Source organism: Acomys russatus, chromosome 9 (assembly GCF_903995435.1).
Source record: "Acomys russatus chromosome 9, mAcoRus1.1, whole genome shotgun sequence".
NCBI lineage: Eukaryota > Metazoa > Chordata > Mammalia > Rodentia > Muridae > Acomys > Acomys russatus.
Genome location: NC_067145.1, coordinates 5234686 through 5376290, shown reverse-complemented (window position 1 = coordinate 5376290; position 141605 = coordinate 5234686). Strand labels below are relative to the sequence as shown.

General features: G+C 40.3%; 3 protein-coding genes across 5 annotated transcripts; 1 reads left to right on the top strand and 2 right to left on the bottom strand.

Moving 5' to 3' along the window:
- Positions 1-28590: 28590 nt before the first annotated feature.
- Capsl (calcyphosine like) lies at positions 28591-42262 on the bottom strand. The gene is made up of 5 exons (XM_051150951.1): positions 42177-42262; positions 36028-36164; positions 32769-32946; positions 31949-32158; positions 28591-28894 (listed from the first exon to the last, which is right to left on the bottom strand). The coding sequence occupies exons 2-5, from the start codon at positions 36162-36164 to the stop codon at positions 28793-28795; spliced, it is 627 nt and encodes a 208-aa protein (XP_051006908.1). The 5' UTR covers positions 42177-42262; the 3' UTR covers positions 28591-28792.
- Positions 42263-67334: 25072 nt separating this feature from the next.
- Positions 67335-114787, bottom strand: Lmbrd2 (LMBR1 domain containing 2). Its single transcript, XM_051150950.1, has 18 exons — positions 114593-114787; positions 108981-109217; positions 108650-108747; positions 106708-106803; positions 102122-102289; positions 100684-100894; positions 91859-91933; positions 90640-90753; positions 89806-89989; positions 87012-87193; positions 86344-86477; positions 84274-84379; positions 83693-83790; positions 80603-80706; positions 79198-79244; positions 75060-75165; positions 71227-71353; positions 67335-69132 (listed from the first exon to the last, which is right to left on the bottom strand). Exons 2-18 carry the CDS (start codon positions 109152-109154, stop codon positions 69072-69074), a joined length of 2085 nt encoding a protein of 694 aa, XP_051006907.1. The 5' UTR covers positions 109155-109217; positions 114593-114787; the 3' UTR covers positions 67335-69071.
- A 104-nt stretch (positions 114788-114891) lies between these two features.
- Skp2 (S-phase kinase associated protein 2) lies at positions 114892-140836 on the top strand. Of its 3 annotated transcripts, none has more exons than XM_051150947.1 (10): positions 114893-115143; positions 115736-115912; positions 126508-126619; positions 129020-129163; positions 130451-130585; positions 131891-131989; positions 132702-132832; positions 136725-136776; positions 136911-137018; positions 140623-140836. In XM_051150947.1, the coding sequence occupies exons 2-10, from the start codon at positions 115738-115740 to the stop codon at positions 140834-140836; spliced, it is 1170 nt and encodes a 389-aa protein (XP_051006904.1). In that variant the 5' UTR covers positions 114893-115143; positions 115736-115737. The 3 variants fall into 3 exon arrangements, with proteins under 3 accessions (XP_051006905.1, XP_051006904.1, XP_051006903.1); XM_051150946.1 differs by having other exon boundaries at positions 114894-115143; positions 115641-115912; XM_051150948.1 differs by lacking the exon at positions 129020-129163 and having other exon boundaries at positions 114892-115143; positions 115641-115912.
- The last annotated feature ends 769 nt before the right edge of the window (positions 140837-141605 follow it).

Sequence of the window (141605 nt, the reverse complement as noted above, 5' to 3'; positions counted from 1 at the left end):
AAGGGTCTTAAAAATTACTAGTCATTAATACCTCTCAACATCAATGGACTAAATTCTCCAATAAAAAGACGCAGACTAACTGAATGGATGCATAAACAAGACCCAACATTCTTCTGCATTCAAGAAACACATCTCAGCCACAAGAATAGACATAACCTTAGGATAGAAGGCTGGAAAAAATATTCCAAGCAAATGGTCACAAGAAGCAAGCTGGTGTAGCCATTCTAATATCCAAAAAAAATAGACTTTCAACCAAAATTAATCAAAAGGGACGAGGAAGGACACTACATACTCATCAAAGGTAAAGTCAACCACGATGACATCACAATTCTGAACATCTATGCTCCCAATACAAGCACGTCCACATTTGTAAAAGAAGTATTAACAAAGAATAAACCACACATCAATCCCCACACATTAATAGTGGGAGACTTCAACGTCCCACTTGCACTGAAGGATAGGTCATTGAAAACAGAAATTAAGTGGAAAAATAATGACATTAACCAATGTCACGAATCGAATAGGTCAAACAGATATCTAAGGAACTCTTCACCCAAACACAAAGGATTATACCTTCTTCTTAGCACCCCATGGAACCTTCTCCAAAATTGATCATATATTAGGTCACAAAGCAAGCCTCAACAGATACAAGAAGATTGAAATAATACCTTGTATCCTATTGGATCACCATGGCCTAAGGCTGGACTTCAACAACAACAACAACAAAAAACAAAAAACAAAAAAAACAAGAAGCCTACACACACGGAAACTAAAAAACTCTGTACTTATTAACATATGGGTCAGGGAAGAGATAAAGAAAGAAATTAAGGACTTCCTGAAATTCAATGAAAATGAAAAAACAACATACTCAAATTTGTGGGACACATTGAAAGCAGTGCTAAGAGGAAAATTCATAGCACTAAGTGCTTTTATAAAGAAAATGGAAACATCCCACATAAGCAACTAAACAACACATCTGGAAACCCTGGGGAAAAAAAGAAGCAGAAAGACTCAAGAGGACTAGACATCTGGAAATAATCAAACTCAGAGCTGAAATCTATAAATTAGAAACAAAAAGAACAATTCAAAGAATCAACAAAACCGGGAGCTGGTTCTTTGAGAAAATCAACAAGATCGATAAACCATTACCCACACTAACTAAAAGGCAGAGAGACACTATCCAAAGCAACAAAATCAGAAATAAAAAGAGAGACATAACAACAGACATGGAAGAAATACAAAGAATCATAAGATCCAACTTTAAAGGTATATATGCCACAAAATTTGAAAATATAAGGGAAATGGACAATTTTCTTTATCGATTTCACTTGCCAAAGTTGAATCAAGATCAGATAAACAAATTAAATAGCCTTATTTCTCCTATAGAAATAAAAGAAATACCAACCAAAAAAAGCCCAGGGCCAGATGGTTTCAGTGCAGAATTCTACCAGACCTTCAAAGAAGAACTAATACTGATATTCTTCAAGCTACTCCAAAAGATAGAAATGGATAGAACATTACCAAATTCTTTCTATGAGACCACAGTCACATTGATACCTAAACCCCACAAAGACCCAACCAAAAAAAAAAGAGAATTTCAGATGAATTTCTCTTATGAACATAGACGCAAAAGTACTCAATAAAATACTCACAAAATGAATACAAGAGCATATCAAAGATATCATTCACCATGACCAGGTAGGTTTCATTCCAGGTATGCAGGGATGGTTTAATATACAGAAATCCATCAATGTAATCCACCATATAAACAAACTGAAAGAAAAAAAACACATGATAATTTCCTTAGATGCAGAAAAAGCACTTGACAAAATCCAACACCCATTCATGTTTAAACTGTTGGAGAGATCAGGGACACAAGGCGCATACCTAAACATAAAACAGGCTATATACAGCAAACCAATAGCCAACATCAAATTAAATGGAGAGATACTCTAAAATCGGGGACTAGACAAGGCTGCCCACTTTCTCCATATCTCTTCAATATAGTTCTAGAAGTTCTAGGCAGAGCAATAAGACAACACAAGGAAGAAAAAAAAAAAAGACAGCACAAGGAGATCCAAATGGGAAAGGAGGAAGTCAAATGATTCCTATTTGCAGATGATATGATTGTGTACATAAGTGACCCCCCCAAATTCCACCAAAGAACTCCTACAGCTGATAAATATCTTCAGCAAATTGGCTGGATACAAAATTAACTCAAAAAAGTCAGTTGCCTTCCTATATACAAATGAAAATCATGCGGAGGAAGAAATTAGGAAAACTACACCCTTCAAGATAGCCACAAGCAATATAAAATATTTAGGACTTCCTCTAACCAAGCAAGTGAAGGACTCTTGTTTGAAAAAAACTTCACATCTCTGAAGAAAGAGATTGCAGATGACATCAGAAGATGGAAGGATCTCCCTTGTTCGTGGATTGGAAGAATTAACATAGTAAAAATGGCCATCTTACCAAAAGCAATCTACAGATTCAATGCAATCCCTATCAAAATACCTATAAATTTTTTAAGACATTGAAAGGTCTATTCTCAACTTCATATGAAAAAACAAAAACCCCACAATAGCTAAAACAATCCTATACAATAAAAGATCCTCAGGAGGAATCTCCATTCCTGATCTCAAGCTGTACTATAGAGCAACAGTAATTAAAACAGCATGGTACTGGCACAGCAACAGGCTGGTTGATCAGTGGGATGGAATTGAAGACCCAGCTATGAATCCACACACATATGGTCACCTGATTTTTGAGAAAGAAGCCAAATCTATTCAAGGGAAAAAGGATAGCATCTCAACAAATGATGCTGGTCTAACTGGATGTCTACATGTAGAAAAATGCAATTATACCCATATTTGTCACCATGCACAAAACTCAAATCCAAGTGGATCAAAGACCTCAACGTAAAACCAGAGATGCTAAATTAGTGAGAAGAAAACAAGGGAAGGGCCTCCATCATATTGGCACAGGAGACAACTTCCGGAACAGAACACCAACAGCCTAGGCCTTAAGGTCAACAATTAACAAATGGGACCTCATGAGGCTGAGAAGCTTCTGTAAGGCAGGAGGTACTGTCAACAGAGGAAAGTGACAGCCTACAGACTGGGAAAAGATCTTCACCAACCCTACATCTGACAAAGGTCTAATATCCAAAATACATAAAGAACTCAAGAAATTAAACACCACCAAACCCCAATTGAGAAATGGGGCTCAGAACTAAACAGAATTCTCAACAAAGGAATATTGAATGGCTAAGAATCACTTAAAGAAATGCTTAACCTCCTTAGTCATCAGGGAAATGCAAATCAAAACAACTCTGAGATTCCATCTTACACCCATTAGAATAGCTAAGATCAAAAATTCAAGTGACACCACATGCTGGCAAGGATGTGGAGAAAGAGGAACACTCCTTCATTTCTGGTGGGAATACAAACTTGTACAACCACTTTGAAAATCTATCTGGTGCTATCTCAGAAAACTGGGAATAGGGCTTCCTCAAGACCCAGCTATTCTACTCCTTGGAATATACCCAAAAATGCTCCACCATATAACAAGGACATATGCTCAACCATGTTCATAGCAGCCTTATTCATAATAGCCAGAACCTGGAAACAGCCTAAGTGTCCCTCAGTTGAAGAATGGCTAAAGAAACTGTGGTACATTTACACTATAGAATACTTCTCAGCTATTAAAAACAAGGAACTTCAAAAATTTGTGGACAAACGGATAGAACTAGAAATGCTCATACTGAGTGAGTTAACCCAGAAGCAGAAAGACTCACATGGTATATATTCACTTATAATTGGACACTAGCCCAAAAGGCACGGTCCACAAAAGTCTTCACCTACCAGAAGATTGGGATAGATGTGAGGACATCCTACTGAGACTCTAGGTAAGAGAAATATAGGAGATGGGGAAATAGAAGGATCCAGAGGGTCCTAGAAACCTACAAGAAGAACATCTTGACAGGTGGATTGGGGTCCAGGGGGCTCTGCTCAAACTATTGCACTAACCAAGGACAAGTAGTAAACATCGAACCCCTACTCTGATCTAGCCAATGGATAGGACATCCTCCACAGTTGAGGGGAGAGGAGGGACAAATTCTGACATGGACTCTGGTGTCCCGTATTTGATGACCTCCTTTTGGTGGGGAGCCCTGATGGCACTCAAAGAAAAATAAGCAGGCTACCAAGATGAGACTTGATAGCATATGACCACAAAGTGGGGGAGGAGATCCTCCTTGGTCATAGACCTAGGGGAGGGGAATGGGGTGAAAATGGGAGGGAGGGAGGAATGGGAGGATACAAATGATGGGGTAACAATTGAGTTGTTATCTGAATAAATTAATTTAAAAAACAAATAAGGCTGCTGTGAAAATAGATGAGCAAATACTGATGCTACACCCATAATTATAGTTATAATAAGTTCTACTGCCTTAAATAAGTGCGAACACCTATAACTGTCTTTTGTAGGCATACAAGTAATTTAGTAGAAGCAATTGTATAGTCTTAATTGAGACTTAATGGAGATGCCAATGTAAATAAAACAAGATGGATAGTAACGGTGCACTCTGTAGGTGGTGGAGTAAATTGTGTCTATGAGCAGCTACCTACCTAAGCACCGGTATTTCAGAGGATCTAAAGAGTTGTGATAAAAGATGAGATGACAGAGTTGATGAACATCAACAGTTAATTATGCAATTCACATGTAGTTATTTGCCCAGTATGGGTTGGGTATGCTTGTAAAGATGTGTGGCCTTAGACATTCATGTGGGAGCTGAAGAGATGGCTCAGCATTTAAGAGTGTTTAGTGTTCTTGCAGAAGATCTCAGTTCAGTTCTCTGTATCCACATGACAACTCAAGACTGCCCATAACTCTAGTTCCAGGTCATTTGCTGATCTCTTTTGGTGTCCTGTAGTTCCTGCATGTACACAGTGCACAGTCTCTCCTCTTCTCTCTCTCTCTCTCTCTCTCTCTCTCTCTCTCTCTCTCTCTCTCTCTCTCTCTCTCTCTCTGTCTGTCTCAAACACACACAAGCGTGCACACATACACACACACAAATATTTTAAAACCTTCATGTGCAAGTCTGTACTGCATTTCAGGGATTTTCACATGAGACACCTTTGACATTTCCCTGTAATTTTTCTCAGAGGTATTCTACTGAGTTCTATTTGATTGTGATTGAATCAGCCCTTTCAGATCAGATTACAGACTCTCGTGTTTTGGCCTACATAAAATCATCTCCGATTCTTAGTAATACCAGGGTTACAAAGTATGAGAAACTTTTTCTTTGTCCCCAACAATTCTTCAGATCTTCATGTGACTACTTCCTTATTATTCTCTAAGTCTTAGCCTATATGTCATTTTCTTACATATGATGTCACCATGTCAAAAACAAAATGATTTTCCATTTCTCTTTGTCATGTCTCTATTATGTCTCCTTTAATAGCACTAATTACCTCATTTCTTTAATTGATTATTGCTGATTCTCTTCAATTCTAAAATTCAACTCCTAGGCAACATCTGCTGTCCAGTTAATTCTTAGGTGTTCAACAAATACTATTTCATGGAAGTGAGAAAAAAAATCTGTCTGACAAGGAGAGAACGTCACGGAGGCCTATTTGATGTCTTGGTCTTAGGTTCATTTTAGATGTCGCGATAGTTCTGCCTAAGAAGGGCAGAGGGATTCTCCCTGCCCTGCCCTGCTTCTGATATGACTTACCCAACACAGTCACCAGAGAAATAGTGCTACAGGGGAAATCTGGTCAAGTCACTCCCCAGGGAAAACCTTTGAAGGCTTCCATGGATGGAATAGAAGACTCTTGGTAATCTAGTATATTCATTTCTTATGGCTCTTATTGTAAATTATCACATACTTAGGAATTTAAAATAAAACAAATGTATTCCCCTATGTATCAAGGGGTATACAAAACAAATTATATATGGCTAAAGATCCAGGTGTCCATTGAACTCCATTGTTCTACAGTCTAGAGAACCCATTTCTTGCTTTTCTTTTTACTCATGCAAACTGTAGTCTCTAGAATCTGGAGTCCAGATCATCCCTCTGTCATGGAAGTGGGTCACTGCAGCCTCTGTTCCCCTTATATCATAATGTCGTTTTTGGCTGTTGCCTTCTTCGCTTACCCTTATGAGAACTGGTGTGATTATACTAAATGTACTCAGATAAAAGTAATCTCTTCGTTTCAATATTTTTACTGTAATCACATTGGCTGTGCAAAGCTCTTGAAATCAAGAGATGTTCATCTTCTGAAGTCGATTGTGCAATGGATCTTGCACAATCTTCTGTCTTCATTTCCCCTGATATCTATAAATTACATCTCAGATATCATCTTTTCTGGGAAGGCATGTTCTTGTAGTTCAGGACTTAGTTGATCTGTATATCTCTATAACACTTTATGATTATTAATGTCAGTACCACACTGATTTATGATTATTTTGTCCTGTTATTCCACTATGAACTTTATTAGGACATAGAGGACCACGATTATGGACTTTATTAGGGCATAGAGGACCATGATTACTGGACATTGTATCTCTTGCTAAACACAATGCCAAAGGAAAGAGTGACTAAACATATTAGCGAGTGATGCTGCATTCATCAACTTGTTTCTTCATCATGTTCTAAATAAAAAAGTAAGCTAAGTTGTTCAGAAAGAGCTGGCCCCACATCCCTCAGAAGTATTACATCTGGGTAGCCATGTGCAAGAAGTCAGTTGCCTTCCCCATGCACATTTCCCTCCTCAGCTGTGCTCTTAACCACCGTGACCACAAAAATGGGGAAATTATACAGTGAGAGGGGGTGTTTTCCTAGCTTCACTTCTGTGATATTGCCTACATTTTATCTTGTTTATTGATAAATTTGGTTCATTTAAGATCTATATTAAAGTCAACCTTAGCTTCTGAATTATGGCACTGTGTGTATTTCTGTGGACATTTGTATGTAGCTTGAAATAACACCTATAAACACAAAGAGCATGTTATGCATATTACTTGGTGAGTCCAGGGAACATACTAACGGTCCTCAAGACATAGACAAAAAGAAATTTGTGAAGCAAACAACAGACAAATCCCTTGAGGTTTGGAAAATAACCTGAAGGCTCATTTCTGCTGAAACACTTGAATTACTCTTCTCAACTGTACATTATCCTGCCAATCTCTCTCTACTCAAGATAAATATTTATCAACCAGAAGGACAGCACATTGCATAGTGTGGAAAAAGACTTCTGTTGAGGTCAAATTTGTTCCTACAACATGTTAGCTGTTTTAGACCTTGGATCAAAAATCTTAGAATACTCCTAAGTACTTTGATCTTATTTGCTGGTGAAGTGAATTGTTACTTTTAGAGACTGGGGAATCAATAATTTAATTACATAAAAGTTCAGCAAATGCTATAACATGCCATTGACAAATACACTGTAAAACTTACATCTGCCTAGTAATACATTTTCTTAATCTTAAGTTGCCATTAATCCATTAATGATTAGAATTTTGTTTTTAGATACTTAGTAAAATTCTAATAGAACATAAGCCAATGTCATTCTCAGTTACGAGCTATGAAAATACACTAATAGATTTAAGATATCAAATTATATCATCATTTGAAACTGAAGATGCTGCCTGCTTATGAAACAGCAAAGAATGGAATAAATGAAGAATTGTGGCATTTCACTTGCAATAATTCCATACGTTCATTACTCCTTTAAATCCTTATTGGGTTTTGCTATTATGGCAGCATAATATTTGATTCTGCATCATATTCAATGAACATCAACTTTTGTAATTTAACAGAAGACCTCTAACCTCCCTCTTCACAGGCCATCGTGTTTAATAACTGATGAGCATCTTCTTTATGTTTCATGTATCCATACTATGCTTACACCATTCCCCATCTCCCCTCTACAGTCCTTCCAGTGCTCCTCCGCCCATGATCCTCTGCCAAATACACGGTCCCTTTTTCTTCAATTATTTTTGTTACATAGAGACATATGCACAAGCAAACACGCAACTACAACCCTCTGAGTCCTACTAGTGTCACTCATATGTGTAAGGTTTCATAGCTCACCACTTGAAATTGAATGACCAATTAAGGGTCTCATTTTAAACATACCCTGTTATTCTAAGTATGACATGAAAAAATAAATGTTCAGTAGCCTGTACAAGTCCACAGAAGAAAGTATTTTTAAATTTTATTTTATTAATTTATTCTTATTACATCTCAATGGTTATCCCATCCCTTGTATCCTCCCATTTCTCCCTACCTCCCTTTTTCCCCTTACTCCCCTCCCCTATGACTGTGACTGAGCGGGACCTCCTGTCTTCTTAGTAGCCTGCTATCCTTCCTCTGAGTGCCACCAGGTCTCCCCATGCTTTTTAAATACTAATGGTAGGAGCTAGAGAGATGGCTCGCGGATTAAGAGCAATGGCTGCTCTTCCAGATGGCTGCACCAACATGGTGGCACACAAGCATGTGCAACTAAAATTCCAGGTGATCCAACACCTTCTTCTGGCCTCTATGGGCACCAGGCAGGCATGCAAATGGTGCATAGATATGCATGCAGGCAAAGTATACACACTTTCAAAACGAATTAAAATACTTTTAAAGCACTAAAAGTGCTAAGTGTATAAGTGGTCTTACAATTCAATTCAGTAGAAATGGACAGTCATTGATAGAGAATGCATAGTCTTTGAGTTACCATTTAATTATGAAATTTTATTTGCCAAAATTCTGAACTGTATTTATTTTTATTTTATCTGTATAGATCTTTTTACCTGATATATATGCACCAGATGTGTGCAGAGTCTCTATGGAAACCACAGGTGGTCATTGGACCCCCTGGACCTGGAGTTAACACGTGATTGTGAACCACCATGGGGGTACTGGAAATCAAACCTTTGTCCTCCAGAAAAGCAGCCATTGCTCTTAACTGCTGAGTCATCTCTCCAACACCATTTTCAAATTTTAAAGAAAAATAATTTAATAAATGGATTTGGGAAAACACACCAAACATCTGTGGGTAAAGAAGAAAGGTATCTAGCCTTTTATTCCAAATTGAAGGTCAGATCATTTAAAGGAATGTTTTAAAGATGAAAACAAAAGTTGTATGATGTGACTGGATGATCTCATACTTTCTGGATGTGGAAACATTTCTAAATAAGGCATAAAATACAGAAGCAAGAGAAGTAAAAGCTAAAATACAATCACATAAAATTTAGAATGTTGATAATTTTACTACGAAGTTTTAAAATATCTTCAACAAAAGACAAATTTAAGCTCAAAAACTATAGTAACACTATGACAGTAAAAAGGGTGGAATGTCCTTAACATCCGAAGGCTTTTAGAAGATTTAGTGACCAAAGAGGAAGTGAGTAGAGCCTATTAATGGTAGGCTAACAGAAGAAATAAAGCTGATTAAAACATTAAAACGTGCTCCACAACACTAGCAATAAAACCCAGCAGTGAAATGAAGGTGTCTTTTAAAACTGTATGAGAAAGGAGGAAGCCAGCTGGTTCCAGGGTTCCTGTGGGAAGGCGTCCAGTCTGTGCGCTTCCTTTCTCTTGAAGCCTGCTCATTAGGTTAGCTGAGCTTTACAGGGCGGAGCCTGAAGAGGGGCACTGCAAAGACACACTAGTCATCATTTACACTCAAATTCATCCTCCAAACCTACCATGTGACCAAACCTGAACTCAAAGAGTTAAAGAAATGCACTCCCCATGCACAGAAATCACAGGACAAGAGTGGGGAACAGGAAAACAGCCAAAGAGTTAAGACATTCACACAACCTACTTGGTCACACATGAGAACAACTTGGGTCACATTTATCCCATGGCAATTGTTTCTGAAGAAGCTGGTCCTGGCTCAGGAATACAGCTGTAGCCATGATGCCACCTTTCTACCACTTAGAAAATAGTGTTTATCTGTTTTACATACATTCTCTCTCTCTCTTTCTCTCTCTCTCTCTCTCTCTCTCTCTCTTTCTCTCTCTCTCCTTCTCTCTCTCTCTCTCTCTCTCTCTCTCTCTCTCTCTCTCTCTCCCATTATAGCAATCATACTAAAGTAAAAAAACCTTCTCCAATATAATTCTCAGTTGGTGTTAGAATTCCCATTTCCATTCTACTCTGTAAACTTGGGAGTAAAATGTTCTTTTTTAATATATTTTTTAATTTATTCATATTACATCTCAATTGTTATCCCATCCCTTGTATCCTCCCATTTTCCCCCTACTCCCCTCCCCTATGACTGTGACTGAGGGGGACCTCCTCCCCCTGTATATGCTCATAGGGTATCAAGTCTCTTCTTGGTAGTCTGCTATCCTTCCTCTGAGTGCCACCAGGCCTCCCCATCCAGGGGACATTTTCAAATATGGGATACCAGTTATATCTGGACACTAGCCCAAGGGGCATGTCCCATGAAAGTCTTCACTTACCAGGAAAGTGGAACAGAAAGGAGGACATCCTATTGGGACTCTAGGTGAAAGAAGCGTGGGAGAATGGGGAAATAGAAGGATCCAGATGGTCCTAGAAACCTACAAAAAGAACATTATGACGGGCAGATCTGGGCCCAGGGGGTCTTGCTCAAACTATGGCACCAGCCAAGGACATACGTGCAGTAAACTTGGAACCCCTACCCAGATCTAGCCAATGGAAAGGACATTCTTCACAGTTGAGTGGAAGAGTGGGGTCTGACTTTCACATGAACTCTGGTGCCCCATATTTGAGTAAAACATTCTTAATACTTATATATATTAAATTAAATAATAAATGACAAAAAGGAAACGAGTTTGTCTATACCTGTATTAAGAAATTCTGAGGAAGAAAAATGTGGTCAGAATACAAAAAAAAAAGTGTTGAACTTAAAAAAAAAAAAAATAACCCTTTGGTACAATTGGGCTAAGTGCACATTCTTGGATAAGTAATTCTCATAAGAAGTACATCATGCTCTGGTTGGCCTGGAAACAGTGATATCCCTGGAATTGAGGACCAGATGTAGAACTTGATCGAATCAGGAGTGATGAGGCAGGAAGAAAAAAGAGGAATTATAAACAAAAGCATACATTAGAATAAACATTAGAATAAGAATGTGTTATTTTTAAAGTTTGAAAGATAAATGTTTTGAGATGTTTTCCGGGACTATTGCTGGGAAAATAATAAAATATAAGAACCCAAGAAGATTCTATTATCTCCTTTAAAGTAGTAAAAGTGCAGGCCATAAAGATGCCTCAATGAGTAAAAGTGCTTACCACTCAACTCTAACAATCTGAGTCAGATTTCTGGCCCCCATGTGAAAATGCGAGATAAGGCAGGGCACAACTGTAATAGTACCATTCTTGCAGCAGCCTAGGAGATGAAGAGATGAGGCTCAGCAGGATGCTGGTGGGCTAGTTAGCAGAGACCACACTGCATTACAAAAAAAGAGAGAGACTTTGCCTCAACAACAAGGTAGAAGGAAAAAACTGGGCCCTGAAAGTTGTCCTCTGACCTCCAAACTCATGATGTGGCACATCTGCCCGCCTCTCCCTGCCCCGCCCCCACTAATAGTAGCAACAATAAAATAATAAAACATTTTAAATTTAATTCTTAGCTGCAATTAGAATTCTCATTCCCATTTTTCTCTGTAAAGTTGGGAATAAAATATTCTTAATCTTGATATATTGAATGCAAAGGAAATTGGTATTATAATGAAGACCTGAAATCCCAGCACTCAGGTATGAGAATTCAGGGCAGCCTGATCTGAATATAGACTCCCCTGTCATAAAATAAATAGAAGATATTTTGCTGTTTGAGTCATAATCTGATTCCCTTGTGATATGGCAGGTTCAGCAATATATTTCAAGATTGTGTGTCCTTTATCTTTTTAAATACCTCTTAAATCACATCGCAATTTATGCAATATCTCTATGCAAGCTACAGAGGCAGACCCAGTGGAAATAGCTTATCTCCAATATCTCCATGCGTACATCTTGCTTCTGCACCCTATCTGCAGAATTTCTAGTGAAGCATCACATGATGCTGCCAAGGGACATCTAAAGAACCCTGGGCTTTCCTCACCCGTGCTGCGTAGCTCTGGATGGTTATCACCAGACTGCTATCTTCCGAATCAAGTCCTTTCTTGAACCTGTCCCTTTTCACCCCCACAAAAATACTTCAGGGAAAAAGTGAGGGAGGGGAAAAATTGAGTAAGAGAGAAGGAGGGAGGAGGCAGGAGGAGAAAGAGAGAGAGAGAGAGAGAGAGAGACAGACAGACAGACAGAAAGACAGACAGAGACAGAGACAGAGACCGACAGAGAGAGACAGAGAGACAGAAACAGAGACAGAGACAGAAACAGAGACAGAGACAGACAGACAGACATTGGTTCCCATGATTTTTAAGTGCTAGAAAGTATAAAATCTGCCCAACGCTGCCGGACTCAGGGCAGAAGAGCCAACAGTCAGTAGAGCCAGCCAGGCAAGGCTGATGCTGGGGGCCAGGGGTGATATTTGTGATAATGTTACCACCGAGGGCCATGAAGAAATTTACGATCTGTGCTGCAGCCTGAAGCCATGTCAATGTCTATGGGCCTTGCTGACACCACCAGGGGCCATATTGATGAGTGTCCTGACCTCATGCTGATGTCTTTGCTTGCTGCCACTGAGGGCCACATCTGGCTCAGAGTCCTTACTGCAACCACAGTCTGTGTCAGTGTCCGTGGCCCCTGTTACTACCAAAGGCCATGCATACGTCCATGTTCTGTGCTGTAAGCCACACCAGCGTCTGTAGTATTGCCTTCAAGGTAGCTGTATCAATGTGGGTGGATTGCACTGCCACCTGAGGCCATGTTGATGTTGGTGGTCTAGGCAGCCTCTGAGGAACTTGCGTGAGTCCGTGGTCCAACTGCAGCAGAGGGCAGTGCTCGTGGTCTGTGTTGTCGCCAGAAACCATGTGGAGGCCCATGGTCTGTGCTCGCACTGATTGTAGATAGCAAGTGTGATGAAGATGCCAAGCAGTAGCTCTCTATAATTGGTGGCTTCTGGCAGAGGCGCCGAGGGGGAGGGACTCAGTTTTGCGTAAGGGTCAGCCACTGAGAGTTTGAGCATGCTCCACTGAGTATATAGACAACACAACACGAACTTTTTCCCTTATTTTTTGTTTTACTTCTTTTATGAGGAGGAGAGGTCACAAGGGGGGTGGTGGCAGACATGGAAGGACCAGGAAGGGATTATGATGGGGTGCATAGTGTGAAACTCCCGGAGAATCAATAAAAATGTTATGTGGGGGAAAAAATCTGTCAAGTAAGCCAGAAAGCTAGAAAATCACATAAGCATTAATGTTGCAACCCTACCAAATTTTGACCATCAGGCCAGGCAAATCAAATATTCAGACTGGGTTTCTGCCTTGCAGTCCTAAATGTATAAGTCGGTTAGTTAGAAGTGCAGGTCCCTACGCATTCCTTAGAATCAACAAATTGTCAACACACTTCACTCACAGATTTCAGAAAATTGCTCTGTCTAAATTCAGTTTCACGATAATGGATATGAATTAGGGCAGTCAACCAAATAGCAGAAGCAATGCAGTGTCCTCTGAAATGAAACCATAGCACGACATACTCATGTCCACACGTCAGTGTGCTCATCAACCAGGAAGAGACACACTGCCTCCACGTGCAGGTGTTGTTGTAGTTGACGGGGCAGGCGTCACTGGAGTACACAGAGTCCCTTCTGTTATTAATGTTTAAGAGCTGAGCCAGGTGTTTCCACAATCTTGGCCTCATACTTAAACAGCTGAAACATAGGTTCACATAGTTTATAAAAGTATAGGGAAAATGTATTTGAACACGGCAATGGACACTGTAAGAGAACAGCTGCCCACAGACAGAAAAATAGTCACAGGTCATGATTATTATTTGAGGATTTCTTTTATCAGATTCAAGAGAATGAAGGTTTGATTGCAACAGTATGTACTGGGTGTGGTCCCATTCTGACTGACGGATTAGGTCATATAATCATTTTTAGACTGTCCATGCTGTATACCCTAATGTACCCTGTCTGACCTTAATCATAAGAACTCTCAATTATGCATTTGCATAAGATAATAAATAGGGGGTCCTCTTTAACAACGTCTTAAGGATGCAGTCTGTCTTTTTGTTTACATATGCAGAACCTGTTCAGACCAGATGAGACTGTCTTCTGTCCAGCCAATAGGAGTGTGCGATACTACTTGCTGTTAGGGGAGGAGACATTTATTCCATTGCTTAGAGAAAAATGTAATGTATATGTAACCTAATGTATTTAGAGAGTGGGGTTACTAGGTGCCTATCATTCACAGCATGTGTGTGTGTGTGTGTTGTGTTGTGCAAAGTATGTGTAGGTGACAGTTATCTGGTTGCCTTGTGCATTGTAACTAGAAGGATTTGAATATGGCCAAAAACAAATGGAGTCCTAGGTTACTAAGCAATTGTCTACTTTGGCTGCCTTACACTTTCAGCTTCTTTGACATACAGATTTTTGAAAATTAAAAAAATAATAATAATAAATGAACTCAGGTGAAATCTCAAGAATGGCTTCATTAGAGTTTGAGAGGACAAAAACAAAATAGATAAAGATCTTGGAAGTTGCCAAGATGAGATTGAAGAGGGAAGAAGATGAAGTTTTGTTTTCTTAGCCAAGGGTGAAAACTGCACACAAGATCAGCGGTGGAACTCTGTGAGCAACAACATGACAATAGAGATAGTCTCCATAAAGTCTGAGGTGCTGAGAATGTCAAGGAAAACAAAAGTAGGGTTTTAGTCTGTGTCCAAAAATGAGAAATAGGAAAAAAGGAAAGAAAGAAATTATACTCTCACTCAGAAAGTGCACAGACCTAGCAGTTAGTGACAAACTTTTCCTGGGGAGACACAACCCACACTTATACTCATCTCAGATAGAGAACCCACAACATGCCGAAGTACACCATTCCAGTACACTACAAATGACCACCACACTGACCACTGTGGATAACCACTGCAGTGGAAATTACAACTAACTACATTAATGACTACCAGAGTGACTACAAAAAACTGACCATCACAATGAATGCTGCAACTGACCACATCAATGACCACCACACTGGCCACAATGACTATTTCAGTGAACACTGTCACTGGACACCTCAGTGACCACCACAGTGCTACTATGGCTGATTTCACAGTGCACACTACAACGGACCACTTCAACAAGAACTATGGCTGACCACATCTGTGACCAGCACAGTGACCAATATTTCTCCCATCTTAAGTGTCTTCAGATGTCCCATGGTGTTCTTTCAATCATCAGATTTCAGGCTCTCTGTTGAAGGTTCTAAAATAGAATTCCATCGTGTCCTTGCCTGAGTGAGGGCAGATGCTCCTGTCTCTTTAAAAAATACTGTCAAACACCTACCAAGCTATTTGTAAAGGTTAACACTAGCCAGATTGTCACCATGTCTGCATTCATACAGTTCAAAGAGGTCCCTAGACAGGAAGACACACCAAGTATCTCATTGGCCATGAATGCTTTAGTTCTGAAAGCTGACATAGATGGGTTTTGTTGCAAAGAGTGCCTGGAAAGCAGCTCGCTTCAAGTTGCCTTTTGTAGCGTTTCCTCCTGCTCACTGCACCCTACTACAGGGATGTCTAGACAAATGGCTTTTCATGTAACTAAAATTCAGCTCTAATACCCCTCATCTCCTCAGAGGTTGGGATGGTGAAAGTCTAGAATTTCTACAGATGATTGAGACTCTGTGAAGGTGCTCAGCCTGACCTACGCGATGGTCATTTAATAGATACCTGTCATTTAGTAACTGCAAGGAATTTAGAAGCTCTTCTTCGTGTGCCCAGGGCAAACGTGAAAACACTAAGCAGGTTCTCCATCCACACACACACAGCTGGAGCATGGGAAGTGACAGTATGCGGTAGATGATACCTCTGAAAAACCAAGTGGATAGCTTTCCTACCAGCTGAGATGACTGAACTTATGAGTGAGGGTGAGACAACTGTCAACGATGTGAATGAGCTTCAGGCTTGAGAACTGATGAGGGGGATGGTGGGAAGGTGTGAGAGTGTAGGCAGGGCAACTCTTTAATATCTGTTACAATAATTAAGTAAACTGAAAATGTAAAGTGAGAAGAGTCACAAAGCTATAAACAGTTGACTCTAAGAAGTGACTTCAAATATAGGCAGCACTTGTGCAGAGCTTGCACAGTTCTTAGACACAGCTATAAGAGAATAGATTCAAGTGTGATAACTGTTTAACTTCCATTTTATAGTGTAATCATTATTATCATCTCTGCTTGTATGAGGAAAGTAGGTTTTATTTATATCAAAACAATCCTACTAATAGCATATATTATTTCTACAATCCAATGTGCTTTATTGTGACATTTTCATAATATATGAAAGTATTTTGAGTTCCTGGAAAAGACTTCTTCCTTTCTGAGATGTCATTAATAGCCTGGAACACTTTATCTAGGGGTAGGCCTTATGATATTTGTCCCGTCGATACTAGCATATGAACTCATGTTATCACTGTCTCGGTCTTATTTAGATAACTACATCGCTGATATTTCATGACCGCTGCTTCCCTGTTATATAGAAGACCCTCTCACAGCAGATATCGATCATCTGGCTCTTGCAGTTTTTCCGGCCCCTGTACTCTGGTGTTCTCTCGGCCTTGGACGAAGGAGTCTTGTTGTATAATTATCAGTTGGGCTTCCCTGCTTTTTGACTACTTGTGTGTTTCTGTTGTCATCCATCTGCTGTGAAAAGAAGCTTCTTTTATAAGGGATATGAGCCATATTTTCCCATGGTTATAAAGATAAGTGGTTACATTGCAGTTAGAAATTATACTGATTTAGGAAAGTGGCAACTATCTTTCTTTTTTAACTATAGATTGGACTATTAGAGAAAAGATGGCCTTTATCTTTCTGAGTCTGATTTGCTTTGCTTAATATGGTGTTTTCAGTTCCAACTAGTTATCTACAATTGATATAACATCACATTTTTTATGTTTGAATAATACTTTACCCTGTAGGTATGTGTATATGTACGTGTGTATGTATTACACATAATGTGAGACACATATATCGCATTTTCTATATCTACTCATCTATTGGGGAGTAGTTAGGGTGGTTCCTTACTCTTTGTTGTGAATAGTGCTAAAGTAATCAGAGATGTATAGCTATATCTCTACTCTGCTCTGGGTGTGAGTCCTTTACATAAATACCAAAAAGTGGTATAGCAGAATCATGCAGTAGTTTTGTTTTTTCATCTTTTGAGGATTATTCATACTGATTCCCATACTGATGGAAATTTGAGTCCCTATCACCACATCCTTGTGTTACCTACTTTTTAGATCATGATTTGTGTATTTATGTGTACTCATCTGCATGCGCATGTGTGCACTGTGTGCATGCCTGGGGCCAGAAGATGGTGCTCAATACCCTAGACATAGAGTTACAGACAACTGTGACTGCTCCATGGATTTCGGGAATCAATCGGAAGTCCTCTGCAGGAGCAGCAAGTGCTTCTTAGTGCTGAGTCGTCTCTCCAGGCCCTATTTTATCTTTTTGATGATAATCATTTTCACTAGAGTGAGATAGAATTTCAATACTGTTTAATAAGCATTTCCTTTCTTGCTAAGGGTTTTGAGTATTTTTCATGTATTCACTGACAATTTTGCTTCACTTGAGGACTTCCTGGGCAATTAATTCGCCCATTTATAGTGGATTATTTATTCTTTTATTATATTTTTATGTGCGTTGTTAATATCAATCACTTTTCACGTTCAAATTCATCAAAAGTTTTCTCCCATTTTCGGGTGAGACTAATTATACTAAGAAGAGTTCTGCCTCCATAACTTAAAAATGCCTCACAAATATTCCCATCTGCCAACTCCCATGATAGGTGGCTAAAGCATTCAGCATATGAAAGCAATAGTGTCACAAGATGTATGTCATGTAAAATACCCTAAAGAAATGGAGGCCACTGTGAGGACGAGGTTGGCTCCATCCTGAGCAATTTTATCACCATTTATAATAATGAAAATAAAGTGAGGTATCCCTTCTACAGCTACAGAGCCAAAAAGAAGGGCCAGTAGCCTTCACCTTATTCAGAGATTCGTGGTGTGAGTATTTTGGCTCTCGTTAGCAAGATGTGTGCAGAAAATAGCTGACTGCACTCATGCCTTAATATCCAACCCTCTCACTCTGACTCAAATGACTAAAAATCACTCATGACTATAATTAGTATTCCAATGATGGATTTGCCTCTAGAGCACAATTTTTTTCATTTACCAACATTAATAAATAACCAGTTTACAGTATTATGATAGGGCATAGTTCCAATTCCCTTCAGAAAGCCCCTAATTTGGATGAATGAGAAATGTCTCCCTGCCTTCCTCAGAGACAGATGAATGAAGAGTCACTACTGAGTTGTAGCACAAATTTAAGAACTAGGATGATGCCAGTAGGCCCAGGTGATGGTACTTGCCCATGGACAACAGTTACCTTGCATGGTTATCTAGGTTGGTTTTATATTTGCTACAATGGCTAAGGACAGGAAAACCCCAGTTCTGTACGTCTTCATCCTGAGATCCACCTGACTCATGTTTCCATGGCAAAGGTGACGAGGACCATGGTGCTTAGAGACAGAGACAGCATCTTGTCCAGAAAACCATTTCCACTCTGCTTTCTATAAGTCAAGCTCAAAGGAAAGAAGATTTACTATTAGAAATGCATTTCTCTGTATTCCTTAGACCTGCTGTTTCTCACATCGTTGTTATTGGATTCACCAGATTCACTCTTCCATTGTCTTGATTTGGTCTTCCAGCTTCTAAACTGTGAGAAACAAATTTATTTTGTTTATGAGACATACAATACAACTAAGTCCACTGTATGTTGCTACAGCAGGCTCAACAGAATAAGGCATCTGAGTTCTCGTTCATATTTAAAATATCATATTGATTGATGGACCAGCTTGACTCCATCTTAAGACAAATGCCATCTCTTTCTAAGGTCAAAATAAGTTAATTCCTTTTTTAGGGGAAAAAAGATTTGACCATGTCTTGACTCATTTTCAAGAAGTTGATATGTTCTACTCTCTGTGCTCTGACCACATCCTGACCTCCACCGTGAGAAGATGTTATGCCTAATAGTGTGGAAATGTCCAATGAAACCCTTTTGACCAAAAACCAAAACCCAAAAAGACCCCAACCCTTGGAGCCCCCTATTCTTGTAGATTTTTAAGCTATATAAATCCCATTGTCTCCTGTGTTCACTGTTATTGTCACAAACCTCACTTTAGGGAGACAGCCTGTGACACAACCTCAATGTTTCTTTGTCATTATTTTGATCCAATAACTAAACATGAGGGTTGTACTTGCCAGATTGGTCAATGGCCCGACTCTAGTTTTAGGACCCACTGGTATGAGCAAGGAGTTTGCATTATCGAGCACTAAATTTCACAACTTCTCCAGTTCTCCTTTTGTTTATCTCCTCCCGATGCCTGCATGCCATTGTCTTCATAGACTCATGATTTTAAAGACTAGGAAAAGATAGGTGATCCAGCAGTCACAACTGACAAATCACAATGAACAAGCAAAGGTGGGAAAATAGTCTGCTAATCACCAAGAAACGAACAAACAAACGAACAAAACCCACCAGTTGGTATCTTTTTGCCCTTCTCTACCCAAAGTCTTCCCTGAAGACCAGAGACATCAGCACCACAGTGAAATTTGTTAAATGGCCAAAGCTTGGTAGCTATCCTAACCTTTTAAATCTGAAATAGCACACTGACAAAATTCCCACGTGACCATGTGTTCAGTGAAGCATGAGAATCACAGCTCCCACGTCTTCTCCCATTCATTTCTTCCAGTTCTCTGCATAAAGGACTTACAGACAGGAGCAATCAACTTGCAGCTGGTTCTGTTAGTCAAGAAACACTGAAAGAGAATTCAACCTCACATCTGTAGTACATTTTTTGTGGTGTACCTGGAAGACATTTAGATACACTATGCAATCTCAACAGTATGTTTGTATAAACAAAATCTGGGCTATGACCACACCAGTCAATATGCCACTGTGGATGAGAGAAATTTAACAAAACCCCACAACTAAATTGAGAACTACAGTAAAGCAATAGCTGCTGAGAGACAGGGAATCATTTCCTTCAGGGACAAGCCCCCCCAATAAATTAGCCAATCCCAGTGCCCATCCCTAAACACATGTACATATGAGCAACACTAAATGAAATGGACTCAGTGGCTATGTGTGTCTCTCACAGCGTGTGTAAGTGTGCACATGCATCAGTGTGTGTGTGTGTGTGTGTGTGTGTGTGTGTGTGTGTGTGTGTAAAACACTCATAGTTAAAGAAGAGGTCGTGGATTTGATAGAGAACGGAGGACATACGGGAGAACTTAGAGAGGTGAAGAAATATGCAAATCAGCAAGTATTCGTACACAAAACTCTAAAAGAAAAAATTTTTTCAAGTTGAAAAAAATCTCTAGGTGGTATGAAACCCATGTCTGTTGTTTAACATGAAGTTCCAGAATGCATCGTCCAGTTTGTAGCCACCATTGCATTACTGCTTTGCTGAGCTGATAGCTGATCTCCTTCTGTGAAAGTCCAATATCCAACCTGGTAGATTACCCCAACACATTTGCCTTTTCTCGCATATTTATGCCTCTTGTACTTGACAGCATGGGAGTTTGCTCAGTTTAAAACCTGGCATTAAAATTTGGAACCAAATTAATAATAAAAAAAAAAAAACTTAAAAAAAATAAAAATAAAAATAAATAAATAAATAAATAAATAAAATTTGGAACCAAAGAAAATCATACTTTTAAGAATAAAATGTGATTTATTTCAGTAAAATAAGTAAATTCATGAGATTTTACAGTCAGATGTTACGCCAGTCAAGACAAGAAACAACACAACACTGTGGAGGAACGCCTACATTTCTATCTACAACAGAAATATACAAGTGACTTGTTTTCACACAGAAACCAGTTCCCAATCTCAGTTCATAATTTCCTCAGCTTGTTGGTTCCCTTCATACTGATGTAAAAGCAGATTCTTGAGCATTTGTGGAAATGAATGCATTCCACTACTTTATAAAATTACTGAAGATCTATTGTAATTAAAATTCTGGATTCTTCAAACATTTTACTTTGTATCCTTTAAAATGTATTTTAATTAAAATATAATTGTATCACTTCTCCCGTTCCCTTTTCTCCCTCCAAGATCTTCCATAGCACTTCCCTCTAACCCCTCTCACATCCTCCTTCTAAAACTGATGAACTATTTTTCTTTTATTATTGTAACAGTAGATAGACAGACAGACAGACAGACAGACAGATAGATAGATTTTTTTTGTTGTCTAAGAGTATATGATTTCAAGGTTGACCACTTTGTATTGACCAATCAGAGGCCTCATCACTGGAAGGGCTGGTTCTTCTCTTAGCAGTCATTAGATGCCTGTAGTTCTTTGTCTAGGGCTAGTTTTTGTCTTATTAAATCCATAGTATTACACTCCTGACATACTCCTGCTCTCTGAGGGTCCTCAATTCCCTCTTAAGGATTGTTAAACAAAATTCATAATTCCCATGATTTTCTCATCATCAAAACGAAGTAAGCATCTGTGTCGATGGATGCGCTGACACCTGCGTAATAGTTCAGAAAGTCTTCCTTTGAAACCTGAAGGAGAGAGGTTGGGGTGGAAGTAGCAATGTCAAGATGTGGGAGCCACAAAACACTTCATTCCTCCTGACATGCTAACTGTGTGTGATTTGCCATGTAACCAAGCAGGACTTCCTAAATCCGCTTTCTACTTCCCCTCTGAAACAGGTTTCTGAGTTGGGATATTAACCGTGGGCAGCCAAAGAGTCCTCTGCATCTCAGTCATCTAAACTCTCCCAAGCCATCATTATTGGGAGTAACATGAGATCTCCAGAGAGCTACTATGCCACCCAATAATGGCTGCTTAGGTTTCCACTAATTACAATGAAACCTAGTGAAAAATCCCATTTCTTGGGGGGCACTCACCATACACCTCTCCTCCAGGTCACCAACTACATGTGACCGCAATGGCACACTGGACCAGAGATGGACAACAGTTCTGTCACTACAGCAAATCCTATGAGGCAGTCCTGCTTTAGCCACGGGATCATGACTAATACAGTCAGACCTCTGCGTTCACAGGGAATTTAAAGTAAATAAAATTGTGCCTATACTGTACATGTGCAAGAAGCATGTGGCTTATGAGCAAAAAATTATGGCATTTTCATATAAAGGACTTGAGCATTTAAGAATTTTGTTATTGGGCTGGAGAGATGACTACCCCAGAGGTCCTGAGTTCAATTCCCAGCAACAACGTGGTGGCTCACAACCATCTATAATGTGATCTGAAGCCCTCTTCTGGCTTGCAGGTGTACTGCCTACAGGCAGAGCACTGTATACATAATAATAAACAAGTAAATCTTTTTTTAAAAAAAAGAATTTTGTTATCTGTGGTTAGTCCTGAAATAAAGTCTATGGATTAAAAAAAAAAAAAAAAGAATAGGATTGTGCCTGAGGGTAAATATTTTTATAGCATAAATGAGTAAATAATAAAAGTTTGCAGAAGGAGAGTCTAGGCCAAACACGTGTAGAGACAGAACTAGAGGAAGGGACACCTTACAGGATCCTTAAAGGGGCACTCTAGAAAACAGAGTGCATACTGCTCAATGGGAGATGACTGCCATATGGTCGGTACTGGGACCAGCTTAACAGAATGGCCAAGAAGAGTGTTTTTTTGATTAGATCAACCTGGGCTTTCAATGCTGGGTGACTATACTGAGAAGCAATAGGAATCAGCTCCTTCCCTCCCTCCCTCCCTCCCTCCCTCCCTCCCTCTCTCCCTCCCTCTTTCCCTCCCTCCCTCCATCCCTCCCTCCCTCCATCTCTCCATCTTGGATCCTCTTGGCCCCTCATTCTTTGCATTAGAGTTATTCTATCCCTGTTGGTCCTAGAAGGCTCAAGGCTGAGAACGCTGAGAAGTTGGTTAGCCTGCTAGGTGGGCATCATCTGACCCTGTGGAAAGAATGGGAAGGAATAGTAACAGTAAATAGTAAACTGCATCTTATTATCTTGTCCCGTCAAAATAGTAAGTTTATGAGTAATTACATCACACATCTTTAAAAGACTCATCACTTTCTAAATAAAATGTTATCACCTGTAACAGAAACATGAAACAAATAGTATTTATAAATGACCCAAAGCACAATCACTTTACTGTAGTGAAGTCATCAATAAAAACATCACACATCTAGATTAAAGTAGCCACAAAAAAGGACACTTGCCCAGTTCCAAACTCTGTACATTTCAGTTAACTTTTATACAGTTCAATACAATGAAGTGTTATATTTTTATCAAAAATCAAAAGAACAGCCAGAGAGCCTAAGTAAGTAAGACACATGTTAGCTGACAAGGAAAACATAGTTTTAAACCTTACTGGAACAGTTAGATGCTCTCTTTTATTGAAACAGTTGATGTTTCCAAACTTTAATTTAAAAAAAACTATTAAGTCAGAACTCATTAAGGACAAATCACTTGAGAATGTGCCCAAATGATAAATCTTGCTTTTTATCAATTAAGTCATGTCTAAACTGGCTGCTCCCAGAAATCTCAATTTCTGGTACTAGAGATAACACCCCAGTTGTTTCCATTATGACCAGTTGATACCTTCACATGTGTGGGGCTTATCATTAGAAACACACGTTGTTTTAAGTAAAATACTTAGCATTTATAGTATAAACATAATCAATATTCTTATTTACAAAGCAGAATGCTGTTTTGAAACCAATGTCTATTTCATTTCTACTTAAATGCTGTCAAGAAAAGATTTACATATAGGAGCCACTGTATAGAAAATAGCTTGAGCTACAATTTTATGATAAAATAACAACTCATTATTGGCCGGGAACTGTTTTAAGAACTATGTGGGAGACTTTCACCACTAGTATACAGATTATATTTACATGCAAATAGATAGATTCCCATAAACATATAGATATAGGCAGACACAGCCCTAGTAAGTATTGTTACACTGCTGATTCACCTAACCTTTGTTTTTTTATTTTTAGTTTAGAGGAGATAAAAGCGAATTTCTACTCAAACATTTTCCAAACAACTTCAATTAGTGGATCTCAGATTCTCGGTGACTTGCTGCATACAGTTTGTAGCTTCAGCAATGATCTTGAGTAAATCCATTCTGAATCACATTGCTAAATGACATGTGAGGCATGAGTAAGCATGAAACTTGTGGAAGGGTACTTTATCTCTCTGTTCCCTTGGAAACCAAGGAGTTGTCCTGGGCTTGGTAGGACAGCGCCTGCCATTAGCTAATGCCCCGCATTTGTGATATACTTTATCCCATCAATGTAGAAGCACCAAGGCCCAAGAGAGATCTGAAAGGAGAGGCGACTCTGCCATCCATCATTTTCTCTCAATTTTAGTTTCCCGTTCTGAGTCTCTCGCCCTGAGACTGCTGGTTGTCATGCGTTCTGCACACATCCTGAGCACTTCTAAGACAGCAGCCCCTGAAACCTCCCAAGCACTAGAGAAAGATGCTACCAGATCAATAGCAGTGTCTGAATGCCAATTGATAAGGTGAGTAAATTCTGCTATGAAGAATCAGGGGAAGAATCCAATATATGTGATAAAAAAAATTTGTGACATTTTGAGGGTTTTTTTTTCCCTGTGGTGCACTTTACCTTACTGCTAGATGTGAGATCCGTATCAGCAACTCAACTGCTGGTGGGCGGCTTGTGTTCTCAGTGACTTTTACTTCCAGTACATTTTTTATGAGGGGAAGAAAAAACTGGCTTTGGCAAAGCAGGTGTGAGAATTAAACATGAAGGCTGCACTTTTCTCAGAGAGGAAGGGTTGTCTCACCACAGCCTTCACCGCACCCACCCAGATGCCAGACAGAATTCTTCTCATAATGTTCCCAGAAGCCCCGTCAATCATTTGCTCACATATCTTTCAACAGATTCCACCCGTCATCTTTTTTAGAAGAAACAATTGAGACATTAGTGTGGTGAGGCTTTTTTTTTTTTTTTAACAACAAAAGAACTTGGCTAGCACTAACTTGAGAGTGCGTACTTTTCATATAAGCAACTTGAAGGAGACAAGCTGTGCTGAGAAAATTGTCTGTCAAACTGATCTATTACACCTCACACCCTTGGAGCTTTTGCTTTTACTATGAGCCTCCCTCAGCATTTCTAAGATTTAAAACCTTGTACTGCATTTGGGAAGCTCTTCCTTTAGAAGCCCCTTTAAACTTTGCTCTCCCACTGAGCCAAGTGCATCTCTATGACTAAACCTTTCTGCTTCATCTAATAGATTTTTTTCTTAATTAAAATAACAATAATTTCCAAGAAAGTAAGCTTGTTGGCCAATTTGGAAAGTTGAAGGTTACATATTTTGTATTCTGTACTCAAAATAGATTTGCATAAATCTAGAAGATATGTGAGTCACAGAGGGCTAATACAGTTTTATCAAACAAGAGTAAAAGAGTACCCACACACCAGCTAACAATAGTTTTGGTCAGTTTAACCTCTTTCCTTGATTAAATATCAGCCTAACAGAATAACCATGGGTAGATTCATGAAGGTGGGGCCACTACCTGCTTGTACTCTCATGGGCCAATGAGGCAATCTACATTGGCCAAGTCAACTGAGCCAAGTCAACCTGAAGAATACAGCCATCATCTGCCTCCAAGAATAGAGGGAATATGTTTGCATTGTCATGACAGGCTTTCAAGATTTATAATTCCCTTACATAGGGAATTGTAATTCCCATATGATGGGCTCCAACTGTCTAGCTTGAAAGACTGGATGAAGGTTGGAAAGGAGAATTTCAGTGCTAATGTAGTACGCTTTTTCCACCCTCTCTGGTCTATTAACCGTTGGATGTTAGTTTGGTTTAAAAGCCATTGGTAGCATCAGATTCACAGCTCCATCCCTACTCCATAGAAGAGCATGAAGCTCAGTAAATAACTACTATCAAGATATTTTTGCCCGCACGCCATGTTACACACTGAGTCAGTTGGCAGGCTCTATATGGAGGCCTACCATGCCTGCCTTCAATGCTGATGTTAGAGTCTGAATGTAACTGTGTTCACGCATATAAACCACACAAGGCAAGTGATGTGCTGCACTGGGGTAGAAAGAGCCTGCCAAGAATAAGACAGTGGTGAAAAACTAGCCCTTCAGACTGCCAGGAGGAATTCTACTCCAGGCTACACATAATTCACGACATCTTATTTCTCATTTGCACTGAAAATGGATTCCAGTTGCTGACAGTAGCTGAGTCTCTCTCCCTGTTCCTACGTAAGGTTACGTTCTAAAAAACACAGTCCAGAATCAGTATTAGTAGCGATGGCTTGATCTGAAGATTCTAATTTGGAAATGTTTATAGAATGCTGCTAGTTCTGCCCTCTCCTCTTTCCTGTATGGGGTCCACGTCCAGTAGGAAAGTGCCCCCCTACAAATGCTTTCAGGCATTTTCATTGTGTTTCATCTTCTGACCCGAGTGGTTGCTTTTCATTTTACAGATGGACTGTGTTTAAATTCTAGAAGTTAAATAAATTGGAGATGTGTTCATTAAGTTATTAGAAAATGTTTTTAAATGGCTCTTCTCTCTTCCTTCCATAGCTACTAGAAGGAGTCAATTAATGTGTCACCCGTGACGGTGTGTGTAAGAAATCCCAGATGAGCTCCGAAGAAAGAGTACGGTGTTGCTTGGGCAGTAGGACCTTGGATCTTAAGAGGCCTGCTTCTCTAAGATGAGCGCACCTTGTTGGAACCTAAGCCTCTGAAATGGAGGTAACTGAGTGTGCACTGTGAGACAAGGGTTATCTAAAATTAGATCACTGTGCCCTGTACCCCCATCAGGCAGGAAGCAAAATATCACTGGAAGAGACAGAGCTGATAGCCACAGCCCAGGCTCTACTCAGAATCACATGCTCCCTCACTAGCCCCTATTAAGCAAGACATGAGTCATAGCCAGAATCAAAGACACAAATCTATCTAGAGCAGTAGGTTTGATAGCTACCATGCCTAGGAAACAGAAGACGTCTCCTTAGCTACAGTTTGCAGGGTGTGTGCTTTAAAATGATACGTCCCTGCACATTTGTGCTTCCTATACAATTTCTAAATATTTCCTTGTTACATTTGCTATTGGTTTCACTTCCATTCTCCAAGAAGACTACTTAGTAAATGCAATGGAAAACACGGGGGTGGGGTGGGGGCTTGCTTCCTATGACGTGAAGGCATGCCCAGCCTCAAGTTAAAGGCCTCTTCTCCAACCAGATAAATAAGTTGATCTTCCCTAACAAGAAACAAAGCAAGATACACTAATAAGGAACTGATATAATTCTCAACTTGAAACACTTGTTTTCACAGGTTTTTAAATCAATATCTATCTTAATCTCAACTTAGGGAAACATGTAAGATAAAAAAATAAATAATTGGGGGGTGTAAAAGTTAAAACTACAAAGTGTCTTCAGACCCACTTTATCAAGCCACTTAAATACATAAGACCTTGAAGATACCATAAACCAAATCTATATCCCTAAACCAATGCATAGTGGCAGCCAAATATAGGGTCTGTAGAAACGACTTCCGATCAGTGAAAGCTGCTAGAATCCCTCCCAGCATCACAACTACAGGCTGCTCACTGTGCTGTCTGTAACTCCAAGCACAGATCATGCAGAGTGTGAGCTGCAGCCTGAGGCTCTGTTTCTCTCATCTTGGAGGCTTCCTGTATATATTTATTAGCCCCCCCCCCATGGGTTGATTTTTCTCATGTCAATAGCATATGAGCAGAACTGAGTGCTAGGAGGAGGATTGGGGTCATGAAGTATCAAGACAGAAACTCTGCTTTGGAATGTTCTTCGATTTTAGTCTTGCCATGTCCATCCTCTGTGTCATACCCATCCTCTTTGGGTGGACAGAACTGTCAACATGGTTGGCTGACAACAGGGAAGAGTTAGACAAACCCTGCACCAAAGGGGCAACTTGCTAGTTACCACAGTAACGCTGTACCACATAAAATAGTAGGTCCAGCCCAGCCTCACAACTCCAACCCCAGGCAGGTATGGAGGAGCCATGAGTCTACCATTCAAAGAAATTGCCTCCATGCTCACATCAGCATTTTAAACAAAAGATAGAAACAAATAAATCAATAGTTAGGTTCAATATATTTGTCAAAGCAAGGCTTCCATAGACTCCTGAGAGTGAAACCCCAGATTCACTTATAGAAATTATGAATCTAGTAGATCATCCCTTTCTAGTCCCCAAATTGAGAGTAAAACTTTTAAGAGTTTCCAACTATACACATAGCAGTAGCCTCACACCTAGCTTAAAGGTGAAAATACACTGGTTATCTGGGCAAATATTAGTTCATAATTAAAATGTTCAAAATTCCATTGATGACCAAGAGAGACATGCCAAATTGATTAAACACCTGCATGAATCAGCCATAGTGTTAGGAGATTTAGAGATGTTAATTTAATAATTTCAAACATTTTCAAAGGAGGCAAGCCCATAGTTAATTACTTAGTGACTTTATTTCTACCCTTTTGCCAGCCCTGGAAAATACAGTGTCTTGGCAAAGAAGAAGCTGTGCAATAAATGGTAAATAAAATATCATCCTGAGTTTTGGGGTGGAGGCTCAGTCGTCTGAGGTCACGGGACTGTCTCCGTGGCCTGGATCCCAGGGACAGGCATTTACAGCTTCCAGGCAGTCGTCATCATAATGACGAAGTACACATCGGTATCAATGGACGCACTCACGCCTGCGTAGTAGTTCATGAACTCCTCTGGGGTCACCTGGAGTGGAAAAGTTAGAAAGAGAAAGGACACTTTGCTTCTCCTTTTAGTGGAGGCCTTCCTTCCATCCCTGTAAAGAGAAGGGGCCTCACCACTGAAGATTTATGTGTGTATGATTACAGCTGAGGAGCAGACCTAAAAGAAAAGTGAAGGTGAAGGGAAGTTAAGTATGCTAAGTATGGTGGTGCGAGTGACTCAGGGAAAACATGAGCCCTGAAAATATTTAGGCCATCCTAAGTGGAGAGTGAGACATGGGTTGTCCATCTTGTCTTTAAGAACTTGGGCCTGTTAGTTCAGAAACAAGAGACTAAACTCAGAATAGGAAATATGTCTTCTTCAGCTGCAGTTAATACTGTCTTTCTGGCACATGTCAGAAGCAGGTCCTGCCCAAGGTCGGGGTCTAATGTCACAATGCCACAAATGGTCTGTCCTACAAGTAAAGAAAGCTATTTCTAGTAAGAACGTGTGTGGTTTGCGTGCATGCATTTCTCAGATATGCATTACTCATTCAAGGCTGAGAGAAAAGCACTGGCTTCTCTTGCCCTCCTCCCTCCCCTCCCCAGGCTCTGCACTGTGCACATAGGACTGACTGTCTTCGGAATATTGGCAGATGTGTTTATCCATATCAGGATTCATAGGGCTTTCTTTTGGGGGAAAATCTCGAGTTAATAGGAGTTGGCCAACCTGTAAGCCAAAAGACACAAACATCACAAGAAAAGAAATTCATAAATAACTGAAGAATCGTTTCTAGTCCATCACAGCCTAATCTGTCCCACTAACCTTTGGCACCATTACTATCTTTCAGGTACTACAGGGGCTCACAGACCAACATGAAAATGAAGTAACAAAGAAAATCTGTAAGTTAACCAAAAAATTCATGTGACACACAAATGTCTCCCTATACTGTTCCCCAAACTTCTTCATTCAAAACCAGTGAAAGACTTTAAGAAAAATGACCCCGAACTCAGTGAATAGTGACTTTGTGATCATCTGTCTGTAAACACAAATAAGTAACATACACATGGGAATTATTCTTTATATGAAAGAGTTTGCTATAGGGTTGAGTTGTTTTGTTTTGTTTTGTTTGTATCTACAATTCCTTATGTTTTAAGATATTATTAAAACTATGAAAGTTTGAGGACTGGAGAGATGACTCAGTATTGAGACCACTGGCTGTCCTCTTAGCACCTAGGTTCAGCCCAGAACCCACAAAAGTTTGAATCATTTTTATAAACATATTTATTACGACTATTAAATAAGATATCTGTAAAGCCCTTAGCCCAGTAGCCAGTTGACTTAGTGTTCAGTAAATATTGTTCAGACTCTTTGTTATACTAAATAAGGCTGTAAAAAATAAGTAATAAAAATAGACTTTTAAAAATAATTTGGTCCTAAGGATCTCAAATATGGATGTGTGTAAGCACCAATGGGGCATAAAGTAAATATGCAAAAAGTTTGGGGGTACATCTCCCAAATGTCGGGTTCTGTGGTTTCTCAGTATAGCCAGTGATATTAATTTTCAACACACACACACACACACATACACACACACATACATATACACACACACATACATATACACACACACATACACACACACACAGTGATAATGAACGGCTAATATTCAACATTATTACAAGGTTTATAATATTCAAGCAATGTCAAATACTGTGACTACAAAAAAAAACTCAATAACCTTTTGAGAATGTGAGAGATCACCATGGCTGATTAAGATAAATGTCAGAAGGAGATGAAATGGGGACGTTAAATCAGTTGAATCACATATGACTACTTGGACTTGTTAGGGTCGACGGCAGCTGGCATTTCCCCTGGTGACAAGGAGGAACCACCTGCAGAAAGAATCAGAGAGCAACAGGGACCCATGTCGAGTCAAGCTATTAGGGGAAACGGCAGTTGACTATTTTTCTCTGACCCCTTGGAGATCAAAGGCAGCAGGGCTAGAGGAAACAGGCAGCTCTGTTATTTTCGTCCTAGACCTTTGGCGGTCCGAGGGCATCTGCGGCCCCTGTATCTGCTGTCACAATTCCTCAACCTACACGACGCCACTTCGGCTACTTCTCCATCCCTGACTGCAAAATGTCACCGGGCAGGAAACTTCCCCTTCCTACCTCCTACCCCTTGAAAATAAGGCAAGTCATCAGGTTTTATGGGAAAGGGAGGGGGATTCCCTGCAGAGGGAGGAGGCTTGCTTCTTACCAGAAACAGTACTCCTTCCTGGTCGCTGCCCCACTTACCTTTGCTGGTATGGCCTAAAAGTTGAGAGGTGCTGCAGCTGCAGAGGCTGAGTAACTCCCCTCCCCCATCGCCATAACTCCCAGGTCATCTAAGACAAAAACTGCCCCCAAGTGCTTAAACAGATAGCTTGTGTGTCTTATCCCATCTCTTCCAGCATACAATACTCCGCATACTTGACAGCGATGATTAATGAAGATGGAGTAGTTGCTGTTGCCTTGGAGTTCACTAGAACTTAGATGTGCAAGCTAACCTCAAAACCGACTGAAGAGTGAGTCAGGGTAAATTCTGCTCTCTGGGATTCCGCTTACCAACAGCTACCTTCTCACACAGCAAAGTGTGATAGCAAATGAGGCTGATGCCCCTAAGGGCAAGAGTAAACAGAACCAAATGTCCTGAAAAGCCTTGTGAGTCTGTTCCAGAGCATCTTGGTCCCATTTAAAATTAAGCATGCTTTTATTGTAATCTATTTCATGAAACTATAGCTAGCTGTATATGGGGAATACCATAAAGATGAGATGGGCTGGTGTTCAAAACAACACATTTTCTATGATGAGCAATTAGCAGTTCGTGAATCCCCTACCAAGAAAAATATGCCTGTCTCATTCATTATATGTTTGAAATGAATATTTTATCACTTTAGCTCTCAACCACTCAGATGGCCCCCAAAGAAATGTTTCCTTCTATTTCTAACAGTAATAGTACCAACAAGTTGATGTTTTTAAGGCTTTGAACCTATGCCTCATTTACAATTTCAATTCAGGTAGATAAATTCCATTTGGGTTAACCTTTTTCACTTACCAATCCATCTTTGTCATAGGGTGAGTCAAAGTTATCCAGAAATTTCCTGAAGACTTGCTCCTCCGTCCATTCCCCATTTTGGTACTTTGGATGGTGTTTAGCATTATAAACTTCACGAAGGTCTTCAATGGTTATAATCCCATCTCCAGTTTTGTCTAATTTCCTAAAAGCTTGCATAATGACCTCTTTTCTGGCTCTGGACATTGGGGGCTAGATTAAAGAAAAACACGGAAAAATGGACATGCAAATGAGCCCCCTCTGTAAGGGATGTGATTAAATATTCCCTCAGTGGTGTGAAATTGCTCACATACTACTAGGTATGATGTTTAGGAAGATCCATCTGCCACTTCACAGTCTTCTGCCCACACCAGCTGAAATGTACTATCAAGTTCTGAAAACAAAGCCTTGAAATAGCCAACCCAAGTCCCAGGAAAGCCAAACTCCTCAGCAAAAGTACTGACCCATAGGGGTAGAGTTGGGGACCACACTTAGTTTTTTCTTTTTAACTTTTGATTGATTCTTTGTGAGTTTCCCATCATGCACCCCAATCCCACTCATCTCCCTGTCCCTTCGTATCCACCCTCTGCCCTCGCAACCTCGTCCTGACAAAAGAAAACAAAAAATAAAAATAAAGCAAAATAGATAAATAAATAAATAAAACAAAATCTTGCTGTGGAAGCTGCCGTGTGTCACGGTGTACCCTTTTGCCTAAACATCTTTTACTTGCAAGTGTTCATTGTAAGGAGCCACTGATGCAGTTGGAGGTCTTTGGCTTCTGCTACACTATCAATAGTGGGTCCTCACTGAGACTCACACTTACTCTTAACGTGAGAAGAAATTCATTGAAGTCTATTGTTCCGTTCCCGTCTCTGTCAAATCTCCGGAAAAGTTCTTCTGCCTCCTCTTTTTCCATGACCACAGCATAATCATTTAACCCTTTCAAAAATTCTTTGAAATCAAGGGTTCGGTTGTTATTGTCATCCATAATCCGAAACACTCTGAAGACAATAGCATAAATTAATTAATTAAACAAAGAAACAAACAAGCAAATAAACAAATAATAAATACAAACAACGTGTAAGTGGGAAGATCCCAAAGGTGAGCCACCTCTGTTGGCTTTTAAAGTATAACACAGAAGTTTTGGGTGTTCTCCACAGCCTTACTACGAAGTGCAGAGGCTCTCCTCAGCATTTCATATAGGAAAACAAACCTTCAAGCACACATGTGCAGGGGCACACATAGACACACACAGAAGGCGACAATAGTTTGCACAACAGTTTGGATCTTTTCTATCTCCTAAAGATCTAGGTGTGAAGGCTTGACTGTCAGGTGTCAAGGTGCAGCTGGAGGCCGGAAGTGCCTGCAGAGGCTGGGGCGGAGTGGGAGGAAATCAGATAATGTGAGTCACGGCCCTGCAAAAGATATTGCTACCCTGGACCCTGCCTGATTTCTTGTGCTCTGCCTCCTTTGCCACCAAAAAGAGGCAGCTTTACACCCACTATGTGCTCCCTGGGGCCGAGGCCCTGCCCTGTCCCAGGCCCAAAGCAATGAAGTTAAGTGATCCTAGACTGAAGCCTCTAAAACTGTGAGCCAATATGAACTTATCCTCACAGGATGACCGTCCCAATGATCATGCTACTAATCTAGGTAACCCTTTCAGGAATCCATGTCTGCTAATAAACCCATAGCTCCCTCATTTTCCACGTAAAGAAATGACAAAAAAAAATGTAGATAAGCAAATGAATCATAGTTTACCACATTAATCATCTAAAAATCTCCAGAAATTAGTATCAAGCATAAATAAAGCTTCAAATTTCTCCAGTGTATGTGCACTGGCCACATAAACTGTACAGATGCTGTTTTGTCTGCAGGAAGCCTCTGCTTAGAAACACATCTCTTTATAGCCAAGGAGCCTGACATGGTACCTACAACTTTTATGAAAGAGATCTTCTATCTTCTCGTTGGTCTTGTGCTATTTAAGGTCTTTCTATAAATGCCATAGCACACTGTTACAATCTTACTGTTTTCTACCTTTTCCCTTCTCTTCTACTGTACACCACCCACCACAGAGGAAAAAATCATAAGAGAAAGAATTACCATTTAGGATTTCAAAAAGATGTTCTAGCTCTGAGTAGCAGCAGCTATGTAAACTTGAGTATAAACTAGAGCTGCTCTGCATCTCACTTTTCTATAGAAGTCTACGCTGTTGGTCCCCTGTTTCTAATCAATGCTAAACTAATGAGCAGTTTCTAAGTTACAACTCACAATTTTCTCTTTGCTAGTTCTGTGATGACAGATTCAGATGCAAATGACATAAAAGCAGATGCCTGGCTCTAGGGAGAAAGTGGACCATCAAGAAGGAGTAGATAATAAAAAAGGACAATGGGGAAGGGGCGAACAAGAATGAAGTATGACACGTATATGTAAAATGCCATCGTGAGATCATTTTTTGCAATAAAAAATTAAAAATAAATAAAATGTCAGATTCCTTTCCTTTGCTTTCCATACTTTATTTTTAAATGTAGAAAGAACACTTTGAATGTTGAATTCAATATTGAATATTGAATAAACACATTACATAGACTTGAGCATGGGCTGTATGGCAGCAAAGCCCATGTCTCTGTTTTACACGGTTACAAGTTTACTATGTAACAATCACTCTATTTATGTTCATTGTCTAGATGAGCTAAGGAATAAACTTTCTTGCTATAAGAAGTGGGCTTAAAAGTCTTTTTCTTAAAGAGATAAATTTTAAATAAATAATGCATTGCTAACATGTCTTGCATTGTTTAATAAGCTTCAACATCAGTTAGGCACCTATAAGCTGCCAAATATTGGATTAAACCCTGTAATGTAAAATACACAGGTGAGTGATTCACACACTCTACCCTTAAGGAATTTAGTCAGAGAAATAAAGGCGATATAGACAGAGGGGAAGAGAGAGGAGAGAGAGAAAGAGAAAGACAGAGAAGTGTTCAGCTATTCTGAGTTTATGAATGCCCCTTCTTCTTTTACCCCAGCTTTAAGGATGGTCTCTCTGTATCCTTCTAAACATCCTTTACCTCAATTGTCCCAGGAGCTGCCCTTCCTTGAAAAAGACGCATGCTTTGCTGAATTTGGGATTAAAAACCAAACATGTTCGTGAGGACTCAGATACCAGCCCTCTCCCAAACAATGAACCCCATAAATGAGAAGCTGGGGCCTTAAGAGGAAGTGATTTGTCCAATAACACAGCACCAGTGTAAGGCTCTCCTAGCCATTTCTGATCTTTCTTCCTCCTTTCCTTGGGTCCCCAACTGTTGGGGTTTGAAGGACAATGGCCACCATGGGCTCATATGTTTGAACTTTTGGTTCCCAGTTAGTGGAACTATTTGGGAATGAACAAGAAGCATGGCCTTGTGAGAATGGGCTTGAGGGTGGGAAGAAATATCTAGGAGTAGAAGCGACGAAAAAAAAGAAAAGCAAGAAAGAACGAAAAGGGACTCCCGTGAGAGAGAGAGAGCGTAGACGAGATAGTAGAAGCCGAAGAGAGAGAGACAATGAGACAAAAATAGAGAGAGAGGCGAGAGATAAGAGAGAGAGAGAGAGAAGAAGATTAGAGGCCGCGTATATAGTGGATAGCGAGAGATTGAGGAGAGAACGAGCGATACTAGGATGCTAGCGATATCTATAGATCTCGCGAACGAGATACGAGAAAAAAAAAAGCTCTCTATACTCTGAGAGCATAGCACTATGCGAAAAATATTATCTAAAATAACTCTACTGATATACTCTCTCTCCTCTCTCTCTCTCTCTCTCTCTATCTCTCTCTCTCTCTCTCTCTCTTCTCTCTCTCTCTCTCTCTCCTCTCTCCTTTTCTCTCTTTTTCCTGCTTCTTTTTTTTTCTTGTACATTGAATCTGGATGGACAATTGCCCTTTCTCAAGGTACTTTTCTCTGCCATGCTCCCTGCCATGAAGGTCACGGACTGTAACCCTCTAGAACCATGAGCCCAAACTAAATGTTTTCTTTTATAAGTTGCGTCTGCCATAGTATTTTGTCACTGCAATAGAAAAAAAAGTAACTAAGACACCATCCTACCTGCCCAGTCCTTTGATGCCTGCAGAGCCCCTGGCCAGGCATTGCAGTCGCAGTCTTTCAATGGGATCAGTAGCTGTGGAGAGCTTTTTCTTGGATTGGATTGCCATCTCGCGGTCGTGGCGTGCTGTCCCTGCCATCTGAGAAAAGAATCCACAGCATGCTCATGGTCACACCTTATTGCCCACTTCTGGCGTGGCAGTTGACAGAAGGAGAGTTACAGCTCTCTGTCATCTTGCCTCCAGGGAATAGTCTCAAACTCCCTAGAATTTGCAATTTTTAACTGTGCCAAGTGTATGTCTGGGATATGTACAACTTATATATCTAGTCTCTAGGGCACCTGCTCCCTTCACTCTGGACAACAACTAAGTACACAGCCATTTCCCATGATGCTTTGACCTTTCTGGAGCCTTCCTCCCACTATACAAAAAAGTCTTTAATAGTGAGAAAGGAGCCAGGTAAAAGGACACAAAAAAGAGTTCAAAAGCTGATAAGGATACCAAATTTGAACAAACATATCTGCGGAATAATAAGTATATGTATACATGGAACTGACAGAAGCCATTCATTTTGGACCATTAGTAGTTAGTTCATAGTGAATTTCGCAGCACTACTGTTTGAACTAATTGTGATACACACACACACACACACACACACACACACACACACACACACACACACACACATATATATATATATAATCATTCCCCCATATGTCTTTGACCCTACATTCAATGTTCCTTTTGGATTAAATGCTCACATCTGTTGCTTCTGTCTTCAATGAGATTCTCAATATGAGTGTCAGTGATGCTTAACAGTAACTCATAAACCTTCCTTTAGTAGGTTAATAGCCCTCAATAACTAACAAGGTTTATAGGGGAAATTGATAAACCAATTCTCTCTCTCTCTCTCTCTCTCTCTCTCTCTCTCTCTCTCTCTCTCTCTCTCTCTCTCTCTCTCTCTCCCTCTCTCTCTCTCTCTCTCTCTCTCCCTATGTCTCTCTGTGCCTGCCTCTCTCTCTCCCTATGTCTCTCTGTGCCTGCCTCTCTCTCTCTGTGTGTGTCTCTCTCTCTGTCTCTCTGTGCCTGTCTGTCTGTCTGCCTCTCTCTCTCTCTCTCTCTCTCTCTCTCTCTCTCTCTCTCTCTCTCTCTCTCTCTTTCCCCATCTCTCTCTGTGCCTGCCTCTCTCTCTCTCTCTCTCTCTCTCTCTCTCTCTCTCTCTCTCTCTCTCTCTCTCTCTGTCTGTCTCTCTGTGTCTGTCTGTCTGTCTGTCTCTCTCTCTCTCTCAGAGAGAGTCCAGAATTGAATTCTCAGAGCTCTTACTTCAGTGGAAACAGTCCAAGAGAGACCTGGGCTCTGGTCTTGCCTCTTTAATCCCATCCCCAGTGAATATGAGTTTGCCCCCAAAGCCTCTATTACCTACTGTTTATGACAGTAGACACTAGGGAAAACACAGCACCAGGATCTGCTCACCATCTGATCAGGGACTTCTTAGTGCACCACGACACAGAAGGCATCACATGCCATAGAAGAAGATGTGAGCCTCATGGCCCCTTTCTCTTTTGTAAAGCCATACTGTAGCTATCTTGGAGACCTCACCTGTGGACTTCCTTTAACTTTAATTACATCTCAGAGGTCTCAGTCAAAGGTGCCATTAACATATAAACTTTGGGATTAAGTTTCCAGCACATGAGCCAGGGCAGGGTGCACATTAAAACCACATCAGAAACCAAAGTACGGATTGGTAAAATGACTTTCCTGAAGTCCTGTCAACAGCAGACATGGGGTGCTTGAGTCCAGTATCAGGGTTCTTTCTCCTCCACCATATGTAACAAGATGTAAGACATTTGGAGTGCAGTTTGCTAACACGTTCTTATGCAAAATCAAAATAGAGTTTGGGAAGACCAGATACTGGGAATTGAGACTCCACTCACATCTGCCTTCTGAGGCCAGTTCAACCAGGGATAATGTAGGTGGATATTTCTGAATATGACTTGATACATTCAAGGGGAAATCACAGCCAAGAATGGTACCTGAAATGCCCACATTCACCATCCTTTTTCATCATTTCATCACTTAATTCATTAACAAACATCCAATATTAACTATGTCCTCTTTTCAATGTACCACACTAGGAAGGAAGGTAAGAGGGGGTAACTCAGAGTCTCAAGCTCTTGAATAGCATAGACTCTTAACTTGAATTCTGAAGTCTCATAATAAAGCAGAACAGGAAAAGTACGTTTGTAATGTCTGGGGTTTGAGAGGAAGGCAGGAAAGGGTAGTTTTTCTGATAAAGAAGGGCAACACATACTCAGAGCTCTGAGGTTTCTGTAACACATCTGCCTGCAGTCCTCTGCATGTGATGTCATGATGTCACTGACATCACAGCCCCAATTAAAGTGTTCTGACTCCAAAAGACCCCTTCTGATTCTTTGGGCAGAACAGTGTAATTTGTCAGGCTTAGAAGGCAGTCCTTCCCAATGCATGTGACCACAGCACCACCAAGTGTCAGCTCATCACAGGTACAGTTCAGTCAGTCCTTCACCAAATGTCTAAGAGATCTCTTAGCTGTTCCCAGTTTGCTAGATTTGGGGCAACAGAGGACACTAGTTCCACTCTTGAGCTACAGTTCATCTCAACAAGAAGGACAGCATGTATCACAGCTTGGCATGGGGACTTTCTGAGACATCAGAGAGGAAATGATGCCTACATTTTATTCATAATAAAAGGTAAAAAAAATTATCAAGGCTAGGGCTGCAAGTGTACAACAAGGAAGAGCATTATATATTTTAGATGACTGCTGTACCACATGCATTGGCCAAAGCGAAAGAGTACATGATCTAAGTATAGAAATGCACCGTGTGTGTGTGTGTGTGTGTGTGTGTGTGTGTGTGTGTGTGTGTGTGTGCATACTGCAAGCATCAGGAAATATAAAGAGACATTGCCCATCTAAGACAGGCCCTTGTATGTCCCTCCCAGAAAGTCCATTTATCTTCAACTATAGAAATCTTATGAATCACTCCTGGAAAGAAAACTCGATATCCTAATTTTTGGTTAAGTACTTGGCTCCAATGCCCATCCCTAAACAGGAGCCTAGGCACTGAACTAGCAGCCAACTATTTATGCTACTGCTGACAGAAACACTGGGCACTTCAGACACAGGGCCCAGTAGCCCCTGAGCTGCAACTAACCTGAGAGTCTCCTCCCCAAGGACCAGTTTTCATGTTACCAGAAGGTGCCATGCAAGCTTTCAAAGAAGGTAAGCAAGCAATAGCACTATGTGGCTATAAAGCTTATGAAATGCATAGACGAGCATGATTGGTGCAATTAGCCTGTCGGGGAAGGGGGCGGTGGTAGTGGTAGTGGCATGCACAATTTGGCAGTGACCAATCACTCTCTAATTGGATCTAAGATTTGCCTGTTCAACAAGAGGAAAATAATGCCTGGTACTCTAAACCTAGCTAACCACCCAGGGACAGTAAAGTCATGGATCTTGGAGGAGAACCTACAACCACCACCGTAATAAACCAGCATTGTTCCTATTACACTCTAAATATCTGTTCTTATACCCACAGGTAAGTGTAGTCCTCACCAGTCACGAAGGGAATTCCTCTTTGCATCAGACAGAAAAAACAACCAATCAAATGCAGTGTTATGGAACCCAATCCCAGGAAATACATCAACAGCACAATTCCTGCACCTAGGGCTCAGGGGTCCTTGTAGAAGAGAAGGGCAGAAAGATTGTCGAGGCAAAGGAACAGAGATGTATGGAACAACAAATAATGGAAAATAAAGCCCATAGAGAGCAAGATGGTTAAGTGGAAGGCTTTAGAGGAGGGAAGAATGGGGTGAGGGATATGTTTATAATCCCCATAAACGAAATAAATTTTAAAAAGAAAAATCTATACTTATTCTGTTTCTGCAATTGCACACAAAAATTATGAGATCCTAGTCTTTTTGTCTTTATATGTACACTCACACTTTCAGGAACATCTTGCATTGGGATGGAAAAATACTACCTCTTCTTGGTCATATTGGTGAAGCCTCAGAAATCCCTCCCACTGGAGTGAAGTATTTTGTGATGTCCTATGAATATCTTTATTCAAAACTGAAATGGCATCCATATTACTTAAGAGTGTAACTCTTTATTTTCAGAATTGCAAGTCCTTTTAGGTTGTAAAGGGCTGTATCCTGCTTTTTTCCCCTTATCTTCACATCCCAGTACTTAATATGATGTAATACTATTCCGTTGGATTAGATTTTTTTGGTGGTTTGACTGAAAATGGTCCCCAAAGGCTCATAGAGAATGGCACTACCTGGAGGTGTGGCCTTAGGAGAGGAAGTGCTTCACTGCGACGGGTTTTGAGGTTTCAGATGCTCACCTCAGGCCGTGTCTTTCTCTTCCTGCTGCCTGCAGATCTTTATATAGAACTGTCCAGCACTGTGTCTGCCCATGCTTGGCCATACTTCCCACCATGATGATAATGGACTAAATCTCTAACCTGTAAGCCAGCCTCAATTAAATGTTTTCCTTTGTAAGAGTTGTCGTGGCCATGGTGTTCCTTCACAGCAATAGAACACTAAGACAGATTTGATCATAACTATCAGCTGTTAACATATGATAAAAACAAATAAACTGAAATTTACTTCTTAATATGTGAAGCTATTGACAAACTAAGGAGATTTTGGTGGCAATATATTTTGAAGGGGAGGGCGAAGGTAAGAGCTCTAAAAAGAGCAATTTCCTACCAAGAATAGTTAAACTGCATTCCACACTGGTAGAAGGAGTTTACATTCCTTAAGGTCCTTCGCAACTTATTATTAATCAAATCAACTCTCTGTGTCAATTGTTTCATCCCCATGGAGACCACACCTACACTCTTCTTCCTGTTGAAGGTAAGCACCTACGTCTTCCTGCCACAAATGTGCCCACTGCCTTGTCCACCGACAACAGAGAAACCAGTGCTAAGATGACACTGCCTTAGTGGAACTTAGTAGAACGATATCCCAGTTTCAGGTCTGTGTCAGAGCCATACAGTGTGCTTCTATTCTTAATCTCTCCAAAGGTCACTAGATGCTTAAAATTGTGTACAGTACTGTGTACTGTACTGTGGTTCTGTAGTCTCTTCTGAATAAATTGCACAAGGATTGCACACTCAGAGGTGCCAAAATAATCTTAGAGTTCATATACAAAATCAAATCAACCTATGTTATCACATTAGAAACACCACCAATTTTAAAAGGAGCAACCTGGGAAGGATTATAAAGGGGGAAAGGAAAAGGAAATGATACAATTGTTATCTCCAGGAAGTATTTACAAAAAAAAAAAAATAGGAAAAAGAGCTAGAGACAATCAATGGCTGACGTGAGAGAGGAATATCTGCTCTACAGGGAGAAGTTCTAGGATATCCAATATGACGTGGTCAGCCAGAAACGTGTGCGTGTGTGTGCGTGTGTGTGCGTGCGTGTGCGTGCGTGTGTGTGCGTGTGCGTGCGTGTGTGTGCGTGTGTGTGCGTGTGTGTGTGGAGGGGAGAATTAAAAAAGAAGAGGTCATCGACTTGAGGAGAGAGGGGAGTAAATGAGAAAGCAGGAGGGAGGAGGGATGGATAACAAATAAATATAGTACTCATGTAAACAACTCTCAAACAACAACAAAAACTAAATTAAAACCTCTAATTTTTATTCCAAATCTGTCATCAATTCACAGGGCATGGCATAATCTGTACAAACTCAGCTCACTGAGTAAATAGGAATAAAGCTGAATCTGTTGATTGCTTTCTGAGTTGGGGACAGAATTCTAAGTTCTGTTTCATCGGTGGCTGTCAGGATAGTTACAGCAAATCATAAAAAACAAAAACAAAACAAAACAAAACAAAAAAACGCTTCTCTTCCAAGAACCCAGCACATAAACACCGCTTGGAAAATGTTCTCTCCTTCGCCGTTGCTAAATGAAGTTGGTTTTTGTCTAAGTATCTATTCAAACAGACTACACCTGGGACCAAGCTATTTCCTCTGTTCACTGACAGCCTAGGGATGGATCCCTTAGGACATGAATTCTCACAACTTTCAACTTTTCTTTTTAGATAATAGAGCCTCATCATTAAAAATGAAACAAAAATGACAAAGTAGAATAAATAAGAACATTTAATTACCTGAAATGCTAATTTGTAGTCACAGGCTGCTTCAAGCTGAAACTATGGACACAGACTTCTCCACCTGGGGACTCTGGTCTCCTCCCATGGCCCTGTGTCTCCTCCCTCTTGCCTGTCTTCCTTTGCTGCCTTTACCCTTCAAAGTTCTCCGTTTTAATTGGATAGTCTGGTAATGCTGCAGCAAATTCGTGATCTGATTGGCTCAGCTCACTGTCATTCGTACGCTGATCCTGCCTTTTCTCAAGTTTACACTCCTGTTACCTAGGAAATCCCAGTGACTGTGAAGCCAGAGATGTTTGTTCTGGAAGAAATGACAGGCGGAAGTTCTACTGGCAATTGTTTGGTTTCTAAAACACCATCAAAACTGGTACACCACAATTTAAAAGAAAATGTTCAATAAAGCGTCTTACGCGGCTCCCTCCAGACTTTGCAAGGCTGAGTCCCTGATGGCTTATTGCCAGGTGAGACACAAAACCCTTAGGAACAAGCAGCGTCAATTATAGGCAATGCCCTCTTAATTTTTCTGCATTCACACACTAGAAGATATGGTTTGCACGGTGTTTTGGCTTCTGTATTCTTACCTTTTAGTCTCCATTCACTTCACACGTGTTCTTAGCAAATTGTTCGCCAGAGCAAGCTAGGTGTTTGCTGGGGAGCAAGGTGGGTATCCAAGCCACATTTCCTGAATTGCATATCTATGACATCTACATTCCCCCTACACTCCCACCCTCAGGCTACCTCTATCGCAGAATCATACAGAGTTAGGACCAGAACTTTCTAGAAAGGCCTCCTTTCCACTTTCTGTTATGTATTTTACTCAGACAAGTGTGGTAGTTGATTTTTCAATCATTAAAATAAACAGTATAATTCCTCAGTTTTGACATAGACATCAAATAAGATTTATTTTTTTTAAACTAACATTAGTTGACATGATTTGTGACAATGATGAGAGGAGCAAGAAAATAACCACCTTCTCAAAAACTATCTTTCTTTGTCTCTTTCTGGGTCAAATGCTATTTCAGGGGGTCCCTTCCAGCAGAACATGGTACTTAATGTAAGAAAAAGTACAGACACAGGCAGGGACTCAGGGTGTTTCCCACCTCCATGCACAGTAGTCTAAGTGTCTTCACACCACAAGACATCTCACTCAAAGTACCTCAGTGCAGCGACGCTGATTTGTGTCATTTTACTTTCCCCGAGTGAAATTATGAGGCTAGCAAAGTGAATTTGTAAGCACTGACCACTTGAACAAGAAGCACCACCAAGGGCCGATAAATCTTGCCTTTCGTTGATCAGTAAGACAGTAAAGGACAACTGGGAATTCCCAGAGGAGCAAGAGCGAGTCTTGCTCATCTTTGTATCTTTTAATGTTCCCATCATAGTACACTGTAGAGTCTTGAAGTTAATCAAGGCTGGCTAATCAACCTTGATGAACAAAATAAAATGCATTCATATTCAGAACTTTTAAAATGGAAATCTCTTTCATAAAGAGCTTCTTCCTTACTCTAAGCACATTTTTAATCAATTAAATTCTTTAACAACTTCTTAGGTGTACATACTGCATTCTGATTACTTTCTACCACCCCCTTACCTCTCTCCAATTACCCCTCCACCATCAGTCATTTTCCCAGATTCATGACCTTGGGTCTGTTTTGTCACTGATTTAGTTTAATGAAGGCTATCTGTGTAACCATTGGGTTGGAACTATCTACTGGTTCCTGGTGGAGTTACCAGTGGATACATGACTAAAGACAATCATCACCCGCCTCTCCCACCATGCACCAACAACAAATAGTTCAGCCTTAAGCAGTAAGGCCCCCTAAGTCCCCCCTCCATCCATGACAGGCTGTTGGTGGGCACATTCTTGTGCAGAGCTAGTTCAGGCATCCTCGTTGATTTCCTCATGGCAATGCCCAGAAGATGCCACTTTGAAGTTCTTCTACCTTTCAACTCATATTCTTTTTGCCTCTTATTATCCAGAATTCCTTGAGCCCTTTAGGGAATACAATGCATGCCTTCTTTAGAACTGGCCACTCAACCATGCCTAAAATTAATGGCTGCACTGATAAACTATCAAAATGAAAATAATCTGATTACTGGGTGCCATCTGCAGTCTCTCATGTTCCTTTGGCAGTTCCTCAAAGACTAATTCACTACCAGGGTCAGTCTCCTTCCTGTCTTCTCTGGTTCTGAGAACTATTCTGAGAGTGTGTGGCTCTGGCTCTGGCTCTGGCTCCAGTTCTTGAACAGGTTTCTATTCTATTTTTGGCATGCTATCTGAAAGCTGCTCTACAATAGGTTCTTACCCTCGTAATTGAGCAATTCTCTGGATTGGTGTTCCTTTGGCTTAGAGGTTCTGGATTCATTTCTCTCTTGAGTCTGAAATATTGCTTCTGATATTTTAGGTTTTGTTTGCTGTATATAAATTTTATTAGACTGTTATATCATAGAAAGCCTTTTTGCTTCTTCAGCTATGGAAGGTAGATTTGCTGGGTATATTACACAAGGTAGTCGTGATGGTCTTTTAGGACTTGAAATACGTCACTTCAGGCTCTTCTGGCTTTCAAAGTTTCCACTGAGAAATCAGCTGTTATTCTGATGAGTTTTCCTTTATATGTGACTTGTTTGGTTTTTTTCTCTTGAAGCTTTCAATACTCTTTGTTCTGTCTACTTAGTGCTTTAACTATGATAAGATGTGGGGATTTTTCTGGTTTTGTTTATTTGGTGTTCTGTGTGCTTCTTATATCTGTATGATGTGTCTTTCCTTAGTTTGGGGGAGTTTGCTTCTTTGATATTGTTGAAGATCTAGTCTATGCCACTCACCTGGAATGCTTTTCATGCATCTATTCTTAAAATTTTCATTTTCTGTATGCTCTTCTTCTGATTTTTTTCAGCCTTTCATATTCGTTGTTCATTTGGCCTAGATCTTCTGTTTTATCTTTGAGTCCTACCATTTCATCTTTTGCTTGCTTTTTCCAACTTTTGAGTTTTTAATTTCACTTTCTGGTTGGGTTTTGGGGTTTTTCAATTTCATCTTCATCTTGAATCTTCTTCAATGTTTTGATATTTTTATAGAATTCCATTCTCAAGTCCTACACTTTCTTCATCCTTTCCATCAGCCTTATGTTTGTATTTCCTTGGGTGTTCATTCTCCTTAAGTTCTTTCTTAGGTTTTATTGTTCTGTTAATAATTTTTAAGTTCTAAATCCTGAGATTCATCTAGGTAATTCTCTCTGGCAGACATTCCTATAGGTCTGGTAGGTTGAGGGGTATCATCTTTATCTTTCATATCACTGAGCTCTCAGTGTGTGGACGTCTTTACTCAGTTCTGTTTGAGATGTGAACTGAGAAAAATAGGCAGAAGAATGGTTGCATCATGAAGCTGGATTGGCTTGGGTGGAAATTTCAGGTAGACAGAGGGGCCTGGGCTGATGTGCACTAAGTGGACACATTAAAATCACACATTTCCAAGGAATTACTATTCCTTTTCATGGGAAATGGTATTTGGAGACTGGAACATGGTACCTAGGCCCACTTCTTGCTAGTGAAATACTACTGTTTGTTTGTTTGTTTTTAATCTTTTCATTGGTCAGATCTAGGAAATAAATAGGTTAGCTAAGATTATAAAAATTTTATATCTGTACCTCAGTGTTGAGCTCTTCCTATCTTTATCAGATACAATTATGAATTCTTGGTCAGCTCTTAACATAAAATATAAGCTTGTATGGTAATGTTATTGTTCTTTTCAACCAATTTCTGACTTATTTTTTAGTAACTATGAAAATTTTCAATATTATCAAGTTATTTACTCATTCTCCTCAATCCTATGAAAAGACAATGCATTATTAAATGATAATCCACTTAATTATGTAATACAAATAATAAATTGCAAGGTCATTTGTGATTATATTTTTCTTTAATGTGAGAATTTAATGACCAAATTAAACTCTCTTTCTATTAGGTTTTTTTTTTTCATGTTTTTCATAGTTATAAAAAATGTTGGTGAGAAAAAGTACACTCATCACTGTAAATATTTAAGGATTCAATATTTTTCTATTTTAAAATGTTTCCTATATAAAATACTAGCACATATGCAAATTCAGAGGCTGTGTATGTGAACTGTGATATATTACTGTCATCCATACACTGCAGATGAACCCTCACAGGATTTCTTCATGTATGTCTTTTAAAGAACAAATAACATTTTATAACTAGTAGACAGACATTGTTCGTTGACCTTTAACTCCTACCATCTTAAGAAAATAGGAAATTCTATATTTATTGCTTCTCTTTGTATCTTCTTACTTAACAGCATTGAACTTCATTCTGTACCAATATATAAGTCTCTAGTCTATTCTACTTTACATATAACCCTGTAGTTTCTTTCCTTTTCTTATTTTAATTTCTCAGATATAAGGGTATAGATCTTTCCTATCAGAGTCATATAAAAAACGTTTACTCCCATGTTTTCAAATGTACATACATTTTAATTCTGATTTCAACCAAGAAAAAAGAATGTATTTCATTCATGTGTTGTCATTGATGAGCAAATTGGTTTATATTATATCCTGGGACAGGCTTATCCTGCCTAACAGGAACATGGACTGTAGCAGAGTGGGCATTCTGAACTCTGAGGGGAGGTTATCAGACAGGAAAAATAGAGTAAATAGAACTTGTCAGATATGTGATTGTTTTATCCCAAATGACTGGAGAGATAACAGAAAGTGAGACTCACAAAGAGAATGAAACAGTTCATAGCACTGTGAATGGTAGAAACGAGTGAAGAAAAAGATGGCTACAAAAGGAAGGTTTGTACTACAACAAGGGGATCCAGGTAATGAGGCGTCACCTGGAAGTCAATATATTATATAAGTATTATGAAAAAGGAAGGAAATAGTGAGGACAACTGGAGATCCACTGGGAGAAAGAGGGAAAGAGGAAAGTGGGAGTTCCTTGTCTTAGGGTCGGAGAGAGCCTTTAAAGAATCTGAGTTCCCACTACTCTGCCCCAGGAAAAACATTATGTCTTCTTTTCCTTCTGGGCCCCACTCGGGGACTTGAGCAACAAGCTCAGTACTTTCTTAAACAGCCACAAGGTGCCCAAAGTAATCCCCAACAAAAACAATAAGATGTCCATCAGGTTCCAAACATGCCACGGCTGTTGAAAGGAGTAAGCCTTCAGGTGTGCTTCTCCCCGTTTGTTCAAAAAGAAAGCTAAGAAGAATAACCTTATACAAAAGGATTCCTTGAAGGGAAAATTTTAAAAATGACTGTGCCTGTACGGATTGCACCTATAGTGCTGAAGGTACACTCACATTAAACGCATTTGAACATATGTGACAGGATGTATATCTGATTACATGATTAGGACACTAAAACCTTGAGTATTTGCTCCTTTTGGTGGTGAAGTTGCTGTGCTGAAAGGGCAAGAGATATGTTGAGTCACCTGTTCTTCTCTCTGTTCCTGCCTCACTTGTGCAAGATTCACAAAAGCACCCTTTATAACAGGCCTGTCTTGAGCCCCAGGAAGAGTCGAAATTGATCCATGGTGCATACTTTCCATGTGCTAGCATGGGACAGACAATAATGACACACATATTACAAGTCTTTTGAAGGGTCAGAGATAGAGTAGTGCATTATGAGTGAACTCAGAGATGATAATAGGCAAATACATGGTTTCCTAAGAGGACTGTATTGGAGAGACGGTCCTGTGAGGAGCAGCACAGAGACTCTGATGAAGGGGGATCCTCAGTCCTTGCACACATTCATTTCCTATCTTATCGGCCTTTCTTCTAATCCTTTGAAGAATGAAATGCAATAAAACGACAAAGAAAAAAACCGAAAATTCCTTCTAAGTATAAAGCAGGAAAGAGTTCTGCAATGGCCGTTGCGATTTTTCTGATACCCTGAAACAGCATTTCTATATCTTAGAAACTTGGATCTTCCCTCATACCATTAGAAATTACAGAACCCATCGTGCCCCACTTTGGGCGCCACTTGTTGGCTCTGGTTCCTTAACAATTGAACTTTATTATGAATTTATTAAACAAACGTATCTCCCTTATAACCCACTATCCTAAACAGGAGGGAAAGGAAATTAAGGAGAACAAGAATGAAACCTTCTGGGTGTCAGTTCCACAGGGCGAGTCCCTTGGCGAATCCCTTGGCATAATTCTCCAGGAATCTCACAGATCCTCTACCCAAGAGAAGCCACACCACTTGTTGCCCGGACCTAAGGCCTTCTCCTCCTGCTTGCTGCTTGCTCCTGGATCCTGCAAATACACGCACCATCAGGTTGGAACCACTGACTTCTCTCTCTCTCCAGTTCCTTCCTTCCATCGATGGTCATTTTGTAATACAGTAGCCTGGCCAGAGTCCTCAGCCCCTGTCTATAATCCCCATGCCCATACGGCTCCTGTCAGTCTGTCACAGATGTTTATCTCAGTGGGGTCTAGCTACCCAAGACAGCTTTCACCTTGGGCCCAGTCTAAGACAATGTCACATTTCTTCCACACAAACTCTTAGCCAAACTAAGTAAAAGGCAAAAATGAAGAGAGAGACATAATGACAGACACCAATGAAATGCAAAGAACCATCAGGTCTTACTTCAAAAGCCTGTATGCCACCAAATTTGAAAACCTGAATGAAATGGACAATTTTCTTGATAGCTACCAATTGTCAAAATTGAATCAAGATCAGGTAAACAAATTTAACAATCTATAACATCTAAGGAAACAGAGGCCATCATCAAAAGTCTCCCATCCCCCCCCCCAAAAAAAAAACAGTCCAGGACCAAATAGATTCAGGGCAGAATTCTACCAGACCTTCAGAGAAGAGCTAATGCCAATTCTCTTCAAACTATTCTGCAAAATAGAATCATAAGGAACATTATCAAACCATGAGGCCACTGTTACCTTGATACCTAAACCACAGAAAGACACAACAAAGAAAGAGAATTTCAAACCAATTTCTCTTATAAACGTTGATGTAAAAATACTCAACAAATACTCGCAAATTAAATTCAAGAACACATCAAAAATATCATTCACCATGACCAAGTAGGCTTCATCCCAGGCACACAGGGATTATAGAAATCCATCAATGTAATTCATCATATAAACAAACTGAAAGAAAAAAAACACTTGACTGTCTGCTTAGATGCCGAAAAAGCATTTGAAAAATCCAACATCCATTCATGTTAAAAGTCCTGGAGAGATCAGGGATACAAGGCACATACTTAAACATAATAAAGGCAATATACAGCAAGCCTATAGCCAACATTCAAACTAAACAGAGAGAAACTTAAGTCAATTCCACTGAAATCAGGGAGAAGACAAGGCTGTCCACACTCTCTATAATTCTTCAACATAGTAGTTGAAGTCTTAGCAAGAGCAATAAGACAACTAAAGGAGATAACAGGGATACAAATAGGAAAGGAAGAAATAAAACTATGGCAATTCACAGATGATATGATAATATACATAGATGACCCCAAAATTTTTATCAAGGAACTCCTACAGCTGATAAATACTTTCAACAAAGTGGCTGGATACAAAATCAATTCAAAAAAAATCTGTTGCCTTCTTGTATACAAATAATAAACAGGCAGAGAAAGAGTTAGAGAAACTACACCCTTCACAATTGCCACAAATAATAAAAAGTGTCTTGGTGTAACTCTAACCAAGGAAGCGAAAGACCAGTATGAAAAAAACTTCAAGTCTCTGAAGAAGGAAATTGAAGATTTCAGAAGTTGGAAAGATCTCCTATGTTCATGGATTGAGACAATCAAATAGTAAAAATGGCCATCTTACCAAAAGCAATCTACTGATTCAATGTAATTCCCATCAAAATACCAACACAATTCTCTAATGACCTTGAAGGATCAATTCTCAACTTCATATGGAAAACCAAAAAACCCAGAATAGCTAAACCAATCATATATAATAAAAGATCTTCTCAGGGAATATCCATCCCGGATCTCAAGCTATACTATAGAGCAACAGTAATTAAAATAGCATGGTACTGGCATAGAAATAGGCTGGTTGATCAATGGAATCAAAACAAAGACCCAGAAATAAACCCATACACCTATGGACATTTGATTTTTGACAAAGAAGCCAAATCCATACAATGGAAAAAAGATAGCATTTTCAACAAATAGTGCTGTTCTAACAGGATGGCTACATGTAGAAAATGCAAATAGATCCATATCTATTACTCTGCACAAAACTGAAGTCCAAATGGATTAAAGACTTCAACCTAAAACCAGACACACTAAATCTCTTAGGAGAAAAAGTGAGGAAGAGCCTTGAGCTCACTGGCACAGGAGACAACTTCCTAAACAGAATACCAAGAGCTCAGGCTCTAAGATCAACAATTAATAAGTGCGACCATATGAAACTGAAAGGCTTCTTTAAGGCAAATGACACTATCAACAGAACAAAACAACAGCCTATGGACTGGGAAAAGATATTTACCAACCCTAGATCTGACAAAGGGCCAATATCCAAAATATATAAAGAACTCAAGAAATTAAACACCACCAAACCAAATAACCAATTAAGAAATGGGGCTCAGAACTAAACAGAATTCTCAACAGAAGAATATCAAATGGCTGAGAAACACTTAATGAAATGTTCAACATCTTTAGTCATCAGAGAAATGCAAATCAAAACAAATCTGAGATTCCATCTTACACCCATCAGAATGGCTAAGAAAAAAATCAGGTGACACCACATGCTGGCGAGGATGTGGAGAAAGGGGAACACTCCTCATTGCTACTGGAAATGCAAACTTGTACGATCACTTTGGGAATCAATCTGGTGCTTTCTCAGGAAATTGGGTCTTTCTCAAGACTCAGCCATACCACTCCTGGGAATATACCCAAAAGATGCTCTACCATATAACAAGGATATTAGATCAACTATGTTCATAGCAGCTTTATTTGTAATATCCAGAATCTGGACACAACCTCAATAGATGTAAGTATGGTACATTCACACGATGGAATACTACTCAGGTAATAAAAATTAGAAAAATTCAGGCAAAAGGATAGAACTAGAAAAGATCATCCTGAGTGAATAACCTAACCCAGAAATACACGCATGGTATGTACCCACTCATAAGCAGATATTAGCCACATAATACAGGATAACTACAGTACAATACAGAGACTGATGCACAAACCAAGGACCATAGATGATGTGGACCTAGACCCTCTGCTCAGATGTAGTAGATAGGCAGCACATCTCCTTGTGGATTCCACATGTGGGGAGTAAGGACTACATCTGACATGGACTCTGGCCCCCCAACTTTGATCACTTCTCCCTAGCAGGCCACAGAGGAAGAGAATACAGGTAGTACAGATGAAACTTGATAGGTAAAAGTCAAATATTAGGGGAGGAAGGCCAGCCACCCTTTCTGAGGACTAGGAGAGGGATGAAGAGGGTATGAGGGAGGGATGGAGAGATCAGGAGGGGATGAGGGAGGGGGTACAATTAGGATATGAGAAATTCAAACTGCAGAATGAGCAGATAATTTATATTGCTAATTCCACTACATGGGAATAGCTCTGAGACTGGCTGAGATATGAATGTCTATGAATAGACAATGGTTCTTGTTGCCTACAGAATCCTTGTGAATTACTATTAGATGCCATTCTTTGTATGGCATGAATGAAGATTTACAGATGTCTTTTTTTCTGTGCATACAAAGAGCAGAGAACCAGCCTTAACTGTTCTGTGCAGCACATACAGCTCATATGTTTATAATATTAGGATTGTATAATGCTTGTGAGAAATTATGTTTTCATAACAAGAGAACCAGATGCCGACACTGGATCTGTCCTGACAGAATAAATTCCTCTCAGCATGCTGGACACTGACATCCTGCATCCTTCATGTTCCAGCACCAAGTGCTTCAGTTGCTGTGCCTCATCAGAACAGAACAGCTTCAAAGAAAGCCTCCAATCCCAATTGGTCCAGCATTTCAGACTGTCCTACACAGGAATCTAATTAAGCCTGGAATTTCTGAACATCTAGAAATTGGACCACAAATGGTATTCCTAGCTTGTTTAACCATTTTCTCCAATTTTATTTGAGCCCCTACAAAGGTACTATTCTTCTCAAATCAGCCAGAAGAAACCTTAAGAGAATGACACCCCATTTCCTTTAAGGGGGTAGGTTTTTTTGGTTGCTTTCTTGGGTGATAGGTGTTTATTTCCACTGGGAGTTGGTTTTAAGTTATTATTGGTCTTATTTAGAGAGAAAACAAGGTTGGACTCAGGGATATCTCTCCTTTCCTTTATCTTTCATTCTTAGGTTTGGAGAGAGGGATTGAAAAGAAAGAAGCGGGAATATAGAAACATATAGGGATGATAAGACCAAAAGTAGATTAGTGAATCTACTCCTCAACTTAATGCTTTGTTACTCATATGGTTATTTTTAATTCACTGGTATAGAATTTTGTATGCAGACGCAAAATAAGTTTAATTTTAGATACATTGGTATAGAATTCAAATTTAAGATTATTCTTTACTATATATATATTTCTACTCTAATATGTGGCATTGCATATATACAACACAATTATAATACAAGGTTTACTTCTAATACTTTGAAAGTGATTTGCAGGCTGTTTAGGATAACTAAGTTATACAAATTAATTGTTAGTTGATCAAATCGCAGTCATATCAATTACTAGTTTATTTTTATCACAAGAACATACATCCTAGGTGTACAGCTAGATACGATTCTATAGAAAGATTAGGTAAAATAGTTAAAGTCTTTAAAAACCTCAGAGACATAGAGAATATGGCATTTAAAGATGTTTTTATTATTTTAAAGATACATTTACAATATAACTCCTGGCAACACCCAGCCTACCTCAAAGAAGATGATGAGCATCAAAGAATCTCCTTACACAGATGGCTTCAAATATGGCAAACAAGCCAATGTACAAAATGACCTTGTTTCTACCACAGACAGAATTCTGCCTAAAAATGAGCAAACTTGGATTCAGACAGTGTCAACGTCCAAACTCTGCCAAGACAGGGTAAGTAAGTCCTCAACAGTTCCTGCCTCACAAATATCTATCAGATATATTGGGCCAAAAGGCTTTAGATGATGCTCCAATGTTATAAAGAGTTTTGGGTGACTGTTCAGGCAGCAAACTGTCTCTGTCATCTTCTCATTTGGGAAGCTGTTAACCTCTACTCCCTGTATACTCAAGTAATTAATTTTTTCCTTCTCAAGTCTCTGATAGGGTTGAAGACCAGATAGGTTAGTTTTACAATTAAGTTTAGTTGTTTGAGGGTTAAGATGTGTTTAAGTCTAGATAGATGTTTTAAGTTGATAATGATGAGCTATGATAGATATTGATTTACATTCAGAATTTTAGACACACCAAGATAGGAAATATGTTTTCTTCAAGGTTGCCAAATACAAATAGCCAAAACACTATGAATGTAACATTTATATAATTCCAGTTGTTTTGTGGTTCTTCTTGCTGTAGGTAGTTTATTGTATATATGTGTAATAATATAATTATATATGTAAAATATTTAATAAAAATTGAAAAAACCAAGCCAAGGTATTTACTTAAGACATAGGACTAACAATGCAATCTGATACAGGTTAAGTGTCAAAGGAGAAGGTTTTATCAGATAATGGGGAAAGATTTGGTCTTCTAACCTTCAGGGAAAAAGAAGAATGTATAGGAAAATCCAGATTGAACATCACCTCAACCACTGAGGATGATTTTCAAGTCAGTATGAGGCCTGTGAGAACACAGAATAACCAAGGCAGACCTGGATCTGTGTTCAGAATAAAGGATCTTGTGTTTCTTTCCCTCTCAGATGTAACAAGGGAGGCCAGCCTCTTGTCTCATTGTTTCAAGCTCATTTTTTTTTAAGCTCATTTTAAAAGACCATAAGTGGTCAGGTAGTGAGCTTCTGAAAAACTCATGTCCACAGTCACCTCTCTCTTTTTAAAATATATTTGAGAGGCAAGGAGACAGATAAGAAAAGGTATCTTTGACTCCTCTAGCAATAGTGAGACATGGGGAGCCTATACTTGCTCTTGAAGTGGGAAGTCTGTGGTGGTTTCACCTCCACTTTTGGGCCACTGTGAGTTCTGTAAGAGGTCTTTACTAGATGAGCTCATGTCTGCTTTCAGCTTGGTCACTATGAGTTATGCAATTCATGAATTTTCCAAAGGGTCTTTGGATGATGCCATCAACCATACAAGAGGTAGGTTCCTAGAAATCCTATCTCTTATGGTAGTTTCTTCAGCAATAGTTGAATTCAGTTCAACTTGAGATACAAAGCAATTGGTCCAAAGAGTTGATCCCCTTAAAACAAGATGTTCTCCATTGCTTTAGCCTAGTGAGCCACTGCCTCTAGGGTACAGAACCCAGAGTAGGCTGCTTTTTGAAGGAGAGATAAACATTTTTTTGTTTGTTTGTTTAGATCACAAGTGGGGGATGAGAAAAAGACTTGTGAGAGAGCAGGTGATGTTTATCCCCTTAGAAGTCAAACCACCATATGGGGAAGATTGGTTGTTAATCAGCTGAAAAACATCCTTGAACAAATTCTGAGAGGAGGTATAACTGTGATCCAAAAACAAGAGACAGGGCCTTTGGAGACTTGGGATAGTTTTGGCTGTTCATCACTCAACTTCAAGACATTCCTAGAGAGAACCACTCAAGGGAAGGCTTCGGGGCTCCGGCTCCTGCTCAGGTTCTAGGTTCTGCTTGCTCCAAGGTCCAGCAGAAGAAATCTTGCTGATTACACCAGGAGAATCATTCGTCAGAACTGATATCCTTATGGTTTCATTGTTGTATTTTTAAACCTCCTTTTCCTATTATTTAGGTTAGTCGAGTTATACATGAGGTACTCTCAGTTAATAAGTTTGTAATAAAACATATTTGTTAAGAACACTGAGCCTACAAGCTTTCCCCCAGGTTCTTCAGTTCTGCTGCAAGTGGGTCATGTGCAGTTTGAGACTCCATCTTCTTCAGGCATCTTTGGAAGGTTCCATGACTGGTTAACAATGAATCCTAAGGTTTACTGCTATTCCTTCCTGCCTACTTGTAAATAATGACATTACTGCTGGTAACTTGTTGCATACGAGTGTGTTTTGTTCACCAGACTCAGACAAATGGCGAAGCAGAGCACAGGAGGTTTTCTCTATAACAGCCTCTTCAATAAAACATACCATATGACTGAATCCACTGCCTTTTAGCCCTATAGAGGAAAGAAAGTCTGTGTATTCATACCTCTTGGCTTTCTTGACAAGCTAATGATTCATAACATTCCTGACATTATGTTTCTTAATTTAAAAACCTCTGGCAATTCAAACAGGCAGAGAATATATCAAATCATAAAGTCCCACTTTCTTTTTGCCTAATAGTTATTTTCTCAACTAATTCTTTTCTGCCCACATTTTTGTTATGCACAGCAAGAAATTTTTAACATCTATATTTTGACAAAAGTCAGTTTGTAATTATGTATTTGATTTCTAATACAAAGTGCATTTTTTGTAGAACTATTCTCACTTCCTTCTGGTTTAGCATTCATAGAAGCTACATTGCTATCAATAGTCTGTTCCAAACAGTCAACTCTTTTTCTATTTGTATGCCTCAGTATCCTTTGATATTAATATTGGGAGAGTGTGACCAAGCAAGAAAATAATAAGTGGTTCAAATGTTTCAATACTAGGAACTAAGAGTCAGAAAACTAATCATGCATTTTCCATATTTGCAAAGGTTTACCCAAATCTACTGGTGGTATAAAGAGAGAAAATGTTGTGTGTTAAGGATGTCTATCCTAAGAGAATATTGAAATTTTCTAAAATGAGGGATGAACCAAAGGGCTTTGTGAGCCACCTGACCACAGTATGGTTTCATATACTTGCTAATGAGCTGAGAACTCTGTAGCTTTCAGTAGTCAAAACTTGTGATAACTGACTGATTACTCTCTGACTCCAAACTGTGGGTTTGATTTCAAATTTTAGTGGAGTTTAAAATCTCTGAAATTATAAAATAATTACATTAAAATGATACACTGCAACTACTTAACCAGATCTCTAGCAGGTAGAAACAAAGGGGATAGTGACATTGCGTGAACCTAAAACCTGACTACACTGACACTAAGCAAGGACTCCAGAAGTTGTCTTTGCACTGGTGTTCACAGCACCATTGCTCTCCATAGCCAAGACGTAAGAAGCAATCAAATGCCAGCACAGATGAGCAGAGAATTGAAACCCAGTAAATTCAAGGAACAGTATTCAGCTTTCAAAGGGAAAAGTGAAATGAATACTACCACATACGCAACAAAAACAAATACTGTCTCATTCCATTCATAATGGCTGCTTATTATAGTTAAATTAATAAAGAAATAAGTAAAATATAGATGGATAGAAGCTTGGGGCAGGCAAGAATGAATAGTTTCTGTTTAAGGAGCAGGCTTCAACTTGGGATGAGAAAGACAACAGCGATGATGATGATGATGATGATGATGACGACGACGCCGATGATAAAATGGCGCCAGTAAACTATATACTAAAAGTGGTTTAAAAGGATTATGTTGCACACATTTTAACACAATAAAAATTAAAAATAATTTCCACAATATAATCATTTTGATATAGTCTAAACAATAACAATGGTCAGAAAACTCATTAAAAGTATATGGCATCTCTCAAAGATACTTGCTTTGGAGTTTTCTCCAAAGTTAAAGACTGACCAATACTTCCAGTGTAATGGAACAGTATTGAGCAACTGGAGTTTAAAGTCCTAAATCCTTCAATGCAGTCATTAACCTGTTAGGTGACCTTAAATAAAGTTTTAGGTCCTGGGCTTCTAGTGCATTCTCGGTCAACAAACTGTCAAAGAAATGTCAAGGCTTATGGCCTTCACCTGCCTTAAACTCTTTATGTTGATAATCCTGTTAATCATTTCTAACATTAAAAAGAAGAAAAAATTTGACATTATTCATGACCAACCTCTAAATTTTTTCAAAACTATGTGATAATCATAATAGAAGATTCTTATATTAGCTACATAAATAAGGAGTTATCTGAGAAAGTGTTAAATTCCAGGTATTATAAAAAAAAAAAAAAAGAAGCACTCTATGACACATAAAAAATAAACATGGTGCTTTAGTAGTAGCAAATGTGCCTGGAAGGTTTTTGTTCAGGAGGTAAAATAATCCAACTCTTCCCCAGGGCATCTGGCTAAGAATAAAGCACTGTTAAATAGCAAAGTATTATTAATTTGTTAATAATAAGTTTTTACTGTCAGCTCCCTTTTTACTGTTTTTGTCCCTTAAACAAGCTGAGAAGTGTCAAGGTAATTGGATTCACATTTGCCACTAGTTAGGTCCTCTCCTGGAGCTCCAGATGCCTTGAGTGGAAAATCACCATCCATACAGCCAACTAGGTACCATCCTGCAAGCCAAGACACTTTAAACCCTCTCAGTATGCCTTCCCAAGGCTATAGTGCAATTCTGCTGCTTGCCATGCAAGTGCAGCTCTGCCTCCAAAAAATCATATTCCAGTCATGACTGCCTTTTGTGTCAACTTTTTGCCATCACAAGCTTTGATAAATTGTATATCATCCATTTTCATACACACCAGGCAAGAGGTACAGTGATTGGTATAAGCATAGTCTTTAAGTTACAATGAAGGACTGTGTCATGTCCTAATTAGTGCAAACCCTGTTGCCACACGTACTTCCTCAATGCATAAGAAGCTGGTAGGCTCAATTTTCAAATCATGAAAGACATCCTCCTTTGCTGTAACATTAAGCCAAATAAAAGGCCTGTCTTCACATATTTTATTGTCTGCTTATGATCTTTGCCGTTAGAGAAGTAGATGACACCAAGAGGAGACAGCCACCAAATGGACAGCAGCAAGAATGTAACTGAAGAGATCTAAAGTACATCCAGGAGCAGAAGTCAGATGTGGTGGAGAAAATCAATAGGAAACTGAAGAATTCCAGCCTTAAGAACTAGGGTCCAGGCAAGTTAAACTCAAGACCCCAAGCCCTAATGCCATAGACTCAAGAGCCATAGTACTAGCTACTGTTAGATCTGAAGATCTAAGGGTTCCAAACACTTACCACCTAAAGGCTACACTTTTGCTGTGAGGCTAGAAACCAAGGATTCAATAGCTGCCAAGTTCCAGGCCAGCTGGTGGTTAAAGCCCACAGAAATAAGCCTCCAACCCTACTGGCCATGGTGTCCAGAGCCTGGAGCAGCAGACATCTAGGTATTGGCTCTAAGCCTCTACGAATGCCAACCCAGGCCCTAAGTCTCAATGGATGAAGGTCCCAGGGCTGTAACACTGAAAAGGCTTTTTTAGCTACTCACACTTTGTCATGTTAGAGAAAAAGGGATTGTGTATTTGTTACTTCTCTCGTTGCTGCAACACTATACTCAACAAGAAGACTTTGTTTTCACTTAAAGTTCCAGGAAGACAGTCCATCCTGGCGAGAAGGCATGACTGCTGGGCACACCACATCCACAGTAAAAAGACAGAGTGACAGAGTTATGAATGCTACCACTCTACTTACTTTCCCTTTTTATTCAACTGAGAGCCTTAAGGCATAACATCACTATACCATGGATGATGGATCTGTGGCACAGAACTGTCAGGTTGAGGCCTTATGTCTTTGTTTAACACCTACCATGTCTCCTTTCTCATATCTGATGTCTCATTGTTTGTAAAGGAGGTGGGGCCCTCCAGACACCAAATTTTCAGCACAAAGGAGATTTATTACCCTGGAGGGGTAAGGCAGAGGCCAGGGAATGGGATGGGGTGGGGGCTGCAAAGGCAGATAAGGAACAGAAGCAGAAGCAGCAAGCATTTTTTTTTGTAGAAGTAGGTTTTTAAGAAGAAAAGGGGGCCATTTATGCTAGGGTAAGTTGGTAAATCATGATTGGACATATTAGCCAAATAATGAATTTTGATTGTTAGACCATAGTGTTTTGTCTCAGGAATGAATCATTGGCCAAATAAGGGAATAGGCCTTGTGGGCTAGCTTTAGGAATGTATTCAATTGGGTTATTTGGTTTGGTGATGTTTAATTTCTTGAGTTCTCTATATATTTTGGAAATTAGACCTTTGTCAGATGTAGGGTTCTCTTTTCCCAGTTTGTAGGCTGTTGCTTTACTCTGTTGACAGTGTCTCCTGCCTTAGAGAAGCTTCTCAGCCTCATGAGGTCCCATTTGTTAATTGTTGACCTTAAGGCCTGGGCTGTTGGTGTTCTGTTCAGGAAGTTGTCTTCTGTGCCAGTGTGTCCCAGGTCTTCCCCACTTTTTCCTCTAACCGATTTAATGTCTCTGGTTTTATGTCTTTAATCCACTTGGACTTTAGTTTTAACACAATTAAGAAATGGGGCTCAGAATTAAACAGAGAATTCTCAACAGAGGAATACTGAATGGTTGAGAAACACTTAAAGAAATGCTCAACTTCGTTAGTCATCAGAGAAATGCAAATCAAAACAACTCTAAGATTCCATCTTACACCCATTAGAATGGCTAAGATCAAAAATTCAAGTGACACCACATGCTGGCGAGGATGTGGAGAAAGAGAAACACTCCTTCATTGCTGGTGGGAATGCAAACTGGTACAATCACTTTGGAAATCTATCTGGCACTTTCTCAGAAAAATAGGAATAGGGCTTCCTGAAGACCCAGCTATTCCACTCCTTGGAATAGACCCAGAAAATGCTCCACCACACAACAGGGACATATGCTCAACCATGTTCATAGTGGCCTTATTCATAAGAGCCAGAACATCGAAACAGCCTAAGTGTCCCTCAGTAGAGGAATGGATAAAGAAACTGTGGTACATTTACACTATAGAATATTACTCAGCTGTTAAAAACAAGGAATTTCCAAAATTTGTGAAAAAAATGGATTGAAGTAGAAATGATCATAATGAGTGAGTTCACCCAGAAGCAGAGAGAGTCAAATGGTATATACTCACTTATATCTGGACACTAGTCCAACGGGGCATGTGCCATGAAAGTCTTCACTTACCAGGAAAGTGGGACAGAGGAGAGGACATCCTATTGGGACTTTAGGTGAGAGAAGCATGAGAGAATGGGAAAATAGAAGGATCCAGAGGGTCCTAGAAACCTACAAGAAGAACATTATGACAGGTGGATCTGGGCTCAGGGGTCCTGCTCAAACTATGGCACCAGCCAAGGACAATACAGGCGGTAAACTTTAAACCCTACCCAGATCTAGCCAATGGTCAGAACATTCTCCACAGTTGAGTAGAGAGTGTAGACTGACTTTCACATGAACTCTGGTGCCCCATATTTGACCACCTCCCCTGGATGGGGAGGCCTGGTGGCACTCAGAAGAAGGATAGCAGGCCACCAAGAGGAGACTTGATATCCTATGATCATATACAGGGGGAGGAGGTCCCCCTCAGTCACAGTCATAGTGGAGGGGAGTAGGAGTAGGGAAAAGCAGGAAAGGGAGCGGGAGGGAGGAATGGGAGGGAGGGAGGGAGGGAGGAATGGGAGGATACAAGGGATGGGATATCAATTGAGAGGTAATATGAATAAGTTAATAAAATATTTTTTAAAAGGAATGTATTCGATCAGTTTTTAGCAAGGGAGAGGAAAAGGGATAAAAGGGCAAAACCATTGGTGTCATGTTTGTCATACTTGGGCTTGTTCATGTCAGTTTATTTTCTTACTCAATGAGTGTGTGTGTGTGTGTGTGTGTGTGTGTGTGTGTGTGTGTGTGTGTGTGTGTGTGATATGTATGTGGGTACATGTGCCTTAGGCCACATGTACAGATCAGAGGACAACTCTGTGTAGTTAGTTTTATCTTATTTGGGTTTCAGAGATTTAACTCTGGTCGCCAGGTTGACATGCAAGCAACTTTACCCACATTACCCAAGGGATGGTGATGCCCACATTCAGAGCCGGCCTTTCCTCCTTGGAAATTACTTTATAGACATATCAAAGTATACCTTATTGGTGACATCAACATTCATCAGGTTGACAATCAAAGTTGACCATCACAGACTCCATCCAATTCATTGGTAACAATATTATTATAAACCATAATTTATCAAAGTAATCTAAACTGTAATAGTGTAGAAATCTAGTTAAGGGAGAAAAAGACAAGAAAAGGGAGACTTAGTTGACTGGACCTCAAAAGCTTTCTGATGGTGTACACACACACACACCATACATCTTTTATATACCATTTTCATTTTTTCCAATTAAATTAGATTACTGAAATGCACTTTCTTCTACAGCTTTATGTAAGAATGATCTGCCTAGAGTAGAAGAGACTAAGAATTAGTGAGGAATGTACCTGACATCAGCGCTCTTACCTCACAAAACATAGTAATGATCTGTAAGAAGCTGAGACACCTGGTTCATCAACAGATAGTGGCTTCCACCTGGGAACAATGGTCAATGTCTATTAGGAAATTATGAAAATGGAGGCTCTGAAGTAGGTAGAGAGATCACTACAGGAGAGCAAGGCTAAAGAAATGGGAGCTGCCAAAAGAGGAGGAGAAACTTTGTCAGTTGCAGCCCACATCCCAGAACCAGACTACACATCCTTCACCTGTGACAATCTTCCATCAGCCCCCTTCTGCCTCCTGGCCTCCAAGTCACCGTGATGGGCTTCTCTGTGGTGAGCTCTTGGGAGGTTCTCACATGCTGCATCTCACCATGTTCTGAGGAAATAACTGCACTGGTGGGAATTTGGCCATAGTGTTGAACATGTGTGAAGGCTTTCTTGTCCCCTTGAATGTTAAAAATGATGCGGGGAAGAGGATGTGAAAAGCTTAACAGGAATTATTATTATTATTATTATTATTATTATTATTATTATTATTATTATTATTATTATGTGTTTTGATGAAGTTCCCATATCCTAATCCATCCTCTTCAATTCTTCCCAAATCACTCTTCCCCTGCCCCATTTCTTATTTGTTCTTCACTTTTACCCATCAGTATGTGCATGGATGTACAGGGCCATCTACTGGAATTCGAGATCTTGGGTAACTTCTCTGTGAGCCAATGGCAGTTTATCTTTTGCAAAATATGTCTCACTTCCCTGACCTTAGTTTTTCACTCAGGAAATCAACACCATGGCTCAACTAGATGACCCTTGCCTCCTTCCAGCTCAGTGGCTCTTGATTCTGTGACTTAAAGGTACCTTACAGGGCTCCCCATGGGTCAAGGCTGCTCTCTCATGGGAAGTTACCCCCCCCATATAAATTTATTGTATATGAGTACTTGATCATCAGATCACATTATAGATGGTTGTGAGCCACCGTGTGGTTGCTGGGAATTGAACTCAGGACCTCTGGAAGAGCAGACGGCACTCTTAACCACTGAGCCATCTCTCCAGCCCCGGGAAGTCCCCTTTATCCTGGTTTATTTGCTGCTGGCATTTCCTTTGGCTCAAAATCAAAGAAAGAAGTGGGCGTGGCAGCTTGTGCCTGTAGTCCCAGCACTGACTCAGGAGTGGAAGAGCACAAGGAGCAAAACAAGTTCAAGGAAACCCTTGGCTATTGGAGAATCAGGAATGGGAAAGGGCAGGAAAGCAGTGGCAGCGGGAAATGGGAGGGAATGAGGAACAATGGGGGAGGGGAGAGGGGGAAGTTAACAGCCTACATGAATTTCAAAAACTGCTTGTAGTTCCAGTGCAAAGTGGGGTCTCAGAAGACCTGAAGGGCCTCAGTGCTCACCTCCACTGGTGACTCCCCCTGGTGAAAGCACTCCCATTCTTACTGTTGTCCTGGATCGGAAGAAGTTCACTCTGGAAGTAGTTTCAGAAGTTCCTCCGTGCCCAGGGAAAGGTTTTCTCTGTGGTCCAGGAGCCTGAACGTGCTCCCCACTGTCACAGAAGCTACTGAGACCCCTCTAGCACAGTAGCGGGTAGCTGCCTGTCCTAAGGGACCCTGAGCTTCTCTGAGCCAAGGGCACTGACTGTGGAAGCAGGCCGAGCTGGACAACACAGCTCTGCCAGTCTTCTCTCCCTGGCCCGCTCTTTTCTTTCCCTTCACCTGCTAACCTTGTATCTTCCTAAGTGTTAAAGTAGGAGGCTTGCTGCGCTGGCCCTTACTCTGCCGGCTGTGTAGTCAAAATACCCTGAGAACCAGGAATGACCCTCAGGAACAGGGTTAGCAGCAGCTCCACTGCGTATCCCAATTGTTCGTATTTGGCACACCAGAAAGAAACCTGTTCTGTTTTCCTGGTTACGGTGGCTGCAGTTTTACCACTTTTGTTGATATTTCTCAAGCAGCCTATTTAGTTTTGTTAACTTCCTATTGCTTTTCCATTTTCACTATAACTAACATGCACATCAAGTTTCTGTTTCCTTCTGTTTTCACTGGAAACGCAAGACAGAGTGGACACTAGAGTATTCTTATTTACTCATCTTTAAATGTTTTATACACTTTGACAATGAATTGTAACAATAAATAATGCTTGAGTGATGTAAGATGCATAAATAATCAATAAAATTGCAGCCATAGAGATGTCATTTATTTCATGCAAAGCTACATAATACCCAATATTTTAATAATGAATCATATAAACATTTCAAAAATTCATTACATCACAGTAAATTACAATACTACAAAGGAACTGTGAGTCAGTGAGTTTGTCAAAATCAAACTAAGAAACATTATGCATAGGTAAGGCCAAAGATGCTAACTTACTTACTGATAGCACTTTGCAGTTTTTTCCAAATCTAGATTTGAAAATGTAGTGAGAATCTATAGAAAAAAAATAGTCTAGCCTACAATCTAACCAGAAAGGAAAACACCCCTTGTTATACATCCAGTAAGAAAGGCTGATTAATGATAAACTTGGCATCATGCACCCCCAAATGAAGAGTTACATTTTGAAATTTGTGACTGGATACACATTTGAAGAGATTTATGTTCTATTTCACCTAGGCAACTGAAATATATGAAGGCAAAATACCAAGCTCTTTATCAATGCAATATGGAAATCAGGCTTATGGTATGCTTTTCTTGGGTACTGGTGTGTGTATCCATACATACGTATGTACACACATACATATATACATACATACATACATACAAAGAAACTAGGGAAATACAGGCATGTTTTAAATTCACATCAGAGTACTGCATTTTAAAATACTGTACTAAGGCAGTATGTTGGGTCAGAACTTATTTAAGGATGACTTCAAAACTATTTAAAAGTAATACTACAATTAGTTACTTACAAAAACATTTATAAAAATTAAATACCAGGAAATAACAACATCAATAATTAGAGCTCTTTGTACTTTTCAATGCTATAATTTACATATATTAGATTGTAGTAATTTAAAACATAGGTATGCATACTTTCTATCTTCTAAAATGAGGAAAATCCTTCACATTGTTCCAAAATACACACAAAAACAAATCCATTGGATTGTTTACAAAATAAATAAATAACACAGTCTCTCCCCTACAACTTGGCATGCCTAACAGGGAAGATATTAGCCAGTATTCTTTCAGTCAAGACTGAATATTTATGCCATAATACCAACTCCAAATGCTGTGTACCTTAATATGTTGTGAATTTGCTTTACATATGTTTGCCACAGTCAGCCACTCTCCTTACTCATTTGCACCAAGCACAGTAAAATTCTTTTACAAGTAATCAACATAACCACAAAAGATTTTCTGAGAAACCAAAACATCTTTTAGGACAGTGGTGACAGAATTATGCAAAGTCTTATTTTATTAAGAAATTTTTAAATTATAGCAAGGCCTCACCTGATCTCAGTGGATAAATCCTTTGAAAACGGAATTTTGTTGTTACAGCGGCTAATATGGAAGAAACTGGAGGTGACAGCACGCTAACTCGGCCACGGCTGCCCTGCTGGGTGGGTGGCTCACAGGGCCGAGATCCAGGAGCTGGGTTGAGCTTGCCCAGTCTTCTAAGTCTCCAGCCACAAAACGCCACTAATTTGGAAGCACCCAAAAAGATCTGATTTCACTCCTCCTGCAACCCTTCCATGTTGCTCCATTTTAAACATGTACATTTTTATGAATTCCTTTTTATGATAAAATATCTCACAATTCTTAATGTTGGGTAATTTGAAATAATTTTATATAAATTTTTACAGTGAAAATAATTTTTACTGAGGTGCCCTCTTTAGTCACCTGGAAGAAAAAGCACTTAGTGTGCACCACGCTTCCATTCCCACATTGTTCACTAGTCCAGCACATCTGTCTACTATTAGGTACAACACTGCTATTTCAAGGAGTGGGATCTGAAGCCAGAAGTAGCTCCTTTTGAGTGCACTCATCATCAAAAACAACTATGTACGTAAAACAAACAAGAAAAACTTGTCAGCATACTGAAAGTTATATGATAAGGAAAGACGGGAGGGAGGGAGGTGGGAGAGCTGGAAGCATGAAAGAAAGGCAAATCCCAAATGCATTTAATTCTTAGCTTTTAAAATTAAACACTGTACAGTCCACTGCACTTTGAAAATTCAAGAGTACTATGACTTCTTGAGGACAGTTTTGTCTCTTAGAACAAATGTACTATCACCCTTGTGATTTTTCAGGCATGGCCCATTCAAATTGTAAGTATAAATCTTACTTTACAGCCTGAACTGTAATTATAGGTTTTATTTTCCTCTTAATATGGTAATCAATCAATACTATGAAAAACATTCTCTAAACCTATTAAAGGTATAAAATGAGGTCCGTAAATAAACATAAATGAAATTTGTCCATTAGCATCCTAAAATATACTTTAAAAAACACAGTGACTTTCCTAACCACACTTAATTTGGACATATGTTATGCTTATATTTTAGATCAGACAATTTAAATGGTAGAGGCCAAAAACATATGAACAAGCAACATTTTTGTATGTGTCTGGATGTTTAGATTGCTGAATCTGATGGGACTTTTTCATGCTTTGATTTCACTCTTACCATTTTTGCCAAATGAGACCCTTTTGTGGGATGAAATTATTCTAAAATTCTTGTATGCAAGTGATGTGATAGCAAATATTTATAATTACTGTTATATTTTAACTCATATTAAAAATTCTTTGATAAAAAGGTAATATAGATTTGAAAACTAAATTAACAATACATATAGGTGATTCTTGAAATTTACATTTTTTTCTATAATACTTATTTTGAGTTATTAACTTGTTAAATATTCTTAACTAACAATTATTTTAAAAATAGTGATCTGGGTGCTATGGCACATGCCTGTAATTGTCGAACATTAGAGGTGGGAGAGGATCAGGAGTTCAAGGTGATCCTTAGTTATAAACAGAATTTGAGGCCGACCTGGGCTGCAAGGAACCTGTCTCAAAAAAAACCAAAAACAAAAATCAAAACACCTCAACACTTTAGATAACTCTATTCAGATTGTTAGCATATAAGAAAGACATTTAAAAAAGTACCAGAAATAATTCTTTAAGACAACCACTTTGCACATAAAGCATATGAATTCTATAGCAATGTTTTTGTGACTGTGTCATTACATGTTAATAACTGTCTGAAAAAAGAAAAACATTGTATATACTATCAAGGCTTTACGCAAAGTATCTTAATAAATATTAACTTAATTCTTCAGAAATATACTCCAGTCTTCTGGTGAAATCATTGCCTTCTAAACTCAAATTTACCCAACAAAGAAACTTTACTCTATGATCACATACAAAATCCTGTAAGAGACTCTCTAAAAATTTGAACACTCTGGATTAAATTTACTATGAAAATAATTTTTAAAAAAACATAAAGAGATGCAGTATTTGCGAAGCATGTGTGTATGTACATATGCTTCTGTTAGTGTAACCTTAAAGGAAAATACCTGATGTCCTTCACACAGCAACTTGTCTTGATGCACTATAGAAGTCAGTTAAAAAAATTGGACATTTCTTCTCCTTTTATCCTTCTACTCTGACAATAGCATCTGAGTATTAAGGAAAAAATTAACAACATGTTTAAGAAAAATACTTCAAAGTAAATCCACAGAACAAATAATGAGACACTATTTCAGAAACTTTAGATAATTTAGTTCATTTTGCTTTGGGAACTTTTAAGCTTCCCAAAGGCCTCTTTCTGTGATGATCATCCCTGTCCCTTCAAAGTACTACTAAAAAATAAAAGATAAAAATAAAAATAAAATGAGCAGCACAGCAGACAACTCACTTTGTCTTTCTAAAGCCAGCACATAATCATCAACTTAACTCCCTCACAACAGTTTCGTGAGGTAGATCGGTAGGTAAGTAGCAAATGTCCTTCATTCTGCCAATGAAGAAACTGAGGCACTGAAAGGCTCCATGATCTGCCCAAGGTATCCCAGGAACCAATCATGAAATTATAAACAGCATTACATTATCACTGCTCTGGTCAACTGCTCTCTAACCGCATTTCACAGTACAAGGTTACGTGCATATGTGTTCTAGAATTGAGCAGGTGATGCAATCTTCAATTCAGAGTAAACCTGTCTATTGATAATTACTTAAAAGGGGGATCTATTTGAAAGGTCATAAAATATGCAACCATTAAAAAAAAGATAATGAGGATGATGCATCCTTCCTTTCAGAATCTACATAGAACTAGGTCTTCAACATATTGAGAAAGTAACACATGAGCACTAGTAATAATTGCAAGAAAAATAGGTACAAGACTGTCCTGGACAAGCTCAAGTCTGGTCACCCCAGGAAGAATGGATTCTGTAAGAGACACAGATATGTCAGGACCATGTCCCTGCAAACACACTGTCCTCAACCACATTTGCTTTATAGTAAAACATTGGCTCTGTAAAACATAATACCCAACTTTGGCTGAAAGGGAAAGGGTGAAGTAACCAATTTAAAATAATAAGCATGTATAACAAATTATTGCTACACATTTCTGTTCTAATACCTTGTTCTGGTTTTTTCTAAGCTACAATTTAAGTGTTAGCAATAATCATAAATGGATTATTTTTCTTTTTACCTTTTAATAGCTAGAATAAACAGATATTTTCTATAAAAGGAGTGTTAGCAGACATCTTTTAAGTATCAGAGATTTTAGAGAACTTTTTAGGTATAAAACAAACAAACAAAAAACCTATTCACCATTAACACGTAGGATTTTTCCTGGATAGAATGATCAGTATCAAGTTAATATGCTAAACGGTAAAGGTGAATATTTTTCTCTGAAATCATAATTATTTTCAAGCAATAATATTGAAATCATGAAAAGACCTAGTTACTACAAAGACTGAAAAGAATAACACATCACCCAATTAGAACACACATGCTAAAGACATTAACACTATCAAGTGAAGAATCATCTGAATTATACATGCAAAGCCCCATGACTCTGTATACAGATCTGAAGAAGAGCTGGTTACATTCAGTTATTTCTGTCAGTAAGCCTTGTTTTAAGACATGAGTTGTATACATATGGTAATTGTCTGAGGTCTCACTCCACTCTCACTTCTTTGAAAAATGTTGGTTGAACATATTTTTTTAAGAAATAGTAAGAATTTAAATTATAGCTATAAAATTGTAATATTTAGTATGACTTATGGCTTCCTTAGACTTTAAAATAACTATCCTTAAAAAAAAATTAACTTGAATCCAACTGAGTTCTATGTTTATCATGAATTAAACCCTTCTACTTAACTACACTTCTAAGGCAGACACTTCGGATAGTATGCAATAAAATCTATCAGAAAAGATGATACACTATTCAATAAACAATAACCTAATATTTTAAAGATATAACCCATTTTCAAGGCTTCTGTTTTGTTGTCCTCACACTATTCATAGAGTACAGAGGAATTGCAGGGCACAAAAATATTCAAAAAGGCTGAGCTGATTTGGTGACCTTGGTTACTTGATCCATGAATTTCTTCAGACTTTAGATATCTTCAAATATTATGCTGGAAGACATAGAGAGATATCGTCCACCAGGTTGATACCTAAAAAGTAAACATACGAAAAGGATCTAAGATATCAAAAGTAAAAGAAAAATGAGAAAACATTAAAAGGAAGTGGTTACAAAATTTGTAAAGACTATAAAATGTATTCAATAGCCAAAAGTAGAACCATATCTCCCAAAATTATAATCCAAAAGGAGTTAACTGTAAATCAACTGGCAACTGTTTTGAAGCCTAACACACACACACACACACACACACACACACACACACGCACACGCACACGCACACGCGTGCACACGCGCACACAGGCACACACACGCGCGCGCACATTACGTCTTATGCATACTCGCGCCTTTCCTGTTATATTCCCATGCTGCTCCCGTCTGCTGCTCTCCTTCGCCCTTCTGACTTCACATGTGTGCCATTGCTCTCTTTCTTCCCTCTCCACAGCACTTGAGATTTTTTTCTGTTTCTCTTAGTCCTCCATGAACTTTTGAATCTGGCTTATTTCATTTAACGGGATTTTTAGTTACAGATGCTTTTCTTGCAAAGTCCTGTTTACATTTTTCCTTATAGTTAAATAAAATCCCTTTGTAAATATGGATGACATTTTCTTTAACCTTTCACCTGTTGGTGGATGTTCAGCTGGCTCCATGTCTACGTGACTGTGAGTAATCAACAACAGATACAGATACGCTGGCATGTGTGTGGTATGCCCACTGAGAGTCTCCTGAGGATAGAAGAGTGGCAGAGCTGGGCCATATAGCAGTTCTGTTTTTATGCTTTTTGTTTTATTATTTCTTCTAGGAAAACAAGTGAAGGCATAGGCTTTGTTGTCAGAGTAGTGGAGTTAAAAGGCCTGATTTGTTACTTACAAACTATGCAACTCCTGGTGAATTACTGAGCCTCTGAGCACATTAACCCACTAAGAATTTTTGCAATAAAAGAAAACATTGTTAAAATGTTATATTGTATCTGACATCAAAACAAAATTAGCTGTACAGATATGAGAAAGGATAATAAATGTCATGGAACCGTCAAGTAGAGATGCACATGCAGTCACGGTTTCTTGTTCTTTGTGTCAGTTATTTCTTCTTATTTCTAATGTCACTACTGATATTTAAAGATACCTAGTTCAGCTGTAAGGACTGAATGACATAATTTTTTTTTGTTTGGTCTTTGTTTTCTTCAGCAAAGGTCACTAAGGGTACTTCTGATTCTGGCATGGAATTTATTGTGTACCCTAACGTGGCTTCAAACTCACTTTGTTCCTCATATCTTAGTTGCTCCAATGCTGAGATTACAGACAGGTGTCACCACACATGGCAGAATGTCATAATTTTAAAAATATTAAATATAGAGGGTATAAAAAGGTATCAAGTGCTAACGACACACCTTGGCTGACAGGTGTTTGGCTAGCACACACAACACCCTGGGCTTAACTCCCCAGTACTAAAAAAACTGAGTATGGTGGTGCATGCCTGCAATAGGTTGTGCATGCCTGCAATAGGCGGTGCATGCCTGCAATAGGTGGTGCATGCCTGCAATAGGCGGTGCATGCCTGCAATAGGCGGTGCATGCCTGCAATAGGCGGTGCATGCCTGCAATACGCGGTACATGCCTGCAATAGGCGGTGCATGCCTGCAATGCGCGGTGCATGCCTGCAATACGCGGTGCATGCCTGCAATAGGCGGTGCATGCCTGCAATAGGCGGTGCATGCCTGCAATACGCGGTACATGCCTGCAATAGGCGGTGCATGCCTGCAATACGCGGTGCATGCCTGCAATAGGCGGTGCAAGCAAGGGACCAGCTCAAAATACTCTTCAGCTACTAGAAAGGAACCTGGGATATATGAGACTTGGTCTCAAAAAGCAAACCAAACAACAAAAAGGTATTAAATGCCACTTCATATTTTTTAATTGATGCTCAAAGGGAGATTTTTCCCTTCTCTTGCTATGCAGGGCTTCCAATGGGACCTTGTGCATCCAGGCAAGCACACACTCCCACCAAATTTTATCCTCAGCCCAATATTTTTCTTACGAGCAATTGTCTTTTGTTTTCAAGCCCTCACATCAGTATGTTGTTAAAATTTCAGAGCCATGCTAGAGCCAGATGACACAGCCAGCACTTACCTTCCTGGCTCAGGTTCCAGAGAATCATCAGTGAATGTCTCTGCGTTAAAATCCAGAGGTTCGGCATCCTGGAGAAGTTCTACCCGGTCTCGTGCAGTCCTGTTATTAGCTCTGGTGTACTTGGATGCTGCTCAAAAGAAAAAGTTAGATGGCTACTTTTCTAGTGACTTTTAATTTATGGGTCATAGAAAAATTAAGACTGCAGCAAATTCTGGTTGTGAAGACAAGAAACAGAAGTTGTTTGGTTCTTAGAAAATCAGATTCAAATTATGACAGTGTAATACAAAATGAGGACAATTTATTAAGCCATCTAGTTAGTCCAAGCTCAAAGCAGGTAGTGTGAGGATTTAGAAAATAAAAATTAGGATTTATATTTAATTATTGTATCAACACAGTGAAGTTGCTTATCATTAAACCAAAGTTTACTTTCATTTATTTATTTAATTAATTTGGCTAGAAATTTGAGGTATAATTTCAACTCCTGAAGAAAAAACAATATTTTTCCCATAAGGCAAAAATAAGGGTAACAATGGCCAACAAAAATAAAATATAAGTCTATAATTTCAAATTTCCAGCCACCATATTTAAAAGACATAGCTGAAATTAATTTATCCAATCTTACCTAATAGATCCAAAATACTGACAACACAGAGGCATCCACATTGCAAGTATTCAGTGGTACCATGTGGGTAACGGTTACTAAATAGGTCATTACAGACCCAGTAACTCTCCCTTTTCTACATGAACAGGAAGTTCTTGAAAACAATTTATATTATCAAAGTCTTGATGTAGGCAGCTCAAGTATCTTTAAATTTTTTATGGGTCTGAAAAGATGGCTCAGTTGTCATAGGTATTTGCTGTTCTTGAAGAGAATCAGAGTTCAGTTTCTAGCACACAAGTCACTTGGCTCACAAATGCCTGTAAGTCCAGCTTCAGGGGATCAGATGCCCTCCTCTGGCCACTCTATACACTGCACCCACACATACATGGAGATTAAGACTCAACTTTATGAGAGAATTCTTTTGGAAAACATAAGGCAAGATGTTGTATCGTCTTTTTATCTTCTTGGCCTGTTTCCTAATGTGGCTCTGCAATATTATGAAAATATCTATTACATTTTAAGAGACTGGAACTTTTGCTGGACCTCACAGCTGGAGATAATAACACACACTGAGGTCACTTAATACAGCTATCCTATGTGCACTCAGCCCATTCATTTCACCTGCCTCTAAGAAAGCAATGCAGTAATCAATCTCACTTGCTCTGGATTTCTCATGTAATCAATTTTTGCAACCTAATCTATTACACAGTTGTAATTGTAAGTCATATACTTGTCCATGTCCCTGACCCAGAACAAAGTAAGTGCTCACTGAAAGCAGCACGTAAAAAGGTTGGAAAAATTCTTCTAAAATGAGTATCTGCTCATTGACATTAGTGGATAAATAATGATGTTGAGGTACTGTTTGTTATCTGGGTCTGCAGGAATCACTGACTGAATCCCTTGAAAAACTCCATTAAAGATTTCTGTAAAACAGCTGGGAGGTGGGGGTGGGGTAGCATATCCCTTTGATTCCAGCACTCAGAAGGCAGAGGCAGGTGGACTCTGTGAGTTTGAAACCAGCCTGGTGTACAGAGCTAGTTCCAGGACAGCCAGAGCTACACAGAGAAACCCTATCTTGAAAAGCGAAAACAAATCAATTTCTGTACAGTATCCTATTCCTTCTGTGCTATTCAGTAAAGACAGAGTGAAATTCTTTGTTAGACACACACATACACACACACGCACACGCACGCACACACACGATACACTTGCACAGACACAAAGTCACACAGGGATGCATTCACAAGGCAGCATTTAGGCAGGTGCTCGAGGCCAGAAGAGATGGCTGCTTTCTTTTATCACTTCTCTTCCCAATTCTCTGAGGCAGGGTCTGTCTCTCTATCTCTCTATCTCTCTGTCTGTGTCTATTTCTGTCTGTCTGTCTGTCTGTCTCTGTCTCTCTCTGTGTGTGTGTGTGTGTGTGTGTGTGTGTGTGTGTCTGTATCTGTCTGCCTGTCTCTCTGTCTGTCTGTCTCTCTCTCCTCTCTCTCTCTCTCTTCTCTCTCTCTATATATATGTCTGTCTCTCTGTCTGTCTGTGTCTGTCTCTGTGTGAGGAAGTGGTAAGAATACAATCAAAATATATAAATATTTAAAATAATATAAAGTAAAAATTAAAAAGAAGATCATGCTTCTACCCAAGTTAAAAATCTTACCTACAATATAAAACCCCCGCTCTTGAGCATGCTGGTATCGGTATCTCGATGGCTCTGGAGTTTCCAAGCATGCTCTGAGTCCCTCTTATTAGCTTCATCATGCTTAAACTCGAGTCATGAGGGAACACATCTTCCCCAACATTCTCTCACGTCACTATGGCTGACTCATTTTTTCTAATTAAAACCTCCTTTATCTGGGTAACTATCATTCATTACTAAGTACTCAGCTCAATCTTTTACTACAGAAAAATTTAACATAAAATCCATTCCTAAGACAGAACCCTTTTTCTATCCCCCAGGGTAATTTCCTTCAGCATCTTGCGCACACTTTTTCCTAACAACTCTCATGAGAAGTCTGCACCATCACTGGAGTCTGCCATCAACCTTCCTGACATTTCCCTTTAGCTCCTTTGTGTAATTTCTAGCTGCCTGCTGCAAATCCCTGCATCTCCTCATGCACGTTATCCATTCTTTAAACATACTAATTAGTTATTTTCACCAATGATCTGTCTGATAACTCTAATCTGAGGCATGTTTAGGTCTAGTATGTACACTATTTCATCATATTTTGAAGATAGCTTGTATTTTACTTACTTATATACCTCAGAACTTCTTGATGAAGACCAGACATTCCATATAAAAGAATATAGAAGTTAAACTACATAACAGTTATGCTCAGAATGGGGCATACTTCTTTGCATTGTGCTGCTGGACTGAATTAATCTAACGTGACCGTGAATTTGGACTCTGCTTTAGTTCCCTGAAGTCTCTACAGATTTCACTTTTCCTCAGGCTTAGATGGGCTTCAAGTACAAATGGATGTTTTCAGTGCTTGTTTTCCACGCTCATACCATTAGAAGGGTACCTGGAATTCTATTCCTCCCCTAGCAGCACAGCATTGCTGGGTAAGGGAAGAATGCTCTGATTTCCGGCTTCATCCTCAATCTCAAATGAAACCCTATTCACAGCTGCCTCGGTGGTGCAGTTCCCTCGGCAACAGCCCATCTTCTCCAAAGACAAATTTGCCTGCTGCACACTGTAGAGTCCTGTGTGGAAGCAGGGTTCCTGGCATCTTTCCAAAGGCAAAAGGCTTGTTTCTTCCTCATGTCAATGCAGGATCAGTGCTACACAGCCCCCTAGCTCACCCCAGGGTGCTCTACCACCTACATTTAACTTTAGTCCTTCCCTAAATTATGAACATCCTAGGAACAAGAGATTTATTTTTCTCTCACTGTATATGTGATAAAGCACTTCAATGAGTCACCTAATATTGTAAAGATAAATGAATAACCTACATCAGCTAGTAGAAAAGTAAAGAAAAACACCAAGGTTAATAGCAGAAATAAGTACCTCCCTAGAAGAACACACCTTGGAAATAATTCGGTTGTTTAGATTTGCACACTTACAACAACTTATTGGATGCACCATTTCCTCGTCCTTGTACACGCTAAAGACCATGATAATGGGAAGCCACTGCAGACACATCCGTGAGTCCAGAGATGGGTATGCTTTCAGTTTCTAGACAGCACAGGCATTAAAAAAAGAATGTCTACACAAACGAGGAAATAAGCTACTTACACCAGTTGGTAGTAGTGTCTGAGAAGTTTGACTCTTTAGGGTCAGGATGAACATTTCTGTTCCTAGCGGAATCCTCTCTGTTTTGTCCATAACGTTCTTTCCATTCCTAGAACAGAAAACCAATTGAATATAGAGCAAAAAGCTATACTGTCAATACTGCATATACAAAGTAATATAACCATTTTTCATCAGAAATCCATTAAAAATAAGTATAACTTTAATACTTTCTTTAAAATCAATTTTTAAAACTTTTACATTTTAAACAAAACATTTTGCTGGCTATGATTCTACTAATGTATTATTCAGCCGGGTGCGGTGGTACACGCCTTTAATCCCGGCATTCGGGAGGCAGAGGTAGGTGGATCGCTGTGAATTCGAGGCCAGCCTGGTCTACAAAGTGAGTCCAGGACAGCTAAGGCTACACAGAGAAACCCTGTCTCAAAAAACCAAAACCAAAACCAAAACCAAAACAAAACCCATATTATTCTAAAACTTCAAAATAAATAGTAACAAGTTTCCCTTGACTATATAAAAGTTATAAGATGTTAAAACACTTCTTTTACTTGAGAAAGCTATAAATACAAGAGATCTTGTAAGTCATATTAAGGCTGTATACAAGATTGTGACTCACACAAACTTACAGGTTATCATGAATGACAGTCTGATCTCATTAACTGAGATTCTATACGTTATATGTATTTAATTGAAATGGTCATTTGAAAGCACCTATTCAATGTTTTACACTAGCAGGGGTATATTCATGCCAGACCATTTTAGCACTTTGATTACATTATTTTTTTATGTTTATGTAATCAAGTCTATTACAAGTCTGGTAAACTGTAGAAGTTAGAAGTCCTAATAGTGTGGTTCTCAACATTCCTAATGCTGCAACCTTTTAATACAGTTCCTCAGGTTGTGGTGACCCAAACCATAATTATTTTCATTGCTACTTCATCACTGTAAATTAGCTACTGTCATGAATCCTAATGTAAACTGTCTGATATGTAGAATATCTGGCATGTGAGCCCTGTGAAAGTCCTGTTTGACTCCCACACCTTGTTTGCTACAAGCGTAGCAACCCACAGGTTAAGAACAGCTGTCCTAATAGAAGGTGAGATCTATCCAGTCACATCTACTGCTTGGTTCTAATTATGAAATAAAGAACAAATCTATCTTTTAAAAGTAGTTATTAATCTTGAGAGACAGAGTCTCACTATGCCCCTAGTGGGCGTGGAACTTGCTGTGTAGACCAGAATGGCCCAGCATTCACTGTGATCTGCTTGTCTCTGTGCTGAGATTAAAGGCATATGCCACCAAACCTAATTTTTAAAAAGTCTCCTTTTTACATGGCATATGCTAGAATACACAAAGACAACTACCGGCATTCCTCTTAGTTACTTTTCAGAGTAAGTACATCAATGTTAAAAAGTTATAGAAATTGTGAATAGAGTTTCTTTTCTTTTTTTTCACCCTTTCAAATAAGATTTGCCTCATAAAATGGAGGACTAAAGAAAAATTAAAGGGAAAAATATAAATGTCATATTAGAAAAAGCATAATAATTTAAAAACGACCCAAAGTACACTGTTAGCAAGCCTTCATGAATTCATTCACTGAATGAACAGTGACTACATATATATACTTTGGTCGACAAAGCGATGGATGTTACACCCGATTATGTTACTGCTTACGACTTGTTTTTTTTTTTTTTTTTAAATGCTAACTTTTTATAATTTTGATTTCCAAACATACAATGTATTATTAACATTCACTTAGAAGAAATACTGGACCTGAAGAAATTATTCTTTAAAAATTACATTGGCTCTTATAAACATTTATTGGGTACTTTATGATAGCATGATAGCATGATTCTTTTTCTTTTTTTAAATTTTTTTATTAATTTATTCTTGTTATATCTCAATGGTTATCCCATCCCTTGTATCCTCCCATTCTTCCCTCCCTCCCATTTTCCCATTATTCCCCTCCCCTATGACTGTTCCTGAGGGGGATTACCTCCCCCTGTATATGTTCATAGGGTATCAAGTCTCTTCTTGGTAACCTGCTGTCCTTCCTCTGAGTGCCACCAGGTCTCCCCCTCCAGGGGACATGGTCAAATGTGAGGCACCAGAGTACGTGAGAAAGTCATATCCCACTCTCCACTCAACTGAGGAGAATGTTCTGACCATTGGCTAGATCTGGGAATGGGTTTGAAGTTTACCACCTGTATTGTCCTTGGCTGGTGCCTTAGTTTGAGCAGAACCCCTGGGCCCAAATCTGCCTATCATAATGTTCTACTTGTAAGTTTGTAGGACCCTCTGGATCCTTCTACTTTGCTATTCTCCCATGCTTCTCTCATCTAAAGTCCCAATAGGATGTCCTCCCCTCTGTCCCAGTTTCCTGGTAAGTGAAGGCTTTCGTGGGACATGCCCCTTGGCCTAGTATGCAGATATAAGTGAGTATATACCATTTGACTCTTTCTGCTTCTGGGTTAGCTCACTCATTATGATCATTTCTAGCTCAATCTATTTATCCACAAATTTCGGGAATTCCTTGTTTTTAATAGCTGAGTAGTATTCCATAGTGTAAATGTACCACAGTTTCTGTATCCATTCTTCTACTGATGGACACTTAGGCTGTTTCCATGTTATGGCTATTATGAATAAGGCTGCTATGAACATGGTTGAGCAAATTTTCTTGTGTGCTGGAGCATCTTCTGGGTATAGTCCAAGGAGTGGAATAGCTGGGTCGTGAGGAAGCCCTATTCCCATTTTTCTGAGATAGCACCAGATAGATTTCCAAAGTGGCTGTACTAGTTTGCATTCCCACCAGCAATGAAGGAGTGTTCCTCTCTCCCCACATCCTCGCCAGCATGTGGTGTCGCTTGAATTTTTGATCTTAGCCATTCTGATGGGTGTAAGATGGAATCTCAGAGTTGTTTTGATTTGCATTTCCCTGATGACTAAGGAGGTTGAGCATTTCTTTAAGTGTTTCTCAGCCATTTGATACTCCTCTGTTGAGAATTCTCTGTTTAGTTCCAAGCCCCATTTCTCAATTGGGTTATTTGGTTTGGTGGTGTTTAATTTCTTGAGTTCTTTATATATTTTGGATATTAGACCTTTGTCAGATGTAGGGTTGGTGAAGATCTTTTCCCAGTCTGTAGGCTGCCGCTTTGTTCTCTTGACAGTGTCTCCTGCCTTACAGAAGCTTCTCAGCCTCATGAGGTCCCATTTATTAATTGTTGACATTAAGGCCTGGGCCGTTGGTGTTCTGTTCAGGAAGTTGTCTCCTGTGCCAATATGTTCCAGGCTCTTCCCCACTTTTTCTTCTAAGTGACTTAGTGTCTCTGGTTTTATGTTGAGGTCTTTAATCCACTTTGATTTGAGTTTTGTGCAAGGTGACAAATACGGGTCCAGTTGCATTTTTTTTACACATAGACCTCCAGTTAGACCAGCACCATTTGTTGAAGATGCTATCCTTTTCCCATTGAATGGATTTGGCTTCTTTGTCAAAAATCAAGTGACCATATGTGTGTGGATTCATATCTGGGTTTTCGATTTGATTCCACTGATCAACCAGCCTGTTGCTATGCCAGTACCATGCTGTTTTAATTACTATTGCTTTATAGTACAGTTTGAGATCAGGTATGGAGATTCCTCCAGAGCACCTTTTATTGTACAAGATTTTTTTAGCTATTCTGGGTTTTTTGTTTTTCCATATGAAGTTCAGAATTGAACTTTCAATGTCTTTAAAAGATTGTGTAGGTATAAAGAACAATTCTGACAGGATACCTTGCATGTGTGGATGTGAAAGTATTAAAATTTACCCTCCTTTAAAATTACACCCAGGGATGGAAATATGACTCAGTAGTTAAGAGTATTTTCTGCTCTTACAAATGACCAGGATTTGATTCCTAGCCACCTGTAATTTCAGTTCTAACTGAAATGCCCTCTTGTATCGTCTAGGTACCAGGTATATACACAGTACAAAGTCATATACTCAGGCAAAACACTCATCCACACTAAAGGGAAAAGAAAATCCTATGCCATTTGACTGTGGCTTCTCATCTTTAACCATTTACCCCAAAGGGTGCTTCCTAGAAATTTCACAGTTAACCACAGTTTTATAAAATATTGTACTCACCCTTCTTCGATTCTCACCTTCCTCTTGCCTTTGCCTTTTTCTTTTCTCTAAGGACAAGAAAAACGGCCTCACATTTAGTATAATACGGTTTGATTAAACAGAGTCACCAAAGCAAAGAGAGCAGACTATGATCTCTACAGCTTACTACAAAATGCCTGTTTTGCTAGAGATAGCTTCATAACCTGTCACCTTTAGTCAAAGAAGGTCCTTCCTCATGCTTAGCTGAGATGTGTTTCTCTGTACCTTCTACTCCCCTTTGGACTTTTCTCCTAAGCTAAGTCTATACTTTCTGTATAGTTCTGTTCTCATATAAAATCTTCAGATAGTGCTTGAGGCTCTAGTCCCCTTTAGAAAGCTATTCTCACATCATCACTCAGCTTAGCATTCTTACCCATATTAGGAAGGGGTGCTATGCCAAACACAGAATTTCACAGCAATAGACACCACTTTCCTAGGAGAACATTCTGGAGACTAAGAAACAATGTCCCCAAATCAAGGTTTTTCACCCATCCTACCATCACTTAAAGAAAAGAAAGCCTAATACATTCTACTTTGTGAATGGGTTTTATGAAAGCTCTATGTATTTTAATAGTACTTGCATTCTGTTATCAATGACCATTGTATTCCAAGAGAGAAAGAACAGTTTCAATGATTTTCCACATAGCAACAAACTAAAAACTCCTTAAGTTAGTGAGTTTTATAATTGCATACAATTTAGCAAATATGTTTCAAGACAAAGACATAACAAATCTACTAGAGTTTCCATCTTGGAATCTCCTTAAAGTCCCGGCCACCAGGCTATGCAGGCTATACTTCTGTTGGCAGGTGCTTGAGCTTTAGAAGGCAGGGCATGCGAAGAAAGTTAAGTCACTGGGAGACATTGAAGAGACTCCTGGGACCACAGCCTCCTCCTGTGTCTCTCATTGCTTCTGTGTAACCAGCTGGCTGGCTCTCTGCCATGATATATTATACTGGCCAAAAGGCAAGTGACTACAGATTGAAATCATGAGACTGTGAATTAAAATAAGTTCTTTCGTCTTTGCAAACTTTCTCAGCCATTTTGTCATACCATCAGAAAGCTGATTAACCCAAAGTCTAAGATCATAAATGGTTATTATCTAGTGGACTAGCTGCAGAATTTCTTCACAATAAATCTTATATTTTCAAATATATTTGTGAAGAAAATTGGATATATATGTGTGTGTGTGTGTGTGTGTGTGTGTGTGTGTGTGTGTCTGTGTGTACACTTATATTTAAATTTATATTTTAGGTCAAACCACTGTACTTCTTAAGGTGACATAAACTTATATGCAAACATTAGTTTTGCATTAGAGTTATATGTAAAATTTGCAAACATTAAATTTGTATTCTCCTTTTATTTATTTTAAAATAAAAAAAATCTTACCTCGTCTGATTAACTCTTTCCCTTCATCAACTAGATCTGATGTCATATCATTATCTCCCATGAACTGCTGGAAACCAAGCAGATTCAAACAACGGGTGCCCAAACTAATGAAAGATTTGAAAATAGTAAGTATTATTTAACTGTGTAAGTATTTTGATAAACACTGTCCACCACAGAGAAACCCTGATTCGTTCTTAGTGATCACAGCAGATTCATGGAAATGCAGTTAGCCACTCTTCAGGAGGTCCTGCTTCTCTTTCTTTTTAAAATGCTTATATGAAGTGTCTTGCCTAGAATCCCAGTATTTGGTAGACTGAGGCAGAAGGATTGTCATGACTTGGAGGTCAGCTGAGGCTATTGTAAAACTCTGTCTTAAAACCAAACAAAACCTCTGAGCCATCTCTCCAGCCCTCTCTTCTGGCCTGCAGGTGTACATGCAGGCAGAGCACTGTATATGTAATAAATAAATCTCTTAAAAACAAACAAACAAATTTTATGTTGTATACCTCACTCAGCAGAGTAACGCTTCCTGGATTCACAGAAGTTAACTCACCAAACCATTAGCACGTCGCCAGGAAATAATTGTACCAAATGCTAGATGGGGCTGTAACAAAATCAACTTGTTCTTTTTTAAATATTCAAAGGGCCGTTTTAAGACTGAAATGTTTATATAAAATTAGCATTTCCCTGGGTGATGGGAGCACACACTTTAATCCCAGCACTCTGGAGGGAGACAGGCAGATCTCTGAGCTCAAGGCCAGTCTAGTCTACAGAGTTCCAGGACAGCCAGGGTTACACAGAGAAACCCTGTCTTGAAAGACAATTCACTCATATTTAATTTTTACACAACCCTAAGAAATAAATATTTATCACCTTATATATACAGAAACATATCTGAGGGACTGGAGAAAGAGGTGTGTGTGTGTCTGCGTGTATGTGTGTGTGTGTGTGTGTATAAAAATAGCAGTTAAAGTAAAAATCTCTGATTTATACTAAGAAATATGAAAATATCTAGCTAGCTCAGAATCTGTGTTGTTGTGCAAGAAGATTACGTGTACGGTGTAAAGTTCCTCCTTTCTTTGAGACAGACTCAGGTTTGGAACCCTAACATCATCATATAGCTCAGGCTCATCTCAAAAGGTAGGATCTTCCCATTTACAGCGCACACCACAATTTTCCAGCTTAGACAGGAACTTTTAATGCTTTTTCTTCCTTTTTGGTGTGTGTGTGCGTGCGTGTGTGTGTGTGTGCGTGTGAGCACGCGCACGTGCGTGTACTGCTAGAGATAAAGCCTACAGTGCTAGGCATTCTAGGCAATACTACTGAGCTACATCCCAGCCCCATCATGATTATTTTTTATATCTGTCATCCTGTTTTCTTATATTTAGGATTTTATACTTGACAAAACATTATACTAATTTACATTACTTTGAGCCATAGAGTCATTTCATTTCAAAATTGGCTAATATTGCCAATATGACAACATGAAAAGATGTACTTATAAAAGCTCATGATGTTCCATTAACACTTTTATAAAACTTTTAAATGAGTAAACATACAATCAAAATGGCATTAAATATATAAAATCTATCTTTTTTCTATATTAAAGGAAAAACTGAAAACAATAGTTTTAGTGTTAACTCATATTAATATTTATATCTTATACCTAATTTTATATATGTCTTTCTTTTGGAACATGGCCTTGTTATATAGCCCAAGCTGACTTTGAACTGGGGATCTTTCTGTCTTAGCCTAGAAAACCCTGGATTATAGACATGTGCCACATGCTCAGCTAACAGTCTTAAATTATAATCTTTTAGTTATTTTATTATCAAAAAGTAAAAAATTTTAATTTGGTGGAGAATTTGTTTAAACATGATTGCGTATTGCCCTAGTATTAGTATGTTAATGTTATTTATAATATTTATGCATTGATATTGTAAGATATAAATAAAAGTTAAAATTTACTTTCATTAGAAAAGAAAATTAATTTACATTAATGAAATATTTTTTTATAAAAGCAATATTTTGGACATGTCTTGGAACACTGAATCAGTAAGCAAAGGCAGGAGGATGAGAGAAATGAGAATGAGAAAGAGAGACAGGGTACTAAAGCATATCTTTTCATTAACTCTTTTTGTGTTAATTGAGAATTTCATGCATGTATACAAAAAATATGATTATATATAATCCCTATTTCCCCTCCAACCGTCCTCATACTTCTTAACTCTCCCCCCCCTCCTTAACTTACATCTTTTTCTAAAAAATAATCCACTGAGTCCAGTGAGTGTTCTCCCCACATGCACGGGTATAGGGAAAGCCACTGGAGCACAGGAAACCTACCTCAGCCTCAAAGAAGTATGTTTCCCTTCTAGAGCGTTTATCAACTGCCAATCACTCCTCAAGAAGGGATGGGGCCGGGAGACCAGTGCCTACCTCTGCAGGAACTGTGCTGGCTTGATCTTGTTTAGGTCTTGTGTGGGTAACTATGGCTGGTGTGCGTTCATTACTGTAATGGCTTTAACCCTTTGAATCTTACTTTTGCCAAGAGTCTATAATCTTCTGTAAGCCCACAAAAAAAGCAGCCTGTGTACCTCCTGAGCATAGAGAAGTATTTCTATTCCAATTTTACATGTACATCTTAGTTATAAGTGTTCCTCACCTGACCCTTTGTGTTTCCTATCATCTACAGGATTTAGAAACCCAGCAACAATTATGGGAAAAAAAACAAACCAACCAACCCAAAACTATGTAAGTTATGTTCCGGAGAGAAGGTAGGCATGAAAGGGCATGATAAGCCCTCTGGTTGTCAGTGTGACACCCCAAGACTTTAAATAGCAGCCTACAATTAATCTTATCATGCTGTAGCCTACATAATTGTAACAGACTAACTCCACCTTCTCTCTTCTTGGACCTGTCTGCAGATGGAACACCTGACTCAATACTCAGAAGGCCGCTCTAACTATCCTAGTTCCCGCAGCCTCCCAAAACGCAAATAACTAAAACCAAGCCAGGATGTGCTCACTAGAGTTTTAAGGGAAAAGGATATCTAATCCAACTATGAATATGAGAAAAAAGGGCTGCTCTTACCTAAAATATGTAGCGATGCAGAGGATTACCACCAACATCGGATAATATATATAGAACCCATCTGCAATAAAGGATAAGACTTTCATGGACCCCATGATCTGAAGAGTAAGAGAAGAGGGAAATCAGCATCGTTCAGTACCTCCATTCCTCCCCATCACCAGGACATTTACTCATAGCTCGTTATACCAAAAAATTAGACTTTTCAAAATTTAGGAACAATGTACTAAGTATATGAATTTCTTAAATTTTTTCCTGTTAAGGCTTTCTTCTAAGGAAATCTAGTATTTTTTAACGACTATAAAACCATACGCATTAAGACTATGCATATAAATACTCATGCTGTTATGAAGCAGGTTTGGGATACTGCTCATCTAAGTAATCTAAATAGATGAAAGGCATTTTTATAATTCTAAAAGGAAAAGCACTTTAACCCCATCGTTAGTTACTACAGACATACCCTTTAAGAGAAGGCTTCAGTGATAAAAAGGAGTCCAATATGCTACACTGCTTTTCTATTGACAACAGAAGATGATGCATAACTATGTTTTACATAAACAATGAACCTAAAGAACCAGACTTACAGATGTATATGCAGTTGGCTGGGTATTCTGGTGGGAGATGGATGAATCCATATGGGTCAATCCCAGGAAGTTAAGACATAAAGGAGGAGTCAAACGGCAAAACAACCTACAATAAACATAAAAGAACCAACATATGTATTTTAAACACAACAAAATACATTTTACATTATAGTGAAATATATTAAGGACTTTCTGATCATTGTAACTATAATTTTCATCTATGTATATATGTATATATATATGTAAATACATATATGTATGAACTATATTCATTTGATTCAAACTATACCCTGTGGTAACACAGGAAGGGGAAGCAGGTTATCTAGATGAGACCTGATAGGCTGTGGTCAGATGGTGGGGGAGGAAGACCCTACCTGTCAGAGGAAGGGAAGAGGGTGGAAGAGGGAGGGAGGGTGGGAGCTGGAAGATAAGAGCAAGGGGATTACAATTGGAATGTAATGTGAATAAATTATAATTTTAAAAATTAAAAAACAAACAAACAAACTATATATAGTTGGAATTCTCCATGTAAACTTCTCTTACTGGGGACACATTCTGGAATTCTATTAATCACACTTCTCTTATGAGCATGAGTGCTTATATAACTAGCTACAGCCTCCAAGATGCCTGCTTTCAGCATTCTGGCTAAGACCAAGTATAAAATGAGTATATTACATAGCCAAGGTTGGAGAACTGGGGATGGGAGAATAAAAAGGTTTACATTAGAAGGAGGTGGTACTGACCTTTTTTGTATGTGTGTGTGTGTGGTAAGAGAAAGCTCTGTATGTTGGTGTGATAGCTGTAGCAGTCTACACACAAATAAAGGATGAAAATGTAACAACTAATTAAAGTCTACAGTGCTGCTAACTAATATATGGTGTAAATTTCCTAGTTTTGATATTGTACACAGCAACTACAGACAATGTCACCATGATGAGAAGCTTGAGGGGTATTATATGGTTTATCAGTAACTTTCTGAAAATTCATGTTGTAGTTTAAATAAGAAACGAATCCCAGAGGCTCGTGTGTTGAAGGGTTCCCCTTCAGGCGGTAGCTCTATTTCAGGAGAGGGTGTAACTGTTAGGAGGTAGGGCCTTAGCGAGAGAAACAGGTCAATGGAGGTATGAATGGAGAGACAGCATGTTTGAGTGTCTTGTCAGTCTGTCTTGGCTTCCTAGATTCCATAGAGTGGACAGCTCTACTGCACTACACTCTCCGTCGCCATGTGCAGCCTCACTGCTGCTCCAAACCTAACACCAAGTGACGGTAGACTAATAAATATTTCTTTCCCTGAGTTGTTTGTCTCAGGTGTTTTGTAGAAACTAACACAGTAGTTTTCATTTTTTATAAGACAAAGTTTTGACACCAGATATTTCTTTAAACTATCCTGAATCCAGCTATTATATATTATAAATAAATGCCTAATACATGTGACTAATAAGTAGTTTGGATAGCCTGCTGTAGCTAAAGCCAGGCCTGTAAATTTCCCTAGGAAAAGTTCCTCTTAGTGTTCTTAGAACTTCAATCTAAAGCCAGGCGTGGTGGTGCACACCTTTAATCCCAGCACTCGGGAGGCAGAGGCAGGTGGATCGCTGTGAGTTAGGTCAGCTTGGTCTACAAAGCAAGTTCAGGACAGCCAAGGCTACACAGAGAAACCCTATCTCGAAAAACAAACAAACAAACAAACAAAAAATAACTTCACTCTAGCTTTAGGCCACTGACTTCAGAGCAGTCTTTACATCTGACTTAGCCTCTAAACTCTCCATTATTCATACACAAGTCCCAAATTGGTAAATTTAGGCTGTGTCTTTTTCTCCTCCTAATATTTTTAATTTATTATTATAGCATATTTATTTATCATTATTAATTTAACTATAACATTATTAATTTAACCATAAATTTTAAGTAGAATTTAGCTGGTAATAAGCAAATACTTCTCTAATAAAAAACAAAGACAATCAGCTCACAGAAATATATTTTCATGCACAATCCATGAACAAGAAATAAGACATCTATAATTAGTATGTAAAATGGAGACATTTCTTTTTTCCTAAGCTCAATTCTACTCACATGCCACTGAAAAGAAGACTGTAAGCATCCGTCTGATGATGTGAAGCCAAGTAGTAATAGTTAAATACGCGAATCCTGAACACAGTGGAATAAACACAGATACTCAAGAAGAAGATGGAAAGGAAGCAAGCAATCTGGAAAAAAATAGTTAAAACTTAATTTAGGACATTATTACTTTATTTACTGTCACAAGAATTATCATTCATCCCCAGCTATATTTACTGATATTCTAAAATATAAATATGATAATAGTGTGGTTTTTTTAAAACTGGGTGAAAAAATTTTTGAAAAAAATCTACATTTCAACCAGTTTAACATCCTAGATCCAAAGTTTTGACTCTGAGTCCTGAAGGAAACTGCTTACCTATTCCCTTGGCAACTGTACATAAGGACAGTAAGGTACACAGTTCCATTGACAAAAGAGAGCAAAGTAACCTCTTAAAATGTTTTTTTCGCTGTCCTATACTGTTTCATTGATCTTTCAGCTACAGCTCTTACTTTTTATAGTCTGGGCAAATTGATGAAGCTCAGTTTTGGAAGCCAGAATAATAACACTGTGGGAAACTCCACTACTTTCATTCTTACTAGAAGAAACATGAGAAAAGATACAGCAGTTAAAGCTTCTGCATGAACTGGTATATATTTATGACTGATATGAAAAAACTGACCTCAATATAAATATAATTGTATGTTCTTTCTGCCAGTTGAATGAACACCGCAAAGAGGGACAAGACGGGCGCTGTGCTAAAGAAGGTGCACTCTGACCACACCACAACCACAGAGAAGATGGACAGAACCACCGCCAGTACCCTGTGAAACCATGGACGCAAAAGGCATTCCCAGTACCACTCTGGAAAACACAAGAAAATGCAATTATGAAAACTAAATCAGTAGTAGAGTACTTACAGTCTGTCAAACTAGAAACCACTCAAGACAATACAGAGAAAAATTACAAATTGACAGCAGAAAAAAAGACATGACCAGAGCCAAGAGGTCAACAGCAGTGTGGAGACTGATACCCATGTGCTTCCTGTTGCTGCACCAAGGAGAGCATGACATCACTCTTGTGGTGTTCCCAAATGACACACAAGCTGTATCTAATCATGAAGGTACAGTAATAAAACACACAGGACTGAAAAGCTGTTTCACATTTGAAAAGCCTAAGAAATATGACAGCTGAATACAGTAATGTGTGCTTTAGTTTTTTTCCAAAGAATATCACTGTCATAATTAAGCAAAATATGCATAAAGCATATAAATAAGAGTAAATTATTGCTAATTTTCTAATTATTTCAGAGTTACACTTGAGTTGCACTGAAATGCCCAGGGGACAAGAGGCCTCATGAAACATTAGTAGAAAAATTATGTAAAGAAAGAAAATTTAATAAAATGTTAACATATGAAGAACCTGGGTATATGAGAATAATTTGTGAAATTCTCGTTTTAGTAAGTCTGAATTTCAGGGTAAATGAAGATTAAGAGAAAGCTCAATAAATTGAGAAAGATCTCTATCAATCCATCCCTCCCTCGCCCTCCTTCCCTCTCAATCAAGACTGAACCCAAGGTTAGTGTGTGCAAAACATATTGTCTACCAGTAAGTCACAGCTTGCAGCAAGGCTATATTTTCTCTTCAGTAATTGAAAAGCTAAGACCCAGGATCGCTGTCTTTTCATTGTCCTGCCAGCATAATTCCTGATTATTTAAAATCCACACAGACAATTCTTTGTTCAATAGCCAGGTTTCCCACTACCTTCAACTCCTCTCTTCTAATGAGTCCATCTCCAGTCCTCCTCTTTAACCCAGCCAGCCACTCCCACAGTCTTCCCTAAGGCTCTTACTGCTAACAGTGGTCCTCCTATATAACCCGATTCCATCATCCTCATTCCCAAGCAATACCTTCATCAGTAGCCATACTGACTACACTAGCAGGACAAACAAAACGTTTATTTCTTTTACCTTTTTACTGTTATTGAACAATTTTAATGTCCTTCCTTCCTTCCTTTCCCAGCTTGGACTCCACAGCCTTTGAGGATAACTACACCCCAGTCCCAATTCCTTTAACCCTCTCTTGCTTCACTGCACTTGTTTGGTCAAACCACACTGTTTGATCCAACTCCTTGGTTACTCTGAGTCTGTACACATGTACACTGCAGAGAAAGACACACCTTTACTGACCAGGCCCACTTTAAGTTATCATCACCTTCAAACAGGCCCTCAGCGCACCTGGACAGCTTACTGTTAATTCTCCACTTTCCCATGTTACTGTTTTGTACCTTCTTGAAAATCTCCTTCTCTGTGAATATTGCCAGTACACAGAAGAAAACTTACCAACATTTTTACCACTTATTTTCTCACACTAAAGCTGTATGTCTGTCTCACCTAATGCAGGGCCATTCCCTTCGCTGTCCACTATTTCCTATCTCATCTCCACTACCCACAAATACTGTTCCAAGTTCTCTACTGCTTCAGGATTTTCCTGTCTATAATATCATTCTCCAATTATGAGCTAAGCTTCAAGCCCTCCTACTTACAGCTATTACCCTTTTCTGTTTATTTTTAGTATTTATTTATTGTCTCTAAGCATGTTTGATCATGTATGCAAATTGGTTTATAATTATATTTTGTATATGCATATATATATAAAAATCATAGGCATAAATATATTAAGAAGTTTAAAAAATACTTTTTAAAATCATCATTATGTTGAGAGAGATGCTAGCAAATATTATGGAGACAATACTTTAAACACTGTTGATGAATCTGTAGGAATGTCTGTTAATATTCAGAGTGTTTAGTTTATAAGTCATTGATAGGGAGAATGGATATTTCAAACAGCTTCCATAAAAATAATAAAAAATATTTTATGCAACCTATTTTATAATCAAATATTTTATTTGTATTTTAAAAATATATCCCAGCTCCTGTATCCATGGCTCAGGACTATCATGGAGGAGAGAGCAGAAAGACTGTACAAACCAGAAGACCAGCAAGTCTTCAATGAAACAGTCTTTCCTAAACATCTGTATACACAAGACTGGAACCACGGCAATACCAATGGATATGCTAACTTAGAAAAGACAAAATGGGGCACTGGAGAGATGGCTCAGAGGTTAACAGCACTGACTGTTCTTCCAGAGGTCCTGAGTTCAATGCCCAGCAACCACATGGAGGCTCACAACCATCTGTAATGAGATCTGGTGCCCTCTTCTGGTGTGCAGAGATACATGCAAGTAGAAGACTGTATAAATAAATAAATAAATCTTTTTTAAAAAAATGAGAAAATGTCATGGGGTCCCACCCCTAGACAAAGAACTGCAGGCAACCAATGACTTCTGGGAGAAGGAGAAGCAAAATAATTATTTGAGGGTAAGTTTATCAGATATCTAATGAAACAAACTAATACACAAGTTATATATTTTCCTTATTGAAAGATTAACTTTGGAATTTACATAAAATACATACCAACTGTAGGATTATAAAAATACTGGATAAATCGGTTTTCTGGCTCGGGTGACTGAAAGGTGTGCACAAACTGGTGAGTTGCACTGGCTTCATTCTTTGCCACATCTTCTAGATAGAATGCCTGCTCCAAAAGAATCTGCCACTGCACTTGGGTCCGACGGTGCCTTTGAACTGAGTAAATCACCTGAAACACACAAGAGGGGTTAGCCTGTCAGTGTGGCTGAACAGTGAGTGCGTCAACTGTCTGCAAGAGAGAATTTTTTTTTTTAATGTCTTAATAAGGTAGTTCTAATGGCATTTTCTAAATGTGGCCAAGGACGCTAATGTTTTGAAATGACAAAATACTTCCTCTTAATAGAATGGGTATAATTCTTACATCCAATTGCCAAGAGTATCCCTGTCCAGATTCAACAATAATAACAACATCAATAGTTCTAGGTATGTATCTCACTTGCATGCACATCAGTTTGGGGATGGGGTGCTTGCAATTATAGTTGTGGACAGATGGAAGCCAGAAGTCGGTATCAGGTGTCTTTCCCAGCCAGTCTCCCCGTGTTTTAACACAAGGTCTCTTACTGAACCTGGCCCTCAGGCTAGGCTAACCTTCCCGGCCAATGGTCCTCTTATCTCTCCTCCCGAGCACTGCAAACGTAAGAGCGTACCACTCTGCCTGGATTTACACGTGGGCACTGGAGATTGAGCTCAGTTTCTCAAACTTGAGATGCAAACAGTTTAACTCCTGAGCCAACGAACAGAGAGCCTGAGCAATAGTTATAAGTCTAGTTCACCCCTCTAATTGTATGTAAAACAGCTACAATTAATAATTAAAGTTACCTGTTTATGCAATTTTACCAAACTTTTTTCACTTGGGTAGGAATTACGCTTCTCATCAAAATCTTCATAATCATCCATATTCCTACCCATCTTTTCCTGATAATCTGTAGGGCACTAAACAAAAAAAGTTAACAATATATTATAAAATTTAATTTTATTAAGAATTTTTTAATTTTCTCAAAAATATTTTTTTCTTTTACTGACAACTCTTAATTGGTTAGCTTTTCACTAGCTAACATTTTCAAGGAAATATTTATAAGATATGTTAAATTTCTTCTCACTTCTATAATATTTATCTTTATGCTCAGATATACTAGCTTGATACCGGGAAAGGTGAGGGAGCTTGCCTACATGAAGTAACAACTATTTGAGAAGATTATTCTAATGATAGTCACCTGATAAAACTCCCATTATTTGCCAAAATAATAAAGAAGAATCATGCATGCAGAAAGGGATATAAAATTAGGTTTATCTGTCATCCTACAAGTTACTTATTACCTACATGGAGTTGTGCAAGTTCATTAACCTTCCAATATAGTCTCAAAAGTAGCAAATATGAGAGAAATAGAAAATTTACTCTTATCTGACTATGACTTTAGCTAAAGGAACGGTAGCTAATAACAACCTCTAGAACAGATTTGGAATACAAGAGAAAACAAATTTCATTGGTAACTTGGGTAGCTACAAGTTAATTATGAAACTTTTCAAGTAATTATTTTATAAGCATACAAATATATTGAAATTCAATATAGTGCCATCAGAATCATAATATGGCTTATTATTAAATATTCATGTATTTTAATTCATAATACATAAAACATCATGAAATTACATGTGAGAAGCTGGTTGTAAAAATTACTGAGATCCTAATTTATTTTCCGACTGGAGATATGCCTTTAATGATAACACATGATGGTATATAAAGATGGACCTCTGCCACTGTGCCTTGATAATCATTGCATGTTACTCAGATTTCCTGATATCTTCCCATTTCAAGAGAAAATGTTGTCAATAATTACCACCAAACTTACAACAGCATAAGAAAAATTCTATATATAAATTGCTATTTGTTTATGGAAAAGATTTACATGAAAATCCATCTGGAAAACTTTAACCATATTATGCTTTAATAGTACTTTTTCTTATGTGAAATATTAATATATAGTAGTATATAAAAATTTACTTCACAAGAATAGAGAAAACAATACAATATGGTTACCTTTTTAAGTATTGTATCAACACATTTTCTTAATGGGTGGTTATACTTGATGCTTTCATTTACCTTACGAACCTCCTATAAAAACAGTGCATTAAAAATATTTAGATTTCTATAAATTAGACAGTTTAAATGGGAATGTGCTAAGTACTATTAAATTTCAAATTTTAATTTCAATTCAAATTATTTAGCATTATAAGAAGTCTTTTTCTTTTTAAAATATATTTTATTAATTTATTCATATTACATCTCAATTGTTATCCCATCCCTTGTATCCTCCCAGTCCTCCCTCCCTCCCATTTTCCCCTTACTCCCCTCCCCTATGACTGTGTATGAGGGGGACCTCTTCCCCCTGTATATGCTCATAGGGTAAGAAGCCTTTTTCATGGGATAAAATTTATTAAGAGCAGTTGTAAAATCACAAAGTTCTCAAATAGCTATATTTACATTCCCACTGCTTTATGGATTTCTAAATTTATTCCTCTATGTGTTTTTTTACTTCATATATCAAAATGGCTAAGGATTATTTAACAATTTAAAAGTCTGTAATACATGGCTATATAAATAAACATATAGTTTAAATTAAAATTTCCCATATGGGTTGACAATACTCCCGCCAGAAGCCAAAGAACATCTAACAAAAACTTCAACACCAGGTATGAGGGAAAATCCCTTTTTGAGTCATTGGTCAGGGCGAGGCTACTGTTATTACTTTTATGAAGACACTATGCATTAAAGACACAGGGCCCAGAAACCCCTGGGACAGGAACTGATTTCAAAGTCTCATCCTTGAGCACCAGCTTTCATAGTACCAGAAGATGCCATGACAGCTTTTCCAAAGGAGGGGAGCAACCAAAAGCCCTGCCCATCTGTGATGCCTATGACCCATGGCAATGAACAGCACAGCATGGTAACCACTTGCCTTACTCCCAACAGAACCACAATGAATCATATGCACAGTTTGAGAGCCCAGACCCAAGCGATACATCCACAACACAACTCTCTCACCTAAGGAGTCACTGTGGATGGGGAGGGGAGGGGCACAGAAGACTGTAAGAGTAGGAGGTCAGGGATTACTGTGAGATTGAGTCTCCTGGGGTTGTAAAAGGCCACAGGCACAAAAATCTCCCCAACATAACTGCAAAAACATGAGCTGAACAAGGACAACAATAACAGGCATGCTAATGTGGACAGGGGAAAGCCCACGAGGCCTCAGCCCTGCACAAAAAACTATAGCAAACTAAGGAATGCTCAGAATGAGACAAGTAAGTCTTCCCAGGAAGAAAGACCACACCATTGGTTATCCAATACCAAGTGGTAAGTCATGAAAACCGAAATACAAATAACATTACACAGACTGAGCAGTTTGTATTTAGAATTTATATGTGTACACACACACACACACACACACACACACACACACACCACAAATGTATGTAACAACAATTAATAAAAAAAAGAAGTCATGAATTTGAAAGAGAGAAAGGAGGGAATAAACTGGAGGAGTAAATTATGTAATTATATTATAATCTCAAAAAAAAAGAAATAATAAAAGAGTGCACAAAGCACCTACCAAGCTTTATATTTCTAAAACAATAGGATTAAATGATTCCACCTGCTAAACAAAATCAATTCTCATTATCAATTCTCATTATCAATTAGTACAGAAAGCAGAAAAGACTTAACATGTCACAAAGTACCCACTGCTTCCAAATACAAGCGCATTCTAGAGCACTCACGACTTCTTCCTTATTTGTTTACTGAGTGCACACTACCTGTTGGCAGTGTGCCGGCTCCAAGACTACCACGTAAAATGGGAAGATGTATGACAGACCATTTTGATTGTCAACCCCCCAGCATCAAGAATTGCCTTAGAAGCAAACCTCTGGGCATATCTGTGAGGGATGCTCTAATCTGTGCTCACAGAGGTGGGCAGCCCACTCACGGGCTGGGTTGTGTGTGCACTCAAATGAGACGGCCGGCTGGCTAGAAGCACTTGTCTCCCTGCTTGCTGACTGCGGACAATGTGAACACGCGTCTCATGTTCCTCTTGCCTCGATGCACTACGCCCTCAGACAGAACTGTGAGCTAGTATGAATCCTTCCTTAAACTGCTTTTCACAGGTATCTCATGCCAACAAGAAAAGTAACTAATAGAGAAAGTTAGTACAAGTGGGGTGACGGCTGTGGTCCTAGAATTTCTGTAAGCAAAGCTTAATGGACTATTCTGGTGGAAGTTCACAGAACAAGAATGCGGACAGAAATACAGACGTGGTGGTGCACGCCTTTAATCCCAGCACTTGGGAGGCAGAGGCAAGTGGATCACTGTGAGTTCAAGGCCAGCCTGGTCTATAAAGTGAGTCTAGGACAGCCAAAGCTACACAGAGAAACCTTGTCTCCAAAAACCAAAACCAAAAAAAAAAAGAGAGAGAGAGAGAGAGAGAGAGAGAGAGAGAGAGAGAGAGAGAGAGAGAGAGAGAGAGAAAAAAGAATGTGGATAGAAATACAGACATGAAGGGTCCACTCATGAAGTTCAGAGGGGATCAAGGGCACTGTCTGGATCTGGGACAGAAGCCATGCTTGCTTCACTCTGACAAGGAATCTGGCTGCATTCTGCCCATGTCCTGAGAAGTTAGACAAGACTGAATGAAAAGGTAATGAACTACTTTACTTCATTAATGTATTTATTGTAAACATAATATATGTGAACTTAGGCAGGATTTTTATTTCATATGAAACTTCACTTAACAAATGTATATAATGTGTTTATATGCATCCATCCCTCATTCACTTTAATTCCTGCTTATGCTTTTCACCACTTTTCCCTCTCAAATTCATAGGCTATTTTCCTTTTCTTCTTTTTCTTCTTCTTCTCCTTCTTCTTCCTCTTCTTCCTCCTCCTCTTCTTCTTCGTCTTCCTCCTCCTCCTTTTCCTCCTCTTCCTCTTCTTCTTTTTTTTTTTTTTTGTTTGTTTTTGTTTGGGGGACAGGGTTTCTCTGTGTAGCCTTGGCTGTCCTAGACTCACTGTGTGGACCAGGCTGGCCTCAAACTCACAGCGATCCACCTGCCTCTGCCTCCTAAGTGCTGGGATAAAAGGCGTGCACCACCTACTGAGTCCACTTAGTTCTTCCTGAACGTACAGGGAAGAATGAACCTTCCTGTTACCATGCTTTCCTTGTCATGATGCACTAGCCTTTCACATTGTAAGCCCCATATTTCTAGAAGCTGTTTTTGTCAGCCTAGCATCTCAGGGGCCATATTCTTGAAGAAATCTGACTCCCCTTATTTCTGTAGCCATGAATTATTAAAATAGCTCCTCAGCTGTAGGTGGGACATCATGGCCCCCTTCCCAGCATGGGTTTTAGCCAGTCCGTGCTTGCACATGTAATCGCTGCTGGGAGGCCATGTGGACTAGTGTTGCTGGGGAGGGCATTTCAAGACAGCACAGCATTCAAGTTATGTCATGGCTACTGCTCGCTGTTTTTAATCAGTTCTACAGTGAGATCAAAAAGGTATGGATTGGGTGAGGTGAAGGAAAGTATGTCAACTATAAAGCTAGAGGAACTATGGATGAAGTTCTGAAGACAAGAACCCCTCCACCGACGATTCTGTGAAAACACAAAACCATTTGAAAAGAGAGACTCTGAATTAAGAATGCCACTAAAAGGGGTTTCCTATGAAAATGAAGCCTAAGTTGAAATGGAAACACAAGGACGTTGGAGATGTTGAGACCATAGGAATCTACCAAGGAAATCACTGACATATACCAGCCCAGCCCAAGAGAGACAAGTGTTTTACAAGTGGCAGAACTGGAGGGAAAGGGCTACACCAGCTCTTTGGGGCCCAGATAGCTCTAGTATTCATCCCAGATGCCTCACATCGAACTACAGGATTTAGGATTTTCCTGTCAGGTTATGGTCTTGCTTTAATATAAGCTTTCCATATCTTCTTAGGATAGGAATGTTTATTCTGTAGCATCATATATCAGAAGTATATACCTCTCCTTGGCTGTACAGGGAGGGACTCATATTTAGGAGATTGCTTAAGACTCAGAAGAGACTCTGAACTTACCATTTAAACAATGTTGGAACTATTAACAACTACAGATATTTATATTATATATATTAGGTATTTCTGTTTAAATATAAAGACTATATTTAAAGTTGGACTTAATGCATTTTGCAATATGAGATGACTATGAGCTCTTGAGACAAGGAGAAGAAGGCCACCGTTTAAAAGTGACAGGTTTGGATATAACGCTGACAGTGGGTAGACCTGTGATGGCTTATGTTGATTGTCGACTTCACAAGATCTGGAGTGACCCTGGAGACAGATCTGGAGCATGTCTGTGAGGATTTCTGCATGAGGTCAACTGAGGTGGGAAGACCCATATTAGCTGAGACCGACTAAACAGGAGGAAGTAAGGTGAGCAGCAGTGCTCCTTGCTGTGTCTTGCCTGTAGACCTAGCACTAGCATTCCTATTACCATGCTTTCCTTGTCACGATGCACTGGCCTTTCAAATTGTAAGCCCCATATTTCTAGAAGCTGTTTTCATCAGTTATTTTATCACAGCAATGAAAAAGTAACCAATGCAACAAGGTATTGTCAGTCAATTTCATTGACTAATGTCCGGTGATAAGCAGGTATCTAAATGAGTATTAAAAGGAATAAAAAGGCAGAGCAAATGGCCCAGTGAGGGAAGTAATGCTACAGAAGCATCAGGACCTCAGCTTACACGCCCAGGGATAGTGGTGCTCTCTTGCAGCCCCAGAACTGGGGAGGTAGAGACAAGGGAATCCCTGAGGCTCATTGGCCAGCCAGTCTAGCTGAGCCACTGTGCTTCTGATTCAGAGATAGACCTTATCCCAAAAAATAAAGGTGGGCAGCAATCAACAAAAAATACGTAATACACTCTCCACTCAACTGTGGAGAATGTTCTGACCATTGGCTAGATCTGGGTAGGGGTTTAAAGTTTACCTCCTGTATTGTCCTTGGCTGGTACCTTAGTTTGAGAGGGACCCCTGGGCCCAAATCTGCCTATCATATTGTTCAACTTGTAGATTTCTAGGACCCTCTGTATCCTTTTATTTTGCTATTCACACGTACTCTGGTGCCTCACATTTGACCATGTCCCCTGGAGGGGGAGACCTGGTGGCACTCAGAGGAAGGACAGCTGGTAGCCAAGAAGAGACTTGATACCCTATGAGAATATACAGGGGGAGGTAATCCCCCTCAGGAACAGTCATAGGGGAGGGGAATAACGGGAAAATGGGGGGGGGAGGAATGGGAGGATACAAGGGATGGGATAAACATTGAGATGTAACAAGAATAAATTAATAAAATAAAAAAAAAAAGAAAAAAATTACGTAATACTGACCTTGGGCCTCCAGATGTGCACACACATGCACAAATATACATTAACAGGTAAACAACACAGAGAGAGGGGAAGAGGAAGGGAGGGGGAGGTAAAGAACAGGATCTTTGGAATTAGTGTTTCCTAGGAATCACAATATCCTATAATATTTGTACAATGAAATGTTAGAATCACGATCTATAAGCGGGGTTGGGAGCCCTGCATGCCACAGCTCTGCAATAAAGACATGGGGGAAAGGATTTTAAAAGAACATTTGAACATCTGGAGAAGGGCTTTAATGGCAGAGAATGGGAAGCAGAGAAACCATCTGATATACTAAGAAAATTATGAAAAAATTTATATTACAGAGTCACCTCAATATGTGAAGGTTTCTTGTTGGCAAACAGAAAAAAATGAGAACAACAAAATAGAATTGGCCTACAAATATGTAAAAGAATCTTCAAGCTTCCAAAAAAATTCCAAATTCCAAATGAGTTTTCTTAAAAATTATAAAACATTTATATTATGTAATAAGATCATAGCAAAACCAGCATCATATACAGTAGAAAGTAATCTATTTGGAGAGTAATTTATGAGTAACTGCCGTGCATGGTGGTGCACGCATTTAATCCCAACACTTGAGAGGCAGAGAAAGGCGGATCTCTGTGAGTTCTAGGCCAGCCTAGTCTACAAAGTATGTCCAGGACAGCCAAGGCTACACACAGAAACCCTGTCTCAAAAAACAAAAACAAACAAAAGGATTTATCAGTAACCATAAAAATCTAACGAATGCATACTCTAAATAATTATTACCACTAAAACTGCCCCTGTAAGGGACTTTTGCTTATTGAAGAGTACAAAGAATTAAACAAAAAAGACATAAAACTGCTATAAAAGTAAAGTACAGCATGTTTGGAATGAGTACAATTTAGGAGTCTTTCTGATGAAAGAACTAAACAAAATGAGTGAGAGTCAGTCAAGTGACAGGAAGAACAAGACTGTTCCAAAGAGGGACGAGGACAGGGAGTGCAGAGGGCTCCAGTCAGGAGTGAGCACACTGTACTGGAGAAAGAGAACAGTGTGACTACACAGAAAACGACCATGAGGCCTGGTCAGCGTGGGATCAGACTAGAGAGACAATACCCAAGACCTCCCGGAGATCTTACTAGCAATTAATTCTGAGATGTGTTCCTTCTAAATACATGACTGGCAAGAAACCCTGTCTCAGAAAACAAAAACAAACAAAAGGATTTGTCAGTAACCGTGAAAATCTAACGTATGCATACTCTGAATAATTGATACCAATGAAACTGTGCTTGTAAGGGACTTTTGCTTATTGAGAAGCACAGAGAATTAAACAAACAAGACTTATTTCACTTTATTTTTTACATTTTTTGAGACAAGGTTTCACTGTATAGCTCAAGCTAGACTTGAATGTGCTACGTAGCTCAGGCTGGCCTTGAAGGCACCTTCCTTATCTGCCTGGGATTACGAGCATAAGTGCTATACTATGCCCAGAACACACTTGTGTTCTCAAAAGGTCACCCTAAATGCTATTATATTATCTTTGCATTTCTAAGTTGTCTTAAAGTTTGTCGTTAACACAAATGTACTTACTTTAAAACTTAACTATATCATCTGACCATATACATGAAATATATGTTTTCCCCTTGAAATTAGTTAGCTACATTAAATAAAAGCAATCTGAAAACAGCTTCTCATATTTGCTATATCTGTTATAAATTTAAGCTTTACTCAACAATTAATTTTTAAAGTTTGGGAGGCATCTGAAATATTAGCTTGTTTAGGAGGCCAACACCTCATCTACTAAACTTCTGGTATCTGATTAGAATCTTGATAGCTATCAACATTCCAGCAGGAAGGAGGACAAAGAAGAAATGGAAGAGAAGGGAAAAGACTAGGAAGGAGTGAGGAAGTGAGAGGAAGGAAGGAAAGGAAGGAGAGGGAGAAGGGATGCCTTCTTTTTTATATGGGAATTTTTTTCATAAAAATATTTAAGTCCTACCTAACTTTTAAGTGATGAATAGTATGCTGAAATAACACACTAGGCACAAAGGTCAGGTTTTACTTTTCATGGCTTATTCCTAAGGGCTCCTATGTAATAACAGAGCATCTCTCTATTTCATTCAGACTTTCTTTGTTCATCCGAGCTGGCCAGCTACTTGGGAGGCTGAGGCAGCTGGATCATAAATACAAAGTGGGGGCATAGTCTAGGTACCTTCCAGAGATAAATAAATAATGAGTAAAGAAGAGGTTGGGGATATATTAGTACACTTGTATGCGACCACCTAGTATATAAGATACACTCAGGTCAATCCCTAGGACTGTAAGCAAACAAACAAAAGACCTTAAAACAGTACATCTGACATGTATTTGTTGAAGAAACAGTAAATAAGCTGGCAAGACACAAATTCTTCAAACCTGCAACAACTTCATTTAAAACCAACTTTTGGGCAGAACACTATGACTAAAAATTTTCTTCTTTCATCGAATGTAAACATTTAATCAAATATAAATCTTCAAATACTTCAAGTTTTTTTTTCAGAAGTTTCAAACTGTATATCCACCAAATATAAAAATTTTCATTATGGCTCTCAGAAGAAACGAACTTTAATATCTTGTTCTTATGAAACAAAATAGCTGTTTAAACCACCCGGTTTGCGGCACTTTTGTTATAGCAGCCCATGTTGTTAATGTAAAAGGCTTCCTGAGGAATCCTTGCTTCTCAGGGCCTGAAAATGAAGTAAGTTGGGACCAGAAGGCTGAGACAGAAAAGACCAGAGGATAATAGTTAAGAATCGAGGGTCATCAAATTAAAGCAAACTCAGCAGTCTACCACCTGTTTTCAGACTGAAATACAAGCTTGCTCCCATTCGCTTATGTAGAATCTACAGTTACCTTCCGACCACAATCGCCAAGTATACACAGCAACAAAGCCTTGAACATTTACCATCTGGGCTCTTCATATTTTAAAAAGGGCCACAGTCGCTGTTAAAGCATGAACTAAAATTAAATCCCCTGGCTCTCCTTATTAATTGTGTGTATATAAGCAAGTTATTTAAACCCCAATGCCTCATTTTCTTCATTTATAAAATGGGGGTTAAAAAATCTCTTTTGTAAAGTTGCAAGGATTAAGTAAAAATGACCCTTGAAACATGAGTTTGTATTGTGCAAGTCCACTTACATACATCTTTTTAAAGACCGTCAACAAGTCAATAAAACTCACAGAGATCAGTACAGCCTAAAAGTGTTGAAAAACTGTTCATCAATAAAAGACATGTAAATGATAGCCTATTTAGGCATTTACTGTCATAATAGACACAGACCACATATGATCAAAAAGCTCACTGACAAACATTTATAGACCACACGTGCCACCATTTGCAGGCAGAGAGCCGTCCACAGAGACAGAGTAGTAAACCAGAACTGCTTTTGTAGGATTAAGCTTGCTTACCTCCATCACATCCTCTAAATTCTCTTCTGCGTCCGCTTTCTCTGTCATCAGCTTGGCTGCCTTAAAGTAAGTCTTCATAAGTAGGTAGCCCTTCTTGGCTCCATTCCAGTATGACCTCGGAATCTCCACCAAGCCATACCCTAACAACAGCACGAGGAGAAACAGACCCCATGTGTTGGCAGCAGCTATCCCAATAGTCTGAAGTTGATTCCTAAGAAGTAGAAAAGAAATGCAGATAGCTGTGATAAATATATTTTCTTGTAAAAAATATAAAACTAATTTGCCATAAATAAATTCCTAGAAAACTAGTCTAAAGGACACGTAGGGTTTCATATGAAGAAATTTTCAACGCTTCTTTCAGTCACAGCAGATAATCCATGTATTTTAATGGAAAGACAGAATGTGACTGTAAAAATAATCTTTATTATGGGAAATACTGTTTCTACTACAGCTAAAATTAGAATATAGGATAATTCATAGCATATATATATTTCTTCTATAGAAAATATTTTTAGATAGGTGCTTCCTTAATAAGATTAACTAAGAGACCCCTGTAAACAACTAAATTCAACTGTGTTATGATTGTTGTTATGACAGACTATTCTATACATAAATTTAGGGATAATATACATTAAAATTATATACACAAAATAGATTTTAATTTATTGAAATGCCAGGGTGTTAAAAAAAATAATATTAAGAAAACTATTGTCTCATATTACAACAAAGCAAAAAGAAAAAAGTCTAAGTTCTAGTGGAGGAAAATTCATTTTTGACAATTTATAAAATTTAGAAATCTATGAAAAATATTGTTGTTTACCATATAGTTATTAGTCAAAGCATTAACCCAAACCTAACAGATTTATTTATTTATTTATTTATATTTTTCAAGACAGGGTTTCTCTGTGTAGCCTTGACTGTCCTGGAGCTCATTCTACAGGCCAGGGTAGCTTCGAATTCACAGAGATCCACCTGCCTCTGTCTCCCTAAGTGCTGGGATTAAAGGGTGCATCATCACTGCCCAGCTAATGGTTATATTTAAACACGCCATTCTGGATTTTCTTTCTCAGTAATGTACATTATTCAGATATTCTTTGAGGGGTATCTATAAGACATATAATCTGGTATGTGTGTCTGTTTACTTGTATGTATGCTATAAAAGTTAACTGATCTTCCACAAGAAGACCAACAGAGTCAACTAACCAGGGTCTAGGGGGACCTGTGGAGTCTGAAGCACCATCTAAGGACCATGCATGGACTGGACCTAGGGCCTCTAGATAGATGTAGCCGATGGGTAGCTCAGGCTTCATGGGAGAAGAGGAGGGAGGGAACTATGACCAGGATGTAAAGTGAATAAATAAATTAATCAATTAAAAATGTTAATCTGAAAACAGTACAAACATATACAGAATAGTGTTATAAAGACTACTTTTCTTACCACTCTAAATGCAAACGTGGGTTTACAGCTACATAAATTAGAAATGCTCCAAATATCAGCAAGTATGTGCCATAGTAGATTGCGTTCTCAATCAGGGCTGTCTTTATCTTCCCGGTGATGGAAAACCCTCCAGATCTTGCATACGACTGCATAAAAGGTAACAGGATCCTAGTTGGATGAAAAATATATGATTAAGAACTCAACTGCGTAGTTGTATAATGTAAAATACCAAAAGGACATGAATCTCAATGTAAACTTCTCCTCTCCAATAAATGTTTACTGAGTAATTCAGTACATGCTAATGCTGAACGAACCGTGATTGTTTTTGTAATATCAAAGTCTGGGAAAAACAAAGAACCTAAAGCAGGAGACGGCAAAGGAGGCTGCAGTGACACAGAGCAGAGCAGCACGAGTGACCTCACATTCTCTAAAAGGTCTAAACGTAGGCCTTAGAGCCTCAAGACCAGGCCTCAGCTGCGGTATATGAGTGCAGTCTTAGGACCTGGAAGACTGAAGCAGGAAGATTGCTGACTTAGACCCAATTCCAAAAACAAAGACATAAATAACAACGTAATTCATTTAGAGTGACTTTGGACTATATACAAAGAATAAGAAAGCTTGATTTAAAAAAAAAAAAAAAAAAAAGGCACACTCATACACAGGGAGCCATGAGTGGCCAGAAACATTGTCCCTCACTGAAGGAAACACTCCAATATCTGGTTTTCAAAGGCTTCAAATGGAAAACAAACAAAAATGCAACTAGCTAGGCAGGTTAAGGGTAGTGTCCAGGTGACAGCAGGACAGGTGTGGTGTCTGGATAAGAATGGCCCTCACAGGCTCATCTATCTGAATGCTTGGTCACTAGGGAGTGGCATTAGGAGGTGTGGCCTTGTTAGAGGAAGTGTGTCACTCGGGGTGGGCTCTGAGGCTTCAATAGCTCACGCCAGGCCCAGTGGCTCACTCTCTTCCTGCCGCACGAGAATCCAGATGTAGAACTCTCAACTACTTCTCCAGCACCATGTCTGCCTGCACACTACCATGCTCCCCGCCATGATAAAAACACACTGCACCTCTGAACCTGTAAGCAAGCCCCAATGAAATGCTTTAGCACTAAGAGTTGAAGGTGTCTCTTCACAGCAACAAAACCCTGACTAAGACAAGAAAAGATTGGCTGTCAAGCTAATGATTTTGACATATATAAGAAACAATACAAAATAGCAACAAGACAGCATAGTTGCCATACAAGCCTCAGAGTTCAGAATGGACTGAAGAGACAGATTCTGGAGCCATCAGCATGTCAACAGCAATACTATAACATCAGGAAGGCTGGGCGTGGTGGCGCACACCTTTAATCCCAGCACTTGGGAGGCAGAGGCAGGTGGATTACTATGAGTTCGAGGCCAGCCTGGTCTACAAAGTGAGTCCAGGACAGCCAAGGCTACACAGAGAGACCCTGTCTTGAAAAAACCAAAAACCAAAACAAAACAACATCAGGAGACTAGATCTGGAGAAGGGAGCACAGCAAATACAAAGGACGACACTTGGACCGACCTCTGAGAAACATCACTTTTTAAGGCAATGGAGAGAAACAGGAACAAGCAAAGGAGACTAAGACAGCAGTAAAGAGGCACGGAAGAAAAGCCAGGGGTATATGGAGCAGAAACAGGAAGAAAGTATCTAAAAGTAGAGGAGAGAAAACTATAAGTAAATGCTGTGAGGAGGTCAAGCATGCTAAGGATTTGTACGTAGAGAAGAGGCATGGGTGCGCTGATAAAAGGTGCCATGGGCTGAGCAATAAATTGACTGCGCACGTGAAGATATCAAGAGGAGAAAGTTTATTTAGGAGGTTTAGTTGAATATCCTATTATGAACTATGGCATATACATAAAGTAGACTGTCTCACAGAAATGAGTAACAGTAATAAAATAATGACATGTACAAAATAGCACAGATGAATCTCCCAAGTGTGTGAACAAGGACGGGGAATTCATGCTGTCTTTGTCTATGTTTATGCATTTCTAAGCACAACAAATCCACCTATGTTGTCAAAGCGGAAAGCTATAAATTAGTAACTAAATCCTAAGAGGTTAGCTTCATGTTTTAGGAGGCGGGGCTAGCATAATAAGACTAAATCTTCCACCCCTGGAGGGTATGGAGAAAAAGACTGGTAAATAGGTAGTTGTGTTGAAAAGACAGATTCTGAGAGATTTGCCATGTGACAAATTCTATTTTCATTATGAGACAAACACTAAAGTTATATGCTAAGAGTAAAGGTAATATTTTAGAAGGAATAGAAAAGGATCAAAGAGATTTAAAGTTTAGAAAGTGAAGAGAAATCAGACAAATGAATGAAAATCTGGCAAATTTTAGAGCACAGATGAGCTGACTAAGCATAAACTTCCAATGACACTACTCTATTTTGTTTTGTAATTTTCCTCTTGCAATGCTTTCTATATCCAATTTGACAGCTTAGTGTTCTGCAGAATGTCTAAGAAAAGACCAGAAAAAAAAAAAAAAATAAATAAATAAAAAATTAAAAAAAAAAAAAAAAAAAAGAAAAGACCAGAACATAGAGGGTAACTGGGAATCTGAGCACAGAAGGAAAATAAATCTATAATGGGTAGAGAAACAGACTTGGAGTACAACCCTAGTCATGAAGACCACAGCTGGGACTGATGCCATGTGGGCACAGGCAAGATGACTCAACACAAGGATCAAGGATCGAGGGAAGACCGACATTTAGGAACTGGGTCACAGAAATGAAGGAAACATCCATGCAGGAAGTAAGAATGTATGAGTAAGCAGGCAAGGCTTGAGAGTGGGCCCCTGTTGCTGAAGACACTGCACATTTAGGACACATTATTTGAGCTGGATATGGCTTGAAAGCTTCTTCCCCTCAGTCTACCATCCTGCAGAAAATACTATGCAAGCTGCCAAGAGGGGGAGGCAATTAAACAGTGCTGTCCTGCTGCAGCTAACACCTGTGAACCACAGCCATGGCCAGCACGGTGCAGTACATGGCTCTCCCACTTGGCGCTGGTAACTAGCAACTGTCCAATTAGACTGAAGGCCCACTCAACAGGAAGGACACCACGCCTGGTCCTGAGAACCTAGGCAGCTCATTAGAGAAGAATATGGTGCCCGCACTCTGCTAGCCCAGCACAATCCCTTACTGCATTCTCAATCTTACCCTACATCCACACATCAGTGCAGCTACTACACTGCACCAAAAAGCCTCCCTTTACAACAGATGGAGAGCATCTCAGAAAAAGGCAAGTGGGCCCAGTGCAGATGAGACTGTGGAGACCCCAGCACAACACAGTCTATGTTATAGCTCTTGCATCTATGTCCCGGGGCCCACTGTGGAAGAGGGGAGATTTTAAGTGATAGAACACCAAGAAGTCTGTGATGAAACAGTCTCTCCTAGAAATAGCTTCATAAACAAAACCAAAATTAATGATATTAATGGTTATATTAACATGGCAAGGGGAAATGTTGGGGGGTCCTATCTGTGGGCCAGTAGCTCTCAACCTTCCTAATGCCATGACACTCTAATACAATTCTTCACGCTGTAGTGACCCCCCCAACCATAAAACTGTTTTCATTGCTATTTTCATTCCTAACTATAATTTTGCTCCTATTATGAATAATAATGTAAATATTTGATATGCAGGATATCTGATATGCAACCCTTGTGAAAAGGTTGTTTGACACCCAAAGGGGTCACGACCCACAGGTTTGAGAAGCAATGCTCTAGACCAAGAACTACAGGCAACTCATACCTGCTGGGAGGGGGAATAGCCTCTCCCAGGAATGAACCCCTTACTGGCTGTTCAATACAGAGTGGTCAGCCCTGAATCCATGCACACACAAACAACAAAAGCTGACTTAGTGGGTTGTACGTAGTAGGAGTGATCAAATAAACAGAGGCTATTATCACTCTGAGAGTGGGGGCAGTGGGGGCTGGCTGAGCACAGGGATTTGGGATAGGCTGGAGAAAGGAAAGCTAGAGGGGAAGTTATGTAATTCTATTTTAATTAAAAAGGCATTTGTAAGAGGTTAAAGAAAGGAAACCAAGGAAAAGTGGTGACCTTTCTAAAAGCACTTTCCTGTAATAACAAAGCTAAAGAGGACTGGACTGAAGGAAGGAAAAAGGTGGAAGGAAACAGTCACAAAACAATTTTCATTTCTATTTTCTATTTTGTTTTTAAATGAAACAGAAGAATTTAATTTCAGATATTACATGAATATAAAAGACAATATATATGATTGTTCTATTTTTAAAATGTCTACTTTTCTTCTTTCTCTCTCTCTCCCTCCCTCCCTCCCTCCCTCCCCCCCCCCCTTTCAAGACAGAGTTTCTTCTGTCCTGGATTTACTTTGTAGGCCAGGCTGGCCTTGAACTCACAGAGATCCACCTGCCTCTGCCTCCCTGACCTGAGGGCTCAGATAAAATGATGAGCTTTTATTTCTTATTTCTTTTTTAAGATAGGAGAAATCTGAGTCAGTAAAAGTAGGATATATACAGTAAGGTTCACTAAAAATTCATCATTTTAGCCAAAAATGCATCCTTCATTGCCACTTACCATGTTAAAAACTGTGATGTCCAATAAACTACCCTCCAGAAAATTGGCATGATTCCATCCGGAATGTAACTCCATGGCTTGAAGCATGGATGCTGACTGTTCGGAAACAATTTAAAGTAAATTAATCATAAATAATAATTTCTTACATGAAAATATATATAAATTTGTGAATAGTAAAGTTCATTTGTATCAAATTAATAATTACAGATTAAACTGTAATATCTCATGGAAAATTTAAAAACCAAAGTTTTCAAACCAAACATTGTACATGAAAGGAACAACAGTTTACTCTAAAAAGGAATGTCATTTAAGTTTCCAATTTCCAGTGTATTTTTAGTTTAGTTAATAAAAAGAAGCCATAGTATTTAATTAACTAACAGTGTGAAAATCTTTAGAAAGCAAATGGATTTATGGAATAATTAATGCTTATACTCAAAATTATACTCATCTCATTTGTAGGGCTGGCTCTATTTTGTCCTTTATTGTTATGTAGGAGTGAAGGAATTCAATATAAGAGAAAGTCAGGTGATTAATTCCAGGAGGATGTGATGCCAGCTAAATTAGGGACTCTTATCACTCTGCAGACATAAGCACCAGCATCTATCTATACACAGTTCTGATCAGATTTTCTAATGGATAGTCTCTGAGCAGAATTTCTTCTATTTAAAATTTTTCTACATCTAGTTTTGAATGGTGATTCAAAGAAGACTAACATTTCACCTTTATTCAAGTTAGATTTTTTTTTTTGCACATGTACATGCACGTTCATGAGTGTGAGTACATGTGTGCATGAAGGTCAGAGGACAGCTTGGGTGCTCCTTGGGAGCACTATCCACTCCACGGGACAAAGTTTCTGAGTGATCCTGGCTCATCAGTTTGGCTGTGCTGGTCACTCAGTGAGCCAGACACTGGGTTCATGACTGAATGTTAGCACACACATTGCTCTGTGAATTCTGGAGACCAAATTCAGGCCCTTATGGATGCCATGCCTGTATTGATTGAGCCATCTCCCTAGACCCTAGACGTCCTTTTAAAAGCTGTATGAAGCACACAATCACTACCCAAAGAACTGACCAACCTTGTCAACATGAGTAACCTTTTTATGTGAAAGTTTAATAGGAATTCAATATAACCCATGGAATTTTGAATTTATTCCTCATGTGAAATTTCTTTTAAATATTATTTTTAGCTATGTGTATGAGTCTCTCTGCTGTCTGTGTCTGTGTGTCTGTGTGCACATGAGTACAGGTGCCTACAAAGGATAGAGGTTTAGTCTGTTGTGAACTGCCTGACATGGGTGCTGGAAATTGAATTTGGGTCCTCTATAAGAACAACCAGTGCTCTGAACTGCTGAGCCATCTCTCTAGCCCCTATGATGTTTCTTAGAAATGTGTATATGAGAGAAATACCCTACATTCGTAATAGCCTAGCTTTAGTTGTTGTTGTTTGGGGTTTAAAAAAAAAAAATCTTATGTAGCCCAGGCTAGTCTTGAACTTCCTATGAAGGTGAGGCTGGCCTTGAACTCTTGTGTGCAGGGATTACAGGTGTGCACCACCATACCAGACTCTACTTGTGTTAACTCTTGAAAATGAGATGAAATGAAAAATGTGTCTCCTTAATAGATTTATTCATGGTGCTGAAAGTTGGGAACGTCCATGATTTTTAAATATAAAACAGACTGAGAAGAATAAGAGGTTTTAGATAGGTAGAAACAGACTAAAACGTATGTCTTCTTTAGTGTCTCACTGCTGTGTTTTACACTGATGTATCTTTAAAATATATAATTAAACACAATGCAATATAATAAATATACTAGCAAAGGATGAAAGTAGGAATAATAGGGAATAAGAGAGACTTCATAAAGATAAAATACAGGTGGCAAAACTATCAACTGCAATAATGTAATCTTTATATTAAACAGGAAAGTAGAAAGAAAAATACCTTGGAGCCGGGGTGACAGATGCATATGTTCCTGTAACATTGTTATTTTCAGGAGGGCTGGAATTTGCAGCAGCATGCCTGCATCGGTTATATATTGTCTAAAACAATGAATATAGGGTTTTATAATGAGAACCAAGAATTTACCAGATTTCATAAATCTACCTACCTACCTATTTTCCTGGCTATACTGTTCAATAGCTAAATTCCTAAAACAGCATTTAAATTCAAAATATAAAGATCGTCTCATACAACTTAGTCAATATTCAAAATATTAATTCAAACTGTATGATTACAACTGTCTTTTAAATTGTATCTCCATTTCACCTCTTACCGTGCTGACGTCCAACGGCAGTATGAAGACAATAAGAAAGCAGAGATACCAAGCGAGCAGTGTTCCAATGATTACAAGTCTGTGCTGTTTCTTAAAGTCTCCATATCGATGAAGGAGGAACAATGCCAGGAAAAAGACAAAAACAATCTCAAGTCCTAAAGCTGCACCACTCATTATTGAATGCTCACGATCTCCAACCAAAGTGACTCATGTATAGTTCTGGACCATATCTGTTCACTTAAAAAAAAAAAAAAACAGGAAAGAAAGAAACATGTAACATTAACACAGGAAACAGCAATTTGGAAATTTTGTAATTTAATGAATGTATTAATAAACTTTGGAAAACTGTTATATAACTTTACATTGTTCTGTGAATGACACTAAATGTCAGGCCTTTTTTATAACTTACTTTTTCAAGTACATCTTTAAAATTTCGCAAGTAGGCTGAGTGCTCTACCATACACCTTTAGGCCTAGTAATTTGGGTGCTGGGGAGAAGGATCATGAGTTAGAGGCCAGCCTGGACTATATAACAAAGCACACACGCACACGCACACGCACACTCACTGCCCCCCTTCTCTCTCTCTCTTTCTCCATATATATGTATATATATAATTTCTTTAGGGAATATACTATAATAAAAGTCATACTTGTTCTTAATATATTAAAAATTAAGAAATTCTCAATACTAAGATATGAACAGTTTTAATGTATTATTTGAATATATTTGTCAATATTATAAATGCAAGCCAAATATTTAAATTATTTTTAACTTAAAAACCTTTTTACATACAATATATTTTGATCATATTGTTTCTCCTCCTGTAGCTCCTTTCAGACCCTCACCACCTCCCCTACCCACCCAACTTCATGTTCTCTCTCTCAAAAGAACACACAAAAAAAATAAAAAAAAAAGAAAATAAAAATTCCTATATGATAAAAAAAAAATACCAATACACACACACACACACACAGAGAGAGAGAGAGAGAACACAGAGTCCATTTCGTGTTGACCAACTACCCCTGGGTATGAGGCCGGCCTCAGAGTATGGATGATATACCCAGTAGCACTCCATTGGAGAAAACAAAAATTTCCTCTGCCAGCAGGTATCAACCACAAATAGATTCTTGGTTAGAGGTGGGTCTTTGTAGCAGAACATTTTATAGAAGTTATCCTAGAAAATTAGATATTAAGGCTATCTTAAGGAGATAGACATGTAATAAAATATTCTACGACCATCCATAACCAAGAATTTAAGATTTTTCTAAAAGAAAGTCACCAAGAGAAATATTCAACAGTAACTTCTTAGAAGCATTATTCTCCTTTTGTGTTTTGTCAAACTCAACTTTCATAATTTAAAGTTTGTTATAATCTCCTTTATAGGTAACAATTTCCCACTAATCTGTTCTGTTGTGTTCTGCTTACCTCTGTTGTCCTCTAGAAAATACCTACTTGCCCCAATGGTCTTAAAGCATTGGTTTTACCCTCAATAGTCAGTTTTCCTCAAGAAAGTATATGTAAGAAAGGAAAGCAACTACACTCACCCTACTTGCCAATCTCTGGGCCACCACAACCCCACAGTGCATCCTCATCCCTTTGTAAGAAAGAAGCCTGGGTCACAAAAATTATTGCTCCCTTGCAACAAAATTAGCCTTGTTTCCTTCAGTTTGCAAGGCAGCTAAACAGTTTGTCATCTGTTCACTGGCAAGAGACTAAACACAACTCAGAACCATGTCAAGACGGTACATAGTACAGCAATGGCAGACAGGAACATGTCATCATTAGGCACACAGTCAGAATGGATTAATTATTACAGAACACTTGGTGAGTTGTAACTCTATGTAACTGCAAAGGAAACTCTGCCACAGGAACAATGTGCCTTTGACCACAGCAAAGGCTGACTTACCAGTTTCTCCAAATATTAAAATAATAGGTTTAGGAAGAAGATGATAATGAGTATTTGGTTCTCATGGGCTGGCATTAACATAATAGTTGTGAAGTTGATCTTACTGAAAATCAAAATGCCAGTTGACTTAACTGATCAAATTTTAGTGCCTTACATGTGGTCAGATTGTACCCTTTAAAGCATCTGGTCCAAAGCCTTACATATTTAAAACCAACTCCATCATTTTCCAATTACCAAGAAATTACTAAATACTATTTTCAAATGCTTTTATAACCATTTTGATAAAAATTAATGATTCAGGTATGGTCTTCTATGTATGTTGTGGTTGATAATAGTTCTAGATGCTAAACTAACTGTGAGTAAAAAACTTTGAGTTAAGATAACTTTGGAATTTGAGAAATTCCAAATGTTAAAAAACAGACAGGACAGAAGAGAGGAGCTCAAGCAAAAGTAACTGATGAGAATCAAAGAAAACACTGACAAAAAAAAAAAAAAATTGTCAAACCCTCAAATTCTGAAACCAATAAAATAATTTGCACTCAACATCTAAGGCTTCATCGGAGTTTGTTTTACCTTTTTCCTTTACTCAGAGCCTCTGGATGCTGCACAAGCTCTCTACCACTAGCCACAACCCATTGCAGTTATTGCTGCTAATGTAAATAAGTATTTTAACTCAGATATGCACCTAACAAAAGCTAGATGATAACTCAAGATCCTGAGAACAAAGAACTGAAGTGAAAGAACAAGACACAAATGACAAAAAGTAAAAGAAGGCGATTTCCCACTCTAATAAGGAATGTCTTAAATGTAATCATTATTCTCATGGTTAAACATTTTAATAGCTAAAGCTTTAGTTAAGACAATAGCACAGAAGACTATTTCACTTTAGACAAAAAGTCAGAATGGTTTTGTTTTTTGTTTTGGTCCACCTAAGAGAGGAATTGACAAACCAGGTGACAAGCATTCCAAAGTGTGGCAAGAGGCACAAGCAGATGACTCATCTTTGGCGAGGTGTGAAAGGCTGAAGGTGGCAATCAGGTCAGTAGGTAAGGAGAACACTGAACTTTCAACAATCCCTTGAGGGTTTCAGTTGGAGGGACTGTAAGGATTACTCTGATATCGGAGACTCCTTTCTCACGAATCTGCTTACTAACGAAGAAAATGGCAGAGTGGGTAAGTAATTTACCCATGTTCTCACAGACAGTTTGTGGCAAAGCAGATCCAAACTGAGGCACCCTGACCACTGACGACGAAGTTCAATTTCATGTCTCATCTCCAATCCAGGCAACCTTTTAAAATGCAACTTCTTCTAAATAATTTCTATGGCTCCATTTTCCTAAAGAATAAATTTTTAAAGTTCTCCTTTTATTCTTTGAGATTATCAAAATAAAATGCTAAAAAAGTCATGTTTAATGTAGAATTTAACCTTTTACTTTGTGAGTAATTATTTCATTTAGACTATAGTAGTTTTTTTTTTTCCCCTAATTTTCATGGAACTACAAAGTAAAACAGAACAAATACAAATCTTTTTGTTATTGATCTAATCTCCCCAGCGCAGATCATTAAATCAAAGAAAACTGAAGATAACTTTAAAACCAAGTGAGATACAGGGATAATTATGGAAATTGATAAACAATTGAAAACATTTTTGCTCTAGTTGTCTCCAGCATTTTTGTTTCCCTAAGCTAAATAACATAAAGGGGAAGGGAATTTTTAACTCTCTCTATAATACATTGTTAGCTTTATGCCTCTGGCTATATTTGATTTTCAAATATGAGACCAATTAGTACTGAATACATGGCTACACACAGTTATACACACATATACCACACGTATCAGTCAGTCATGGTGGGCAGTCCTTTCTAGCCTCTCCTGGGGCCTGAAAACATTGACTGCCTTGTAATTATGATGTGTGTGGTTTTAGCTGTGTAAAGGACACTGTTGTTGCCTTTTCCAAATATCTCATGTTTCTCAATTTATAATGTCATTTGTGTTCTATCTTAAGCTTCCAAAGAACACTAGATATTACTCAACTCAATGGCATTTCAGTTATATAAAACATAATTATTTTATCCTGGACTCAGATTAACTCTAATGTTAAAACTATGCTTTAACACTTATTAAAGTGAAATGCAATGTGTGTTGAGTAAGATTAAATTGGTTTAATCAAGAAATTAAATATTTTACATTAGCAGCAATAACAATGGAGTCCTTTAAGAGTCCAGTGGGCAGTGCCTACACAGCTTATAGCCTCAAATCATCAATGGAAACAATTCCTCTATCAAAAAGAATCAAGTGTGCCAACTTAAACCTTTTCACCATATAAAGGAAACAGTTGTGATTAGAAGAAATGTAAAAAAAAAAAAAAATTATCAAGGCAAAGCACAAGGTCCTAATTTCAAAGTTGATTGGCTTTCCTTTTCTAGAGAGTACCTTGTATTCAGTAATTTAAATATCCTATGTATTCTCTGGAAACCATTAGCTAAAATCAGAGCTGAACAGGGTTTTGTTTTGTTTCTTAAATGCTTACTTACTACATTTTTTTCCTCGAATGAGTTACAACTCTAACAGAAAGCACGAAGTTCAAGAGAAGGCAAATGAGCTTTCCAAAATAACAAAGGGTAATTTTATATTAAATCTCAGAAGGTCTCACTTTAAGAAGCTTTCCGTAACAGTTTAGTAAAGTATTCTCTGTAGTCTTTGCTTCATTTATGTTAAAATCGATTTGCAAGCAGCTCTTTTTCTTTTTCTTTTTTTTTTTTTTTAATGCCAATCTCACTTTCAGCAACTAAGGGTTCATGAATTGCTTCCTCTGTCAAGAAGTAACTGACGCAAGGATCATGCTACAAACAAACGCCTATCTAAACATGTGGGATTTAATTCCATTATAAAACGAATCTTGCCCTCCCACAAAGGAACACAAGGCTATGTCATCTAAACATACCAAACCAGTATTCTCGTGTCTTAATGAAGCTAGCTTGCCTTTTCCTCGACTTTATAAATCCTCTTCATTTTCATTTCATTGGACTTGAAATGCATTCCCCTACCCTCTCCCTCTCCCCTTAGCCCAGGAAGTCACATTTCTAGCACCGTTTGCACACTTGAATTTCGCATGGTCATTCTAATCTAATAGTCCCCGACCTCTTCGGGGAAGCTAAATTAGCACAGTTTTTAGGCAGAGATTCAAAGGGGTGTTGTGGGCTGAGTCAGACACCTTAGCAGCGTTTTTGGGGTGGTCTCCTGCTGCAACAGAGCGTCATTTTTCCTTTTGCGTCTGAGAGAGCCATCAAAGATGCAAGCGCCTACACGCGGGAACCACGGCTGGCACCTGCTGCCCTAAAATCAAACCACTTCTTCTCTTGGAACTGAGCTTTAGCTTTAGCACGTGATCTGACTCGATCCTCAAGTCCACGCCCGTGAGGTGTGTGAGTCGTCCTCAAGCCTGTGTTATAGGTGAGGTGCGGCTCACGTCCACAAACCCGGCCAAGGGGCCGCCCACTGCCAGGTGGAGGGAGCAGTCCAAGGGCCGGCTGCCAGGCGAGCCACCGCAGCCTCTCACCTGGCGAGCGACCGAGACCGGAGAGACAGGCCTGGTGGCGGCGGCGGCCGCTCGGGATTCCGAGCCCCCCAAGTCTATCTCCGCCAGGCTGGGCCGGGACCCCAGACCCTGACGCGCCTCGCGCGCCCCCGCCCCCCTTGAGCTCACCGTCCGATCGCACCAGACAGCGTCTGGAAGGGACTCGGAAGCTTCGCGTCCGCCGCAGCCTCCCGGGGTCAGGGACCCACAGTCCGTGGCTACCGTGGCGGTGTCACCCGATGGCCAGTGGGCTCTAGGAAAAGGAAAACCCGCTCCCAGTCAATCGGTTGACATTTCCCAGTCAGTCTAAGCTCCACCCACTTCCGCTTGCCTGTCCCGGGTCTTCAGTCCCGCCCTGCGCCGCGGGGGTTTGTGGGTATCGGGAGGGTTTGGCCAAAATCAGGGCGGAGGAAGTAGGAGTGAGCTCGCCGGACTTGAGAGCCAGGCCCGAAACTACAATTCCCAGCAGGCGACGGGGCTCCAGAAGGCGGCTTGCTAGAGAGCGGGATGCGGAGCTCTGCGCGCGCGGTGGGGATGGAACGTTGCTAATTCGCGGGTCCCGCTGCTGGAGCCTCGGGGAACCCACTACGCCGCGCGCTGGAGCGGGAGTCTGGGAGGCAAACAGCTCATCGATTAATGCAAGCTTTCAAAGCTCCTGAATTTGTGGACGCCATGCACAGGTAATCCGATTGCAAATGCGGCAAAGCATGAATGAACCGTTTGAATTCTTTTAGGCCGCGAATGTTGCTTTTTTGCTAAAATAATCTTGTTATGTGAGTGGTTGCATGGTCCCTTTTTTTTTATAAAGAAAGTGGGTGGATGAATGCGCTAGTGCAAATATCAACGTGCTGTTTAATTTGGCTTCCTAATTAGGTTTTCCTTCCACTATTTTGAATCACAGTATGGTTTCCGTCCCCCTGTTTCCCTCCACGGGAAGAAATTATTGAGGCCTTCTGCATGACCATAAATCCCAAAGCCTTTCGAAGTGGGGGTCTGTATGTGTTTCCGATTTTCTCGTTCATTCTTGGCTTTTGTCGCTGTAGACACGTTAAAAATGCAGTACTGTTACTTGTTGTGGCTTTTCTACACGGCATACTTGACGCTTCTTTCATGCCTACCTTGGAATTATTTAGGGGTGTGCTTTCAAAAGGAATGGGGGATGTGTGCCCTTCTGCAGGAAACACCTTCAGGAGATTCCGGACCAGAGTAGCAACGTCACCACCAGCTTCACGTGGGGATGGGATTCCAGCAAGACTTCTGAACTGTTATCAGGCATGGGTGTCTCTGCCTTGGAGAAGGAAGAAGTGGACAGTGAAAACATCCCCCATGAACTGCTCTCAAACCTCGGCCACCCCCAGAGCCCTCCAAGGAAACGGCTAAAGAGCAAAGGGAGTGACAAAGACTTTATGATCATCCGTAGGCCTAAGCTCAATCGAGAGAACTTCCCAGGTAAGGTTCAACGTCTGTAAGAAATGAATTAAGCGGTTCTGCTTGAACTCTGTTGATTGAACTTTGGGGGAATCTCCAGGATGGGTACCTAAAATTGCCTAGTTTTGAAGTATTGGGGTGAAATGGATTCCAACCATTGAAGTCTCCCCAAATCTTGGTAGGTCTTTATCTTCTGGTCCACAACTTGACTTGAAACTTTAAAGCCACATGAGAGCATTCCTGCCCTTTTCCTTAGAAGGGAATGTCTGCTCAAAGTCCAGCTCAGCACACTGATAAAGGGAACAGAGCAGGGCTCTTGGCGGATTCCTTTACACTCGAATGTGCTGTTTTGTACCAGAGCAACCCTTACATCTTAGTCACTTAGGTCGTTTGTGGGCACATTAGGAGGGTAAATGTTCATGGGAGTGCAGGAGACTCCCCCGCCCCGCCCCGGCTCCACTTGCAAACAAGCTCTTGGGGTGTTGTACTTCCATTGCTGTGGTATTATATTTACAATCATAGACCCCTAAATCTTAGTCTGATTCCCACTGCCTGCCCCCTATATCCAACTAGTCCTTGTGTCTTTTCCTCCGGTATGGCACATGTGTCGAGCTTCTATCATCTCTTCCTGGATTGTCGTAATGGGTTTATAATTTCAGCTTCCTTCGCAGTTCTGTCCCTAGGAGGCAGAGTGGATAGGGTAAAGCAGCATTTACCTTAAACTAATCCCTTACTCATGGCTCCGCTTACCTGGTTTTCCAAGCATTTTCAAGTGCCTCCAGGGTCAGTCCAGACTAAAGCCCTCAAAGCCATGGGGTAAATACAGTATATTGCCCTGAGGTTATGTCAAGGTTCCTGCCCCCGCCACCATAGATAGTCATTTAAAAGAGTGACTCTGCAAGTTGCTGAGAACACACTATGTGCTCCACAGCATAGAGCTAAGAATACAGAAGCGAGCAAAACACATGCATCTTAGAGCTTCCGTTAGTGAGGAAATGCTACAAACGCAATGGATGTGCCCTTTCACTCCATGTGTTAGGCCATAGTGGCTGAAACCAAAACTCGACCCAGCTGAGGGACAGTGGAAGTCCTGGAATCAGAAGATGGATAGCAAACTGGATAGTGACGGAAACCCTTTTTTGGACTGTGACCTTTAAGCAAGGAGGGGGAGAGGACAGGAGTATGCCACCAAAATGTCTCATTGTAGACTGAATCCAAAGCAGAGGGAGCAGCCATTGCGAAACCCTGGAGAAAAAGATGGGCCGCACAGTGAAAGTAGAGTGTGAGAATGGACAGCGTGGGGAGAAGTGTGGCTGCTGGGAGAGCTGAGGAGTTACAGTGTTATCCCACTGAACTGCCGCCCACCCCCGCCCCTCCCCTACTACCATGCACACCTTTTTTTTTTATTGTTGTTCTGTTTTTTTGTTTTGTTTTGTTGGTTGGTTGGTTGGTTTTTTGAGACAGCATTCCTCTGGCGGCCATGGAACTCACTGTAGCCCTGGCTGGTCTTGAACTCAGAGATTCTCCTGCCTCAAGTGCTGGGATTAAAGGCGGGGCCACCACTGCCCAGCTCGTTGAACTCTGTAAGTAGATTGAACTCTGCAAGTAGAGATTAGACCACAGTTGCTTAGAACTGTGGGGGGATGAGAAGCAATGGTCAGATTCTGGGTACGTTTTAAATTTAGAAACAATGGAACTAGGAAGGTGTTTAGATTCTACATGGAAGAGGTAAACAAAGTCTAAACTGAAATTGGGTGGTGAATGGATAAATCAATTAAGGAAAACAGAAGAGGGAAGTCTCCCGGAGCCAACAGGAAGTGTATTCTTAGGTTTTCCTATCTGGCATTGTGAGCAGATGCGTTGAGGAGCTGGTCAGTTGCTTGTTTTAAAATAACCTTTTTTTGAGCCGCATGTGGTGGTGCACGCCTTTAATCCCAGCACTTGGGAGGCAGAGGCAGTTGGATCACTGTGAGTTCAAGGCCAGACTGGTCCACAGAATGAGTTCCAGGATAGCCAGGACTAAACAGTGAGACACTGTCTCAAAAAAAAAAAAAAAAAAAAGTTAAATTAAAAAATATGGTTTTTGGCTTCTGTAACATTCTGTAGGAAAGGGAGTCTTCTTCAAGCTGGAAGACGCTGGCGCACATTAATGCCAGGTCTGGTGGCATCTGCAGTCCCAGTGCTTAGAAGCATGGGGGAGGAGTTCCAGGAAAGCAAGAGCTTCACAGTTAGGCTGTCTCAACATGGGAAACGAGCCCAAACAATAATAATAATAATTGAGACAAACTCAAGGAATGGGGTTCTGCATTTGAATCCTGGTGCTGCCATTTATCTGCCCTGGAGAATAACGTGAGCCTTTTGAGCCTTGGCGTCTTGGTCTGTGAAATGGGGCACTGGATAATCCCTCCTTCCCATGTGCTGCTGGGAGCACTGAAGAAGACTGCAAAGCTCTTAGTACGGAAGTGGCATGGCAGAGTTAGTACTGGCCAACAAAATGGCTGACGTTTTATCAAGCCAGCTGTCTTATGTCTTCTGTCTGTGACATCTTCTGTCCGTGAAAATGCTGATCTGACTCTGACCATAGAGAATTCTTTCTTTGAAACTTAATGTGACTCCTACTTTTTTTTTTTTTTTTTTTTAAAGCACCTGGAATTTTAACACTGGCAATTTGGTGTTTGACCAAGCAAATGTGGTGAGAGATACTTCCTGCTAAGATGAACAGAAGTGGACTAGCTTGCTCATTGTGCATAGCGATGGGTGTGGGATCTGGCTGCTCTGTTGCCCCACGTTCACATGCCCACAGATGTAGGTCAAAAGTCATTTTTAAAAGCAAAGCACTGTGAGGACCAGACAGACAGACCATAAGGGAGGGTTGCTGTCACCTAGGAGTTTAAACATGGAGCTGAGGAAGAAAGACAAACTACATAGCAGTGTGTCTGCCAGGAGGATAGCAGTGTGAGCAACCCAGACCCTGAGTGGCCTCGGGCTGCGTGGAAGCCCCTTGTGCAGAAGCAGCTCACTCCCCGTCCCAGTGGGTGTGGATGTGGGCAGTTGGTAGCCACTCAGCAAAAGTGAAGGTATGGGAGAGAGAGGAACTGACCTGGTCCAGTCAATGAGTGTACATTTTGTTATCTCTCTCTCTCTCTCTCTTTTTTTTTTTTTTTTTTAAAGACAGATCTTGCTGTATTCCTCCGGTCAATATGGTACTTGCTATGTAGTCCTGAAATCTCAGCATCCCTCCTGCCTCAGCCTACCTCACAAGTGCTAAGATGATAGCTGTGTGGCATCACACCTAACCAACCTTCCTTCCTCCTCCTCCTCTTCCTTCTTCTTCTTCTTCTTCTTCTTCTTCTTCTTCTTCTTCTTCTTTTCTCTCTCTCTCTTTTGAAATAGACTCTCATCTTATATTCCAGGTTGACCTTGAACTCATGGCAATCCTGTCTTCCCTTCGGCTTCCCAAGTGCTCGGATTATAGGCAGTGAGCCTAGACTTTTGAGATTGGCTTTTTAAATGTATGTCTAAAATGAGAGAGGAAAAACTCATGACTTTTAGGGTTTTATGACCTGGAAGACATGGAAGGCAGCAGAGTACATTTGTGCGTGCATGGACTTTCACGCACATCCATTGGTTAAGTGCTGTGGATGAGGCGTGGCCTCACGCTGTAAACTGAGAGACAGCTGCGCCAGAAGAGTCCCACCAAGCCCCCAGAAGCAAGCATAGGCCTCCAGGGTAGCTGGGTTCTCATCTCGGGGAGTTTTGCTTGCAGTTGTCGGGACAGGTGGCTAATCACCCTGCCAGGATTAGGGCAGGGCAGGCCACACCTGCTGTACCCAGATCTGGTGCCTGGCCCGAGACTTTTGTTGGGTCTTGGCTAGGCAAGCTTTCCCCATGGGCAGCATTCCAGCCTCACATCTGGCAAGTGAATTCCTCTGCATCTGTTTATCCGGGATGATAAAAGCTGTGTGACTGTCCTATAGCTGGACCATTCTGCCTGGCTCCAGGGGCCAGTGTACGGAAGGAACTGGAGGAAATAGGCCAGAAGTGAAGCCAGCAGCGGAAAGAAGGCGGTCACAGTTTGTTTATGCTCATTAAATGCCTGTTCCCCGTCTTTTAAATAGGTGAGGACCATGAAAATGTGGTTGAACTAATGTGTTGATCAGTTCTTCATGGCTGCTAAGCTGCTTCAGATTCCAGAGCCTACAAAGGTTCTCTCTCAGACTGAAGCTCCAAAGTTCAGAGTATATCAGAGCCCACAAGGGATCTTGTACAAAGTGCAGAGTGCCAGAGATTCCAATCCAAGAACGTCTTTAGCCTGAGAATCTGTGTTTTAATACCCCAAGGCAAACAAACAGTTTTCTCTCAATACTTTTTTAACTAGTAAGAAAGATATTTTGTATTGCAATAGGGGAATTTGAAACAAGAGCATCATAGAACTATCATTGACGTTTCCCTAAGATACTACCTGTTCTATTCTGCTCCATTCTTAAGATGATGATGATGATGATGATGGTGGTGGTGATGATGATGATGGTGATGGTGGTGGTGATGATGGTGATGATGACGACGATGATGATAAAAGGGCTGGCAAGATAGCTCCCCAAGTAAAGGCATTCGCCATTGGTCCTGAGCTCATTCTTGCCTCCCTTGAACCCATAAAATGGAAGGAGATAGCTAGCCACCACAACCTCCACACTCCTATCCTTGCCTACACAGAATAAATGGAATGTTTTGTTCAAAGCAAAATCATAATCATTATCATAACAATAATAGACCTACTAAATTGATTCCATGACCCATCGGCGACAACAGCTTCCAAATCTGTTCTAAGGGAGTTATTCTGGGGACACTTCTTGTCCTCTTTGTTTGTTTTATAGTTTCCTTGCATTCACTCAGCCTTTCTGTTTTTTCGTTTTGAGACTGGGTGTCCCTGTATAACCATGCCTCTCTGTTCAGATCTGGTTGTCTTCACACATTTCCACAGTCTTCCTGGCTCTGCCAGCCAAATGCTGAGGTTATGGGCAGGAGCCACCAGCCCTGGCACAAGTACTTACTAAGTACTAGCCTAGGCATTGGGCATATAGTAGTAACAGGAATGTATCCCACAAGGGTGAGCAAGTCTTTCATACAAATAAAAGTCAAAAATAGGGAGGCTACATACGGCTTATCGGTGAAGCGCGTGTACTGCTCCTTAAGAAGATCTGAATTGGTTCCAATTAGCAACTCAAGTTCCAGGGGATCCAACACTTGGCCTCTGGGCACCTGCACTTCTGCATACCTGGCCACAGGCAGACATACAGGTGCATGTAGTTTAAATCAGTTATTTTTCTACCGAAAGTTGGGACGTCATTAGAATCATTTTGGATATGCAATTTGAACCTTGAATGTTAGTGATCTGAGAAATAAATAGATCAAAGAAGACAAGTTAGCTATGCCACAGAGGTCGGGTGCTTAGAGCTCCTACACACCCCTCTTTCCCAAGGAGGTTGAAGGGCATAGCTAGTCAGTCGCAGATGGGGAAGCTGGGTTTGCATCTGAGGAGAAAGCAGTGGCAGCGGTGATTAGCTACCTCTGTGTGCGCGCTGGTGGGACGCCTCGGTGGGTTTTGCAGAAGCAAGTGGAGGAAAGACCTAAGGCTATTCCCTCCTTGTGCTTGCAAAGAGACCAGGCAGCCAGGTTGTCACGAATCCAAGAAACAGATGGCTGATGTTTTGAGAATTAAATATGGCAAGTAAAATTAGATTAAGCGTATCACAGCCTGGATTTCAGCCCCCAGCACAGCTACTGGAGACAAATTTCTGCCCCATCTCCTGGGGCAGCAGCCAATTCCAGGCTCATCCACTTCCACCCAGGGGCCCCAGAACTGGAGTTGTCCTGTATAGTCAACTGAATGACACTCTGGGTATGGTTGCTCTTACCTGAGGCGTATATGTCATAGGCTATTGCTCCTCCCACTTGGTGGCAAACTCATTGGTACCTTGAAGCATCTCGTCATGCTTTGTTGTGGTCATTTATCTTCAGGCTCATCCCTTCCCTGTGCCAGAGGTACGCTGTGCTGTCTTGCAAGTAGACTCATACCTACAGTACCCTGCCACCAGAAATGTCATCGGACATCTGCCTCTTGTGACCCCCATACTTTCAGTGTGGGGCATGGGAACTTAGAAGCCCAAGTTTTCCTCTTGGTTCTCCCACCTACCTAATAATTAGTGTCCCCTTCATGAAATCATTTAGCTGCATTGAGATAAATGTCCTCGTGCTTAAAAATGAGAGTGAGAGTGCTTAGTTCTGTTATACTTAGGTGACTGCAAAGACTATCGTTGGCGTACTTTACCAACTGGTGAGGGTTCTTAGAGCTTCTAGTAGTTGGCAGCTTTAATTCTTGTCATGTGTTTACTTAATGGTCCACTTGCCACGAGGCTATCGGCCGTGAGCTGTCCTCATACTCAGCTTTCCCAAACCAGTTCATTAATCAAAAAGCACCCGCGATGTGTTTGTTACAAGCCAATGTATTAATGTTCGAATGAAGAAACTTGTCCTATGATGCCAACAGTCCTGCCTGTGTTTAAAATAAAGCCAGTGTTCTTCCATGAGGCCTGAGTTACTCCTGCATGAATTATCAACCAGGCAGTATCTAATATTCAGTGTCAGGTTCTGTTCTTAGCATTAAGCATGTAGTAGTTACTTGGGTAGAGAAGGTTAGCCAGTCACGCTAAGAATTAAAGGGGATTAAGGGTACAATGCACTTAGCAAATACTGTCAGCTACGTGGTAGCCGCTGCACATTGCTGAATGTGTCCACCTGTGTGTGAGACTTCGGTGATGACATGAAAATACTTCTCAGAGCAAGTGTCTTTCAAACTGAATCTGAGGCAAACCATACTACAAAGGCTTCCTTACATTGTACTGTTTTCTTGCAAGGCTTTGTAGCCTGGTTACGCCGCCTTTGCATGCAGCAATATGCCCTACTTTCCTCCTATCATGTGGTCGTTTCTCACTTTCCTTCCATTATTTTTTTTCCTGCTTTCTTAAATAGTCCTAATAAAATAGGAAACACCAAATGTGGTCATGTAGCTTTCTTTCCCACCATGCATTGCTGGGCATGCTTCTCTCGTTTGCCTCCCCAAGTCATCCGTAGTGGACACTGTTGTTGGCTGGCCCATAGTCCCTTGCAACTCGTCTTTCCCTCAGTGCCCAAAGCGTTCTCCTGAACACAGACACAACTGTGCTCAGGGGCCTTGTCTGGGCAGGAATGCTAAGGAGTTAACATCGAACCTGCAATTAGTTATCAGCAGCAGTTGGTGGACTCTTCCTCCAGCACCCATACCCTCGGGTGAGACAGCTCACAGGCAGCCTCCAGATAGTGCCCTGGAGCCCTGCAAAGCGGAAAGCTTAAACCCGTTATTCCTGGCGACACTTGCCTGTAAACGCGCCTTGGCTGGCCTCCCTGCATTCGATGTCCGCCTTCCCCCTCATTACGGGCCAGATAAAACTCCTTGAAGTCAGACCTTCTGGAGCTGCTTCTAGAGATCAGCAGCTCAGATAGAGGGAGATCTGAGGGTTGGGCTTGCAGCGTTCGAGCAGGCCCTTTGATCCTGGATTTTTTGGTGGTGGTGGTGGTGGTGTTTTTTTGTTTCGTTTTGTTTTGTTTTGTTTGTTTTTTGGTTTTTTGTTTGTTTGTTTTGTTTTGTTTGTTTTGTTTTGTTTTTTGGCCTGCTCATGAAAATTCAAGGCAGCACCAAAGAACAAAAGTAGAGAAGGAAAATGTGTGATTTAGTGAGGAGAGAGGGGGAGTCTGGGAAGGAAAGATTGCGTCCCTACTGCATTCCTTAAAGTCTTCTCCATCACCTTATCTGTACCTTGAATAGCTCTGCAAGGCAAATCTGTTTGTTTTCGTTCCTGCAGATAGAAAGCAGACCTAGAGAGACTCCATTACTCTGCCTCGTGGCCTGGGGGCAGCATGGCTAGGATTCCAGTGAGAGCCTAGGCCCTCCATGCTGTAGTAATTCTCAGAGACACCAGGCATGGGGAAGGATGGGCTCTGGAAAGCATAGTAAATTGTCAACTTGCAGCACTTGGGAGAGGGAGGCAAGAGGATGGAGAATTCCAGCTGAATCAGCCCTGAGCTACATAATGCGTTCAAGGCCAGAGGGGTACATGAGAGCCTATTACAAACATCAGAAATGGGTAAAAATGAAGGACCATGACAGTGATGGCCCCTGATTGAACAGTGGAGGGCCACTGCTTCCCAGAAAATGTCCCTGACCACTCTTGTACTCTTCTGCCCCATGTGCCCCCTGTAGCCAAATTTTAGCCCTCCTGTAGCCAAACATGATAGTTGAGGTGACTTCTTAGTCTGTCAGCTTCTAAATAGAATAAGGACCAAGGTGTGCTTAGGATTTGTTTCTCAAGAACAAACCCTGGGATTAAATTGATTGTTCACTAAATATATGAATGAGTTAAACTTTACTTCCTAGCATGTAAAAACAAGTCAGGTTTTCCTTCGTAAGATCTTGTGAACAAGTGAAGCCCAAACAGATGAGGAAATAATGAGATTGTATACAGAAACGACCTTCATCGATCATGAGGCTTCCCCTAGGAGCAGCCTTTAGTAGCAATTTTATTTTAAATGAATAGCATCCAGGTGCAACCCAGAATGCCTTATCCTAAGGATGATAGTAGGCTCCACTAGCTGGAGACATTTCTAAATAAGCAACAGATTAAAGAATGAGTGGAGCCCGCACAGGGAAAGGGTAAGCAGTGTGGACACAGGCCGAGTGCCTCGCTCACTCTGTTGAAGGACTGGCGGGATTGTCGCAGCAGGACCATCCAGGAAGGCTGCCAGGGCGGCAGCTGCCACATGTGCCACCCTCAGTGTCCTTCTCCGTTAAGCCTCTTCACGTGTTCACAGTGCCTGGTTGGTGTACGCTCTACAAAGTGTAGATCCTGCGAACACGTGTCCCTTTCTGCTCTTGGGGACAGGAAGGTAGCTAGCCTAGACTTCGATCAACTGAGATGGGACTGTGGGAGAGCCACCTAGAGACTGCTTCTCTAAGACAAAGCTGCATTAAGCTTTCCCCCACTCCAGTCTAATGTGACCCCAGCCACAGTCGTCTTTCCAGAACTGATCTGAACCTCGGGCAAGCCTATGCGCACAACCATCCAGCCAAAGGTCTTCCTCCATAGCTCCCGTACACTCATTACATTTGCTACCACAGCCCTTCTTCACTCTGTTCTTCAACACCAGCATGCCTGCTTTGGGGTCCAGAACTCAGATCCTGAGCTTACTCCCTTCCTTGGGTGTCTCCTCAATCAGTGCTCACTTCCCCAGGAACACCCTTCCACCAGCACTCTGTTCAAGTGCAGTGCCTGCCCTGACCTTCCCTGCCTGGCTTGATTTTTTTTCTGCATAGCTATCGTCCTTTTTTATGAATTACATAATATATTTGTTTTGTGTATAATTGGCTATTTCTCCCCGTGACATACATGTTTTATGAAGGTAAAAGTATTTCATTGGTCTTTATCTTACTGCGGAACTTCCCTTAACACCCAAAATGACTTGGCACTATGGGAAGTAGAGAATCTTGTTGGATTAAGAAATGAAAAAAAGCCAGGCAGTGGTGACGCGCGCCTCTAATCCCAGTACTAGGGAGGCAGAGATAGAGGCAGGTGGAGCTCTGAGTTTGAGGCCAGCGTGGTCTACAGAGCGAGTTACAGGACAGCCAGAGCTACACAGAGAAACTCAGTCTTGAGAAACCAAAAAAAGAAAGAAGAGGAGGAGGAAGAGGAAGTGCTTCTAAAAGTGCTTTTTAGGTTTATGGACTGGGATGTACTTCCTGTACTCCAAGACAGGGGGAGGGGGGAGGGGAGAGGGTGGTCATCTGCCTTTTATATAAGTCCACAGCAGAGAGAAGAGATCTTCCTTTGTGGCTTCAATCATCACAGTGTATTGATTGGCTAGGGAGTTGCTCTGTGCCATGGATAATCAAGTTGTCACTGCCAGTGGTTGGACAGCTGTTGCCAACGGGCTATAACACTAGGTAAACCTGTTCTTGTTTCTGCTGAGAAAGTGGAAGGCTCGCAGCAGGGTGTGTGCTGTAGTTTCTTTTCTGTTTTCTGTGATAAAAGTCTGACCAAGACAACTAGAGAAGAGTCTGTTTGGGCATTAAGGCTCCAGAAGGAGAGGGGGCATAATTGCAGGGGTGAGCAGGGAGCCCTCTCTGGCAGCGAGCAGCACACATGGCAACAGGACAGGCTGGGACCCTCAAGTAGGAAGCAGAGGCAGCTAACTAACTGGGAGTGGCATGGGGATTTGAACCCTCAAAGCCCACCCCAGGGACATACTTCCTCCAGCAAAGTCACACCTCCTAAACCTACTCCAACAGCGCCACCAACCTGGAACCAAATATTTAAATTCCCAAGGCAGTGGGGGGAACAGCTCATCCAAACCACCACAGTGTGTAAGTCAGTATGTGGGACAGAAATGTAAATATGAGGATGTCAGTTCGGTTGAAAGCCCCTTTATGCTAAGTGGAGCGTGCTTGATAAATGCTTGTGCCAGAGACTCCATGACTCTGGCCAGGAAAGATTCGGAGATGGGAACCCTGGTTTGCTTCCCTGCAGGTGTTTCCTGGGACTCCCTTCCAGACGAGTTGCTCCTTGGGATCTTTTCCTGCCTGTGCCTCCCTGAGCTGCTGAGAGTCTCTGGAGTTTGCAAGAGGTGGTACCGCCTCTCGTGAGTATTGTCCACTCCTTTGGGCATATTTGTAGTAGAGGGAAGGACAGGGGTTATGTGCCCACTTGATCTGCCGAAGCCAACAACCACCCTGTAGACCAGAGCTGCCCCAAGAAAACGTGACACCTTTTTACCACAGTTTGAAGGCATTGATGCCTTTCACAGCCGGAGGGAAGAGGTCTCCTGTAGGGCTATTCTTATTCCATTTCTGACAGCCTCTGTGAGTTCGAGGCCAGCCTGGCCTATGAAGCAAGTCCAGAACAGCCAAAGCTACACTGAGAAACCCTGTCTTGAAAAACAAAACAAAACAAAACAAAACATTGCAAATCCAGAACACTATTACTAATGCTCAGACAGTATGTTAGCTCCCAGGATTTGTTCGTTCTGTGTCCCTTCGCCTCCCTAGTGCCTTTGACCTCCATCTTCCCTTTGGCCCAGCAGTCATCTGCCCTGCGCTAGCATAGTGACTGGCATAGCAACTTAATCCACCACACAGAACAAAATGACAGGTTTGCCCTGTTCTAGTTTATGAGTTGAAGAAACCACAGGGTCAGGGACAGTAGCTTGTGGCATGAACGTTTGGCTGAGACTAAGGCTTTGTTAGCTCCCTAGCCCTAACCGTTACCAGTAACATTTGCCTCAGGGTTGGGGTGGCTGTTGAATCCATCTTCCCTTTCCATGTTAACACTATGTTATTTGGGGCCGACTTGTCCTGGATTGTTCTAGAATAGTAAGCCAGCTGTTGTTTCCTTCTTTGAAAGGAGAGACATTGAGGTCTGGGATAGCGAGAGAATCATCTTCTGTAAGTAGATGTCAGTGGTGACAAGCGATAGAAAGCACGCCACTTTCTTAAGGATACCTTTCCTATAGGCTACCTTTTTAATAGTCAAATCATACACCAGCAAAGTTCTAGGAGCAAAATTACTTCAGAACTGGCCAAGAGAGTGTTTATATACTTTATCTTATTGTTTTTTTAGCATTGCATAGTAAGCAGGTTATATTTGGAAATATATATACATACATGCATGTAACACCAATTAATTCAAAAAGAAGTCATTGGTTGTTTACTTATTATTTTAAGATTAGGTCTAGTTCCATCCATTTGCATACAAATCTCAGTTTTCCTTGTTTTTGATAGCTTATAGTATCCCATAGTGTACATGTACCACAGTTTCTGTATTCATTCTTTGAACGAGGGACATCTAGGTTGTTTCCAGATTCTGACTATTACAAATAAGGCTGCTATGAACATAGTTGAGCAAGTGTCCTTGTTGTGTGGTGGAGCATCTTTCGGGTATATGCTCAGGAGTGATACAGCTGGGTCTTGAGGTAAAGCTAGTCACAGTTTTATGAGAAAGTACCAGATTTATTTCTGAAGCAATGGAGGAGTGTTCCCCTTTCTCCACATCCGTGCCAGCATGTGCTGTCACTTGTGGGTTTTTTAATATGTTTTTTATTTTTATACATATACATATACATATATATATATATATATATATTAAGATACATGCAGCAAGAAGAACCACAAAACTATCAGGAATTATATTAATGTTACATTCATAGTGTTTTGGATATTTGTATTTGGCAACCTTGAAGAAAATATCTTTCCTATCTCAGTGAGTCGAAAATTGTGAATGTAAATCAATATCTATCATTATCTCATTTCAAATGTGTTTAAAAGAGAAAATTCTAATGCACTAAAGTGTTGAGGATGTTCCTTCTTGTGTTCACACTTCATGCTTTCTCTTGCTCTCGCAGTTGAATTCAATTGTGAACATTAACACTCTTACCGAAGGGGCTGAAGAGATGGCTCAGTGGTTAAAAGTGCCTGTTGCTCTCCCAGTGGACGTCAGGCAGCTTACAACCACCTGTAGCTGTAGCTGGCCTTGGAGGACACACACACACACACACACACACACACACACACACACAAACAGAAATATACATGTAAAATAAAGCTTTAAGAAGAAACACTGATTGAAGTTCATTTTATTTGTGGAATGTATGTATGTTAGAAACTACTATAACCTAGTATTTCCCTCTTTCCTGTAAAATTAACATAAATATGTACACACATCAGTGCATGTAAATACTGAACAGAGCCAATCTGTGACTTTTTTTTTTTCTAGATTTTACTCTCTGGCTCCAGATTATTAGCAGTTCCAGCTTTGGTACTGGGTAATCTAGATTGAAAACAGGAAGAAATGTGGAAGCTTACTGATACTATGATCAAGAAATATTTAGTAATTGCGTAGTGAACTTGGAAGCAAAAGCCCTTCAGATTTCCTTTAAGGAGATACAGTGCCCATGTCCTCCATGTTAGTAGTGACTTAAAGACCCCCAGAGTCCCCAGAATTCACTATGGTCAACTTAGCAAGTCAAGCACCCTCTCTGTTTTAGGCTCGATGAGTCTCTCTGGCATTCCCTGGACCTCGCAGGTAAAAACCTGCACCCCGATGTGACAGTCCGGTTGCTCTCTCGAGGGGTGATCGCCTTCCGCTGCCCGAGGTCGTTTATGGAGCAACCACTGGGTGAAAGTTTCAGGTAAAAAAAGAAATGACCGAATGTCAAGGAGTAAACCACTCACACTTCTTTGTGTGTGTGTGTGTGTGTGTGTGTGTACGTTTAAACCTATGACAGGCTGTCTGTAGTGTGGGCTGTCAGTTGCAAATCGTGCCATGTGGGCCTCCAGCTTGAAGCATGGCTTGCATGTCAGAGCCGCTGTTGGGCCTTCCCTAGCGTCACTTAGAACATCTGAGGGTGTGGCTCAGTATTAGAGCGGCTTATGCAAGACCTTGAGTTCATCCCATTCTCCAAAAGGAAAGCTGTCCGGGGTCCATTTAGCACCCCGGGATGAGTGCTCAGCAATAGCCTGAGCTGTACCCCATCCACATCGGAGACTGGGAGCCTGCTGCTTCCATCCCCACTGCCCACCCATGACAAAGTGGGGGCTGGGGAGCATTCCTGTAGAGCCTCATGGGCTTTCTGTCCCATCATGGACAGGCTTGCAACCTCGAAAAAAAATACTTTCTTTTTTGTTTTGTAGACTGTTTTGAAAAAAAAAAAAATACTTCTCTGGTGCTGCAAAAGTACGGAATGCTAAGGTTTCGTGCTATCTGATGCCTGAGAAGAGTAGCTAGATACGGAAGAGAAAAGCAAGCTAAAGACAGGAGACCATTTCTCCATTCCAGTACCCTCCCCCTCTCCCCGCTGCTTTGGCTTTACCCCCACTGCAGTTCCTCCTTAGCCTCTCCCCGTGTTCGTGCCAGGATTTGCCCTTCTTCTCCACATGCTGTTCTCAGACAAGCTGTGCCCTGTGCGCCCACCTCACGCCCAGGTTCTCAAACCTTTCCACTAGCCTAGTCCTCTTCCTAGTTCTTAGTGCCAACTACCTAAAAGCTCCCACACCTGGCCTTCTTCTGAGGACTTCAGTGTTAGCATAGCTGGTTCCTCCACTGTTCTCCTCCTCTTAGGGAACGCTGTTGCTCACCCACTCAACCCTCCCCAGGAGCCAGGAGTTGTCACAGGCTTGCCCCACCCCTGGGCACGTGTCCCCAGCTCATTCTTGTCATACCCACCTTTTAATTTTCTGACTGGGACCGTGTTGGCAGCGATGTCTGCACTTGGCAAATCTTGAATTTAAAAAAAAAAAAAAAATTAATGAGGATGGGAATTATCCAGAAGGCAATTTGCTTTATGACCAGATCTTTATTCAATATTTAAAATGTGTATTTAGCGTGGTGTGTGCGGGGGCAGGGTGGGCTTGGACTGGACCGGAATGTGCTCGTGTTAGTCCCCTCACGGAGCTTCTTCTCTCTCCTCTGTATTCAGCTCTTTGCGTGTCCAGCACATGGACCTGTCGAACTCGGTTATAAATGTGTCAAACCTCCACGGGATTCTGTCTGAGTGCTCCAAGCTACAGAATCTAAGCCTGGAAGGCCTGCAACTTTCAGATCCCATTGTCAAGTGAGTAACACCTGAAGTATGTCATAAAGACAGTAGCTTTGGGCAGATCTCTGTGAGTGTGAGGCCACCCTGGTCTACAAAGTGAGTCCAAAACAGCCAGGGCTACACAGAGACCCCGCTGCAAACAAAAGACAATTGTGTATGTATTGCTATGTGTGCAATGTTTCTTGTCTATGACTACAGTGTTCTTACATACATGTCCAGAAGGACACACCAAATATCCAGAACTGTCTAGGATTTTTAAGAAAGCACACATTTGGATGCTAACCATATGTGCCAGACCCTATTCTAGGTGTGCGAGATGAAAGGCTGAACACTGCGGTTTGTGCCTCATTCACGGGTGAGACAGATAATTACACTGCAGTGTTTGTTCGGTGGATTGGCATTTGTGTGCAACATACAGGGAGGAATAATTGAATTTAAGGAGGGCAGCCTTCTCAGAGTAGTGACCTGTAGCCTGGCCGCTAACGCTATTCAGGTGGAGGATGCCCAAGCGCTGGGGCAGTGGACACAACCTCAGTGCAGCTGCTGCCATCCTGAACTCCTTACTAAGTAGCTGGGAGTTCCTGGAGCATGGGATCGGGGAGATGAGGGGAACCGTTTCTATGGAGACTTGGGTAGTTGCAAGGAGGCCATGAAGCACGGTGCATCATGGAACATGGAAGAGCCATCTCACATTGAGATGTATTTGGTTAATTCGCTAGTGAGGCCCAAGTTAGACCATGCGCTATGCAAGGGACATATGATGAGGCCTGATGTAAAGGATGGAACAGGCATGGTAACAGAGAAGCTGAGCCTAATCCTGAGGGCGAGCAGCGAGCTCTCCTCCTTTCCGTCTGTGTGAAATAGGCGGCACAGGAAGGCTGGCCAGCTTGTCCAAGTTCACACAGTTACTCAAAGCAAACCAAGCCTGAACTCCAGAGCAATGGCTCATCATCACTGAGGCTCCCCACGAGGGGAAGGCAAGCCTTTTTACATAAAAGACGCAGTCGTTGGGGTTGCTTGTGCATTGGAACTGCAAGTACTTTGCAAACCTTTCCCTGCATTACGCCCTTTGACCCCTGTCTCCAGCCCCAGCAAGGTGCTCTTGCCAGCTTGCCGGTGAGTAGCCGAAATACTTTGCTCAGTTGTGTCAAAGATGATGCAATGTGGATTCTAAGCCCACTTCTGAGTCACAAGCTTGTGTGCTTAATTACTATTCACTCACACGCACGCACGGGCGCGCGCACACACACACACACAAGGACACACACAAGGACCCACCACTGGTGTAATTTATCCTCCTGGCATTTTTCTCTTTTCTAGAACTCTTGCCCAGAATGAAAACTTGGTGCGACTTAACCTCTGTGGGTGCTCTGGATTTTCTGACTCTGCCGTGGCCACCCTGCTAAGTAGCTGCTGCAGGTAAGGGAAGGTCTCAGCTGTCCTAGCGGAGCGTGTATCAGAGGCAGTTCAGCTCCGCATCGGCGTGCCCGGCTGCACTGTCAGTGAGGGGAGACATGGTGTGGAGCATGCATAAGAGCGTATGTGTGGGTTCCTTGTCTTAACCGGCTCTTGGTCTCTCTGGTACGCCATTTGTATCTGTGTCTCCTCAGTGATCTGTGAAAGGTAAACTGCCTGCGGGTCGGAATATCATGAGGCAGACAGGATGTATAGCGCTGCATTCAGTCAGCGGGGATGCAGAGGGAGGAGGGTAAGCACTGATGCTGAAACTCGATGGCTTTCCTAGCAGAGTGGGCCTGTATAGCATCTTCGTCTCCTCCCTCAGGAGTTGATCTGCGGTTTCTATAAAGCATTTGAATTGAAAGCTCTCCGTGTTTTCTGACAATCTAGCTGGTTTGAGAAAGAAACATACAGGCTACAGTTTTCAGCTGCCCTGCCAGATGGAGGGGTACTTGCTAAGGCCTCTACACAGATCACCTGCTAACTTGCAGGACAGAGGAGTTTAGAGCAGAGAATGCCGTTTCAAATGAACAACACAAACAGGTGGTAGTGAGCCCAGTTTTAAACTGTGTGTGTGTGTGTGTGTGTGTTTGTGCGCGGGCTCGTGCGGGCAGCTTGTCACCCTCGTCCCTCTGCTGGCTTCATGCTTTCCCGTTGCCCTTCCTCCATGCAGACTGGATGAGCTGAACCTCTCCTGGTGCTTCGACTTCACGGAAAAGCACGTGCAAGCGGCCGTCACACATTTACCAGACTCCATCACCCAGCTGAACCTCAGTGGCTACCGAAAGAACCTCCAGAAAACAGGTTAGAGCACGTGGGCCAGGCACAAGGCCTTAGCAGTGATAGATTCGCTTTGTGGTGGGTCTGGGAAGTTTCCACTCCCTTCTCCTTCAGTCCAGAGCACGTGCTTTTGTGTCTCCAGCGGAGGAATTACTCACCGAAGAGTTAGTTAAGATAAAATAGCTCCTGACCTGGAGTCAAGCTGAGTTCAGGACCTAGGTGGAGAATCTTTTTTTTTTTTTTTAATTTATTCAGATTACATCTCAATTGTTATCCCCTGACTTGTATCCTCCCGTTCCTCCCTCCCTCCCTCTTTCACCCTGTTCCCCTCCCCTAGGTCTATGACAGAAGGGGACCTTCTCCCCCACCATATTGTCACAGCCTATCAGGTCTCATCCTGGTAGCCTGTTTACCCTTTCTCTGAGTGCTATCTGGCCTCTCCACCAAGGGGAAGTGGTCAGATATGTGGCACCAGAGTTCATGTCAGAGTCAGTCCCTGCTCTCCACACAGCTGTGGAGAATGTGCTGTCCATTGGCTAGATGTGGGTAGGGGTTCTAGATGCGTGTGTGCGTGCATGTGCGAGTGGATTATGCAGGTGTGTATCTGAAAAACAGAGGTCTCTTACCTGTATCCATGCTTGTGCCTCACATGTATGCAGTGCCTGTGGGGACCAGAAGGGGGCATCCAACCTTCTGGAACTGGAACTAACAGGCTGCTTAGTTGCCACGTGGTTTCTGGAAAACAAACAATCCCTCCTTGGCAAGGGCAGCAAGGTGCTCTTAACCCTCTTTCCAGCTGTTCTACCTTGCTTTTGAGACAGGGTATCTCTCTGACCCTGGAGCTCACTCATGTTGCTGGACTGACTGGTGGGCCAACCCACAGGACCCTCCTGCCTCTCCTTGCCCAGACCTGAGGTTACCGGTCAATGCTCCCACATCTAGGTTTTTTTACATAGATGTTACAGACCAAACTCAAGTTTTTGTACTTACTCACTTAGCCAACTCCCCAGGCCCAGAACTACTTTTTGTTTTTGTTTTTCGAGACAGGATAGCCTTGGCTGTCCTGGAACTTGGTAGACCAGGCTGGCCTCAAACTCAGAGATCCACCTGCCTCTGCCTCCCGCGTGCTAGGATTAGAGACATGCGCCACCACAGCCCGGCCCAGAACCACTTTTAATAAACAAAATGACTATGCAAACCCCGATGTAAAAGTAGGTTACTACATGAAGTCAGCGCTCTGTATCCATGTGTTCTGTGTCCAGATTGAACCATTAATAGATCAAAAATACTCAGGAAGAAAATTGCATCTGTATTGAGTGAACGTCCAATAACAACTGTTCACACAGCATTTAGATCATGTTAGGTACTATAAATAAGCAGGCAAGATGGTGCGCAGTGGCTTCAGTGTCCTTGGATTTGAACATCCAAATGGGATCTTGGAATCATCTATCTCCCAGGGACCCATAAGGATGACTGTGAGAAAAGGCAATCTTTGCTTGCAAAGAGAAATTTGTCTCAACGCAGTGGTGCTGCTGCCACCTAGTGGTTAGAGGCAAGAAATGCTTTTGGACAGAGCATAGCACCGAAAAATTATTTTAGGAGTCATCTAGCCCAAAATGTCACCAGTGAAAGGTTTTAAATTCCTGCTGGGACCCAGCTAATAAGTTCATTTTTATACCTTCAACTTTTCCATTTCAGCCTAAAAGACAATATGCTGGTGAAGCTCACCACTTGGCTGTGCTTTGTGCTGTGGCTGTAACACTGAGAGTCTTAACCTGTACAAAGAAGTCACAAAGGGAATGTTTTCAGCAGCTTCATAGCTGTTAAGTTGAAGAGCTAATATTCAATCTGGGCTGCACAATGCCAGATTAACTTAGGTACTCAAATCCACCCTGCCCGGTGTCCTGAGTGCAGGGTTTATTGCACCGGGGTATAGATAATTTGCTTAATGACATTTTTATTGTGCTTAAAAAGATATGAACCAACCGTCTTGAAATGCTTCTTGACATTTGGGTAGTGTCTGGAAACTACTTCTCTGGGGCTTAATAATAAGCAAGATCTGTCAGTCTAATACAAATGCTCCTTATGAGTGGACGGAGACTGAAGTCCACTCCCTGTAAGGGACTCACGGCTGAACAACCACCCCTGCAGGTGCCTGTCTTCAGAGGCAGAGATGAGACCCATAAAAGCTGCAGTTGTGCTTGGATTTCCTGTCACTCTCCTTCCCCAGCACTTCAACATTTTCCCTTTAAACAGTTTAAATTCTAACTATGGAATTATATGGTTATTCTCAGAAATCAAGATAACATAAAAAATACACAGAACTGCTGTGAGCAGACTTCCTAAAGGGTATGAGTGGCCTTGAAAATATAAGGACAGTGGACGGGTTGAATGTGGCAGGAAGGAGCTGCTTTTGTGTAGGATGGTCACAGAGGCCCTCTGAGCACATGGGAAATAAATACATAGGAGTTTGTAGAAGAACATTCTGGAACTAGATGTAATTGATGATCAAAGAGAAGGCCTCTTATTTAAACGAGAGAGAAATACATAGAGGTTTGTGGGAGAACATTCTGGAACAAAGGACCGCCATACAAAGGCCTTTGATACGAGAGTTAGTGTATGAGAAGATGGCAGAAGGGAGGCTGCCCACACAGAAGGCGAGAAGCTGTGGAACATGCTAAGCAGAGCTGTAACATGACCTGACCTACCCTTGAAACTATACACTGTGGCGCCATGTTGGGAAAAGGCTGCGGGGAAGGGGGGCGGAGTGTGACGCCGGGAGGACAGTTAGGAAACGAGGGTGGCTGACGGTTGAGGTGCTAAGAAGCTAGATTAAGATGGCAGTGCACTGTGTATCTGTGTGTCTTGTTTTTGTTTTGATGCAAAACAGTTCCTGGCGTTTATTTTACATGTATTTACTTTGGAAAGTGGAGGCTCTGGGGGAGTGTGTCGTGGCAAATGTGTGACAATCAGAGACCTTGCTGGCCTCTGTTTCTCTCCACACCCTGTGGGTTTCAGGAATGACTTGAGCTGTCAGGCTGGACAGCGACTGTTTGTCCTTCCTCGCCCACCCTTATCTCTGTCTCACAAATATCTGTCTGTCCTCTGGACTTAGTGGCATCCTTCCCTTACACAAGACTGTTAATCTGTTCAGCTTATGTTGAACACACACCATTTTCTGATACTTCTCTATATGCCAAACGTGGCAGGACTTTTGTTCTGTGATGAGGCGAGTGTGTCACTATTTAGGCCTGGCTGGCCTAGAACTGGCTCTGTAGACCAGACTGTTCTGCGGTTTGCAGCAGTTCTATAGCCGCTGCCCCCCTGGTCCTGGGAGTACAGGTGTGTACAACTGTGCCTGGTATAAATGTAGAATTTTAACATTTGGGGGGGGGGGACATTATGTATTTTTTCTTTATGTTTAGGCACTTTCACTTAACCCAAGATTCTGAAAATAATTACCTGAAAGTTGCATTTAAAACATGAATACCTATGGGATGCACTGGGTTGTAATCTGAGTTGGAAGCTCATTTTTACAGTTATGGTACAACAGTTTCTTAATAAGTCGTTCACGATTCCCTCTCACTGGATATTGCTAGAATATTGCTTGACTTTATGTTCTGGCATTTGATTTTGTTGGGCTGTCTTATTTGCTGTCACGAATTGGATCTCCTTTTCTTTTTTCAGACAGTCACTACTGCTACATGAATAGTTGGTACCCAGGGTTTCACACAGCAGGAGACTGCCAGGTGCTCTTCCAGACCTTGTAGGCAGGAAAGTTTGTGTGAAGACAGTCGCTCTGCCTTTTGTAATGCTTCTCCAACAGCGTGATGTTGGAGAAAAACACTAAAAGCAAATAGCCTTTCCTCCCTGTTTATCAGTAACGGTGACCATCACATCTGTTTGTTTCCCCTAGATCTTTGTACCTTAATTAAACGATGCCCCAACCTTGTCCGCCTCGACTTAAGGTACTGTTTGCTTTAGATCAAAGTTTGGAGTACAGTGGTTGGTTGTGAAATGGAGGGGGGACCAAATGAAGGAATCAGGCAGCAGTACTCCCAATCTCTGCACGGCCTTGAATCTCTCTTCCTTTCCGTTACAGTGACAGTATCATGCTAAAGAATGACTGCTTTCCAGAGTTCTTTCTGCTCAACTACCTCCAACACCTCTCCCTCAGCCGGTGCTATGATATAGTTCCTGAAACTCTACTGTAAGTATATCTTGCATTTCCGCTGGTAGAAAGCAGGGACCAGCACTCAGTAGTGCAATCCATCCTTACTAACGTGCACAATGCGAACATTAATATTAATACACCACAGCATGTCTTAGAGAGAATATCCAAATAGTTCACAAATACTGGCTTAAAATGTCTGGTCATCTGGGATTGGCAGAGCTCGTTGGCATGTGTTATATGTCTGTCTGTCAGCATCATGGTGTTGGGATGCTGGTGTGTGAAGGACTCAGGAAAGGTGAGCTTCCACCTCTAAGGCGCTGCCACCATGAACATGGAAGGCAGGCCCGAGTGAGTGGGATGGATTGTTCTAGAAGGTCCCACTCACTCTTAAAGTTTGTCTGGGCTTACAGAGAAGTCCTGTTATCCAGTGGCGAGTGCTCCAGATGGCCAAGGAAGGCAAAGAGCTGGCACCTGTATAAGAGCCTGATGTATCTGAATAGAGGGTATGTCGGGTGCATCCATGAAAATTAGGAATCTTGTCCGGGCATTGCTTATTTCATCCAAAGGGCTAAGGTTTTCCTTATACGAAACACAAATGCATAGCAGCTTCATTGAAACCCACAAGAGGTCACTGTCTTGCGCTGGTCCCATGCCCTTCCTTTTTTACTGCAGCAGGGTCATGTGGCTGTTGTACTATTTAACATGCTGTCAGAATGTCAGTAATAACTCTTCTACCTCGAACCTACCTAAAAAACAAAACAAACAACAACAACAAAAAAAAACCACTTTATTCCTCAAATGAATGGATTAAATTACACAGTTCAATAACAAGTGATCTATCTCTAAAGAGTTCAGTAAAATTGGGAAGTCTAGTAATTATGTGACTAAGTTAATCATTTTAACTAGTCTCGTGAACCTTAGCTAGTATCCTGTTTGGGAGGTAAAAAAAAAAAAAAAAAAAAAAAAAAAAACACTACCTAAAAAGGACAATTTGACCTGTATTTCTCTCAAGCAGCTCAAATCCATATGCATGGAAATCTGATTAAACCCCTGCCTGTATTTTCTACCAGCAGGAACTCCTAGGTCCACACAGCAGGGTCTCTCTGTCATCTATTCCTGCCATCTGCCTGGGCGGCTCCGTGGGAAGGGAGATTCTTCTCCTCTGGTTTCTTTTCTCTGCGTTAAGAGAAGCTAAGCCGTTAAGAGAAGCTAAGCCGGCTGTGACCCCTTGCGTTATCCACTGGGGCCACGGTTTCCCTGCATAGTCGTCCCCACATGGATCAGTGAAGAGCGTGACATTCATCATAGCTGTGACCCTCTGCATAACTGATTATTCCCTATCAAACCCTGATCTTTAAACAGATGAGACCATCAGGGCCTTTAGTTTCCAGTCAGAGCAACAGGGCAGAATGAGAAAGAGATGACGCTGTCCGTGAGCATCATGTGAATACTAATTGATCCGTTAAGATGAAACCACTGGGTCATGCCTACGATTAGTCTTTCCGGCAACCAACACATTTGAAGCCGTAGCAGAAACCCTAGTGTCTCAAGGACGATAGCCACACAGCAGCCCTCTGCACTGACAGATAGCTGACGTCTTAGCTTGGGAGTGGCAAGGTAGCATGTGAGTCTTTCATAGTGTTCTAAAATGTTTTTAAAACCTTCAAGTCCCCTGCAGACCTTGCTATACTTACTTTTTCCTTAATTGGTCTTATCTCACACTGAATTTTCTTAGAAGTATTCCCTGTTTCTCATTCCATTGTAAACTCAAGTTGGAGAGAAAACTGACTTGAAATTAAGAGTTAAATATTCGGGCTGGAGAGATGCCTCAGAGGTTAAGAGCACTGGCTGCTTTTCCGAAGGTCCTGAGTTCAATTCCCAGAAACCACATGGTGACTCACAACCATCTATAATGAGATCTGGCCCTCCCTTCTGGAATGCAGGCACACATGCAAGCAGAGCACTGTATACATAATAAAACAATCTTTTAAAAAAAAAAAAGAGTTAAATATTCGTTAGGTAAGGCATTTGGGGAATATATAAAGGGAAATGAGATCGTATAGATGAGCTAAGGAGCAAACCTCAAAGTTTCCAGGTGTTGTTTTCATTGTGTTTGAGACCAGGCTGGCCCATGATCCAGCCTCGGCCTCTTGTGGAATGACCTAAGAGCCCTAAAAGTATCTTACACTTTTACACAAGCTAAAGAACGTCCTGTAAACAGTTCCCTTTCTCTTCCACTATGCAGTCAGATGCACGGACTCTGTTCTCCAGGGCTGTGGCCAGTGCACACAAGGGGCGGGCAATGCTGGGTTTTCATTCGTTGTTGGATCTTGTCCTGCCTTCTGCAGCTCCCTCCTCACAGGTAGCGCAGGGGCACCATGTGGCAGCCTTGCTCCCCCCTCCCAGTGCTGCTGCTGCGCGAACACTTCTCCTCTGCCGTCTGCTGTCTTCTGTCGTCGCTCTTCTTTTCCTCACTCTCACCCAGCTCCTTCTTTTAAATAGTATCCGTTTCAGATGACTCACAGCTCGTCTGACTAGATATCCCAGAACCTGAATTCTCTCCCTAGTCTGACTCTGTTCTCAAATGCTCAGCTTTCACACAGGCCTGTGCCAGGGATCGCCATCACCCTTGGCGATGGGTGGGCCCCATCTACGGTGCCCGCCCTTTCTCTATATCCCTCCATATTCCAGAAGTTAAAGATGCAGTGTGTCCTCTCAACACTCAATCTGGTCTGTTATGATCTCCTGATCTTACTGCCCCGTATCAGCAAACACGTTTAGTTTTAGATGGTGCTTTTAGTTGCCAGGTTACACTGCATCTTGCATTCCACAACACACACTAAATATTGTGGTGCTCGCCTATAGCATTCATGCATTTAGAGGGGTAACGGGAAGACCCAGGGAGCCCGTTCACAGATGCGCCTCAGATCTAATGAGCCATCGGGACTCTATAACCATTTGGGGACAACAGTGGTTCTGAGGCAGGTGAGTGGCATAAACTGATGGAGCCTTCAGGAGGATGTCTGGGACACTGAGTGGAACCTGCTGGAAGAGGTTATCATCTGCTGTAAACTGGTACCCTGTTTTTTCGTGTGTAGCCAATATAATCCCATGTAAAAAAAAATATTCACTAGTGGGTTTCAGTGCAGTAAGGTCTAGTTGATGGTGAGCCATTGCTCAGAAGCCATTGGTCTGCTGGTGGCTTCTGCTGAGAGAGCGTAGTTCAAAGAAATGTCATGTCCAGGTTCCTGAATTGCATGTATCTTGGGGTGGTTCTAATTGACATCACAGTGAAACACTTACTTTACCATTTCTTGCTAATTAGCTCCCATCTCAGTCTCAGTAACCCATCCAGAGATCTGTGTAGATAAAGCATAGAGAAAGGCAAATTCAGTTCAATTAAAAATAATAATTAATCTCAGAGTTCCACAGGAGCCACATGAACGAAACACACAGGCTTGTTTCCGATAGCCACATGGGCCAGGTTGTTGTGTTTCCCTGTGTTCTTACCTTAAATCATTTATAATAAATTATGTTTTTCAGCTGCACTCTATAGACTGGTACAAATTGTAAACAATGGGCTATAACAATTAGTCTTAACAACTGCTATATATCCTGAAATTTTTCTCTTCCTTTCCAGTGAACTTGGAGAAATCCCCACACTGAAAACACTACAAGTGTTTGGAATCGTGCCGGATGCTACCCTGCAGCTGCTGAGAGAAGCCCTTCCTCATCTGCAGATCAACTGCGCCTATTTCACCACCATTGCAAGGCCAACTGTGGACTACAAAAAGACCCCGGAGATCTGGGGCATCCGATGCCGCCTGACTCTGCAGAAGCCCAGCTGTGTGTGAAATGCTTCCTGCGGGCTGGGGTCTCCTCTTCCTGTGGAGCGAGGCACAGAGGCGGCAGATCCAATCGCGGGAGCCCTGCGCACTGTTCATATTGGCTTTACCTTAGACTGCGTCCCACACGTGTGTAAGGGAATCATTTGCAAAGGGCAATTACGAAAACTGTACAGATGATTCTATCAGTGCTGTTGCCTTAGGAGCCTAAGTGTTAGGTCTCTGCAAATATTAGGTGAGCCTAATATTTCCAAATAGCTTTTTAAAGCAAAATTTGAGCCAACTTCCAAGTGCCCTTCTGATTAAGTCTATTTAGAATCAAGTTTTTTAAAATATCCCTGGCTAATAATTTTCATGGTGTTTGTCCTAACTTTTTATCTTATTTAATTATTCAGTATTTTATAAAACTTGATTTTACAGAACAATAAGCTATATGTATGGTGGGCTGGACAGAAAGTGGCAGAGGCTGGTGGCTTCTGAGGCAGTCTCTTCTGGGAATTAACACATTTCAACTTTGTATGCAGGTATGAGGCTAGTTCAATAGAAACACAGTCCTGGTTATGCACCCTGAACTCTAAATGAGAAACAGAAACACAGAGAGACACAGCCAGAAGGATAGAATTGGTGTAGGGTTTCTAAAACCAGGTTAATATGAAGTGTTCTTTAACGTTGTTAGGTACTATGTATGCTATAGTCCCAGAATCCTATGTTAGTCGGGGAGATCTACGTGTGCTCTTTTAACTTTATAATCCATTTATGTTACTACGTGGGTTGTTTA

Excerpts from the sequence above, each read along its gene's own strand:
- Capsl (XM_051150951.1), bottom strand. The coding sequence starts at position 36,164 with ATGGCAGGGACAGCACGCCACGACCGCGAGATGGCAATCCAATCCAAG. Across the intron at positions 32,159-32,768 it reads AATTTCTTCTCACGTTAAGA|CCCCCAATGTCCAGAGCCAG; the intron begins GTAAGTGTGAGT and ends TCTTTAATCTAG. Across the intron at positions 28,895-31,948 it reads CCTATGACAAAGATGGATTG|GTGACCCCAGAGGAGTTCAT; the intron begins GTAAGTGAAAAA and ends TTTCCACTCCAG.
- Skp2 (XM_051150946.1), top strand. The coding sequence starts at position 115,100 with ATGCAAGCTTTCAAAGCTCCTGAATTTGTGGACGCCATGCACAG. Across the intron at positions 115,144-115,640 it reads TTTGTGGACGCCATGCACAG|GAAACACCTTCAGGAGATTC; the intron begins GTAATCCGATTG and ends GCCCTTCTGCAG. Across the intron at positions 132,833-136,724 it reads AAAGAACCTCCAGAAAACAG|ATCTTTGTACCTTAATTAAA; the intron begins GTTAGAGCACGT and ends TGTTTCCCCTAG.
- Lmbrd2 (XM_051150950.1), bottom strand. The coding sequence starts at position 109,154 with ATGAGTGGTGCAGCTTTAGGACTTGAGATTGTTTTTGTCTTTTTCCTG. Across the intron at positions 90,754-91,858 it reads TTGATACAATACTTAAAAAG|TGCCCTACAGATTATCAGGA; the intron begins GTAACCATATTG and ends TTTTTTGTTTAG. Across the intron at positions 69,133-71,226 it reads CTGGAACCTGAGCCAGGAAG|GTATCAACCTGGTGGACGAT; the intron begins GTAAGTGCTGGC and ends TTTACTTTTTAG.